This window comes from Pseudopipra pipra, chromosome 3 (assembly GCF_036250125.1).
Source record: "Pseudopipra pipra isolate bDixPip1 chromosome 3, bDixPip1.hap1, whole genome shotgun sequence".
In the NCBI taxonomy this organism is placed as follows: domain Eukaryota; kingdom Metazoa; phylum Chordata; class Aves; order Passeriformes; family Pipridae; genus Pseudopipra; species Pseudopipra pipra.
Genome location: NC_087551.1, coordinates 14,854,688 through 14,998,866, shown reverse-complemented (window position 1 = coordinate 14,998,866; position 144,179 = coordinate 14,854,688). Strand labels below are relative to the sequence as shown.

Below are 144,179 nucleotides of genomic sequence, written 5' to 3'. Positions count from 1 at the left end.
AGATGTTGCCCAAAACAATCTCCAGTGAGTGCTGAACTATCTGAAAAACAGGCAATCACACAGCCAGCAGTGTGTGATCCCCAAGAAGGATATCACTATAGACCCATCCTTTTTAGGAAAAAAATCAGGCACCAGCAGTAACGTGGTGAGCAGGCTGTGACAAAAACCCTTCCTCTGACCACTGGTGCCTGCTGGCAGGTCTGCTTTGGCTGGACACTGCCTGCTGCAGCCTCCACATGCCCCCTCCAGTCTTTATGGTTGGTGCTGAGAAACAGAGACAAAAGCAACTTGTGACACCCCCAGTTGGCTAATTGGGAGTCTTCTTCTGCTCAGTCAGTGCATGTCTTCCTTTCAAGGGATGGGACCATGGGTCCAGGAGCCATCCAATTTCTCCCACACCTGCCCAGGCTGCATTTTGAGGTTCCTCCCCCAGCAGGGAGGTTTTCTTTCCTGGCTTCTGGCTGTGCAGAGCTGCGGACATCCTCACATGGGTTTGGTAACTGTGTTACCAAATTGTTAACATGTTACTGTGCTACCAAATATTTTTACTATCTGCTATGTAGAAGACGTAGAAATTTGACTTCATTGCAAAGGGAATTATTATTTTTTTCCTAATGATTTGCTGTAATCAGTGGATTCTGGTAAAATATTTAGTCTACAGACTAAAACTGATTTTCTTCCAGAAGTAAGGCAAACACTGGGTACTCAAAATGAGCTTATACGCACTGCAGTGTTAATCTGATTTTAGAACTAGCAGTCATCATTTTCTTTATGCTGAGAATGATGGACAGGTAACAAAATAGCTTGACTGTAGCTCTCTATTCCAGCTGGCAGAAAGAATTCACTTACCTTCTACAGGAATTTCCAATAAATCTATATTTAGTATCGTTCATAGTTTATCACTTGATGAAATTACTTTCCTTCGTGAATGTGCAATAAAGTCTGACAGTGAAATATGTAAGAACATTAAATTCTCAATGGCCATGTTATGAGCAAAGGTGATCTAACAAAAAATAATATTCTTTAAGGAGCAGACAGCAGGGCCCTGTCTCTGATCTCATTGACAAGGCTTAACAGGGGTAGACCTCTCTTTACATTAGTAAAATCGTTCATTTATATGGACGCATGGGAGAGAAGCTCTTTCTTCCACAGATCTGTTTCTCCTCTCCCACACAACAGTTCAAATGGGTGATTTTACTAATATAAAGTGTACTACTTTTTTTTAGGTTACCTTTGTTCATGAGGTCTGGTTCAGTGTAAAGTCAAAGACAGAAATTCATTAATGAAAAAAGAGAACCAATTAATTGTGTGACAAAGCCTGAAAAAAACCTATAACTATCCCACCCAGAAAAAATATTCCCCTCAGCAGACTATGATTTCCCTTATGCCATTTCCCATTTAAGCTTGGAAAGCTAAAATTGTGCTGTTTCTCATACAGAGGAGAATCTCAACATTGGTAGTCACATTTCTTTGGGTTCCTGGCACTTATTATCTACTCCTCTGATAGGGTTAAAGATCTGGTTTTATTTTTAGAAATAAGAAAAAGACTAGCATTTGCTTGAGGATTATGGTTTAAAGTGAGTGATGTGCTCATAAATGTTTTCTTATAACTGGGTACTTTGCATATTCTCTTATTATCTCCATTTTACCTGAGAAAACTGACTGTCCTTGCACAGCCCGTTGCTTTTCTCTCTCTCTTTTAATTGTGTGTGTTTATTGGATTTAATTTCTGGAAAAGTTTTTCGTAACCTAGTTAAAAGGTGCTGCCCTTTTATCAGTCAAATAAGGCTGAAATCCAGTTTGAGCCCTCCTGTGTGGTGCCCTTATTTATGGTATCATTACAGTTTGTTTCAGAAGAGCAAACACTCTGCAAAACTTTGAGGATACTTATCTAGTGAACACCGTCACTTAGCTATGGCTGGACTCCAATCTGATGCCTTAAATTCCAGCCTCACATAAAGATAATGCTTTTAATCAGAAAAGTGAGACAGGTTGTAAGGGCTTGTTCACAGTATCTGTCAGTAGGGAGCTGGAGTGAAATCAGGACAAAGCCTAAGCCTTTGTTTCCAAAGATGTTTGTTGCTTGAGCTCTGAAGGCTTGCTAGCAGCAGGACCAGATAAGTGCAAGGAGAGGAAGGGCAAGCCTACACTGCTCAGGCTTGTACCTGGTAACTGCCACAACTGTGCTGCCACCCTATAGAAAATGTAAGGTTGGGTGTCCTCAGTTATAGAGAGACAAGAGGCAAAAGCATGGACGGGGTAAATACTGATGTGGTACAGATCTGCTCTCTAGCAGTGCTTGGACATCTGCGTTGCAGGTTTGCTGTGGACGAGGTGGAAGCTGATGGGCCAAGAAAGCTACTACAAAGTGTTTGAGGTTCATCAGCTGTTGTGGGAATTATCAGCCTAATTGGTTTTCCTGTGCTTGGAGGCCACCACTAAATTTTTGCAGAAAAGGTGTCACTTGAGGGAATTTGGAAACAGTTGATTAACCTGGCCTGCTGATTGCATCTGACATTTATAATGTGATATTGCAGGTTCCGTTTCAACATTTCCTCTTCTATAAGAGATCAGATAAGAACAGAAAGAATTACTCACTGCATTAGTGCAGGAGCTGATTAACATATATGAGTGTAAATTCCTAACTGGGACAGATCAGCTACTTTTGCATTGTGGCAAATTTCTGCAAACTCAGAGTTTTATACTGGTGATGTATGAAAAAAAAAATTCTTAAAAATAAACAGCCCAATACTCAACCAAAATTTCTGAAGTAAACATAAAAGCATAGTAACTTTAATAAGTGCAGTGAAATTCTACTGGATTTAAATATTTCCTTACCATCTCTCTATAAATAAAAATATAAGAAAGCACCATCTTTACAGTTTAAAAGAAACAACTTTCTGGGATGAGATAAGGATAATTTTACAAGTTATAGTTTTAAATATAAAGAATTCATTTATCTTAAAGCCTAGTTTTAACTCTCCATAAAAAATATAAATATGTATTGGTTTTGGATAAAAGACCTCTCCTTGGGAGTTTCCACAAGGCTGAGCCTGCAAAGCAGTTACATGGCTCTAGGTCCACATCTTCTTGAGAGGTAGAAATTGAACTGGAGGTGTGAAGACATGGGAAAATTCATAGCATGCCTGGATGCTCTCACTCAGGAGTTTTAAGTGGCTGTAGATCTCTGTAGTTTATGCCTTGGAGAATTAAATTATAGTGAATTAAAGACTCTGCTGCACAAACTCCAGTGATTCATGGTGGGAAGATTTAACCGATTAACAGTCTATTCCCTCCTCTCGCTGGAGACTTCTTCTAGCGGGGTCATAACTTGGCCTGCCTTCAACCTCTCTGCAGTGAGTGCTGCAGTTATCACTCTGTCTTATTAATTGCTCACACAATCAATTGCAGTTTGGATTAACTCTCGAGGCAATGAACTGTGGCGCCAGGAATTAGAACTTCTCCTTTGCCTATGCTCTTGCTTTGGTGATAGAAATAAGTGGAGAGGACAGGCAGGTGGAAAACACAGTGTCCTCTGTCATGCCAGCTAAATCTTGCAGATCCTATATGTTCGGACCCTGAAGCCACCTTAGCAGCTTCCTGAAGACTGAATGTGCTTTGAATTATGCGCCTCGGCTCCTGCCTGCTGTAGGTTTGCTTTGACCTTCCTGAGCATGGATGTATAAACAGGATCCTAAAAAGGGGGGAGTTCTGCCCTACCCAGGCATACAGGAGAGGGAGAATGTGTAAGTGTCCTTGCCAGCTAGAGTCACCCCAGGAATAGTCATATAGGAATTAAAGGGCACATTTGGTGTTTGCCTCTTGGTGTTGTCTGGTTTTCTTACTGAAGCCATAAGCCTGAGTGTCTTGCTATAGGCAGGGATGCTGAGTGACAAAAGGTCTGTATTACCCACTTCAAGAAAAAATATGCCAGCGTGCAGTAGGTATAGAACCCCATAGAGATGTAAATTCAGAAGTGTCTGAGCACAGTGTATTGAAGGCAATGAAATAAAAGGGAATCAGGGCACGGATAGACTTGTACATGATCTGGAGTGGCCCCCCTGCCTGCAGTGGCAGGAGAAGGGGATGCTGTGGCTGTGGTCCCTTTCTGTGCCTGCTGTGATTTCCTATGGAGGGATCTATGCTGGCTGTGGCAGGGGGGCTGAGTGCCAGGGAGCAGGACAGCTCTCTGCCTCTTCTGCATGTCAGGAACAGAAACCGACATACTGGAAAGCCCAAAACAACCATCAAGGCCACAGGAATGCCCTGAGTTAATTCTCATTTGAATAATTAGTGAAACCAAACCAACTCTTCCCCTTTTAATGCAACATTTTTCTGTGATGGAGAATCCAATTTACTCTTGGGAAATTGATCCAGTGATTAAATACAAACACTGTTCAAAAACTGCACTAGGTTTTGAGCCTCATTTTTTCTAGTTTCAGATTCTGGCCATTTGATATTTGATATATTTGTCTGGGAGGTAACAAATTGAGATCTGCTCAAATTCTTTTTCCCTAGGTAGGAATTTTTAGGACCTACTGAAATAACCCCTTAGACATGATGGGATAAACAGCTTGAACCCTTAGAGTTGGTTGTTCATAAATGTGCTTTCAAATTCCTCAGTCATTCTCAGGAAATTTCTTGGAATCTTTTCTAAGTTTTCAGAGTTTTTTGAGTGACAGATGCAGCATTGCCATCACAGATGGGTAAATCTCATATGCAGAAAAAATCTAAGTTCCCTGCTTCTATCAATACTCTTTAATTAGGTACCTAATGACTGCATTTGTCCAGGGCCACAGTGCTGTGCTAAGAACTCACGCTGAACTGTTTATCTGCAGATCTGTACTGCTGAAGATAATGTTTGTTTACGGTAGAGAGCCAGGGGAAGATTTATCCTGCTGCTGCTTTAAAGTGCAAATACTTTTTCTAGGTGGCTTTGCTAAAGTGTGCAAGATGCCTCAGACATTGAGCCAGGCTCTCTAGCCCAGCTAATATTCTGCAGTGACTTGCTCATGTTTTACTATGTGAAGACAGGAGGCTGGTTTTTGCAACAATGCTCTGTCCCACTCTTGGTCCATGGACACAAGAAAGAATTTAAATAGACTCATAAGCACCAAGGGAACAGAGGGAGACACAACACAGCAACTGGCACCACTCTCACTTGATTTCCCATAATGGCTTTGTTATCGGGACTAGATGCACTTGTCAAATTTCCTCTCCCTTGCAGAAAAAAAAAAGAGAAAAGGTGACAACAATACATCCCTGAGGGCTGCACACCCGGAGCTAATCTCTGCAGCTCATCCCAAGGCTGTGAAGTACTGCCTGAGGAACACCAGTCTGTGAAAGCAAAATAGCCAGCATGCAGTTTATTTATAACAGCAGCAAGACCCGGAGGAACAGTGCTTGGGGGAGGCTAGAGCTCTCTATATTGGTTTGTATAATAAAGACCGAATATTTAGTCTTTCAGGCCTCTATTGATGCTGCACATTTGCATTGTGATAAGGTGGCTTGCCCATAACCTGCAGATATCAGAGGAGCAGCAGGTCATATCCTGGTGGCCATAATGTCTAACATCCTAGGGAAATGATGTGATTAATGGGGCTGAAGACACTTCCTATGTGCTACAGCAGTGAACTGCACAAACAGTAGTCAGCAAAACCAGCACAGTTAATAATTTCAGTGTAATAGGTATCTGCCACCATGCTATAGGGGCACCCAGAAAAGCTTTCTGCAGCGAGTGTACTCAGGAGGAGGAGGGGACCTCTGGGCTTAAGCAGCACAGAATGTAGATTGGAGACATGAAGATACAGGAGGAAGTACATTTGAGAAGGGGTTTGGGTATGATTCTCTACACCATTACTTTTAACTGCCTTTTAAGTGAGAAAGGGAGACATTTATACCTGTGTGTGTTGGCACTGCAGAGCTGCAAGTGACAGCCCACTGGAGGGGTGACAGGGGAGTGCTGCAGGAGAGGGCTGGAGGATGTGTGAGTTGCCTTGGGTCTAAGACAGCTGCCCATCTTCTGGGGAGTTGCCTGACCAAAGTGACCCAGAAGATTTTAAGCAGCATACGAATGAGAGTGAATTAAGAGACACACTGCACATTTGCTCTAGTCATATTATTTAAACTCAAGGTTACAGCAATGTAAAAGCACTGAGGCATTTAAAGAAAAGCAGTTTTGTAACAGCCTTTCTACCAACATGAGAAGCTTGGGGAATAAATAAGAGGAATTACACATCGCCATTTGTGAAAAGAAATTAGATACTATTAGGAGTAGTGAGAAGTTGGTTGGAAGACCAAGATAGCTGGAGTGCCCAAATACTGGCCATAACCTCTGTAGAAACATTAAATTGGGCAGCAGAGGTGTGTGTATTTTGGGTGCTGAGAGGAGCTCTCTGTATTAAAGATGCCATTTGAACCACAGAGCACTCTACTTCTAAAAGACTAAGAGTTCTTACATGCTGAAGGTCACAGGGTTAGATAAAGGAGGGCTGGGAGGCAGTGGTTGAATGGTGGAGAAAGAGTGAAGGTCAAAGACCTTTGTAGGTCACCACAAGTAGGATGTAGGTAGCATCCCCTAATAGTCTAAGTGACTTAAGCAGGGGGAATAAGCAGAGGAGGTCAAATTTTGGAGCACATATACATTCTTCAATTCACACCAGAATCTTAGAGTTTCTAAACACGGTAGGCAAGGACAGAAGGACAAAAACCCCCAATGTGTTTGACATATCTTTAAGAAAACCCCGTATTAGATATTATTCTGTTGAATAAGGCAGCTTGATTACTTCAGAAGAAAGTGAAAAGCATTGTTGAAATGCAAGTGATCAAACTAAATTGCATTTGCTGATCCTAACTGGAAGACAGGTATATCTAGCAACCTCTCTACCTTGGTTCCTTTCTGCTCTACAAAGGGATAGTTCTCAAAAGATGAAATCATAATGAGAAAAATTGAAACACCAGCATACAAACAATAATACATAGATAATTCTTCAGGAAAGTTTTATTAAATTTCAAGCCCTTGCAATTCAGCAGTGGGGGAAAAATAGGCCACAGTCTCCTGCTGATTAGAAGCAGGAGCAGTGATTGTATGTGAAACCAAATATCTGTATACACATTCACACACATTCCCAGATAGGAAATTGGAATGTGAGGCTCTTTCATTTAATAGAAAATTCTGAAAGTTGATAAAAGAGGCTAAAACCTGTGCTGAACAGCCTAGGCCTCTTTGTTTTAAAGGGATTCCTTAAATGTATGAGGAACAGATGAAACCTTAGTATTGGTACATGGAGAGTCATAGAGGAGGATAAAATTATCCTGATACTAATAAACTGGAATGTTTGTCATAATGATGTTGTTGGAACCATGATTAAAGATAAAGCATATTTTGCAGGAAGTGATAAAATCTTTTATTAGACCTCCTATATCAGTATGATCAAAACCATTTGTTAGTCTAACAAAGATATTACCTCTCCCTGAAAGCTTTGCCTCAGGACTGTTCAATAATTGTTTGTTCTGTGCTCAGAAAGAAGGAGAATGATGGTTTCACATCTCAGTGTGGTAACACTTTCTCTTCTGTTCTTAATCAGGGAGGATGTTAAACAGCAGCTATTGAAGTTAAACATTTTAAAATCTCAAGACTACAGTGCTTGTGTCCAGAAGCATTGAAACATTTGCCTGAGGAGATTTATGAACTGCTTGTACTCATTTCTAGCAAGTCTTGGAGCATGAGGGCTGAGGGATGCCAGAGAGAATATTATGTCACAATTTAAAAGGGTGAATTGAATGACCCAGCAAATTATAGACCAATTAATCTAGTGACTCTCTGAAGGAGACATCATGTAAAATAGAAGACGATCCATAATTAACAAATTAAAAATAATGGAAGAAGTATTGTTTTAGGCTTATGAAACATCAGTTTGCTCAGCTTAATGATGTCAACACAATATGTTTTGATTTCTGAAAAACAATTGACACTTCCCATCTTGATGAAAATATTAGTGGTCTGGGGATACCATGGTGGGGCCTCCACAAGAATTCGTTCCAGTACTTGACACTTGAACAACTATTATTTAGCAACTTTATGATTGATTTGGAGTAATGATCACCTGTAGAGCTTGCAGTAGTGGTGAAACTGGTGGAGTGATCAAGAATGCTGGAGGGAATACCAGCAGGCATGCAAGGTAACGTGTTTAGGGAGGAAGCATGACGGGCACCTCGTTAACAGCATTAGATCTTCCAATGCAATAATGCTGAGACCTGCTCAGGGCTGGCAGTGGACACCCTGTTGGACATATGTGCCAGCTGGGCTGTGGAGGCTGAGCAGGTGGATGCATTGCTTGAGTGTACAGGGGAGAGGCTGGCAAGAGTGGGTGGGGTTGTGGCAGTAGCTCTCTGTGAGGCAGCAGTGATGTGGTTAATGTTGCACTGCACGCTGTCCTGACATCCTGACTGTGAAGCACCAAAGCACTGAGAAATTGGAGAGGGTTCAGAAAAGAGCGCCTAGATTATGTGCAAGTCTGAAAACATGCCCTGAAGACAGTAAACCTGCAGTGCAAGTGAGTTTCTAATCAGAAAGGCTCGATCACTCGCTGTGCAGACAGCTTTAACAGCCATTAAACTTCTTTTAAAAAGAGAGGTTAAAGTTGTTTTTATTGCTAGGGTGTGTCTAGTTTATCCAAGGCAAAGAGGCAAGCTGTTCATTGTATATGTCTACCTAAAGGAGAAAGTGCTGGTAAAAGCCAGCTCTGTAATGCAGCAGGAAAAAAGAGTAAGAATAGATACGAGAGAGATATGATTCAGGATGGACATAAATATATAAAGGCATGCTTTTCTTTCTTTTCTCTTTAAACAGTGATAGAATCACTCATGTAAGCATTTTACGTTGGGGTCGCTACCCTACTTAGACTTCTAACCTTGGTTAGTTTACCTTTCTAGGGGACTGGCACAAGTGCAACAAAGCTGTAAGTTTGATGCAGATGATGCTGGGTGAGGTTGTCTGTGCCATGCAGATACCTCTGTCAGTATTGCCTTTCTGGCCTTAAAATCCTAGAAATGAGGAATGTCTCACTGGTTTATATGAGCAGGGACATCAGTGTGAAGAGGTGAGTAAGCTCAGTTGACAAAGTAGTGGGAATCTGCTGTCAGGCTTGGGTTTAAGGGCAGTTAAATACAGTGAAGGGTTGGGGTCTTCTGACAGTGGTACTGCTCTTTACAGTGACAAAATCACATTGTTGTTTTTCTCCTCCAGAATTTTAATGATCCTGTACAGATATAACTTTGTCATTATGGGAGAATGGTTCTTTCTTATGAACACAAATGCTCAACTTGGAGATCTCAAACCACCTTTACAACCTTCATCTCTTCAGTAAAAGTCTCTGGATGGTAAAAACTGCAGAATACCCATCTAGCTCTTATGAAATCAAACCCTTAGGTAAAACTCATAAAAAAAAAAACAGTTGGAAAAGAATGATTTTATTTTGAAGAACTTTGCATTTTGCTATATATTAAAATATATTTTGCTCTAATCTATTCCTATATTTGCAAGCAGAATCTAAAAAGAGATAATACCATGCAAAGAGCGCAGTGACCCGACACATTTACCATTACGATATACTTGTAGAAGCCAAATGAAACAAGAGTGTTTTCAATTCTATGTAAATAAATATGTATTTTAATAACGGTTAATGTCAGTTCATAAAGAGAAGCACACTAGGAGAGTTCTTTAAGAGAAGATTACACTCTCGATGCAAAATCCTTTCCTAGAAAGTGATTGAAAAGAAATATGAACTTACAAAATATCATCTCCAACACAGGAAAGTCTCAGCTCCATTTTGTTCTGTCTCCCTTAGGAAAGTGGAAGGCATTATTAAGGCATATCAATCAATTTTGGTAGCACCTTTATTGCCTAATGTTATCATTTTGTACATACTGATAATTTCTCCATGTATTGTTTACATAGTACATCTTACCCATCCCTGCTTCCCCCTCATAAAAGTTATTACAAAAAAGTGCATGTGTTGAATAATACATGTGCACAAACCTCTCAGTGGTACTTTGACATTATCCACCACTGGCAAAATCCACAAGAAATGTAAAGAAGAGGTGGTTCCTTTTGCTTTAGTAGCATAATCCCACAACATCAGCCATAGTCTGTACTCTTCACTGGCTTCACCTTCAAATTGTACAAGTATCTTTCAGGGAAATGTGTCACAGAGTGGTGCACAAAGAATAAACTATAGATGTAACTAGAAATTAAAAAACCTGCACTGTACCACAAATCTGCTGTCAGACTCTGGTTTTGGGTAGAGTTCAATACTATTTGAATTTTGGGTTTCATCTCCAGTCACTGCAGACATAGAGTCAAGGTTGAAACTATAGTAGTTTTCCCAGCATCTCCTTTGGTTCTTACATTTATTTATTGCTTACTTAGCCTGAAACAGCACACAGTGAGTCAATGATGCCATACAGGAAAGTGGGACTGCAAGAAAAGAGCTGTCTTACCTACCAGGCCCTCCCCATCAAAGGCAACATGTTTTAAGCATTATATTACAAGGAACCACTGAACACCCCTTGCACATACCCTTCTTCTCCTCGCCAGCTACAAAATAAACTGAAGAAATGTGGTAAAATACCAAAACCACCAAATACAGTGTGAGGTTTTAGCTGGAGAAAACTCCCAGTCTGCCATGAAGAAGGCCATACCAAGCGACAGAAAAAGGGGAAAGATAAGAAACTAAAAGCAGTCAGCAGGGAAAAAAATGATTGTTGCAAACTGATCTGGATAAAAACAGGCTTGAGTCCAAACCAGATGATTAATTTAACCCTGAACAAATGAGGGAAACATGCCAGATGGGCACCTGGAGGAGTTTAATATCACTGAGCACACAGTGTACTGTCTCCTTTGGACAAGTTCTTGTGCTTCAGAAGAAGGTGAGAAAAGACCAGCCCTTCACAATCCAGGTTATGTGTGCATAATGAGGAAGAAAAAAAGCAAAAGAAAATCCCATGTCCCCTGTCCTAGTACTCTCAGAGATTTGAGGCACACATAACTGCAAATTAAATAAAATGTGAACAAGTACTATTAACAAGTGAGCTCTGATCAACTCTCTGCTCTGAAGATACTGAGAATTTGGGATTTTGGGGATTGATACAGCAACCCTATGTTTTAATCCTTTCTTTATGCAATCCTGTAAGTATATAATCCTAATTTTAAAACAGTGGGAGGTCTAAGCTCTCACTGCCTTCTATGTAGACTGATTCACAGGTTCATTTTTCTGGTTAATCAGACTGCGTTTTCCATTTCCCAGTCTGAATTTGTTCTTGACTATCTCATATCTATTTGATTTTGTATCAGTGTTATTTTTAAACAATTTTTATTTCCTTGGTATGTGCTTTATAATCCATTCATACATAGTTATGATAATGGTGATGTCACCAAGAAAACTGTATGTTTGAAAAATGGAACTGAGACAGCCCACATCTTCTGGCAAGGAGCAGTAACTGTTGACTGCCTGTGACTGCAACTACTTCTGGAACTTACATTTTTGGCTAGTACTGCTGAAACACTCAAACCATTTCACAATAGACCTCTTGCAAGTTAGAAGTGAGAAAATGCTATGAGTCCATAATTAGCATTTCAGAGACCCGGGCTCTCTTAGTACATGCAATGCAGTATCTGCATTAGCATCTTCAGGCAGAAACAGAGTGGGTTTTGAAAGCAGCTTCCTGACTTTGGTTCCCACTATGGGGTAGTCTTGGACCACATGGCCTTTTCAGAGCAAACTAGAGACGCACCTAATGCACTCTGCCTGTCAGTGGGTTTAGCTTTATGGGCCCTGAATAGAAATAAATACGTAGCAAGGATTGCTCCATGTGGGTGCTGTGAACTGAACACAGGTATCATGGAAGACTTTGAATATTTCTCTTTACAGCTCCACTCTTCTTGAGCTGTGCTACTTGATCAATTTTAGATATTCTGCATGACCACAACAAGTGATTTCAGGATCTGTGGCCCATGCTTACCAACTGTAAGACAAGAGTAGTAATTTTACTTGAGATCATTAGAATTATTTGTGACTTGTGCTGTGTGCTTACAGCAGTGATCACAGCAATTTTTATAACCTCTTCCTCTTTGTGACACCAGAAATTTGACATTGCTGTTAATTAGTAACCAACTGAGAAAAGGAAGAAAAAAAATATAGCTGAAAATTAATTTACTGAAAGAACCACATGGTTTTGAAGAATTGATTTTAATTTATTATTTACTTTTTAAATGAAAAGTTTTGTTTCAATGTTTTACACCACTTTTCAAAATTTCCACAAAACATGTTATTTTTCATTTAAACTTTATATAAATTTTGTTTTAAAATATAAGATCTGACTACATAACAGAAAACTATATTCAGAGCATTTGATTTTTAAGACAAATATGGCATTTTTTTACCTCATCCAGAATATATATTTTTTTAGAGTTTTCCTCTGTGATTTTTCAGGTAAAAGTGTAAATAATCAGGTATGATATGAAACAAATTTCTTATAATTTTTCAGATCAATCACGAAATTTAGAAAAAAAATTTCGTTATTTCTTAGGCTATGCAACAAAACACTGAAACCAAGAAAAATAAACTGAGAGTGAGATTACTGCTGAAAGAAGAATCCCTGCGTAACCTCAATACTCAGCACAAGCCTCCTGTGGTTACACTACATCACTGGAGTGCAGCTTTGAATCCTAGAACAACAGTCTTTGGTGCACTAATACATCATTAATGTGTCTGCATTTGCCTCTGAGCTGGCAGAGCATCTCTGCAGAACATCTCTGCTTGAGACAAGGAAATGTGCACCCTCTGGGAAGAGGGGTTTGCGGCTTCATGCAGCGCTAACTCCAGAGGGTATCTGTCCTCAGGGGGCAGCCACCACAAACAACTGGGTCTCATATGCAGTTGTGCTGAATATATTCACACATTTAAAGCATTCCTCTTTACACTGACTTAGACTCTACTAACAACATTAACAAACCCCTTTAGCACAGTTTGACAATAGTTTCAAATTAAGCAGTTTTCTTCCTTTTTTTCTTCACTTTTTTCTTCACTTTTTTTCTTTCTCCCTGTGTTGTGAAGCAGACAAATATATCTGATTTTTTTCCTTTTATGAATGCAGCCTGAAATAATTAAATTCAGTAACTCACTTCTACCCAGCAGTGAGAAAGATTTTCCATCATACCCAAAGTCATGTGATACTCAACTGGTTTCTGGTTCTAGCTCCAGCAGGATTTTCTTTCAAATCTATTGGAGACTGCAAAACTTCAGCAGAAATTGCAAACGGAATAATTTAGCTGCCTCCAGAGCAGCACAATTTTCTTGTGTCAGAATCTCCATTGATTTGTTTCATGATCGTTAATAAAATCCACATGGCAAGTATTCTGGGCCTTCTGAGCTCACTCACAGGAGTTGATAGAATAGTCTCAATGTCAATCCCTGTTAGATATTTGTTATGTTCCATGTTTTTTATTTCCTTGTGTTTTTCATACCCCCAAGTGAGCCAAATGTGGAAGGCTGCCCAGGTCTGTAAACCACAATTCCCCAGCCTGCCTATAGAAATGGACACACTGATTAATTAGAAGGAGACAATTAATTAATACAAGATTCGATGCCATAGAGCATCTGTTCCAATAAAGACAGGCCAGTCACTTCAGATTCTAGAACAAAAACAATAATGTAATGTGTAGCAATATTTTAAAAAATGCCTGATTTTGCCCATGACCCTCCAGTCAAGCAGATGCTAAAGAAGAAGGAGTTTTTTTTGAAATCAGTCAGGCTTGGTTTAGCCAGTGCTGGGTGGATCTGGAGGGCTTTCACTGTGTCTGCATTAGTTATTTTTGTTATTTTTGTCCTCATCCTTGAGGCAGCAAAACGGCCGAGGAGCCTTGAGCTAGCCCTGAGAAGAATATAGTCTTCTAGCAATCTGAAAAGCACCATGTACATACCTAATGGAGAACTGGGTTGTTCAGCCCAGACTTACACCATGACTTAGGCAATGAGTTACCTAGATTTGTCCCTTCATGGGTTTAAGATTAACCCTGCACTCTGATTGTGTTGTTTGTGTGTATGTTCATATGGTAAATCATATATATCATGCAAGATTCAGTGATGGAGGATGTGAGGTAGGAAGGAAATATTAAAGAATAAAACCAAATATGTTAAGAGCATACGAGCAAAGCAAACTTTATGTTGCAGATATTCCTTTACTTATTATTTAATGAAGTTCAGGCACTCCCGTTGGAATGGGTCTGCAGGAATTCTATTTCATGTCCTGATTTTCCTGTTACGCCAAACCATAAGTTCATTCCTCAGTGGACATGTATGTTCAATAACATTGCTTCTAAAAGGAAATAAATATTCCCAGGGCAGTGTCTCTGCCTACAGTCCTGGAGATGATAGCTACAGCTCTGATGGGAGCAACCTTCCTGTGAAGAGACCCTTCTTCCTCAGGTCATGTTTTGTTGTTGTTGGCAACCTGGCTGTATGTTTTTCTTGGAGCCTTGCAGTTCATTGTTGTGGATCTGGTGCGTTTGGTGGAAAAACAACATTCCCTTGGCACCTTTCCTTCTGGGTGTCAAAATGCACTGAAGGGTTGCATAATTTGCTTTGCAGTGTTTCTCCCTTTTGAAACATATTATTACATTTAATCTATCAGTGTTGTGGGTGTTTGGGGTTCATGCTGAGCAGAATGCTTGCATACATTCCCTCCTCGGGATTTCACACAAATATGACAACCTCTCCAAGAATAGCTCCAGGAACACAGTCGGCAATGTTTAAAGTTTCATTTTGTGGGGGTTTTGCTGCTGCTGTTTTAATTTTCAGACTTTTCTTAAATTTTTCATAGAAAGTATCTCTTCTATCATAATTCACATGCAAACTGTGAACATGCTAGGCCAATAAATAACACTTAAATTCTTGGTATTTTACTAGATTATTGTAGTACAGCTAACAATTCAGAAAAATAAAAATAAGTTTTCTTATTAAAGAAGATTTAATACCGGTTTCTCAGTATAATCTCCAAATAGTATCTGATATCATTAAAAGGATTAAGGGTAAATCTGCAGTGAGCACTACCACTACAGCCCATTTAAACTGCCTGTATTCAAAATTTGTAACCTGGGCATCAACTTTAGTCCAAGGGCATATGGGAAACACTTATTTTCATGGTCTTCTCAAGGGAATTCTGAGGATCTTCATCCTACTGAGCATGTGGAACATTTTGCAGGAATTACTGGGGACCTCAGAGAGACGGTCCCTCTACAGGAATTGTAACCTCACTATAGCAGATCTAACTCCCAGAACACATTGTCTTTTTATAGATATATAATCAGCCTTCTGTCCCATAAATGGAAAGACCTGGAAATGCATTAACAAAACCCTTGAAAGCATAATGTCAGTCTTTACCAGTGTGGAGAAAGAAATCCTGAAGTGAATGTGCATCTCTTACAAGGCTGGAAATAAACTAATCCATTTTTCTGAATTTTGTTCTAGGTGCAGTGCTTATTTGAGGAGGAGATGGAGCAACAAAATGACATATTTGCAGCAGTATGTGACAAAAGATATATCAAGATGAATGCCTGCCCTTTTGCTGTGAGTGAATCTCTTTTGTCAGACTCCTATAGGGGTTCACTCACCTGTGCAGCACTGTCTCCAGCTTCTCACCTGGTATCAAATGCATCCTAACTCCTGTCAGCTTCAACAGCATGGGCAGCAGAATTGAAATTTGGGGATTTTCTACACAGCACAGGAGAAACTACAACCCTAGCCACAGTCAATTATCTGACTCAGCCCTGTTATAGCTCTTTTCCTGGGCACATTTCAGATGCTGTTGACATGCAGAAGTCAGCAAAGTGCTGAGCATTTGCAGAGTGGTTGTAGACGGGATAAATTCTTATCACCTGGCTATGCTTAGGTCCCTCTGGAAATGGGTTAACAGGGCTGGCTATGGGTCAGGGCCAAAAATATGAGCCTCTCCTGAAGTCCCTTCTCATCCTTCCATGTCAAACTTGAGTGTGCACTGCAGTGACAGTTCTTTTCTCTCCTCACCCCCCCCAGGAGATTCTGGGCACCTTGCTGCTTTTATAAAGGTGGGACTACACAACTTCTCTTGCACACCCCATCCTATCTTCAAACAGTTATCTCCCACAGGTGGGAAGCAGAGGAACAACACAGGCAAGGTCACAAGCATCAGGGTGGAAGGAGTTGGCCTCTCCCTTCCCTAGCTGCCAGCACCCTTTCATTTTAATCATGCTTTTTGAGATAAACTTTCTGCTGTTGTCCTTAAGGAAGGAGTGTTTCTCAGTATAGGCATGATGTAATGCTCCTTTTTCACTTCAGAAAGAAAACAGGCGTTACAGTCTGTGCCTCAATAATATCTGTGCTGTTAAATAACTCACTCTGCAGCTGTGTGTGGGAGCACACTGCAATGTCATCTCAGAGTAACTCATTTTCCAGGCACAGCAGTGCTGAGAAGGAAACTCTCTGGCACAGAGCTGACATTGGCTGGGGGGCAGCAGCCAGGAGACAGTGCCATGCTGGAGGCTGCTTTGCCTGCTGTTTGCCATCTGGGGAGTGATGGTGGATCCAGGCATAACCTCCCCCCAAGGCATACTGTGAATGAGGCAGAGCTGAGCACCGTGGAATTGGCTCTCTGTGGTGGACCTGTCTCACACAGCTTATTCCTCTCACCTCTGGTTTCATGGCTTTCTCCTGAGCCAGAAGATCAGCAGGAGGGAGCTGCTGTACCCAGCAGTTTGTTCTGTCTGTGGTATATTTCAGACATTTCCCAGGAATGAAGGGGGACCCTTCCCATCACCTTGCAAGCCTGAGGTGCATGAGGCACGCACTGAAAATATCAGTGTCTCTTTGGGCAATGGGAGAAATTTCCCTTGATGTTCAGCAGCTTGATACACTCTCATTGGTATCAGTGGCACATTTTCCACAGACCAGGGCATGGGTGAGATGTTGAAGCACCCTGATGATCCTGAGGAGGTTGGACATGCCCTTCAGGGTCTTGCTCACTCACCTCTTTGGGACTGTGAGCCTCTGCCTCTTATGCAGAGATTGCCCCAAGAACCTGAGGTTGCCACGGGGCATGCCCATCACTTGTATGCCAGCTTTCCTGGCCGCAAGCTCTGCTGTATCCCCATAGGCAAAACATCTGATCCTGAGGCTGTTCAGAAGTTTTCAGTTGCTCAGAAACTTCTGTCAGCTCCTGCTGCTCAGCCTTGGTTTTCATGTCCTTCTCTGAGCCTGAGCCTTCAACATAAAAGCCTATTGTGTAGCCACAAAGCAAGACTAGAATTTATTAGTATTTTCACTACTTTGCTAGCACAAAGTGACTGCTGTGAAAGTCCATCACAATAAATTCCTGTGGGATATGGTGGCCTGAACCTGATCAAAGGTGTTAAGGAAGCAGAGTGGTGAGTGAGTGTTTCCAACTGCTGCACGTGTGCCAGGAATGCCAGCACTCCTGAGAACTGATGCAAAAGAGAGTAAGGGGTGCCCAGCAGTGTCCTCATGACAATCAGGACTTGGACAGTACTATGAAAAAGGGATTGTGGTTTGTTTTTCTAAACACCTCACCTAAAAGCTTGCAAGGTTGGGAGTTATGTGGCAAATTCAATACATTTTCCTGAGGTGTGGAAGCATGGGATTTGCTAAAACACAGTATTTTTACTAATCAAACTGGTTAGTAAAAAAAAAAACCTCCCTGCAAGTCTATGGAATCTTACTTTCCAAGAAGGAAAAATAAATCATAGGTCAAAATGGATCTCTGGTCTGACCAACTGTACAAGCCACTACATTTTACTTCTCAACAATCTCTAATGTGTCAGGACCTTAAGCCTCTGCAGAAAAATTTATACCATTTGTCCAAAATGGCTCAGAGGTCAATATAATCTTGCGTTGCAATGTGAAGACTATTGCTCTCTTAACTGAAAGCTATAAGTCAGTCCTGGTTTTATTTTTAGTACCATACACACATTTTCATTAAGCTACACTAAAATGTCACATCCTTCTTCTAGATAAACCAGAAAAAGCTACAAGAGGAATAATTTTGGTCTAGGAGAAGAAGATTAGAGAAAAAGGGTAACAGCTTCTTCTCCCTCAGTCATGGCAAACGAAAGGGTTAAACGAGCTGTCCAGAAAAACTTGATGAGGCTGCAGGCGTGAGAAAGGAGGAAGCAGTACTCACTTCTCCTAGAAGAAAACCTGATGTCCACTCCTGGCATATGTGTGGGTCAAGTTTAGAAAGCAGAGCAATCAGGTGTTGAATAATGTGGAAGGATTTGACAGAAACAGGTATTGAGCAGCAGCGTAGCTAATGCCAGCCCATTCATATGCTGAACACTGGATACTGTAGAAATCTGGGACAGCTGCTTTCTACTTGAAGAGGAAAGGGAAGATTCTGAATTATTAATATGGATGGGTTGAGACTGGATATTCTATGCAACTGTGAGTTAATCCCATTAAAGGAAATGTCTAGGAAACCATGATGAAACATCACAAGTACAAAAATAGCAGGCAGTCACAAACCCCTGGTGCTGGGAGAGCTCGGGTGCACTGCACAAGCTTACCCTGTCCTCTGACCCCGCCAAAACCAGCTGGTGGAGACAGCTCATCCTCAGGTCCCCATCTGCAGAGGCCATGCCCTTTCCTTCTGCCTGCAGGGCTTACCAAGCAGAAGGAAAATGTACTAAGAGCTAGGAATTTGAAGAGGGGAAAAAAGCGTGTTCAAAGCAATTGCTCAGCAACTGGCATTTCTGCTTTCTCCAGTGGCTTCTCAATCCTAGGAGCTTGGCTGGGCCATCTGTGGAGTGTGGGGTGCACATATCCAGTTCAGCTTTATTTTGTGGCCAGAGGCTGCTTAGCAGTGCTTTTTTTTTATCTGGCAGGGCTTTTAAAGCACAGAGCTTTCTTTACTGTGCTATTGCTCTAATTATCTAGAAAATACCATCCAATCTCCTGTAAATAATGTGACAACCAGTTTTCATAATTGCTAGCATCTCTACCTCTCCATCAAAATGTATCTAAACCTAGCCCTTCTGAAGGGTTCAGTCTTTGGTCTCAAATGTCTGTTCCAAACCAAGACAAATCCTTTGGGCTAGGCCAGGGCTTATCCTTCTACTACTTCTGAATCTCTCTCAAAAAATAGTCCCACCCATCAGCCTCTTGACCAAGATCAGGCTTCCTGCCTTGAGCCCCTCAAATCTCCTCCCTAACCTGTTCGTGTGCTTGAAGAGTGCAGAATGTTCCCATCAGAAGTGAAATATCTGGGTTGGTTCAAAGAAACATAACAGAGGGGGAAAGGGCAGAAACAAGAAAGCACTTGAGCAAAAAGAGAGAGAAAAGCAACACGAGTGCCTTTCCAGGTGGTGGAGGAAAACACAGAAGTGAAATGTAGTGTGACTTGGTGACTAATGAAGGACAAGGAGGAGCTGTAAATATAGCAGAGCTGTAGGCACTGTAAGTGCTGCCTGGTCCTCATAACCAGACCAACTACTTGCTCTCTCCTCTCTGAACAAGTGGATGCCTTAGTTTTTAAAATGTTACATGTAGAGAATATGTAGACTTGGAGAACAGACTCCCCCACCACCCAAAAAGTCAGGGCCCCTGAGTAGCTGTTCAACTTGACTTGGTCTCAGGAAGCCTGAACATCGTGCCATTGAGTAGTTAATGGTGTTCAAGCATCACCTTATTTTTTATGTCCTGGCTCTTAGCAAGGAGCAAGAACAGTGCACTAGCAAAATACAACATGATCATTTCCCCAGCTCCATTCTTGCTCCCCATACACATTGCATAAAAAAAATTTTGCATTTGAAAAAGGACCTGTGTGAAACGGAGGGGAGGGCAGGGACACCCCAGCCCACTGTCTGCTCTCTCCACGCAGCTCCCCACTATCTGTTTTGCTTTAGTGCCCACACAGTAGGTGGGTTAATATATGCTCGATTATTTCACATGCTGTTCTCTGTAAGTTACCCTGATGCAGCACATGACCAAAAGCAATTCTGCAAAAGCATTGAGGTCTTGCTCTTGTTTTGCAGCACCCAACTTGCAGTCTGGGGAGAGCACACCTTGCATACAGATTTGTAAGTTTGTCAGGCCATGCAGCTCAGATGACCTCCAAGGTGTGAAGAAGAGGCTAAAGTCAGTCTGCAGATGCTGCTGTGATTGTTGATTTTCGGCATTATTGCCCTGGAAGCAACGAAGGATGGGGTCCTGGCATACCTGTCACTGAGCAGACACACATGGGGAGAGTTTACTCTGCCACTAGCGGAGATATCAGTATCCTGAGCAGGCAGGGGAGGACAGCAAGAGTGGCTCGTCGCAGACAGGCTTTCCAGTGGTAGGAAGAACTTGGTTAGAAAAAGATTTTTTTCATGAAAGCTGTAACAAAAGATGGAGATAAAGTCTGGAGGTGATGAGACAGTGAGAGAGTTGCATTTGGTAATGATAAAAATGGTGCTTGGTGACGAAATGCATTTTTTTTTGTGTATGTGTGTAAATTTGGCTGTAATTCAACAGAGGAGTTCATTTGGTTTTGTTTCTAGGTAAGAAGACATATGAATCCCTGTCAGCAGCAATGATGAGCCCAGTTGCTCGGCAGTTGAGAAGACAGAATATTTTGTGGCCTCTACCCTGCCCTCTTGTCACCCTCCAGCCCTTCCACCACCCTCTTGCAGAGAGGAGGGTGTTTGCTTGGAGAGGCTGAGAGCCTGAGACACCCAAATTCAGTGCACCTTCTCTTTGACTAGGCTTTCTTCCCTCTGTGTTTTTTTTTTTTTCCCATACAGCTAGAACAGACAGGAGCTCATGTGTTTCTGTAGCCTGTTTGTCTGTTTTCTGTGATTTTCAGCTCGAAAAGCACTGTCTCAATCCCAGGTAATAAGCAGGAGTTGCCTATCTTTTGGGGAAGAATTTTACCACACATTTTATTTTAAAATAGCATGTTGCTCTGGTGCTACTGTGTGATGTAGAGCCTCAGAGCCAAAAGTGCACATAAACAAATGTATGTAAGGAGTGGCTGCGGGTGACACGGCAGGAATGGGCAATTTTTCATAGGCAAAAGACAGGCATTCCCTCCTCAACATGCAATTTGCTGCAGCGCAGAGGGCCAGCACAAAACTTACATATCATGTCAGCCCCACTTTAAAGGTCATTTATTGTAGAAAATGTCCTTGTACTAGTTCTCTGAACAGGGATGAATATTAGTCTCTGTGCAGAGCATTGCTCACTCTAGGAGGCCCAGCTTAGAAAAATTAAACATTGGGTTTTTTTATGAGCCACCTCAGTGCAAATCTTTTCACTCCCTTCATAAAAATTATTTGTATAGTTTTATTTTAAGTAAGAGAAATTTCACTCTGTTGTTCTCCTACCTTGTACCCCAGCACTTTTTCCTTAGAGTTTGCCAACATTAAAAAAAAGTATAAAGCCTTTGAAAGCATCACCAGGACTTTCTCCTCAGACAGCCATCTTCTCTTTAATGGCTGAAGAGCACAGGACATAGAAGATTTTGCTCCAATATAATCTGGTTTCTGATTGCAGCCTTAAGAAAATTGTTCTACTTCTGAAATATGGCAAAAACTCCTGCTAAGTGCATCTTGTTTTTGTGGACACTATTTATCCATCCATCGATCCATCCACGCATGCATCCATGCATCCATCCCTCCCTCCATCTCCCTCCCACCATTAGCAAATTTGCAGATGATACCAAGTTGAGGGGGAGTATTGATCTGCTGGAAGGCAGGAGGGCTCTGCAGAGGGACCTGGACAGGCTGGGAGTTGGGCTGATTCCAACAGGATGAGGTTCAACAAGGCCAAGTGCCGGGTCCTGCACTTTTGTCACAACAACCCTGCAGCGCTACAGGCTGGGCACAGAGTGGCTGGAGAGCAGCCAGGCAGAAATGGAGCAGGGAGTCTGGATTGACAGGAAGCTGAACATGAGCCAGCAGTGTGCCCAGGGGACCAAGAAGGCCAATGGCATCCTGGCCTGTATCAGGAACAGTGTGGCCAGCAGGACTAGCAAGTGATTCTTCCCCTGAACTCAGCACTGGTGATGCCGCACTTGGAGCACTGTGTCCAGTTCTGGGCCCCTCAGTTCAGGAAGGACATTGAGATGCTGGAGCAGGTCCAGAGAAGAGCAACAAGGCTGTTGAAGGGACTTGAACACAAGTCCTATGAGGAGAGGCTGAGGAAGCTAGGGTTGTTCAGCCTGGAGAAGAGGAGGCTCAGGGGAGACCTCATCACTCTCTACAACTCCCTGAAAGGAGGTTGTACCCAGGTGGAGGTTGGTCTCTTCTCCCAGGCAACCAGCAGTAGGACAAGAGGGCATAGTTTTAAGATGTGCCAGGGGAGGTTTAGGTTGAATATTAGGAAAACATTTTTTACAAAGAGAGTAATCAGACATTGGAATGGGCTGTCCAGGGAAGCAGTGGATTCACCGTCCCTGGAGGTTTTTAAGATGAGACTGGATGCGGCACTTAGTGCCATGGTCTAGTAACCATGGCAGTGTTGGATCAAGGGTTGGTTGATGATCTCGGAGGTTTTTTCCGACCTGGTCGATTCTGTGATCTCCCTCCCTCCCTCCCTCCTTCCCTCAACTGTAATTCTCCTCACTCTGCTAGCAGTGAGTGCTTCTTCAGGCTTACCCTTCAGAAGCCTTTTTAGTTTTTTGGGAGGGGGAGAAAACCATGAGGGTAAGAAGAGCACTGCTGGGGACCAGCCTTTGTGTCAGCAAGTATTAATTAAAATAGGGTAGATGATCATCTTGTCTCATGCAAAACCAAAACCTCTTCCCTCAGTTCCCTTTAGTTTTCCAAGACTAAAGGGATGCTAAAACATCAAACCTTCAAAGGAGTTCTCCCCATGAATGTCCATGAATCCTGGACACCTAATTCCTAACACCTATAATTCTCTGCTTGCATTGTTCACTCTTGTCTACATGCAGCTGTTAACCTGAGCTTTGCAGGAGTGGGGAAAGCATGGAGATTGCATTATGCAAACAGCCTCAGCTCGCTCGCAGCCTCAGGCATCACCATCTGTGTCTGATAGGCAAGAGGACACCAGACACCACTGGAGCTGTTTCTCACCTTTTGAGAAAAGGGACACAGGGTCTTTAATTAGGAAAAAAAGTAACCAGAAGCCACTTGGGCTACAACTCACATGGGACCTTTGCAGAAAGAAAACAAATGTATTTGCTGATGAATTATTCTGAGAGAGGAAACAAACAAAAGGATTCCTGGATAGTTATTTTCCAGAAATTAGGTCAGACCTAATTAGTTGCATAATTAATCACCTGATTACCCAGCTAGTTAACTCTTAGTGATCTTTTTTGGCTCATGAATCAAATGCATGCATGCATTGTTTACAGGAGAGGTGCCACGGTGCTTTACAAACTGCAACTCCAACGTCCTGAGTTCTGGGGCAGCTTAGCCCTGGTGTTGCTGCCCCCTAATGCCGTGTGATACATGCAGATTTACCTACAGCAACAAGGAGAGATGCCAAATTGCAATTACATATGTTGTGATTTGGCTGACCTTCAACTGCTCTTTGAGGTCTTTGGGTGATGACAAGGCTGTTGTGAATGCAGGTCACCTGTTTCCTCCCTGATTTCTTATGACTTCACAGGTGGCCCTCCTCACGGAGGAAAGCAGATCCCTTAAAACAGGACTAGCACCTATAGTCAGGGCAGTCAAACTGGGAGGTCTCTTTTGAGGGACTGAGAATGATGGCACTTGTCTACACAGGTGCACAAGGGACATTGGAACCGAGACCAAAGGCACCATCAAGCCTGTGCCTCCGTTAATGGTGTATTGTAGGACAGACGCTGAAGCTGAGAAATAGTAAGGATGGTGTTAAATGTGTGGAAAAATATTCTGAGTGTTTTTATGAGGTAAACAACACCTCCAAGTGAAAAAATAGAATACTGATGCCTTGAAAGCTTTTTCAGTGACTAATGAGTGCTTCAGTTGTGACTTCGGTGTAAAAAGATGCCACCATCCATGAAAGGAAGGGAAACTGATACTAAAAGTGGTGATTGTGGACGGCAATGGCTGTTGAAGGAAGGAAGGAAGAACAAATAGTCTAGGAGAAAGGTAATGATGGGTAGCAGGAGAAACTGAAGTTGCTTGAAACCCCCCCCAAATCTTAGTTAATTTAACATGGTTGAAAACACTCTGCTGTGCCTATGCCTCTCCTAGAAAAAAAGGCTAATTCAACTCAATTTTTCGCCTAGTCCAGGCAACTTGGCTCTGCTGAGAAACAGTATTTCAGCACAGGTACAGCATTGAGGAAAACCTCTGTTTCTGGTGCCCTTGTTAAACTTGGTATTTGCGCAGCCTACTGCCACATAGACTTATGCAGAGACCCCAAGGCAGAGTGAATCCTGTATTAGTGCAGACTGTAGTGCAGAAATGAAAAAAAAGAGAATGGCTTTGGGCTTTTCCTCGACATGGTTCTGACAGTCCTTGGAGCATGTTGGGATCCTTTAAAAACTGCTCTAATCTGGCTGTGCTTTTCTAGCTTTTTATGGGCCCACTTTATTGAGACTGATTCTTCCCTCCTCCTTCTCTAGTTTCTCCTGCTGTACTTTGGGATGCCTTATGCCACCATGACAAGGCTAAAATGGAGATGACAATGTGGGAAAGGAAAACTGTATATATGCTATGTAAAAATAAGATTCCCCCACTCCCCCCAACAAAATCCAGGGAATGTGTAGAGTCAGGGAGAGGGATCTATTTTCATCATCCTGATTTATGGAAGTCAGCTGGCTCAAACAGTGACTATTTCAAAGCAGAATGTCTTAAGCTTGGGAAAGGGCCAGTTATCCTCGCCACAGTCACTCAAACAAATAACCAAAAATGGGAGAGGGAAACCGGAAGGCAGCATAAGAATACATGTGCACGCTGGTACAGAGAGCTATGAGCAGGCTTCTGACCTTCCAACTGCTGATTTCTGAAGAAATATTTCTAAGGGGTGTGGATTCTGTTCCTACATGATTGCAGGTAAAACAGAACACACTTCTAAGCACAGACAGCATAAACCATCATTTTGAAAAGGACCAAGATGGGGTGAAGTTGAGGCAACGAGGAGTGAAGAGTACAGATGTTCAAGAGATACATGTCTATCTTTTCTATCAAGAAAAGAAGAAACTGGGATTATCTAAAGCTAATCAGGCATTTGTAGCTCGCAAGCAATACAAATAATTGCAATGCAAAGGTGACTGGTGATGGTCCAGTGTGGTGCCTGGATGGTCCCTAAAGGAGCTGTTATCCTTTTTTTCAGAGACAGTGTATACATGCTGTTTTTTATAATCTTTTGCTTTTTTCCTAGCACAATTCTTCAACAATGAAATAAAATATCCTGACTTGAACTTCCTTTAAAGTTTATCTCTCCATCGGATTTTCCCATGCAAATTTCTATTAGTTCCTGGGAACAATACTGCAGCCAAAATATCCCCTTTAATGCAAAATTTTAGCACTGGATATTTAGATAACTCAACAGAAATGTCCATATTACTAAATCTTGCCCTGCAATCTTCAACCTACTCATAAATACAGTGTGTCCCCATCTGTGCTCTGCTCTCATTGTGAAATTTGCTAATTTTCCCTGTTCTTTTATTGATGGGGATACAACTTGATACAAATGTCCAGACTGGGATAACAAAGACCCAGGTAACACATGGCGAAGTCTATATAAGACAGAAAAAAGAAAATACAATATTTTAGTTACAACAAGGTTAAGTGAAGCATACATCTGATGAGTTGGGCCTGGAAACATATTTTTGTCTCACACAGCATCATTTCTCTTGGAAAACCAGAGCTTTATGAAAGATTTTCAATGGACTTGGGAAAGTGGGGGGCAAAGGGCTCCTCTGCAGCTTCTTAATGCTTGAAATCCATTCCTGAGTACTTTCATCCCTAATTAAAGGTCACCCACTGGTTCGAGAACAACTGTTAATGAAGAGTTTAATTATCCAGATGACAGCTATAAAATCCTACTCCTGTGCTTGAATATTTTAAAGCAACAAGGCCCACATTTTCAAATATGTGCTTGTAACCAAGTACTTAGACAAAAACTCTCACTGAAGAAGAGTGTGTATGAGCCATTCACATTTGCATACACAATGGGAGATTGCATATGCCCACATTAAAGATGCAAATCTGTGAGGAGGTTTGTATGTGCTTACTTGACCGTTTGAACCAGACCCACCTTTCTTTTCTGTTCTTTCATTCAGGGAGGGGGAGGAATGTTTAAATTATTCCTTGAGGATAAATCATTTCACATTATTAACTCTTCTTAACAACAAAGCTGCATAAATTAAATGTAAGATTATCTGCTGTGTTCTCGGTGGAATGATTAGGAGGGAATCTACAGGAAAGAAATGTGGTCAAATGATTTGAAGACTTGCTAAATGGGATGCAAATCTCATCTTGCATTCTTAACAAGCTCAAATGTAGACCTGCCTTCTAATGAGCAAACTCTGCTTGGCATATCTGTGCAACCCCCAGAGCAAAGTTATAAAGAAAATGGATCATGGTTCATTTTCTCTACTGAGTCAGGTTTTTGCTTTTATTGACGCCTTTGACCAGCTGCTTCTATTACCTTTACCCATGGTGACAATTTCTGTGATGCTGCCCTTAGTCTGCCAAGCTGAAATGGTTCCATTTCTCATTTCCCATCACAAGATGAGTGTTTCTCAGGGAGGTCAGGTTTGGGTTCCCCACAAGGTACATGCCTGAAAGAATGATGCTTCTATCAAACAGATGAAGAAGTTGCTTATCATGTTCTCACTGCCAGCACAGTCTCTTTTATCACTGGTGGTGGCACCATAAGGGCAAAGAGAGTCATAATTCTTTAACTGGGCATTTTTGGGGTCTTGGTGAAGTCTAAAATGCAATGGATGGCCACATAAGGGCAGTGAAGAAAACCAGAAGGTATTACAATATTGTCTACTGCCAAGTGGTCTTTGGAGCAAGCTAGCAATGGGCTCCAAAACAAAACAATTCCAAGGTTTTTTCTGTGAGTTGGAGTTAGGCTTTGACTCAGTTTTCTTGTTACCTGTGGCCTCTCTCTCCTACATGTGTGCACACACAGACACATCCTTATTTGTTGGAGCAGAATACTCCACAAAATAGAGTTTCAAGCCCTGGGTGTAAAAAGGAGGGGAAAAAAATTAGAATGTATCACATAACAAGAACCATCTATATATATTGAAAAGGAGGAAAATACCTTTCTGAGCTCTATCAATGGATAATATCTTATTTCATAAGAAATATGAATTAATAGAAGAGATTTGTTAAAAAAAACCAAAACAGGTCAGTCTTAGTATGTTATTTGTTGAAGAGGTTTCAAACATACCTTTCTGTGCTTTGTTAACTCTCCAGGACTCTACAGGAGGATTTTCTGTGCAGAGTCTCTCACCAGTTGAGCTTCATCTGTAGGTCACAGTGACCTGATTGTGGAGGCTGTGCCGCAAAAATGGAGCTCTCCAGATAAGCAGTAACATTTATTGCATACTTTGTCAGCGTATCTCTGACCATACACTTGTTCTCAAGGCACTTTGTTGTGATATCGGTTTTATTAAAATGGATTTCAAAAAGGGAAATGTAAAAGTTTAAAGATTACAACATAAACATGTTGTTCAGTGCTGAGAAAATCCACACCAGACACCAGCAGGCTTTTTGTACATTACAAATGTATCTTGCATTTTTTTTCTTATACTACTTTCTTCAAACAAAAAACACCGTTTAAAAAATTGCTCGAAGCAGACCAATGTCCCATACAGGGACATTGACACAGGTCACACAATGTGTCTCAAAATCTGGAAAATTAAGAATATTAAAATCCAAAGAAAAGTTAAAGCCAAGGGGTTCGAAGGACTAGAAGAAGGAGGTTTTTGTCTTGGCAACTGCACGGTTAATCTCCCAGCTTTGGAGGTGCTGCCACAGCCTGAGTTGCCACCAGAGCTCCTGAGCAGTGTGGGCATGATGACATGTCCTCTTGCCTGGGACAAGGCAAGGTGTTCAATTATGCAGGTTCTACTTGCTCTTCAAGTATCAAATCTAGCTTCCTCTGGAGGAAGAGCTATGGGCTAAGCTGGCTTCATCGCTTTGGTGCTGATCTGACTCTGTACACAAGATACAATCCTGCAAGGTCTCTTTTTAGGGATGCTAATTTGTAAAGCATATTTAACTGCATCCTAATTCTGCAAATGTCTGGGCAATGGGTTTGGATGAAGTAGATCAGATGTATCAAGCCCATGTGCCTGACAAGACTGCTTACAAAACTGGCTTCTAGACTATGATACCTGTGCTTTCCTGAACTGCCAGGTCTCATCCTTGGCAAATGGACAGCGCCCAGGCAAAAAAGCGTGACGTGATGCACTACAAGAATTTTCCCTATTTATCAACAAAAATGGGGTAGTATTTGTCAAATAACACCCCTCATTTTTGGCCCAAGAATAGAATCAGGAGCCTTTTTTTAATGTAGCTAGAGTATCTGTCATTTTGGAACATCATCATTCAGTCATTTGCATCAGGATGGGTTTTAATGGCTGCACACCATTACACTATATATGATATAAAGTATTTGTGAAAAAAATCATTCCTTTGAATAATCAGAAGATCTTCCCAGAGATGAACTGTCTTTCCTGCTCTTCTCTTTTGTTCTTCCTTCCCCTGGATCTTGGATGGAGTGTTACTTGTGTAACCCCAAAACAACCCCCAAAACACACTCTATTTGATCTCCCCTGTTTTATGCACTAGGGAGCTGATAGTTCCTTCCCCGGCTAGGACTGAATGAATAATCGCCTCCTGTAGTTATTCACATCAGGTTCAGATGCTGAAATGTGAAGCTGATGATGGGAGATTATGGATAGAAGCATCGAGATTTGCTACCAAAATTTTATGAGTTGTAGGTAGGAAATATTTAAAGCACATCACATTTAACCATGAAGACTCCAAAGATTTATAACCTCATGGGGCAGAACTGTGAACTGTTTGTGAGGGGGAAATGAAGCCCAGAATCCTCTCTTGGTGTTTAACTTATGCCCACATATCCACACAATCAGCTTAAGTAGGCCTTCTGTCTCCTGCAAGCCCAGGAAGTACAATTAATGAAAAAAACCTAATTATTTGTCATTGTTATAACACACTTCACATGAAAAGAAATCATTTCTACATATTTTTTTCTTTCAATTGTATATAAACACTACTTAATTCTCAATAAGCAGCTAACATCTTCCTAGAATGAAGGGAATCTCTGTCTACATGGTGGGAGATACTGGTTTATGATGTAATTTCTTTCTTAAGGTAATTCTATGAGAAGACTTTGGCATTTTGGTCTTCAAGAGCTGATAAAGATGATGTGCCATCTCTGATGGTTGTTCATTGAACAAAAATAGCAAAGTGGAATTAATTTTTTCTTTCCTCATAAAACATAAATTTACATGCTATGCTGAAGTCACTATTCAAATGCACTGTTGGAAGTGATTATCACGCTGCCTCAGACACAAATCCATGCAAGGGATTCAGTTCAAGTGATTCAGAGGAACCAATGAATAAATGGGGCCATCACTGTTTTTTGACGCAGCAGGGCAATGACCATTTCTTGTGTGGAAATTAGGAGCAGATGAGGAGGTCTCTGTTCTGTAAATCTGGGCTTGCATTTCACAGCAACCAAACTTGCTCAACAGAATGAAGAAATCCCTGCGGAAAGTCTTGGTGAAAATGGCGTAGAGGAAAGGGTTAGCACAGGAGTTGATGGGGTAAAACAAAACCAGAAGGATCTTGGATTTGGACACTGTGATGAGAGGAACCTTGAGTGAGGCTGATATTGCAAAAAAGGATATGGGTGCCATGCAGAGGAAGTCTGTGAAGATGAGTATGGCCATGCGCTTGGCAATCTTGGTGTCACTGTTGGAAGAGATCACATTGGGGTTCCTCACAGTGGAGTAGATGCAGATGTAGCACACACATATAATCACAAATGCGAGCACATTCAACACTAAAAGACATACAACATAAGCCTGAGAAAATGGTGTTTCTATATCCATGGGCAAACAGATACTGACCTTCATGTAGCTGCTGACTCCAAATATGGGAAGAAGTGCTACTGTGAAAGCAAACAGCCAGCCAAAAACCATTATAATCACAGCGTGACGCAATCGAACCTTGCGGTGCAGCTGCATGGCATAGGTGATGGTGTGCCACCTCTCCAGGGTAATCACAGTCAGTGTGTAGACTGAGAGTTCACTCGCAAACACAGTGAAAAATCCTGCAGTATTGCATCCTGCCCCAGTTTGCCAGTCTATGGCATAGTTGTAATACTGGCTTTTGGTCTGGATATCCACAGATGCAATAAACAACAGATAGATGCCTATGCACAGGTCTGCAAATGCAAGATTGCACATCAGGAAGCGAGGTACAGTGAGCTTGTATTGGCTGCTTATTAAAATAATGAGAACAACAATGTTCCCAGTGATAGCTAAAATGCTGATAAACCATATCAGGACTCTTAGAATGTTATATCCCATGATATCTTCACATGGATTGAAAGCATCAGGTTTTGGTGAGCAAGCTACGTTAACTACTTCATTGCATAAACCGTAGTCAAAGTCATGCTCTGCTGGATCAAATCCTATGCCGTAGCTTGAAATATAATCTTCAGCTGCGGATTGTATCTGTAGCTTTTCACCAGGCTGCTCCATAAGGTCTTTCTTGGCCTGAGACATGATACATATCGGATGTAATTCGGTGCTGAAATTGTAAAAAGAGTGGAGTTGGAAGCTTAGAGACACAGTGTGAGGCATACAACACAAAATCATCCAGTTTCTATTAACAGCTCAGTTTTTCTGTTTAGCTGATTATATAGATTACCTGGAGCTTGAAATTAATAGTCTGGCTGGTCCTTATTTATAAAATATTACAAGAACAGGTAAGTGATTTGGAAACATCATAAAATGTAAGGGAAACAAAAGCCTAATGTTTGCCTAACACCCATGATAGAGTTATCCACCTGGATAACAGCCTCTCTAAGAAGCCTCCCTTATTTGAACTGAATTTCTCACATAGCCTGTCATTGATAAGCTGATTTGTGCGTGGGGGAAATACATGATGATGAATAGCAATGTAAGACTGAGCTTTGAAGAATTAGTCAATTCATCTGTGTTCATAAGGACTCTGTTGAACCACAATAATGCTATGATCCCTTAATATTATTCTCAAATTCCCTTTTTCCTAGAGGTTTTGACCATCACTGTGACATAGTTCTGTAACTCCATCAGGGCACAGAACACCTCCAGTTTGTGCTGTTTATTTCTAAGTATCTCATAACATTACTGGCCAGCAACATAAATAAATAACACAAATAAGCTCATGTAGGCTTACAGATAATACCTAGAAGCCAGATGCCAACATGAACACAAGATATGGTAGACCATTTTGTTAAAAACTGTTCTTCAAAGAAAATGGATTAGAAAGCAAGTGAAGCAAACCCAAGCCAAGCCACGCCAAACCAAACCAAATCAAACCAACATTTTAATGGAAGAAGTAGTTGCTTTTGTTTCTGCCAGAAAGTATTTTTTAAACACTCCAAGAATTTTTAGCAGCACAAGTAAATAAAGGAAAAGAGTTTCAAGGAAAAAAAAAAGCCTTTGAAGGTTAAACTAGTATTTTTGATAGTTTTGTGTTTGGTTTTATTTCATAGAGTATTAGCTCTATGCCCTTCTCCATCCCTAGACAAACAAAAGAAAAAATATTTTGGCTGAGATGATAGAAAGATGACTAGGTCCATCAAGTTAAGAAATATCAAGATATATTCCTGTATAGGCATGAAATGAAGGGTCAGACTTTACAACAGCTTTTCCTAGGCTTTGAAGTTTGCTGTCCCATAAACTTGCATTTTATAACTATGGATTTTATAATCCATAGTTTTGGATGCAGACCTAATCTGAGTTAGGAAATAAAGCAGGGGAAAATGTGTTGCAAAACCAACACAGTTCAGCTCTGCCTACATTCAGCTACAACCCAGACTGCAATTTAGGTGTAAAATTTCTAGGACAGGACCCCAGCTTATCTTCCACCCTGACTTTCAGTACAGTCAAGACAAGAACTTTCTAGACAAGTTAGGTTGAAAATTTTGAACAACTGGTAGTGGCTTAAAAGGGAGAATTCTTCTTTGTAACCTAATTTTACCCTTTGACTTTGTGCACTCACTATATCTTCCAAAAATTGAGTTTAAAAGGTCTGCAAGAAAGGAAAACTAATGAAGGCCCAGCACCAGAAGGTGACAGACATTTCCTATGAGGTTCTGAACATCCTCTACCATTATCAATATTTTTTATCTTGCCTGTCAACTGAGGCAGAAAACTGATTTTCCGTGAGGTCAAATATGCACTATGAAGGTCACAATAGCAATAACAAGGCATTACATTTTGCTCCCCTGTGTTCTACTCGCATAAGGATGAGTGAGGGGTCCACTGTATTGATCAATATATCAACAGTTCTCTAGCTGAAAGGGAATATAGGCTTCCAAGGAGCAGTAATGGGACAGAAAGTCCCTCATTTTTAGTGCAACAGTCACCCAGGGGTACTGCAGTTGGTGGTTCTTCGTAAATGAACTGAATGAAATGTTTGTATCCAATCATTTCTCAGCATTAGTTAAAAGTAAACCTTTTCCCAAATTATGGAGGCACTGCCTGGACCTAAGTCTATTCCCTGGCAAGACTGCTATGTAAGGCCAGTTAAATATTTCTGATTATTACAATTTATTAATTCTTGAATTATTTTACAGCCAGTGGTCCCACGTAGAACCAGGGTCCCGTGGAGTTAGCTGCTGTGTTGGCTCCAAGGAGGGTGATGAGGCTGGTTACCTGTACTGTGAGCAGGTAAGAGGGGCAGCTGCGAAATCCCATGGGAAGGAAGAGGCATCCTCCGATACTGACCCTTACCATATCTTTGCCCTGTGATGTTTACTCCTTGGGCTGTGCAGTGCATTCAGAACAACAAGTTAAAACCTTGTTTGCCAAGGGATGGGTGGGTCCTTGCCTCCTTTTGAGGCTGTGGGTATTGTAATACACTCCACTTATTCACTCTGTAAAATTCTGTTACTGTTTAGCATTATTTTGCTCAAGTAAACTAGAAAAATAAACTAGAGAAAGGACAACTTAGAGAATAAAATTGAAATTGACAGAGTGCTCTGACAAAAATAAACAAAAATTACTACCTTTGTACAAGTTGTTATTTTATGTGCTTTGTCTGGAACTGGTGACAGCAGGATTTTGTGTGCTGAGAAACATGCTCAGCAGAACAAATAGTCTTAACCTAGGTTCTGCATTAAGCCCTATCTCAAACCAATCATTCTCACCAAAAGGTGACATCAGGTGAGTTGTGAGCAACTGATAGTATGTTCTCATGGGACAAGGCCCAAACATGACTCCTGATTCTGCCACATTTTTTGAAAAAGTAGGATTTCAAGTGACAGGTCCTCTGAAGAATAATGATCAAGTGTAAGGACAGAGTCATATCAATGTCATTCTTTTTGGTAGAAGGCGATCTTTATGTCAAAGAAAGCCAAAAGCTTACTGAAGTTCATAATGGTATATGTCAAGTTGAGAGTTTTAACATCCAACCTCTGCCCTATCCACACTTCAAGGATATTATTTTCCAGTCACAGAAAAATGTGAGGGAGTTCAACACACTGTACCAGACTTAAGAATGCAGCTTACCTTCTGTTGGGCCAGCATCACAATATTCAAGCTTGATCAATTCACAGATCAATATTTAGCATATAGTCCTTACGAGAATGGGAAAAACATCAAAATTATCTTAAAATTTGTGTCTCAGACTGGCAGAGCTTGATTTGACCTTCTCCAAAATTTGGAAAGCACCGTCGCTGTAACAGGTTTAAGCTTCCCATTATCACGACAGCACCTGTTCTCTGGCACAGACAGATTTGGGAGAGGTGACCAACCAGGATTTGCTATGGCAATTTATTTTTTCTAAGAGTTTGAGTGCTGCAAAAGTGTCAAAGAGGGAAAATCTAACGTAAACTGGCAGCCAGAAAGGGGCCACACATCCCTGTTTTAATTCCTTCCCAGAGTTCCCATGTGAACAGCAGCTACTGCTGTGATCCTTAGAAATGCACTTCTGGGGGTGATAAGGCATACTTTTTATACTCCCTGGACTACCTGGAAGTATTCTGAGAGCCAGATAGTCACAGAATAATGATTGTCTCCTGTGAAGGTGCATGACAAGTCAGGACACATCATGGTTCCCACCACCACAAGTGATGTGCAGCACTGAACCAGGTCCAGCTCTTGCAAAAAATATTACATGTTGTGTGATCAAGCACTATACAAACTATTAATAACTTTTAAACAGCCTGAGCAGCCTTCAGTGCACTCACAACTTGTGCCAGCTGTCATGAAAATTGCTTTGAAATGAAAGCTGGTGTAGCTACTCTATGTGTGACTCATCTCTTTTGAAGTGTATTGTAATATCTTCAGTATTCAAACTGAACACATGTATCCATTTTCTCTCTTTAAGGTGGAGAAAGGATGTTAGTTTCCCACCAATTTCAGTACAAGACACATGACTGTATGAAAGAAATTACCATTTTTAATTATGTTAAAAAGCAGCTAACAGAAAAATTCTAGTAAATTTCTATTTATACTTAATATTTAGTAAAAAATACATCTGGTAACTATTAAAGACATATATAAATACATTCAATTTTGTTCTGTTGACCAGGGTTGTACAGTTCAAGGCCACATTCATTCAAGTAGTCCTATATCATGTGTCATAAACAAGAGCATCTCCAACTTACATATTATTTCTCCCCATTGCATCACACCTGATATTATAGGAGACTGAAGTTGTGACCAAACTTCTCCAGAAGCAGCCCCACCACTGCGTGGTACTCCAGCCCAGCTTGTTGGCCATCCTTACCTGGATTGTGTGAGCTCTGCACAGGTTTGTTGGCATTTCTTTGCAAAATTACGCTTACCCGAGCTGTGAAAAGCGCGATGTTTTATGTTCTCCTTGGCTTCTTGCCTGCCAGGGCAAAGGCCTCCAAAAGAGGGGCTATACAGGGGAAAAAGTGAGTGTTGTGGTCTTCAACTCCCTGGGATGAGTGTGTGACAAGGAAGTTATTTTAAAGCCCAAGTGAGGGGACTAGATACTGGCAGCTTACCACATGATCAGGGCTGTTTCCTCCTGTAGCCTTCCTTCAATAGCAACTCTTACTCTGTTTTTGAAAAGTCCAGTTGCCTAATTTAAGGAGTGGATTCTGTGATTTGGGTCCTGTTTAGGCCCAAGCAGCCCAGAAGCCAAGTACCTTCAAAAATATGAATCGTAGTGACATCAACGTTCCTTTGCAGATTCAGGATTAAACATGCTTTCATTGGACTCATTGGAATACACCACTTTGTCATCAGGGCTGGAAGGACTGGACCCATTCCTATATATAAGTTACCGAGCACTGTGTCTGCATAAGACTGCACAAGTGTGTGAAAACATCTCCTGCTGATAAATTGTTCTAGTGAACAGTTTAGCATTTTGGAACAAAAATGGACAATGGGAGATGGATTCTGTCAGATACTTCCCTTATCCCTGCAGTCTCCGGCATCGCACTTGCATTCTTTACGCAGACAGTTTTGCAAACACATGTAGGTGATATTTATTAGCTATCAGCACAAACAAACTCAGTTATCTTCCATTGTTTGGTGACAATACAATGCTAAAAGTAAAATAAATGGCTATTTTAAGTGTTAAAATAGAAGCTACTAACAGTTTATGCTTTTTCTGCATGGTTTTACTGTTCTTTGAAGTTTTATGCAACTTCTGAAGATGATGTCTTGATTTACAACAATGGTTCATGACTTTTTTTTTTCTGCCATGGCAAAGTTCAAGTCTTTCAGGACATCCAGTAAAGGAAGAACTTCAAACAATAACAGGGGTTTCCATAGGTATCAGCTCCTCATGTTTTCCAGTGGCACAAATTCAGGAGGCTCATTAACTACTTGAAGTGTACGTTTCAAGACTGCCTGAGCAGGTGAAAATACTCAAAAAGAGTCATTGATACCTGCAGTCTCACTGCAACTCACTAATGGAAAATTAAGATAAGCATGGAGAATTACAACTGGAGTCTAAGAAGACACCATACCCTCCCACAGTCCCTCTGTTGATTTGGGTAAAATGGATCTACTCTAGGTTAACCATTTCAGAAGTCATGTCCAAAAACATTGTCGATGTCAACTCAACAGATAAGGTATCTCTGATGCTTGGCTTGACAGTGTTCCAATATCAGTGAGGCTTTCTGAGAGAACAGTATTTTGCATCACTCAGTGGTCCTGTTACCCTCCTGAATCGATGGACAAGTATTGACCAGCTTCTCTGCAAACACGGCTCTCTCTCCAGCTACCTCCTGAAAAGTTATCAAACTTTTTCTGTTTAATGTTTTCAGCGTGGCTCCAGGCTGATCCAGGACAGCAGATCCAGTGAAACATGGACCTACAATAGGTGGGGACAGAGCTGCAGCTGGGGAAAATACTGATGGTAAGCTAACACAGCTATTAGAATTTAACAATTCCCTGTAGTGTGGAGGCAGTACACTGTGTAGCATGCAAAAACCTGTATGTATTGTGTATTTACTTATTTCTATCCATTTACTTACCTGCTCTAAAGAGACCTTTTCTATCCAGACTTTGAAGAATTTTATTTAATTTACTATCAAATGCTGAAAAGCGCCAAGAAGAAAAACAAATTAAATCACTTACTTTTGTCTTTTCCAGTTTGTAAATGCACAGCAATGGCTAGGATACGTGAAATTTGCTTCAATTAAAGATCTAAATTTGCTTAGATCAGGAAGCTTTTTTAAATTGTGTGTAGATCTTGCTCTTAGCTTCTTAATGAGTTCTAATCCATGACTTGGCAGGAAACTGATTTTCGTGCTTGAAATATCCCTTTAAGAAAACAGATTAAAATCTTGGTAAAAAGCAAATTTACTTCTGCTCAACAACAGATATGTGTTTTAGACTGTCCTACTCATTCTCAGAGTAGTGGTTGGAAACAGATCACCTGGAAATCTACACTAAAAAGAGGATCCGGCGAAAAATTAGGTGTTCCTCCAGCAAACTGAACTAATATGCATTGCAAACAACAATCAAACGATGTTAGACTGTGAGAAATAAAGAAAAAAGTCCCATAATGTTCTGGGTAAGAATTAACAGGGACATAAACCCTTAGCGCCATATGATACTGGGTTTAGTAAATACCCAGTAAATGCAACAATCATCCCAAAATACTCTTACAGGATAAAAAAGGCTGATGAAATCGCAGTAGAAGTTTGCTGTATGATCATCACATCATGGGAAGGCTGTTGCGGAAAAAGCAATAAACACAAAGAAAGAAGCTCACATGGGGGTACAGATGTGAGGACAGGTTGGGTATATCAGGTTTTGTGCTCATTAGAAAGAAAAGGAGATTAAAGACAGACAGGGGTGACATTGTTCAGACTGTTAGGAACAAAAAAAACAAACCAACAAAACATTCCCAGAGGTTTAAAAAACAAATACAGCACAGACTGAAGCAAAGAATGCGACGAGATTACAGGAGGTTAGGAGAGGTGTATTTATGTGGAAGGCAATTACTGTGTTGGACAGGCTATCAGAGGCAGCGATGAAACCAGCACCCATGAATGTATTAAAGAGACCATTAGAGGGACTTTTAAAAGGAAACACATTCTGCAAACACTAAATCTTGACTTGCGCCATGCAGGGAAGAAGGACCAAGTTTGCTCCATCTCCAGGCTGAGATATTTGGGAATCCTTCCCCATAGCTTCAGAGTATAACAGCTGGGGCAAAACGTCTCCAGCTTTCCCTCACTGGGGCACAAACTGTGTCCCTTGGATCATGACAGCATGAGAACACACTTCTTTCTCTTAAAAGGTAAAAATGAACTGCACAAAATCACCCTGTCCTCCTCCCTTAGTCCTTTGTGCTCTTATGGGCTGAGACTGATCCAGGCTACAGTGTTTGCTGAGGCTGCTCTGCTCTTAATTCTCCAAGAAAAGACAGAATTTTTCCTTAATCGGGGAATTAAACTGACAATATTTGTAGTTTTCTCCGTGTCCCCTTGAAGATATGGTTTTCAATTCATCTGTAACAGTATGATGTCAGGACAATATGTTATTTGATCTCTATTACCCAACAGCACAAATTGTTTTTATTATCATTTTAATACAGTAGAGTGGTGTCTTGTGAGGGGGAGACCAGGTTTTAGCAGCATGTAACAAAGTTTAGACAGTTGCTATGTACCATACACACATTTGCATCTCTGTTCTCTGGTTTAAGAAACAAAATTAATGCCAGGGAAGGGCTCTGTTTGAACTCCAGCCAAACCTAACAAATTCAGAGGCAGCTGATAAAGTGGTTTGTAAAATTGGTGTTGGGTAAAGATGATGTGTTCATGCTGTGCCTACATCCAGGCTCTAAAGGAATGTACCACCTTCAACAACTGGACCATGAACTGTGATAGCAGAGGAGCAAATACAGACTCCCCTTCACTGCCTTAACCTAGGGCCATAATTTCTACTGGAAAGGAAAATAGACCAGTGTATTCAAAAATACTATGAACTTCTGCAGGGCAGAATGAGAGAAGCCACACTTCTCACAGAGAGGGTTCTGAGGTCCTGGGTCTGTTTCTTACAGGAGCTGAAAACAGCAACCAATGAGAAACTTTAGGCTATCCATTTCTGACTTGGACACTTGAAGAGGTAATTAGGTTGCAATGAGCAGTCTCGATTTTCACATGGGCTGACTATTGCCCTTAATGCACTGCCTAATGAAAACTGTCACCCAGAGTATATGCTCAAAAGCCAACAACAAAACAGCAGTTTTCTGCCTAAATCCACAGACAGCATCACTCATGGCATCATTAAGAGCATGTGAAACTTCATAATTCTGAAAAAGAACATGGAAAATGTTTTCTTTGGCTTGTTAGCTAAAAATCATTACCAAATCCAAAGTGTTATTACAATGAGTGGAAATAATGAGCAAATATGAATAGGAATACCACTTGGACTTAAAAATAGCAAAAAGGTTACTGTGTCTCTCATAATCTTTAAATAATTTCATAAATATTAGATTTTTTTCCCACAAAAATATTTAATTCTTATTTTAAAAATTTTTCTTTTTATGTTAATTATTGCACATAAACAGAATTGAGTTAGGGAATTTGATTTGAAAACTCCTGCAGGGGTTTTTTGGTATGTCTGTGAGGGACAGTTATCAATAGATCACTGGCATGCCCCCAAACAGCAAACATAGACATTGTGAGGGTGGTTTAGTAACTTACTCCACTGAGTTACCACACACAGACCTCAGTGTAGAAGTTCTTTGGGATGTTGCTCTCTAGTTAGAGGCTTGATAAGTTAAATAATCATGATGAACAAGATCATAAAGTGGCAATAGGAAATCAAACCACAAGGCATCACCAATTGGAATATGTGTTCCTGTATTATTTCTGCTTGGCTGTTAGTCATCAGCCTTGACAGCAGCTGGTGTAGGAACAGGAAAATGAATCTGACTTCTCTTCCAATCACTTCCCTTTCCCACTGGGAGTCTTTGTTGGATTAGCAAAAATGCTGACCAGCTGATGAGGTTTGAAAGGCACATACAGAAATGTTGGGAAATAGCTGCTGGAACAGAAAGCAGAGGGCGGTAAAGTGGTTGGTGAGAATTTTCTCTGTGTATCTAAACTGATCTCTGGCTGAGCTTCAGGGACTCAGCTGTTGAGCTGGGGATCTACTGGAACTCTCCAGTAGCCCCCATAGGTGGGTTTCCATAGGACATAGTCAGAGAACTAAGGACACCAGCAAAAGCTGGTGTAAGCCACTACAGCTCTGAGAGCAGCAGAAAACAATTAAATGAAACAATATGGCTGAAAACTGAAGTTATGAAACTCCAGGCTGGAAATACAGTGTATTTCTGTATAAAAGCAATATGTATAGGTGTGGGATTTATTAGCTGCTGGATTTACTTGCCTACTATCAGCACCGAAATCTTTTAATTCAAAACTTGATGTCTATCCAAAAGAGATATTCTAATTCAGCTAAGAGCAGTCAGTCTGGGAGAGGAATTGATTTGTGAAACTCTGTAGTCTGTACAAGGGCTAAGATTGGTGCTTTCTGATTATTTGTGTTCCTTTCACATTATTTTAATACGCTGAATTATAAAATAGAAGTTGAAACTAATTGACTGTAGAACACTGATTTAAGAAGGTCAAGAGTTAAACCTCCCGATGTTCATTCTAATAAAACATTGCAGTCTGCAACATGGATTTGATTGCAGCAAAACTATTTCTCCCAGCAAAGATATGATTATGGGTCAATCATTCCACAAGTGAAAGTGCATCCCTGGTGTACACTACGCTGATGGATGAGCAAGAAGGCTCTTCTTTCATGATCTCATCCAGGATAAAAAGGTAATTTCCCATCCATGGAATAGTGGATGTATTGGTAATGGAACAGAAAACTTTTTACGCATATAACTCAGTGTTAGAAATTGAACTATCAAATGAATCTCAACCACAGGCAAATCAATTTGATAAACATCCAGAATATGACTGTATCAGTTATAGCTTGCAAAGAAAATGCAGTTACTTTTTGCTACAGGAAACAATGATTTTCCTAAGAAACATCTCTGACATTACTGATGAAAAGATGCTCCACTGGCAGTCTTTTCCAAGGAATGAAGACGCTTTTAGGAAGTGAGGGAAGTGAAACAGAATGCAGTAACCCATACCATAGTTCTTTATATCATAGGTGCACTGGCCATCACAATGTGGAAACAAAATGCCTTCAGAAGAGCTCTGGACTGAACTCAGGGTTAATCGGACATTTTTCTCCTTCCATTTTAGATTTTTAACCACTCTAACATCTGTGTAAAATCTTGCAAGAGCTCCAATGACCCCTTTCACTCTTTCTAGGTGACTTTTAGTCCTCTCTGGATAAGCGGGATAGATGGGAAGAAAGAAATGTTCTGACAAATGGGTGAGACAAAAAAAGGCTCCTACATCTCTGTTGCAGCTCTTACATGTTGTGGCTTGAGCTCAGGAAAACAAGCAGTTCTGCACAGTCACAGGCATTTTCAGACCCCAATGGCAAACCATGGTTTGAAATAATGGTTACTGAGATTCCTGAGCATCCTTCTGTTGAATTCTCTACTGCTGAGATCTCAATTTCCATTTCATCACCCACCAAAGATATCCTGTTGTAACTGTGTGGGATGTGTCTCATACCTATCTCTACAGGAGATGGGACATCCCAGTCCCTAACACTGTAGGATAGGAATTTTTCTTTAGAATTAAGCTTCACAGATATAGGGGTAGATCTTCAGTGGCAAGTAACCCAGATTTAAACGCTGAGAATCACTCAACTATTCTTCATTTTGCTCAAACAAAAAACCAAAAGCATTTTCCTCTGGAAAAATAACCAAAAGCAAAAGTACTACTCTCTTACACAGTTTAATCAACCATGGAGAGGAATCTTAATCTAAATCTCTCACTTGAAATACTTCAAAAACTTGAGGGCAAAGTGAAAATAAGGATCTAGACTGATTTTTTTTTTTTTTTTTTTTTTTTTTTTTTAGTATATTCAGAACTACATGTCTGGTTTTGAAGCTCAAGGTTTGTGAGAGGTTGAAATCCATACTGGCATTCGTATGTTCTTCTCTGATCTTTTCTAGGTAGTCAGTAATGAGAAAAGTATCGTCCAAATATTACTTACAAAACAACAGGTCCATTGGCTCCCTGGAAGACCTCATTTGGCAATTTTTCTAGGTTGTGATTATCACTTAGATTTCTGAAAAACACAGTATTTATTCTGAAACAATCTGAAATAAAAAAAATAAATCTTGCAGCAGTTAGTATCTTCTAATTATCACTTTTCAGAATAGTAAACAACAGAAATAGTTACAGCTCATCCAGATATGTTCCGTTAAATGCATGATTCTCAATTTCCCGAATTCCATTTTTATTTAGCCATCTGCAATAGAGAAAAGAAAGAGGGCTGTGTTCTTATTCATGCTTCATGACTAAAATGTATGTAATTCAAAGCAGTGAAAGGAATCTCAAGCAAATAAAATTGTTAAATGGATATTAAAATGATGAAATGTCTATGAATACTAGCTGGTAAGATCCCAATATTTGGACAAAGACTTAGGGGAGCACAGACACAAATAGGGCAGATGAGTGCTACCATCAGAGATGACAGCTAAAGTAAGTTTCTGAAGTAAGGACAGAGCTGGTGAAGATGCTGGCACTGCTCATGGCTCCACTGGGAAGGCTGCAGAGGAGCTGGTGTGGCTGTTCCAGGTTAATCCCAAGAGGGGTGAGACCAGGATCTTTCCTGTTGGTGCTGTCAGTGCCGCTTAGTTTTACTGTTTAGCAAGACACTTTTGAAACTCTGAGCCATGGCTTAATCTTTGCCAGCTATCAGAGAAAAAAGACTGCTGTTTGGCATGGTCTCACATGCTCAGCCAGGCAGATGGAGGAGGGAGACTGACTGTACTGAGCCAGGCAGGAGGGCAGAAGAGGGGTGGCAGTGGTGCCAAACTGCTGTGGAAAGTGGGTGATTCCTGATGCGTCTGCTTCCTTGACAAATTACACTCCCTGCCTGCTCTGTTGCCCCAGTCCCACCTCCCCAGGCTTCTTCCCCCAAAAGGAGACACAGGTAATGAAATTGGGAATTGATGCTCCTGGGGCTTTCTGCCAGGTTTTTACTCCAGTGCATTACCTAATTAACGTTTAATGTCCTTCCCTCTGTCCCTTCACGGTCCTAAAAATTTACATTTGGGTCAGTTATATTTATCATCTTTATGGTGCAATCTTTCATCTCACTTTAAACGTCACTTTGCAGCTCACGCCCTCTCCAACAGGCAATGACAGGTCTGATAGATGGCAGAAATGGCCTGATTTAATTAAACTGTCAGCAAACTTGGACATTTTTTTCCTAACTCACTTTGAAAGCTGAGCATGCAAGTGACCCACTTATCTAAGGTCTGAGGTGGTGAACTAAGGTCAGCATGAAAATCGGTTAAGAGTCTGGCCGAAAGGATTACTCTTTTGACCATGACAGGCAGATGAACACAGCTCTGTGTCTATAATGTCTGTCAGGTCAGATCAGGAGAACTGTCACCGTCCCCTTCACTTGCAAGCACTATTAGACATGAGTGAGCAGGCACAGAGGAGAGACATGTCCCTGCTTACAGCATTTAAACATTTATTATATTAAATTGATCCTATCCATTTGTAGCTGCCAGGCTGATATATATGTTTTTAATCACAGTATTAGCACTTAGCTGCATTCTCTTACTGAACATGATGCTGATGCAATGAGATACTAAGGTTGTAAAAAAGAGTCACTGTTGCCATACAGGGTGGACTATACACTCCTGTCACCTGTCTAATAGCACTGGAATAGTAAAAAGGGCAAAACAAAATTTACCTAAATCCCAAGACCTCATTACAGTACTTATAGACAAGTTTTTCTTGAGACAAATTCTCTCCTCACTTCAACCAGCATTCTTAGTGACTCCACTAAATCTTATATTAGCAACAGGTGACAACGGAGGAAAAGATCCAGAGCTTGGACATAGGGGCCTTTACTTACCATTTCATGGCTATAGTAGGCTTTTAAAACATGCTTTAAAATTCTCCCAGTTCAGGAGGTCACGGCCCCTGAGGTACCATTTACACACTATTTCAGGGCAGGAAAGACCTATCTTAGAGCCTATGCAGACCTGGCAACAAGGTGAATTTCTTCCATAAATTTCTAGCACTTTATTATCATATGTATCCTCAGTTCCCATCTGTGCTGATCCCATGCATAGCATAAGTTCAGATGCAATCCGAATTACTGGCTTAAATAAGTTCAGAGCCCGCCACAGCTAAACCTATTAAAATTGTTTCTCTGTAGAATCTGGGGGTTCAATGGATTCTGGGTAATTTTAATCACCTTGACATGTCAGGTTTCACTAAATGATGTTTAACCAAAAGTTCCGGTTGCGTTGCTGTGACTTCAGTTTTGAATAGAAAATCAGCAAATATGGGTCTAAAATGAGCTAAGTTCACCACAGCACAAGGAAAACCTAATCAGGGACTCTCAAAGGGCACATGCAGGGCCTCTGTCCCAGAGCAGAACCACAGCAAAGTCAGGACATCACCTGACCAGGGTGGTAGTGGCCAGGTCTGCTTGCACAGCTCTTGCTGCTCTTGCACACACTGGTGGGTGCTGGGAGCCCATGGCAATGGGGCTGTTGAGGAGGCAGGGCAAAGCAGCTGGAAGTGGACATGATACATCACCAGGCCAATTTTGCTAACAAACCAGCCTTAAGTCCTCAGAAAGGACTATCCTTCAATACCCAGTCAGTAATTCTATCATAGTATCATAGAATGGTTTGGATCGGAAGGGACCTTAAAGACTACCTAGTTCCGAACTCCCTACTGTGGACAGGGACACCTTCCACTAGACCAGGTTGCTCAAAGTCCCATCCAACCAGGCCTTGAACACTTCCAGAGATGGGGCACACACAACTTTTTTGGGCAACCTGTTCCAGTGCCTCACCACCCTCACAGTAAAGAATTTCTTCCTGATATAGGCAATGAGACATTCTGGGGAGAAAAGAGAAGTCAATCCCATCTGCTCAAGTGGCAAAGAGAGGTCAAAGCACAGCAAAAATCTGGGATATGTATCTCATCCCTTAGTGGTATTATGGAAATACACAGTACTTGTTGGGGAGTGCTCTGAAAATACAAAGTCCCACCTGAGCAGCTAATATTATCATTACAGGAGAGAAGATGAACCAGTGTACTTGCAATGTCATTATTTGAATATATATTTGGGAAACCTTTGTCTGTATAGGTCTGTGTGTCTGTATTTAAAACTTCAGAACTTGAAGCAGACAGAGGTTGTGCATAACTGATGGGGGAAAAGGAGAGATAAAGCTAAGTGACCTGCTACTGGCCTTTCTTCAATTATTGATGGTCTGACCTTGCTCCCACCAAAATCAACGTGAACCCAATCAGTCAATTCAAATCTTGTTTGTCTGCTTCAGTATGTGAGGTAAACCACACACACAGAGGGGGAAATTTTTCCAGTCTGGCCACTGCATAGGTGAAATGAAGGCAGCTTGTTAGCAAGGAAACAGTATGTTTTGATATACAGACAGAAAGGATCAAAGAAGCCAGCTAGTTCATTAAAATACATGACTGTTCAAGTCAAATGTAGAATCATCTAACCATGCAGCTTGAAACTGCATTATGAACCAGCCTGTATCAATGCATTAACATTGCATACAAATATACCATATTTTCACAACATCTACATATGTTTTGTCCAAGTAATAAATGTCTTTGAATGGTATATCTGACTGTAAATATTTATGAGTCATGCCATCCTTTTGAACACAATTTGTATCACATGGACTGTTGCTGTAGGTGTTTAACCTTGGCATCAGTAATTACTAAATTTGCTCTCTGCTGTGCTTTTAAAATAAAGAGTAGGACTAGAACACAACAAAAAAACCCCAAAACATTAATTTTTTCATGTCAGGAAAACAGAATACAGAGATCTCAGGGGCAGGGGAGAAATCTAAAACATCAAATTGAATTTGGAAGTGTATGAAATAGTGCTCAACTCCTGGTTTTGCTGACCCTGCTCTGGAAAAGAAATGAGGTAACAAGGAGAATAATGAATTTTCTATGTCTACTCACAGAATCACGCTTTCAGAACTCAGGCCCATGAATGAGTTTCTTTCAATTACTCGTATATTGATATTGTCTTGAATATCTCTGAAAAATAAAATACATTAGAAACTACACCTTTTTGTACTTCTGTGAGCCTTTCAATATAATATGTTTTCAAACACAGTATTTTCCCTTATATTCAATCTGAGGAAGTACTATAGGCTGAGGGTAATGATGTAAGTTTTCAAGACTTTTTTTTTGCAGAGCACAAATCTTCCTGATAAAAAAGGATGGAACAAAACCTTTCCAACACCCCCATACTTTCCTCCCAAATAGACTGAAGTCATTAGAATGCATAAAAGTGCAGGTCTATAACCCTGAGGTGGAGGAAATAGTTCCTCCAGCAAACATACTACCCAGAAAACGCAATCTAAGGGGCTGTGAGGCCACCCCTTCTCACAGCCTCCCAGCCAGAAGAAGGAAAACCATTAGCCTTTTTGGCCTGATTCAGCAGGGTACCTACCAGCCCATGAATCATTCCCCTGCTGATGTCAACAGGGTTGCTTATAAGCTTTGTATATGCTTAAGAACTTAAGACACAGAGCCCTGCCAATGCAGTTGGTTGAACTGACAAGTAGGAATTTCCGTCTTTCGTCAGTTGTGGCTGATACGAAAAAAGTAACGTTCTGTTGCTGGCTCAAAATAGGCCTCAAAGAAGTTAAATAGTATTACTCATAATTTAGACTGGGGATATGGCTGTTTCCATGCTGTTTCTGTTGGAAAGCACAGAATGAAATTAATTGTCCGCAAAGCTTGAAATTAAGCGTGGTTCCAAAATTATCTCATGCAGCCACAACTCTTTATTAAGTGACACTTACAGAGAGGTTTCATTCTGCAAACTGAGGTCAGCAGAGGCAGGAATAGGGAGGGAGCAGGGTACCCATACAAGAAAACTGTATCCCTCTGCTAAGGATCTGCACGAGCCCTTTATAAATATCAATGCCCTATCCAAACCTATTGTTGGGACTTAAATATTGGCACAACTGAAGCCAATGGTAATTTTCTTATTGACTCCAATGGGACCAGGATTTGAACCAAGGCCTAGTTTGGGACTCAAATGGTATCAAGGTCTTCTTATTCTTACAAGAAGGTGAGGAGTTTCACCTGAAAAAACCCACCAAATAACTCCTGCTCTGCAGGACACAGTAATTCCACTCTAGTTAAGACGAGGGATACCAAGGGATACAGGTGGAAGGCTCTGATGCATTTGCTTGATGGTTTTGAGGAGCGAAGTTCTCAGAATTATCTATGTCAAGTGTATTACAGAAATAGATTTCTTGTCTTATATGTATGTATACTATATTCAGACATCTCTCTCTATGTTTTATATGCATTTTTATTTATATTAATGGCTACAACTAAGACAATTGCAGGATTAATGTTTCTGCAGCTAGAAATCTTCCAATCGAATATCTGAAGATGCAGAACTTTGCATGTGAATTAACAATAAATCTTGTCCAAAAGAATGTTTTGAATTATACTAAGAACTGATCGAAAAATGTATGTCAAAATTTTTTTTGGTGAAAAAAAAAATCAGTCTTTTTCTGATACACATTTTTTTAACAGAATAAAAGGTGCTTTAACAGAAAAATAGCTTGTTTTCACACAGAATTTTACACAAATATTTTTGTGCCCTGTTGGCACTTGAATTTTCTATAGAAAAAAATTTTCATTCTCTGGACGGTTTTACTGCAAGGGGAGAAAAAGGCATGGTAAAGATAATTCCCTGAGTTTAGAGGTTTTTTTTGTTGTTTGTTTTTTGTTTTTTTTTCTTTCTTCTGTGATGTGGCCACCTTTCATGGAACATGGCTCTGAGATCAGTGACTGCTGGCCAGAAAACTGTCACCAGGTGACAATAAATTTCCACTGCCACCATCCTGATTTGGTTTACAACTTGTGAAAGAGTAGTAAAAGGCTGTTACTGTCCCCTGGGCCATCCAGACACATGCTCATAGTGTAGTTTAAGGAAGAGTGATCTGTAAAGTGCAAGTTACAAGGCTTTGTAGAAGGGAGACCTAGAGAGAACTGAAACCCTTGGAGCCACATTATCATCAATGCCTGCAAAATTACAGCCCAAAACGATACCGTGAAGCCAATAAATGAATGCAAGGGGAATTATGTCTTGAAAGGCTTTGTTGGAGCAGAAGAACTTTCAAAGGGAGCTTTTGAAAACTAAAAAGCAAACGTTCAAACTTACAGCAAAACTTTCTGTAAAGACTGAACCTTATGGACAGCAGGTAAAAACCGAAGGCCAGTATTTGATATTAACCTAAGGGGGAGAGAACAGACGAAGATTATTTGCTCTGCCACAGGAAAAAACTGATAACTTAAAAAGACGAAAGAACACTCAACTTTTAAAATGGCAGCCACAAAAGACAGAGGTTAGCCAAAAAGCTGGGTTTGCCAATAGGAAACTTCACACTGTAATTTAAAAAGGTTTTTCTCCAAACTGCAAGCTGAATTCTGCCCCACTGAAGTAAAAAGAGAAACCCTACCTTGGATAATTACACAGTCCCTTCTGATGATCTCAGGAAACTTTCCATATTAATTTCCCAACTGTATTCTAAGAAATCAACTGCACTGACACAGGATAATTATTTTCATAGTAACTGTTTTAAGACAAAAGTATCAACTCAATTACCACAATTTTAACCTTCTACTCTAATAGAGGATACATTAATTCCATTGGAAATACCATTAATTCATGAAATCAGGAAAGAATTATGTCACTTTATTCTCCAGCTCCTCTGATAGTGAGGAACCAAACACATGGCAACATTTCAGCAGTTTGTGCAAGTGGAAATGGACCTGAGACTCTATTCTTGACTACCTCCACCCTCCCACTGCACTGAGCATCACGACCTCTGCATTGCAGTTCCTGTCCGTGAAACACCATCCCAGAAATGCTGACTTTGAAGGATAACCCTCTGCCCACAGCCAGTGAGGACACATGGTCACAGGTATTCACAGAGCTGTACCATGTCTAATTTAAGCAAATTTTGTTATCCAGAGCAGTAACAAGGGCAGGATCAACATGATATTGCCATGCAGCAGGAGATGACTGGTGACTGCTGATGGCTGGGAGGAAGGCTGAGTTCAGGAGGGAGGAGCTGGACCAGGCTGGACTCTGACCATCTGGGAGTTTTTCACAGACACCAAACAGTCTCATGTTTACTCCACCAAACAAAGAAAAAATTTGGATTCTTGAAAGTTTAATTATATCTTTGTGGTTTTAATATATGAGATGGTAGAGAAGGTGACCTTCCACTGAGAATATTGGTTCTTTAAGGAATATATTGATAGTATATAGAAGATATTTTTTATCCTGGCACTTAAAAAAAATATTTTTTCATTAATAGATGTGACTTCTGTGGTTTTTTTTTTTTTTTTTTTTTTTTTTTTTCAGAATCATTCCTGAAATAGTTGAATTGTAACAGAAAGGACTGGCTGAGACTGGAAAAATGTAACATCATTCATCTGATGGTTTTTATGAACCTAGATTATTTCAGGAGAGTTGCAGTCTTTCAGGTTTCATAATCTGAACTGAAACTGAACGCCTGCATGTGACAACCAAATCCTACATTTGGGAACTCAGGATGACACATAGGTCCATAAAATAGTCATTCACTGGCATAAGTACTGCTCTGAGCTCCCTGAGATGGTATCTGGGTATCTTCAGATGCTGAAAAGCCAACTTTGATCTGTCTCGTCTTATAACAGAAAGCAATACTTTACATGCAGGGAAAAATTAAAGTAGTATAGTGAATATTCAAGAAGCCAATTTGGGAAAGTTGCTGAAATGTCATGACTATTTCGTCTCAGGAGTCAGGATGGTCTGACATTGCATTAGCTTAAAAATAACAGCTGTCATATGTGACCAAGAAAGCTCTACAAAAATGCCTTTGAAAAGCTATTACATACAGTTAAATAGAAAGCATGATTAATGAAGCAGGCGCATTACACAAGGCCCTTATTACTTAAAGCACTTCTGCACTTACACTTTATAAAAAGACTTCACAAAAAAAAAAAAAAAATAGAAGCAATAGAAGAAGAATCTCTAACTCCTCCTTACAGTACTTTAAAATATATTCTTTAAATTACTGGAGATATACAAGATTTTAGTTGAAGGTTGCCTTTAATTTTAAATGAGTCATACATTAAAAATTGATGCAATTCTTTTAAAAGGCCCTTTTAAATACAAATCACGGTATGCATTTCCTTTAGTAGGTAAATGAAGAAGGAAACTGCCGTCAAGTAGTGTGTGGCTATTGCAGGACAGAGGAAAAGACATCAGAAGCTTTCCCAAGAAAATGTCAGTCCTCATGGTGCAGCAATGAAAGGTGACAGTATTCTAACATATGCTATTCAAACACTGCTCCCAATGGCATCTTCCTCCCAGCATCTCAAAATTCTAAATTGGTTAGCAGGGCTTTCACCATACGTGTGTGAAAAAAATATCCTCAATGCCTTGGGTTAGCTCTGATCTTTCCAGTATTTCCAAAGTGTTCAGGGCTCAATTTTCACTGGTGTCAACTGAGCAGCATGAGATGAAGAAGAAAGCATCTTTGTCAAATCATTACATATTGAAGTAAATCTACAGGTGGCACAAGGCACTTGATTACACAGAAGTGCGGAATGGTGATTAGGAGCAGGAGAGGATGTTCTTTTAATTAAATGCAGTACAAGAACTAAAAAAATATTTAGCTAGACTGCAGCCTAGATCTTCCCTGTCTTTTTATTCAACCAGCAAATCTCCAGAGGCCTTTAAGTGGATAATCTTTTTAGAATGCAGATAATACAATTTACTGAATATCTTTCCTGCAGGACAGCTTTATCAATATATTTACCGTATAATGTATACCTCCTTAGTAGCCTCACTTTAAACAAGTGTCCTCTTTAATCTGTGTTACAACTGAGTCCCCCCTTGCCATGCATAAACAGCTTTGTAAGAACCTATTTTTTTTTCAGGCAGCTGATGGCTGCTTTCCAAAGCATTAATTGTCTTTCTGAAAAGGCTTACCGGAGTCAGCACTTAAGAAAACACAGCACCACGATCAGCAGAGGAAAAAAACTTTCTGAAACTAATTCCTGGAAGATTCTGGCCGCTTATCTCCAGATATAGCAACACGTCTGCTCTTTTTTATGCCAAATTGTAGGAGCTGTTCTGACAAATCTGGGAACACAGTTTACCTCATCAATTTACTGTGGGTATTTGCTAAATTGCAAACTCAAGGTAGGCAGAGATAAATACAACATAACTCAGGAAGCATTATTTTTGTGTCTCTTAATCACAGTGGTTACTTCATGCTGCATATGAGCCTGATTCCAGCAAGACATTCCTCTGACTCTCTTACCCCAGGCTTCTGAAATCTACAATATCCACTTCTGGTGGAAGGTCTTTAACCATGAAGCTGCCATGCAAAAGGGAGGAATGGAGCTTCACTTCTCTTTATTGAAGAGTCAGCTCCACACAAACGATCAGTAATTATGTGGACTTTGCTGCATCTGCAGCTAGCACAGGTTTGGGTTTAGGAAGCACGTCAGATACGCATGTGTCAGATCCTCCATGAAATAAGACCAGGCAGGTACAAGCAGCTGCAAGACTTTGGAGGGTTCTGCAAAAGGACTCTGCTCCTTTTGCAGACAAAACACATGCCTTGGCGACCTACATTTCCTCTCCACCCCAACAACTCAGCTGAATGGTCTCAAAATTCACCTGAAAGGAGTGTTGCATTTAAGTCTTTCTATTGTAAACTGAGATTGCTTAATACAGAACGTCAACGTCTCTCTAAAAAAGTACCAAAGGACACAGATTACATATGAGAACTAATTTTGGAAAGAAAATGGGTTTGAAAAGCCATCACTACATTATTAAACAGACAATGCTACAGGTCTCCTTAATGAGAGCCAGATAAATAATCTTGTACCAATGAAAAGGTCAGTAAGTTACCATTTTGAAGCAGTCTGTCCCTCTGGCATATACCCTAGAAGACCAATTAGCAATTCTCTTCACTCCTTCTAAAAGACTGGTGAGAAAGTTAAAGTTGTGTGTTTCTAAAAGGTTTAGGCTATTCAGCATGGCATTTTTTCAGTATTTTTCTCTCCTTAGTGTTTTTGTCATACTAGTAATGATGAGGTGCAGGAGACAAAGGGAGTGGGGTGAGCAGGAAATGTATTTGTACCCAAGGTGACAGAGATAAAAGCATATTAATGTTCAACAGCTGGTGGCTGTAACAAGCCCATGAAGCTGATGAGAAGATGACAATGCTATCCTGAGCTTCTTGCCTCTCCATAAATAAGGCCTAGTGGCTATACAATTATTTTTGAAGAAGCACAGAGAAAGCCTTGCAAGCAACGCAAGGAACTGATGGGCTGTGGTACTTGGGCTCAGTCTTGGCACTAAGACTGATTAGTTTTAGTCTCTGTGTTTTTATATGAAAACTGTCAGTAAATATATACTTTTCTGGAAGATTTTTCCCAGTTGTGTTTTGACAGTTCTCTCACAGTCCCAGCACTGTGTAAGGAATCAGACCATGTGTCTTGTACCCTGCCAGACTGCCATCATAGCTGGACACTTCAGAAGAATCACAATGATCCAACAATGGGCAGGTACCCAAGTCTCCGTGCTTTGTCATGCTGGTTGCAACTGGGTCTGACTATACCTCCTTACATGGTCAGACAGAATCTCCTAATCTGTTTTGTGACAAGATATTGATGAAACCATGTCCTACTCCTAACTTCCAGCAATTAATGTGAAAATTAGGCTGTAACATACAAGGGTTTACAAGTTTTCTTTCATGGCCTTAAAATTTTTATCATTTCTGCAATAGCTGTTGATGGCTTTTCTATCCACATAGATGCTTAACTCGTTTCTGAATTATTTTAAATTATAGTCCCACACGTTTACAATCTTTTACTTCTCTATTGTACAAAAAACCCCAGCCAACCACCACAAAAAAACCCAACTCAAACCAAAACAGAAACTAACTGAACTGAAAAATCATCAATCCATTTACTCCCTCAGCATCTTGCCTTATATTTTCACTAACTGACCCTTCCTTGCATGTCATAGGAAGGTGACTACAAGGACTGAGTTACCTTTACCAGATGCTGTTTTATAGCCTTCCATCAAGGTTTCTGCTTTCTCATTAAATTAACTATCCTATTCTTTCAAACAGTAAAGCTTTCTGCCTTTTCAGTTTCTAAAAGGGCAAGCACTAGTGAGTGAAACCAGGGGATGGAGAAAATGGCAGACTTTCCTACAGAAATGTGCCAAGAGAGAACATGAAGGTGTGGCTGTAGAAAGAGAGAGTGATCTGAGCATGATGTAACTCAGCATCACACCTGGGCCCACTGCTACCTAGAAGGCTCCAAAAGGGACTTTGTGTCCTGCTCCTGGTCCCTGTGGCGAGAAATGATGTAGCTCCACCGAAGCCAGCAGTGTTGTACTGATTTGTATGCCCAGAACAGCTTCCACAAATTAGCACAACACCTACATTCATCTGCTCAGAAGCTCTGGGCCATGAAGCCTGCACCTTTTGTACTGTTTATAGTCATACAAGACTGGGGGGGTTTTGCCTCCTAAAAGGTAGGCACAGCAGGAATGCAGCATAAATACATTAGTGGAGTAAACACCAAAGATGAATTTTCTGAGCATAAATTAGAGAAAAGCTTTGGCATGAGAATGAATGTGAATTAAGTGGTCATGTATAAAATTAAAGGAAATGTTTAAGTCACCAAATCATTGAGTTTCTGGAAAAGCCTCTTCCAGAAAAAAGAAGAAAGCAGGGAACAGTGAAGAGCATCAAGAATGTCAATAAATAGCACTTAATTACTGGGATATATGAAGTGGATCCAGGACAAAATAGAATACAGTAGTGTGGAGAGTCTCTTCCAGCCCTGTATGCCCACAAGAGAAAAAAGCTTAAAACCTACTCAAAATACATTTCCCTCTGATAAAAGCTAGCAAGTAAAGCTAGATAAAGAGGAGAGGGGAATGGTCAGGTGGATAAGCAATCTTCTGTATTTTTAATCTGTTGCTTCTGCAGGCCATAGTATTGCTGCTGCAGCTGAATTTTTATACAGGTAGAATCTCTGAATATTTGAGTCAACATGTATGGGAGTGTGGAATAACAAATGTTCAAAAGAGGCAACATCCACTAAAGTCAACAGAAAAACTTTCACTACTTCAGGTATTTAAAGAGGGAATTTACCTTCTCCTCACAAGCTATGATTCCTGTGTCCCACTTTTAAACAACCACTGAAATTAGTGTGTTCATTAGTGCGTTCACATTTTTTCTTCTTCAATTTTGTATGAGAGAAATGTATTCTCATTCTTTCTACTTATCTGTACATCCAACAACTGTACTACCCATAGCAGCTTGCTCTGGGCATTTTACACAGGATAAACAAATGCTGTGGTTTCGTTCACAGGGAGGCAGAGCTACTCAAAAACAGTGGTCAGTGCTAAATGACTCAGGCTTGAAATGAGATGAAATAGGCATATGATTTCTCCTCATGAAAATGCAAACTTAAAGCTTTATTTCCCTACTGTCAAGAGAAAAATCTGTGTTTCAGTTATGCACACAGAAAAGTTAATCAAGGTGCCTGATGAATTTGGTAAAACAGAAATCAGTCAAAATTCTGGGGAGAGCAACAATCCTACTACAACTCTAATCACATATTCTGGTTCAATGAGGGTTTAAACTATAATGGTTCGTGTAGTGCTAAATACACCTTATCTCCCAAAGTCCAAATCTTAAATCTCAAATCTTATAGTACAAATTCAAAGCAATGCCTCTTGGCATTTTTGAGCCCAGAACCAGTCAGATACTAGTGATTTTCAAAGACTTTATATACTCATTGACTTACTGGGAGCTATGCTTATTAGACCACTGACCTGATTTCATACTTCTAAGCAGACAATTAAACACTTATTTTTATGTACTGAAATGTAGAAGTCATGACCAGGCTTCTTAGATGAGTAAGGAAAATAAAGCTTCTTGTATGAGTAAAGTTTCTTGTGTGAGTCAGGAAAATATGAAGGGGTGTATGTGGTCAGGTGGACAGCCATACAAAAGTTAAGTTGATATCCTGCTGGGTGCATATGCCTTTGGTCACCAAACAGCACCACTTCAGCTGTTTAAGCTATGACCATTAAAAACCATGACTATTAAATGGAGTTCATTGGACTTCACTGGGGTTTCAATGCAGAGGAGAGATTATTAGTCATGTTAAAAACATGCACCAAAGGCTGTGAAAATATATTTGAGTAACAGTTTATTTTAAGGATGCATTCAATTAGCACTGAATTTCGATGGCAACCCCATGGAAGCAGATGTGGCAATCACAGTTGTGCAAATGACTCAGTGAGGCTGGTTGATGGAATAAAGCTATACCATACATCAATATGTTTGTATTTTAGGGATTTAATCATCTCACATCAAGCATTAATGAAAACTGCTGCTACAGTACTGCCTTTGTTAAAGAAATAGGAATTTGAATGCTTAAGACCATGTGTATGACACATAACAGAAGGCAGTAACATGGCAAAGACAGATGAGAGATATTTTTTGTCTCAAAGCTCTCGGGAGGAATTTCAACTTTAATCTGTTTCTATAGACATAAAATGGTCCAGCTCCTCTTCTCATCACTCAGTTCCAACCTGTTGCTTAGAAAGGCTCGAGGAATTCGTGTGTGGGACTACTCCTTGGAACCTATTTGGCTTTTCTGAGGACTGCAGACATGAAAATGTGGGTTGACAATATGCAGCTAGTAGCAAGGAAAGGGCATTATCCTGACTTATCACCGAAAGTGCTCAGCACAGAAACACATGTGTCATTCAAAGTGACCATAGTACTTGCAAGGAGCAAAAGATCTTACAAATATCTGAGGCTTGGAAGGTGTTGGAAGGCATCTGCATCAATGTACACAAGGTTGTTGGCTTTCTCAATTCTTCTGCAAAGAGGAAATGAAACATCAGAGAAAATATATCAATATGTTGTTGTTAAAATTGTGTTTGTCCTGTGATGTAGTGGAATTATGTGCCGAGATTTTCTTTTTGACAGCAGAAGATCTGCATGATTTCAAAGAGCAGCCTACCACAGACTGGCAGACCCCACCATCTTTTGATACTGGCAGTGATCTGAAGATAAAAAAAAAGGACAGTTCAATAAGAAGATAGAAAAGACAAAGGCGGATTTCAAATGCTTCTATATCGCTATGAATTCTTCTGTGCTTACCTGAACCAAACTGCAAAACCTTTGATATGCCTATAATGAATCTTTATAATTGTCTCCTGTGCATTTAGATTGCTCATTACTTACATTTCATGTAGTTTGGGAAGGTTGGAAAACGCATTTGCTTCTATGACCTCCAAGGCATCATTCTGTGAGATCTCTCTGAAAAATAATTTAGAAGTCAAGATATTTCAAGCCATGGTGAAGCAGAGAATGGACAAGTGAAAAATTCAATAGGAATTTATTTTTTAAACCCAAGCTAGATATCAGATAACAAAACAGACCCCAGAAACACTGCTGAGTACTGCCATGTCAAAAAACAATATTCAGGAATGGACATCGTCTGATACTGAAGTTTGTATCTGTAGTGGCAGCCCTGCACCTCCTGCTGCCACCATTCCCTGTGCATTAGAAATCAGGCTCCATCCACCATGGGCCTCTGGATCTCTGAAATTACAAAATACTAATAGAAATTTAAGGAAACCTTTCAACTCAGTGAAGAAAATAGAGGATGAAGGTGACTGAAATAAAGACAGCTAAAAAGTTCCCAAGAAATATGACACAACTTCAGGAATAGGACACTGCTGTCTAGACCCAATATGAAGTACAGAGATTAAACCTAAGTCACCAGCAGATGTGCCCTTATTAACAGGAGCTGGAGAGCACAGACATGAAAAATTCTTTCACACCTTGGAGAAAAAACTATTTGATCTCATCTGTACAGAGTTAATGCCCACTTACAGTCGCAGAACTGCAGAATATAAATGGCCAGTTTACTGTTATCAACGCACTAGAAAGCATCTCCTGCTAGCCCAGAGTACACATTTCTTTACTTCCTTAATCTGCGGGATGGCAAAGAGGGGTCTCAGGCTCTCATGTAATTTAGAGCTCAGGATCTCCCCTGGTGAACCAAGTGAGTATTACTGCAGTGCAACCTGTCCCAGTTACATCCCTTATACTGGCACTGACCAGGAAGGTCAAGGTAAAGACAGCTATGCCAGAAGATTCCACACTGCTGTTTTTTTGGAAATGGTGCAAAAATGCTATTTTCCCAGGCTGAGGTCAGCTGCAGGAAGTAAAATTTGTAATACACATGTAATTTAGTGGTGGCGTGATGGCCTCCTGAATTTTAATGGCAAGGTAACTGTGCACATCTTTGGAATGAAACCTTGGATAAATAGTACGATTGCAAACTGGACGACACTTGTTCCTGGATATCTTGTTCTTTTGAAATGATAATGGTTGCAAATAGATTCAAATAGGCCTGAGGTAAAACAATAGATTGTAATGTCAAGTACACGGTCAAAAAATAATCACAAAAATTATTATGAGGATATAAAAAGTATTCTACTCCCTTCTAAGTAACAACTGAACCATACCTGACAAATTACTGGCCCATTTAAGACAAACAAAAACCTTATAAAACAAGATAAGCTTTTCATCTGACCTGTTCCATCTTAAAACATCTCAGTGGTTTAATATTTTAGTTTAATAATATTTTTTAGTTTAATAAGAAATTTTCCCTCCTATTTCCTCAAGGATTTTTAAGGAAGAAATCTATCTCTCTTCTGCTCCAGGAACTCTAAACTGACTGGAGAATAAAATAATAAAAGTACATGAGGACTGATAATGGGTGCTTGGTAGGGTGCAGTGAGACCTGAATTTGTTTAGCAGTGCTGAACCACCCGCTCACATGTGCATATAGTCCTCTTTATTATTTAATTTTCAGCAGCAACATAATGCTTCAACTGAGACAGGGATTCCTTCACACCACGTGAGGTACACAGCCATTGCAAGGGATATCTCAAAGACTTTTTATTATCTTCCCGTTTTCTTTAAAAATAATGCATTATAAAATATTTGTAGAAATATTTAGAAGAATAGAATAGAGGCATTCATCCCCTACAATGTATTGATATGACAGTACACAATTCACTTGCCTAACTACAGTCTAGAAGATGTAACAACATGGCAGGTGTCTCACACTTCTAAGAATTGGTTTGGTTTTGTTTGTGCTCTTTTTGGGTGGTCAGCAGTATGTTTGCCATTCCCCACAATCCAAAAAATCAGTTGTCTTGAAGAAAAAGAAAACCAACAGAGAAAGTAGAACATTTAATGCTAACAGATTCATTTAGCCAGAAGAGATTTCACGCCACTAAGCAGTTCAGGGAAAAATGTTGCAGATTTGTTGGCCTTATACAGGGAAAAAAAGGTTATTAAGAAACCATAATACAGCAGTGACCTCACCCAGGAGATAGTGCTGTTGAGGGTAATAATTTTTTATGATCCAATCTGCTATCTAACTTTGGAACAACTTGGATGACATATCTCTTTTAATGGACTGCTTAAAAATGAATGTTTCTGCATCAGGAGAGTGTGTCGGCTTCCTAAGAGTTGGACAGGTTATTGGCTTTGTTTCTGTTCAAGAAATGGAAGATACAGATCTGATTAAGTTAGGGCACAAGCAGGCCATGACACTTTGGAAGGCTTGGAGAATGCATGGTTAAGGAAAAGAATGAAAAGAGTTAGGAAGATAGGAACCTCTAAACTGTTTTTGAAGGATAAGGTTTTTTAAATATTAAGTTTTTTAAAGATTAGATTTAAACAGAATTAAATAGCACTCCCATGTGGGGGCTGTTTCAGAGATTTGGTAAATGACTTGGCTTTCATTCATTCACAGTTGCAAAGGTGAGAGTTTGGGGTTTTTTTTTAACAGGTAATGAAAATACATCCATTTACAATGACTTTTTTTGTCTTCCACCTCAAGCAAATCACTGCTGCAGCTGCTGAGGTTATGAGGATCTCAAGATCAGTAAAAGGAACAAAAAGGAAACTTGTCAATGGCAGAAGGCAGTGACTCTTCTGGTGTTGGCCTTCATTCTTTGTGTTCAGGGAATTGCAGGGATGAAGGAAAAGGACAAGACTCTCTGACCCCTGCAATGAACTGTGCACCCTCTTCTACACTCTTCCTAGGAAATCCTGTTGGTGATGACCTTACTCATCATCTTTCTTTGCAGATGAATCCCAGTTTACAGCAGTAAAGTGCTGTTTTCTGACAGAAGGCCGTTGCTATTCCTGTCCTTTTGGCTGCACATATATCTGCCAAGGCTGTCATTCAGGTGAGAAGGATAAATAAAATAAAACCATTCTGTTTAGGAGATCAGTCACACGCTGTGGACAATAGGTAACACTAATCTGGGTTTTGGTTGCACAATTTGCATGAACAATTTATTCATACCTGGCAAAAAATGCCCATCTGCTCATGGAAAACCCAAAGAACACCATCTTGGAAACAGGTATCAATGGGACTAAGAGTACAAACCACTGCTGCTCACATCAAACAGCCAACTCAGCAGACTCAGATCCTCTGCAGAGGAGAGCAAATAATACCTGTGGCAGCAGCTACAAAGAGAAAAAAAGGGATTGCTGTCTAGTGTTTGAGCAAGTGATTTGTCTTACAGTATAAATACACACAAACAGATGATTGCTCATAATGTATGTCTTATTATATGCCATCAAGAGAGAAGATAGGACTGTTATTATGTTGTTTGTTTGTAATGAATGATACTATTAGCTCTACTGCTAGCTATCGCAGGAAATCCAGCTGGCAATTTGAGCATCATTTCTGATACAGGCAAGCTTTTGAATGGATGGTATGCAAAACAATCAGGGGCAATTTCTCAAAAAAACCCAAATCTCCAAACCACCCAGTGGTTGCAAAGTGCTTAGGCGTCTGCCTGAGCTTATTTTTCACTGCATCCACAGTCATATTGATATCAACAGTGATCCTTGAAAGCATAAATTGTTTACTCGAACACAGCCTAAAAGAGAAAAAAGTATTCAGTAAAAACATTTTACAAAGGCACAAAGGACAATTGTTTTTATTTTTCTGCAAAGAGGATGTAGGGCTAAGATGTGATATCACACAGACTAAGGGATCTCCCCTAGCTCACCACTAAAGTAGCAAACTGGAATCATTGTTACCTATTCACCAGCAACTGACTGCAGTGTAGCATTTCCGTGTGACAACCAGAGCCTCTGACAGCAGGGAGAGAGATGGAAAATTGTTTAACCTGCCTGCAAATCTGCCATAAGGCTGGGCTGGGCATGCATTTTCATGACATCTCTGACAGAGTCCTGTGTGACACATAGGAAGTACTCTTCTTCAAACCAGCTGCACTCAGAGCATGACCCATAAAAATCGAGTTACATTGAAATGGCCTTTTAAACAATCCTGTTAGTGAGGAACTTAGAGTTCCTGGCAGTTTCTTTGTAGTCCACTTAAGACAAAGTCTCTTAGACTAATCAAAGTCTTACAGCAAAAGCAAGACTGTATTAAACTCACAAACTAATGATCTTGGAGCCAGGTGTTCTTATATTTCAAAGTAAGGAAAGAATAAAAGACAGGAAATTTATGTCTTTTATGATAAGAATTCATTTCAGGATCAGAGCAGACCATACAGACAAAGTAATTTTTTTCCCTTCTAGGAAACATGTCTATTTCAAAAAATGTGTGTATCTATGTGTGTGTATGTACACATATAGAAGGTTAACATAGATGAGTAAGTGGTAACTTGTGTCAAAAGTGACATGGCACACGATGTGAAGGAGGGATATCCTCTCTCCAGCCACAAGGCCCTACTCTGTAGTGCTGGAAGTGACCCACTCTCTATAAACTTCTGTAGTCTTCCTCACACTCCCTTCCAGAGCAGGTACATACATGGGCTAAATAGCTGACCCGTTCACCTTATATTTCCTGTGATACATTATAATTGTGTCTTTTGGCCTTTTCACCTCACCCTTTGAGGCAGTTTCTTGTGACATAACTATCCTGTGGATTCCTGTGAACACTTTTTTTCACTCTGTAGGTACCTGCAATCAGCAGTGATACTGGAGGTATCAGATACTGACTCCTAGAGCAGGCAGCCTCCCTGCTCTCTGCACTTTTACAAATCAACAGCATTGTGTTCATTTAAGGGAAAAAGGAAGAAAAAAAAAAAGCCAACAATGCTTATTTTTCCCCCCCTTTCCATAAATATAAATACTCTTTAGAGCTATTTACCAGGTCAGTTTTACTCAGTGGTTTGACTGATGCCACAATTTATGTCAAGTTTAAGAAGTAAATAGCAGTAGTGTGGTGTCGCCCAGGCAATCCTGCCCAGCATTCACTGAGTGAGCCCCCATGGGACCAGCCTGCAATGTGTCTGAACTGCAGAATTAAACACCTGGCTACCTTTGTCTCCATGTCATGGATAGAGTAGCTCGTATTTCTTTCAGTCTGATCAGAACCAAGCTGGTCTGAAATCTCCTTTCGAAAACTTCCCTCTAAAGTGACAGCAAAATGCTACTGCATTGATTTAAAAAGGTTATGAAAGAAAAGCTATTTTTCTTAAAAGTATTAGAGACTTTTGACCTTTCAAAAATAGATGGTTGACACTCTCTCCTGTCACCTTCCTTGTGAACATGAAAAACTTGTCTCCCTACCATGATTTATTGAACAGCAGGGAGTTGCCGGGTAATATCTCTTAGCAGATATTGATGCTTCAAAAATGAATTCAAGCATTGACTCTTCTCATGATCTCTTTACTTCGCTGAAGGTACACACACGCCTCATTAAATAAGTGGGATACCTATTTAACCAACTAAGCTTTTCTAGCAACTTCCAATTCGACCAAAAGAGTGTATACATCGGTCTTTGAAGGAGATTATCAGGAGGTGCCAATGCTGTGCCTTCCTGTCTTCTCCAAAGGGCATGAAACCATATTCTCCAGTAAATCAGTGCAGGCATGGGAGAAAATAAAATGCAAATTTCCGCACAGCAGACTGAAGCAAAAAGGATTTTATTTCTATCGGTGTTTTAGCACCATGCCAGCAATCCAGATGAAAGTCTGTTGAGAGTTTGGTTGCATCAAATTAATTGTCCATGTAACAGTTTTAAATTGGTCTCTCTAATCTGAAAAAGCACATGATTAGTCTGCAGAATTGGAACTGATAACGACCGGATCCAACAGAAGAAGCCACATCGTTGCAGGAATTGATTTTATAATCAGTACAGTTTGGGGAGATAGATATCTCCTCATACTCCAATATTCCAGCACTATGGGGGTGTATTATACTAGTTTTAGTTTATTGCCAGCAAGGCTGAAAATGCATGAAGCTTTGCAGGGTCAAATGAGCAAGGGTCTTTGGAGGAAACATTAACTTTCCACAGAAAAGCTGGCAGCCCAGAGGGATGGGGCTTAGAACTACGTGCTCTCCAGCCACTAGGACAGACATATCTGCTGCACCCTGCTTCTGGTATCACTAAATTTTATCTTTGACTATGAAAGCTTGTTGGGAAGACAGAAAAATGTCTCCAAAATAAAAACACCCACTCTGGCAATGACACTTTTTTTCTCAGACATGATGGGCTTGAGACCACTCTGGTAGACAAGGATGGCTGTCCAGCTGAGGAAGGAACATCCTTGTTCAGAGATGCTGACACAAGCTTCATACCCAAATCGTAACTCCTTCTATGGAAATGGGCTAGCAGCATTTATTGCCACTTATCTTTTATTACTTCTCTGTTGGCTTTGATAGCCAGCTAGTGATGAATAGTTCATTAAGATGACCTGGGCAGATGAGGAGACTACATTTAAGATAATCATTCATGAGAACAGCTGAACAAGGAAGTGGGGAAAATAATTTCTGGGGAAAATCAATAGGCAGACTGTCTTGGACTGGGAGAACCTGTGGCTTCCAGGACCCAAAGTCTAGTGACAGCCTTTCCAAACAGATCATCTTGAAGATGTTTTCAGATACTTCAACAGTTTTGAAATGCTTTAAGAAAACACACATTCACAAGAAGCCTCTGGAGGACAGTTCATTACTAAATCCAATGTATTACAGAAACAGAAAGATACAGAATAGCAAGTACCTCAGATACGCACAATTAAACATTTTAGCTAAAAGGGACAATTCTAAAAAATCCCTCTTGCTCCTCAATTCTGGCATTAAAAATCCTCCCAGGCCTATGAGAGAACACTGAGTATTATTCACCAGAGCAAATAAAGTAGTATATACACCCACTGTATATAAATAAAGTGAAAATTTTTCAGTGAAAATAAATCTCCATGACTTGACCCATCATGAGAAAAATATTAGCCTTGCCTAATGTTAAACCCAATTATGAATATAGACATCATCCTAAGCTGCTAACACCATGCACTACATCTTTCAAATGTCCTCCTGAAAGGATTTAGGTTTCTCTTATTCAGTGTTACAGTCTCCCCATGAAATACATTTTTCCAGAACAGATATTTCCTTCTCTCCTCTTTTCTATTTGCATTTGTGCTTCTCTTCCATAAAAACTACTTGCTGTATTTGTGGTTTGTGTCTAACTGAGGCTTGGACCCTACAAACTCTATTTCTTGAGCTTTGGCACCAGGCTCAGCCAAGATGCTACTGCATAAATATCTGCATGATTGTGACCCTCAGACATAACCTACCCAGGAAAAGGATATTCTTTAACTCTTCAAAAGGTAAATCCAAACCTCTGCCTTCTAACAGATTGCCGGAGAAAACACCATCAAATCTGCTAAGTCAAAAGATTTACAAAACAAGTGCATTGTGAGGGTTATTCATCTGATTATGATACTATCATGAGCAGCAAAAATTAGCATTAACCCCAAATCTTCACGTTCTATATTAGAGGAGGCAGAGTTGATATATTATACAAACACGGGAATTACATACAATCCCTAACTCTTTTGTCAAGTGGCTGATGGCAGCCAAGAGGAGCCTGATTCAATACATTTAGAGTCTTATTTTACAAATAACTGAACAGCTGTCCACTATGAAACCTTGGAAAATCATATGCTTCCACCTGAGTTTCTCTGGCAGAAATAATCCGCCTTCATCAGCAAACACTGCAAGACTGTACACAATAAGACTGTACAAGATAAGAAAGTCTTAAGAGGGGGAACATGTCATAAAACTTGGGCCAAAATTCAATATAATATCATATTTCTATGCTTGTGTGTGTGTACGCACAGTATTCCAATAAAAGCAATAAAAATAATAAAACACATGGCCCCATGATGGTGCTTACTCACTAAAATAAGCCAAGAGCAGCCTTTCTGCACATCTAACCTCATTTACGAAGAGGTTGCTCATGTGTGTCACGAAGAGTTGCTGCCAAATCTGTGCTGTGTAACCCAAGCTAATAGAAGTGCCAGACAAGGAAAGGCTTTCTGTTATCATCTGCTGTGGGGCTTTAACAAAAAAGTCCTCAGACTGGACTCAGCCCTTTGATGGGGAGCTCTAAGTACTGACTCCTCCTGAGAAGTCTCCGTAGGAATGAGGCAAAACCCTTGAGAACCCAAAGGCAATTCTTGACCATTTGGGAACAATTTCTTTCTCCTGTGTATGAGTACTTTTATCTACCTGGGAGCCCTTTTCCTCCACCCTGTCCTGGGTCATATCTAAGTGGGGGCACAGAAAGAAGATTGAGCTAGAGATGATGCAAAAAACCTTGTGGAATTAGGTCTCTCTTCTTCATCAAGGGAAAAGTAAGAGGAATCTTCTTCCTTAGCCATAGCACTAAAAAAGGAGGCTGAACAAGAAACGTGGTTTGAATAAAAAGTTATGTTTCCCTTAAAAGTCACTGTGTCTATTCCTTTGCTGAAATGTATTGCATATACTTATGATATTTTTTCTGTCTGATTTCCTGTATTGATGTAAACAAAATGGAACTTACAGTGTTTCCATAGCACGCAAGCCTGGCAAAAGCTTTTTGTGTTTACAGTAAAACCCTCTGAGGAAATACTACTCATGAGGGGAAAAAACTCCTGCAGAGATCCCAAACCACAAAAATTACCATTTGGAAAATTCATGTTGATGAAATATGCTTAAAAAATAAATAAAGAGAATTAAAGCCATCATTTCTGATAACTATCATTGTTTTAGTTGAGACTGAAGGAGATTTCAGACTCTGCAGCAGAAGGAATGGATCCATTGGTTTTAACAGAGTGGATCTGTATTTGCATTGACATTCTACATTTTAGAGGAGTGCATATTTTCCCGTAATTTTCAATAAGTGTTGTCTCCAGAAAACACACAGCTCATTACACAAAAGGACACAGAAGCACACAAACTCAAAGGCAATCCTGTGGGAGCAAATTAGCTCTCAGATTTAAAGGATTTTTTTGCATGTTAAATACTGAATTAAAACCAAAAGGCAAATGCAATATTGTTTTTCCATCAGACTGAAAACAAAACACGTATTTTTGAATTATTTTAACAGGAAAATGAAGAAACAAATATATCATGGAACAGGATTAGATTTCCCTCTGAAAGATGTTCTGTCTTGAAGTTACCCAAATTTGGACCAGATCCCTGGGCAGGAGTGCATTTTTCTTGCATGCAGAAGGGTACAGCAACCAGCAGTACCAGCACGCATCACATTCTTCTACACAAAGGTAACAGGGTTTCTTTATATTCTTTCAGTTCCTAGATGGCTTTGTAGTATGGCTCTGGTTAAGAGATTCCCCACCTGAATCCCTTGTGCCCCATGCCCATGCCTTTGGTGAGGACAGATTATTTAGCAGGTAAGTACAAGGGCTTTTAATTTTTATCTTTTCCCTAAATTACTAAATTAGGGGCTAAATTACTGGAATCATGTAGTGGGTACTTCAAAACGGCAGGACTTGTTTCTATAGTTGCACCTATTTAACTTCAGAACTACAGAAAGCCTCAAATCAGATGCTTTGTCGGATTTAGTTGATCCTAATGAGTTCAAACATACTTTATCTTTTGGTTGATTTTTGTGTGTTTTTGTTGTTGTTGTTGTTGGTTTGTTTTGGTTTTGTTTTGATTTTGTCTTTGCTGTTGTTGTTTTGTTTCTTTTTCTTTTAAGTTGTACACACTTCTAATCAATTTTATAACTTATTTTCAGTTAAATGAATTAATCTCTGTAAGCATACAGGTCCCAAGAAGCCAGACAGAGAATATTTATTTATAAGACCTGTTAAAAGAGATTAGTGCTACACAGTGACTCCATTTCTGCTCGCTTTTTTCTCTATGTGCTGCAAAAGTCAATTTAAGGACATTCATCCACTGAAGACTGAGAGGGGGAGAGAAACTTCCCTGGAGTTCAGGATATGACCTGAACTCAGTACACTCCTACCTCCTATCTAGACCTGTGACTCTCCTAGATACATTTTCCCTCATCAGTCAAACTGTCCAGAAGGGTAGCAACAGGACGCATGCTCTCATGTCCTTCTCCTCCTTAAAGACGTGCAGATGGAGATCTGTTAGGAGAGCTCAGATTTGTCTGTGACATGACTAGTTAGTAAGGAGGAGGAGGAGGAAGAAGACCCTCATTAAACAAGGAATAATGCACTTGATTTAAAAATAAGGTAAAAAGACTATCAGATGTGACTGGCAAAATCTTCCATTTATCCACAGACAAAGCACAGCACAGCCAAAGCAATCAAACCTTCCCCCAGTGCCCCACAAAGGGCCATGGACACCCACTGGGACCCCAGCTCTGCTGCAGAGCCATTTCAAAGTCTGGCCAAAAGAGGCTGGTGCTGCTGAAAACCAGCTGCAGCAGCCCTAGCTTGCAATGAATCACCATCTCCTGAGGACATAGGCTGAGATCACCCTCTCATGGTATGCAAGCCATCAGCCTACCCATGTGAAAATAAAGCGTTCATCACACACATGCGGACTGGATATGAACAAATGACCCAGAAATCTGGGGGGTTCCAAGTCCTATTACCCTCTGCTTGAGTCATTCGCCTGTCGCACAAAACTTGTTGTGACATATTTTGCGTGGGCTGTGGGGTGGGAGGTTGAGAACAACCCAAAGCCTACTTTGTCATTTAGTCCTAAAATTATACATAACTCCTTCAACGGACAAATAAAAGAACAAAATGACTACGAAAGAGGAAAATGTGATAGCAAGGGAAAATCTTCCTTGCTGCATATTGTATCTTCATTTGAATTCCAGCATAGATCTGAATGAATTATATTTTTTAATTTGTTTAACTATGCTAATAGTCACCATGCACTAGTGGTTTTAGCAGTATTTTCTCTTTATTTGTGTGACTCAAGAATTACCATAGCAACTTGCTTCCCAATTAGCCTTCAGTTACTAACAATCAATATGATTAGACAAGGTCAGCACTGGAGTGAGCTGTATAGACTTTTAAAAAGGCTACTGAGGGTGAGTAAGGGCAGGTAGAGGAGGAGCAGGCTCCTGGATGATCTTCCCCAAAGAATGGTGATCTTCCCTGAAGAATGGTCATTTTTCTGCTATTACTCACTCTCCTATGAACGAAAGGAGTCATGGCAAACCAGAGTTTTGCCAGTTACTTGACTGTAGAAAGCTTTTAGCCTGCCAACAGATTCACAAAATATGGAGAACAGAAACATCCTTAGAACTGCAGATAAAAAGATACCTTACAGTCACATTGCTGGGACTGATGTTGACTGCACACCATCAAAATCAAGAACAAATATGTCATAGATTTTTATCAACATAGCTACATCTGAAAGCAATCCTCCTGTATGGCAAAGATCGCTGAAGCCTGGAGTAAGTTGACACTGTCCAGTTCACATGAATATGCTCCCTGGGAGCTAAGCCTATGCAGTGCTTGGCTGAGATCCTATTAGGAAGCCCTCCCTCTAGAGACCTGAGTGATTTCCCATTGCTGACACAATTCCCCCTTCATTTTTACAGCCTATTTCAGTCGTTAACATGTTATCTGTTACCCTGAAAGCACAGTGCCTGGCAGCACAGTAGGATGAAAACATAATGTGCTATTCAGAGGTACTCTGGGTCCTGGGAATACAAAACAGGATCCTTGATACTGACAGATGAAGGTTCATGAAAAGCCACTTTACTTGTTAGTGTGTTTAAGTCTGCTACCAAGAAACACAGGCAAAACCATGCTGATTTTTAAATAAACAGTGCGTGTTGTCAATTATGCCCAGGCACACGGCTGTCGCAGATGAACTGTGATCCATTTGCTGTCCTCTCTAGAAATTCATTGCCACTTGTCTCTCTGCTCTGTTCCTCTCTGGAGGTTACTCCTCTGCTGTAAATGTGCCTTCAGCCTCAGCTCATGCCAGCTCATAGCACTGGGTCCCCGAGCAGAGGGTTGAGCTCAGGGAACGGAGGAGCCAAGACATGGCACACAGTGAAAATGTAGTGACAAGACGGTCTGGGTAGTACAATGTATGCAGTACAATGGCACTTCAAGCCATGAGTTTTGAGGCAATATGTCTTGACCTTCCTCTGCATAGAATGTCCAAAAGAAAAATGAAAGTGTTTTAAGGTCAAAAAAGGCAGCTTTTATTAGAATATCAACTAGGATAATTAACTTTAAAGAAGAAAAACCTTATAGGATATTGGAAGAGAGCTGAGAAGAATTTATATCCTCCTCTAACATTACATCCAGTGCCTTTGGAGGTTTGGAGTTCATAGAATCACAGATTAATTTGGGTTGTAAGGAACCTTTAAAGGTCATCTAGTCCAGCTTCCCTGAGGGACACCTTCAACTAGACCAGGTTACTCAGAGCCCCATCCAACCTGACTTTGAATGTTCCCAGGAGTGGGGCATCCACCAGTTGTCTGGGCAACATGTTCCAGTGGTTCAGCACCCTAATAGCAAAAAGCTTCTTCCTGATATGTAATCTCAATCAACTCTCTTTTAGTTTAAAACCATTACCCCTTGTTCTATTGTGACAGACCCTGCTAAAACATTTTCCCCCATCTTTTTTATAGTCTCCCTTTAAGTACTGAATGGCCAAGTTCCTCAATGGCTCATTTCTAGTGGCATTAAGCTCTGCCATCTTTCAAACCCTGTTCATTACTCCTAGGGCTGCTCCCTGCTCTCCAGTGCAGTCCTTGGGTGGCACATGCCCATCTCTGGCCTGTATACCTCCTGCCACTTGCAGGACCTCAAAGCTGTTCCCCTCCAAACATGCTCATTAGCCCACAAAGGAAATACCCATCATCCCTTCCTCCTGCCAGCTGTCCTAAAGAGCCTTATCTAGTTGGAAACAGAAGTAATAAATAAGCACGCCCTTTTCACTGTGTTGTGATCAGCCTTTCTCACAGCACAGATGGGAAAAGCTAAAATCTTAAAAATCCAGCACAAGAAGACTTAAAAATTTGGAAAATAAAGATGAAAGACATATCAACATAAAATCTCATTCAAAATAAAAGACAAGTTTGACAAAAGGATTGGACGGGTCTAATGACCAACTTCATAATTACAGATAAAGATGCAAATCCTTGTGTTCTTGGCCAGACAAGCAAGACAGAAGTAAACACTCCTTCCAAGTATAAAAAACTAGTTTAATTCTATTCTCATGTGAAATTCCTCATTACTCCTTTCAGCGAAGAAACTTCACAGCACAAGATAGCATAGAGAAACCACTCCTGGAGTTTGTGCGCTTCTTCTCCTCAGAGGAGAAAGCATCCTATGAGGTGGACAAAACATATGTGGATGAACTGTTCCATAATTGTTCCAGAAATGTTCTCTTGAATGTCCTCCTTCAATAAGTGGCATCAGCAGCTCTCAAAGATGAGGTTCTGACCTGGAAAGTCAAAAGCCTGCCCCTGTCCCCAAATCCTAGTTTTCCGATAACTACACTGGAAAATGCACAGACATCAATAGTTTTTCAGCTTTCTCCATTTCTCTCACAATCATTTGTTATTTCCATCTGTGATGTTGGCTCCCCAGGCATTCAAAATATTTTCTGGCTTAGTATCTGTCTACCATCCTAAATCCTAGCAAATTAAATCTTTTCCAGACTGCTTTATGTGTATATATATATATATATATACACATATGCATGTATTCAAGTATATAAGTATATATATTCTACCATATGGGAAGTAGTTTAGTCACAAAAGATACACTACTCTTACTTATTTTTAAACACATATATGGAAGCCTTCATTAAAACCAGGTTCCTGCTCTAGAAATCAAAACAAATATCCACAGTGTTCTGAGAGCAAATTGTTCTTGGCTCGGTCGCAAAACAAACAATGGGCACAATGAATCTCTGGTTTTACACCTGGGATGAATTAGGGCCAGCAGTGCCTTTGACAGAAAAATCAAAATGCAGCACACTAATAACGATAAAATGCTCAGTTGCCTCTCCACTTAGCAAAGCAGCCATCAAACTAATGATTAAATCCACATCAATCATTTGGCATAATAGAAATAAAGGCCATGCAATATAATGTTGTCAGAAAATCAACATCACCTGCTTGGAAAATAAATGTCTTGACTTCATCTCAACATTTTTTTTCCATAAATGCTGAGGGTTATATCAGCATTTGTATAACAGGAAACCCTCCTTCATTGCAAGATGCCAATTCCACTAACATTATTTCTAAAATAAACAGAAAAGCTGGATAAAATTAATATGTGAAGGTGTTTCTGAAATCCTCCTGAAACTGAATTACCATTTCCTATCTGGTGCTGGACTTCTTTCTAACAAACAACATTAGTACTGGCAACAATAAACATTGAAGAAAATCCCATTTAGAGAAAATTGGGCACAATTTCAAGGAAGTCATACCTTTTGCACTCACTCACTGATACAGTTACAATACACTCAATAAGATTAATAGAAAAAAATCCTTTAAAAGCCTTTTTTCTCATGAAAAAAACCTTTTTTTTCTAATTCATACTTTTTTTTTTTTAAGAGCCACATTTTTAAAGGAAACCTAGAAGCTGGATATACCTGGAAGGAGATGGCATTACAACGTCTCCTGGGGTATGCTGTCACCTGAATTCCCACAGACTCCTACCAGCACAGCACCATGGTGCATCAGGAGCCATGGACCCTCATCAGCCTGTCTGTCAGGTGAAGATGAAGGTGCCATAACAACCAGGTGAGGTGCAACCTCTTTTAAATTAATGTGTTTTCTCTCAGAATTGTTTTTTTGTTTGATTTGGCACAAGAATGTAGGTTTGGTTGGGGTTTGTTTGTTTTGTTAGTTGGTTTTTTTTTTTAATAGAAAGAAACCTTTATACAATTATCCTTTTACAACTCTTTAAAAAGTGTTTGTCGACTTTAACGCTGCTTACTTTAATTTTGTTTTAAGCTTAATTTTGTATTTAGACTTGTCTCAAGTCAGTACATTTTAATTCTGAATTCTATCCAGAAACTGGCGTATTAATATGTAACTAACACACAAAATTGACTCTTGTTTTTAAAAAACAAATTATTTAGGGATATTAGAATGAATATACTGATTTTATAAAGAAAAATATAATTATTTAAATCAGGAACAAATTCTGACACATTGTATGAGAGGACCCATCTTTTGTCATGTATGATCAATGAATTATATCTAGCAAATATGTATTTTTAAATTTACAAAGTCACTTAGATGGTAATTTATTCTACCTTGAAAGTACAAGAATCTCTTAAGAAAATACAACTTGAAACTTCCTTTACTTCAAAATAGAGTGAAGCTCCTGGAAGGAAGAGATGGAAACTGAATACATTTTGGAGGAAAATTTTTGACTCTACCATCATCCATCTTTCCCTCTTGAAACAAAAAAACCACTCAAAAGCACCTGAGATGAATCTCAAAAAGCTGGCCAGTGAGCAGACATACCAGCCTCGTCAGTATGCATCAAGCATTTCCATGGGAGAAAAGAAGAAAGATTATAGTATTAATTCTGCACCACGGGATGACCATCAATTCTGAGGCTCCTTGGTAGGTTTGCCAGTCGCAGTAATCAGCTTCATGCCTCTAATGCAAGGACCTAGACTGAGGCTGCCTTGCAAAAGTTAGTGATTCAGAGGAAGCAAATTTCTCCCTGTGATGCCAAACCTGCAGCCCATCTGGCCCAGCATCTTGCTCTAGAAGCAGCAAAGGACGCTCAGAACACAGTGTAAATGCAGGGCAAGCCTACTGAGAAATAATCTTACTAACTGAGGGAAAAATCTTAATAATTCACAGCATTTTCATTTGCAGAGTTTTTTTTTTGTTTTTTTTTTTTTTTTTTTCTTTGACACTGGACTGAGACTTTTTCTTAAGAACTGTGCATTTCACCCTCAAATCTCATTTTGAACAAATGTGTCTACTGCAGAGCCTACATTTAGATATGCAAATCTTAATTTAGCATGCACTTAGTTTTATCTGTTTTGTTTGCATGGAGGAAGGCGGAAGAACATCGGATCAAAGTTTCTCCCTAAACAAGAGTGGGAACTCACACAAGCATTTGCCCATATTTCATCTTTTATGAATTCAGGTAATCTGAACAGTGTGTTGCTGGGGAGAGGCATTAAAGCATTTAGTATACATTCAGACAAGTGGATTCCTCTTTTTTCTCTCTCTCTCTGTCTAGACATCTGTAAAACAGGGACTAGAAATGAGGTGCAAGATGATTCTCCCATTAAATACTTCAGTCTTTAACACCGGCTTCACATCAATGCAGTTTACAAATAAAGATTCTGCTAACTGCTCATTACCACAGAGTTCATTCTTGTTCAAAAAAAGGAAGTAATAACAAAATGTATTTATTTTTTTTCTGTTCTAAATTTATTATATCAAAGACAGCAAGCGTCAAGATACTAAACCACACAGAAAGAATTATGGAATACTTCCTTTCTTGTACTCTAATGTGTTTCAATTAAAATATGCAAATATTAGCATGATTTTCTGGGACTTTTTGAATAGAAAATTTAGAAAATGTTGATATGGACACTATTAATTGATTTTACATTCCCTATCTTCTTCTTCTAAGGGTTTTTACTTTATTTGTAATTTTGTTCCACCAAGTATTAGCAAAAGATTGAGATTAGATCATGCTTTCCCCGAAATATAGCAAAGCTCTTTGACATCAGCAGTGAGCTGCTGACATGGATAATAAATTCCTACTTCACTTTTTTGTAATTGTGCAAGGGATGACAACAATAACTGCAAGTGCAAGGCCTCTTCCACAGATAAGCTTTGACAGGGAAAAGTGGAATGCCAGGTGATGATGCAGCAAAATGTTTATAGATTATAATAAAAACACCTGGTCTTCATTAATTGTTTATTATGTTTAGAACCCAAGGCATAGCTTCTACTTCCATGAAATAATTTGAATTGAGAGCACCAGGCTTCCTATGTGTTCATACCAAACACAAAAATTTGCTATCCATGGGATGATATTTGCAAAGGCTGCAGGAGGGTCATCTGAAGCAATGGCACTCCCTGGAGAAGAAAAGGTACTGCAGCCACTCACAGCCACACAGACAGACAGTGGCACAAGGCACAGCTCTGCCCAGCTCTTCCATCAATGGTGTGTTACAGGACCCTTGGAAGAAGCTTGCACAGCTGTTCACCTTTCAAATCCCATTTGAGGGAACCCGTTTCAAAGGGCAGAGCGTTGCGATGGGCAAATGAAGATTGACACCCTGGATGCTGCTGGGCTATGAAACGTGTATGGCACATCCAGCAGAGGATAAGCTTTCTTACACTTCGCTGCTGAATCAGAGGCCTGAAGCGCAAGTAGTCCCTCCACTATAGAAAAGCCCTGCTTCAAAACCACTGATCACCATTAAGCAGCTGGGATGGGGGCACCTGGGACTTGCAAGTCCACCTGCAGGAGTCAGGAAGCCTTCTGTGATTGCTCCCTGCCTCACCAGCAGCCTGCCTGCTGACTTGTACAGGACTAGACTAGGCATACAGCTGGGAAAGCCCCACATATAACAGTGGCCCCATTAAAACATTTATTCTTTGGGATGACAGTCTGAATTTTGAATTTCTTTGCCTATGTTGGTTACTCATCTTAACATTTTTGAACAGTAGTCCTCTGTTCCCTGAGAGAAAATGCATATTTAGACTAATTTAAATGCATTAACTGGCATACTCATTTTCATGACCTGTCCTTAAGGTGCAGAATGTTTCACATAACTTCCTCAAATGTAAATTGGAATTTAATATCCATAGGGTTGCACCTTGGGAATATACCCTGCACTATTTATTACTGAAGTATGATTGTTACTTTATTCAGTATGTACTCTGGTACACAGAATGCACTGTGTCCCCCTTTCACCTTAGGGATGTAAATAAATATTTTTGTAAGTATGCACTACTTAACTTCTGTATCACAGCAGATCCTGAAAATCCATATATTGCTGCTTGTAAAATAATAAATAGCAGATTTATCCAAATGATACAACAAAAGATAGAAAGAAACTCCTGCCTAGAACCAATTTCCAAATGTCTTGGTTACGCTGAATCCTCACAATTTTCTCAAAATAGCTTTAATGATCTTATTTAAACACAGCCTTTGCATACCAAATGAGGCAGCACACAATATACTGTGCAAGAAAAACTGGAGAAGCTGCAAAATGCTGAACAGCTTTCTTGGGAGCAGAAGACACAGACTGCTCGTCCTTAGGTGATCATGTGATTCCTGCCTCCCCCCCTTCCCTCCCCTCACTTGGGCTGACAAGTGTTACAGAATCACATGCTGGAGCTTATTGAAGCTCTTTTCAGGAGCACGTGGGATGGGTTAGCCATTTGCTGGCCCAGGAAGCTTTAGTGGCTACCGCTGAAGTAGGTCTGGATAGTGAATCCATCAATCCACCAGGTTTTTAAAACTTGCTAAATAAGGTGAAGACTTCCAGTATGGCAAATTCTCCAGATGAGACTTTCATAGTCAAGCCAAGAACTCTGCTCCTTCATCAGTTGCAGGAAAAGAGATACCCCTTGATTCAAAATACTCTCTTCTGTTCTCTGCTGTCCTCAAGTACCTCACCTGAGTTTGGCTGAAACATAAAAGATAACACAGTATGATCTAATTAAGTCAAAGGAAAGTGTGACTTGCCTTTTTTCCTATGGGGTAAACAGGAGAGATTTTAGCATCATACATTGTGTTGGTTGTTGTAGATGAAATAAGCTGGTGCTTATGTATCTAGGTCACAGACCAGCAGCATTTGTTCTTATGAACGATCACTGGATCAACAGTCTCAGCAGAAAAACAAAACAAAACAAAATAAAACAGAAAAGCCTGAATGCACTAAGTGATGAAGTAAATACATGATTAAGAGCTGCTTTTTTCTACAAATTCATAGGGAAGCAGAAGATAGCTGGTGTATATATTCTTGCTGTCTTCCACAGACAGAAAAGTTCAGGTTCCAGGACTATCAACTTTTGTAGATTCCCTCAACCCTGAAAATTTTAGCTTTTAGGATTTCCAGAGCTCATTAAGGATTTAGCTCATCAAGCTCTGTTATCCATAGCACGGTTTGTGTTCTTAAACTGTGCCTTTGCCAAAATCCGTTAAAGAAATGTCCTTCTCAGGGCCAACGATGGTGTTTTTTTCTCTGTGATATTTTCTAGTTCAAGAAGGATTTCATCCTCATAGCTGAATTTCCTTAGGCTGCACACTGGTTGGATTTGAAAGCAAATGATGAACCAAAGCATTATGTTTTATCTAAAACCCTTCAAAAAGAACAAATAACTGATGATGAATTTTCAAGTGGATTGTGCCTCAGGGTGCAGACATGAGGCCTCTTTGGCTTGCACAGGGTAATGCAATCAGACCAAATTTCCTATAAATATGATGCCCGAATCAGGCCTTGTTAGATCAACATTCACAAGTCAACTTTGCTACCTTGTAGCAACAGGAGGAAACAGCACAAGAAAAAGTGAGACTTAGTATTGCTTCAGACAGTCTCCAAATTAAGCACTTTCAGTGCAGGTTGAAGATGACATAGCTGCTGCAGAGCATGTCAGATTGATTTTGCCAGGTATGTGCCTGCATGGCACTGCTTTTTAATTTAGTAACTGGAATGTTAATTAGTTCTGGGAGTGTAAACAGGTTGGTTAAGCAGGAGTCCAGACAAACTGCCACACGCCAGTTGTCTAAGACTTAGGAGTAGACTAAACATGTACCAAGAATAACTAATCTGCTTTCCTGAACACCTATTTGCTAAATTAACATGAAGCCAGTGTTGTGCTGAAGTCAGAGAGCTGCTAGCAACAAGATGGCAACACTGCTCCACAGACTTGTGCGTCCCTGAAATAGTTTTCTATATGAAAATTCAAGTTGCATGTTTAGTAAGAGAAATCTCTGATAATTAGAGCCTGACAGTTTATTTCATAAATTTAAACATTTTACCTAAGAAGACAAAAAGATCTTTCTCCTAGAACATACCTGGGGAAAGTTGTTGCACCATATGACAGTCTACAGAATGGACATTTCCTGTTTTTTTCAGTAACTGAAGTAATTTAGATGGGTGAGGAGATAATGGCAAGCCAGAGGGAGTTCAAAAGGACTCTCATTTTTTAAAAAAATTAAAAAATGACAAAAGTATTCCAATGACAATATTGCCAAAATAAAAAAAAAAATAATTAAAAATCAGATGAAACACAAAAGATTTTGTCTTGGTAACTAAAATTAGAGCTGCACAAGGGAGAGCAGATCAAGTGCTCCATGCCATCATTTCCCAGTCACACTATTTTTTCCGTGATGAGTCATACTCCCTAGTGTCCATTCTGGAAAGTCCTTGGAGAGTCCAAATGGTAAACAAGGGAGATCTTGCCTGAGTACTCTGACTGAAGCCTAACTGAAAGTATTTGATATTTTCTGGCAAAATACATCTATTCAAAGCTCTCAGCAGTTTGGGTGTTTGAGAAGATACTAAAATGCATAGAGAAAGCAGGAAAATATTATTGAATTATTTTTAATTGAAAACCAGAAATTTTTGGTGCATGTGTTCAAAAGCCTTCATTCACTTTGAAGGTAAATACAACAGAGTTAGGATTCCTATGAAGAACTCATCTCTAATTTAACTTGGAATCATAGAATAGAATCATGGAATCATTTAGGTTGGAGAAGACAGATATTTCACAGATGTTTCACAGAGTATTCTGAGTTGGAAGGGACCCTCCAAGACTATCGAGTCCAACCTTTGACCAAACACCATAGTGTCAACTAAACCAAAGCACTAAAAGCCATGCCCAAAGCACTAAGTGCCACCTCTCTGGGCAGTCCATTCCAATGTTTAATCATCCTTTCTGTGAAGAAATTCCTCATGATGTCCAACCTGAACCTCCACTCATGCAGCTTGAAGCCATTTTCTCTCATCCTGTCACCAGTTGCCTGGGAGAAGAGATTGAACCCCACCTTACTAGGGCCTTCTTTCAGGAAGTTACAGAGAATGATAAGGTTTCCCTTGAGCCTCCTCTTCTCCAGGCTAAACAACCCTGACTCCCTCAGTCCCTCCTCATAAGACCTACTCTCTAGACCCTCACCCAGCTCTGTTGGCCATCTCTGGACTCGCTCCAGCACCTCAATATCTTTCCTGTAGTGAGGGGCCCAGAACTGGACACAGCACTGGAGGTGTGGCCTCACCAGTGCTGAGTACAAGGGGACAATCACTTCCCTAGTCCTGCTGGCCACACTATTGCTTATACAAGCCAGGATGAGATTGGCCTTCTGGACCACACTGCTGGCTCACGTTCAGCCAGCTATAAACCAGCACCCCCAGGTCCTTTTTCTGTCGGGCAGCTTTCCAGCCACTCTGTCCCCCAGCCTATCACATTCCATGGGGTTGTTGTGACCCAAGTGCAGGACTTGGCACTTCACCAAGTATGGAATCTCATACTGCTGGTCTCGGCCCATCTATCCAGCCTGCCCAGATCCTTCTGCAGAGCCTTTCTACCCTCCAGCAGATCAACACACCCACCCAAGTTGGTTCTGTCCGCAAATTTAATGAGGGTACACTCGATCCCTTCATCAATAAAGATGTTGAACAGGACTGACCCCAGTGCTGATCCCTGGGGGACACCCCTAGTGACCAGCCACCCTCTGGTACCATTCACCTCTACTCTCTGGGCCCAGTCATCAGCCAGTCCTTAACCCAGCAGAGTGCAGCTCTCCAAGCCATGGGATGCCAGTTTTCCAGGAGAATGCTGTGGGAGACAGTATTAAAGATTTTGCTGAAGTCTAGGAAAACTATATCCACAGCCTTTCCTACTAGGCTGGTCACTTGGTCATAAAAAAAAGATTAGGTTGGTCAAGTAGTACCTGCCTTTCCTAAACCCATCCTGAGTGGGTCTGATGCTCTGGTTGTCCTGTATGTGCTGTGTGATTGCACTTAAGATAATCTGTTCCATAACCTTCCTGGGCTCCAAGGTCAGACTGACAGGTCTGTAGTTCCTTGGATCCTCCTTCTGACTCTTCTTGTTTATGGGTCTCGCACTGGTCAACTTTCAGTCACCTGGGACTTCCCTGGTTAACCAGGGCTGATGATAAATGATGGAGAATGGCTTTTCACGCTCTTCCACCAGCTCCCTCAGCACCCTCAGGTGAATACCATCTGTCCCCATTGACTTGTGAGTGGCTCAGCAGGTCACTAATGACTCCTTCCTGGATTTCAGGGAGTTTATTCTGCTCCCCATCCCTTTCTACCACCTCAGGGCTGGTTACCCTGAGCATAATCTGTCTTTCAGTTAAAGACTGAGGCAAAGAAGGCATTAAGTATGTCAGTGTTTTCCTCATCCTTGGTGACAATGTTCCCATCCTGCATCCAATAAAGGATGGAGATTTTCTTTGGCCCTACTTTTGTTGTTAATGTATTTATAAAAATACTTTTTATTGTCTTTCACAGCAGTAGCCAGATTGAGTTCTACCTGAGCTTTCACCTTTCTAATTTTCTTTCTACATGCCCTAACAACATCTTTGTATTCTTCCTGAGTTGCCTGCCCCTTCTTTCAGAGGTCACAAACTCTGTTTTTTCCCTGGGTTCCTGTGAAAGCTCCCTATTTAGCCAGGCAGGTCTTCTTCCCTGACAGCTTGTCTTTTGGCCCACAGGGGTGGTCTGCTCCTGTGCCTTTAAGATTTCCTTCTTAAAGTATGTCCAGCCTTCCAGGACCCCTTTGCTATTAAGGACTGCTTCCTGAGGGACTTTCTGAACCAGTGTCCTAAACAGGTCAAATTCTGCCCTCCCAAAGTCCAAGGCAGTGGCTTTGTTCACCTCCTTCCATGCTTCACCGAAAATTGAAAACTCTATAATTTCATGGTCACTATGCCCAGGACAGCCTCTGACTACCACGTCCTAACTTGTAATCAACCAGCTCATCCCCAAAAAATGATTTCAAAGACCACCATTTCCCTCCAAATTCTGGGCTTTAAAACCTACCCTGTTCTCAGAAACACACTTAGGAATGATTTATTAGCAAAAAAAATTGTGTGTAGAGATATGTTGGACTGCACAAGATACTGGTTTTTCTTCATTAATGTTTCTTCAGTAGTGCATTCATGAAATATTATCACTTCATTTTTATTCTATTTAGTTCTAGGTGAGCACATACATATACTATGTTGAAGTATCTAATTTGTGTACATCAGGCTATCTACATTTTACCATATGGAGGTACCACAATATTAATATCTGTTTTCCTTAAATAGGCTACAGTTTGCTTAATCTTTCTTTCTGTGCATGATCTTGCAAGAGTAAAAAGGCTTTCATACAAAGGCTGCGTTTTTATATGCAAATCTATTATTTGATTACCCACTTTTTTGTCCCTACATTATCATGAATATTTCTGATGAATGTTTTATGGGTTAGGTTTAGGATTTGCGAGCTATTTCAAATTTATCTGTTTGCCATATCGTCTGCAAATACTGTATCTTTGTTGATGTTGATTGGTCTCATTTACATATTTATCACAATTTTATTTTCAAGGATGTTTTGCTATAAACTGTCTGTCCCCATTTCTCCTCCATGTACTACTAGTAGGTGGATGTATTTTCAAATTGAGCCCATTACCATATATAATTTTTTTGGTTAACAATAAATCACCACTTAGAGACAATCTATTCAATGCTTTCATACCTATCTGACATATGGTTTCTGAGTAATTAAAGATAACAGAAGCAGCTCACAATGCACTTTGCTACTCAATTCATACACCAGAGAGCTCAATGATTTTCCATAAGGACTAGGCTAAAAGGAACTCCACAGGACTGGGGAGAAACAAGTGCCAACAAAACTAGCAACACAGAGGTGATCTTAGCCCTAACTAGGACTTTACTTTTATCAAGAAAAATTACCTTTTACAGTGGTGCTTGCTGGGTTTATGAGAGGCCGGATCCATAAGTGGGAAGATTTTTAGTTTGTACATGCTGAGAGAAGACTCCTGAACCTACAGTGATACTCTGAAATGGATCTCCTATTTCAGAAAAGGACAGATGGCATCTGAGCTTTACCACTTGCTACTACCACATGCAGCTCTTCAATCCTTGCATGTTCACTGTTTGTTCATCCTCCATCCATTCATCCATCCATCCATCCTTCTCCAAGTTCAAAATCCTTTCACTTTCTTGACCATACCTTCTGGTGTGTTCACTTTCTTGGTAAACTCCTTACTTATACAAGAGTACGAGGGAAAAGGGTAGAAAAGGTGCAGAGAACTGTCCTTTTGACCTTTGCCATTATACAAACAGCACTGAAAAGGACACTGAATTTTATGTGCCCCACTCCCACCCAGACTCCTCTTAGGTGAACAGCCTGTTTGTGATCGTCTCCTCTCACAGTGCAAGTACTGGCTCTGTTTCTAAGCAAAATGTTATTTGCCCATATATGAAATAATTCGGAAAAATCATATATGCCCAAGAATAGTTCAGGTTGGACAGTGATGGTTATAATTTCTGGTGCTAGCACTACATAACACATAGATTTTCTGTTGTTAAAGAACAGCTGGAAAAACATATTAATAAGGGTAAAAATAATAAAAAATAAGGTAATAATCCTTCTAGTGGTAGAGCTGCAACACATCCACAGTAGCGTACTAATGAATGTACGATACATCTGGCTCATCAGAGGTGCTCATAATTGTATCTCCAAGATTATCACTAAAATTCACAGAAATTAGGTGCTTACACCCTTTGTGTGCTAAAATTTTTGGATCTATCACCCATAAGAAATTTCTCTCACACATCTTGCCAGCTGACTCTGAACATGCACAAAACAATCTTATTTATTCATTAGTGAAAAAGGAATTGGCTGACCTGTTCTTAACAGGAGTGCTTTCCTCCCTAATCTTTCCACTATTTCATTCCAAAACTCTCAAAATAATCAGTTTCCTGTGAACTTCTGTTATGGCACTGTATTTATTAACTGCAATGATACTCCGTGTTCAGCCAGTCCTTTGACTGAAGACTGCCCATTTGCTGATATGAAAATGTATTTATGACAACATTGTTCTGAAACATGTGGTGTTAATAGAAAAAGTTTCTTTTTTTTTTTTAAACCCAAAGATGAAATATATGAAGCTCAGAGGTAGGGAGCTGCAACCAGAAACTGCTGCTTGGAGTAAAATAGTTGTTGACATAATACGTACATTTTCTCTAGGTCAAGAAGTCCTGCAAAAGCTCCTTTTGGAATGACTCTCATCTTGGTGAGGACAAATCTCCTGAAAATAGAGAAAATGGGGTGATTATTCTCTATTCACAGCACAGGACTGCACAGTAGCCTTGGTAGCACAGGAGAGGCCTTTATCACTGGTACAAGGATAGTCTCTGGGCTGAAAGCTTTGGCATCTAAATACAGCTGTAACATTCAAAGCATTTGTGGGACTCCAGCTGCCCTGACCAAAATTACAGCATTGCATTGGATGACCACTGGGGCTCCTCAGGGGAAAAAGCATCCATCAGTAGTTGTCACTTCCCTGTTTGTTTCAGTGAGAAATCCAGACCTGCAGCTCCTCTGTGTGCTGGGAGTGAACAGTGCCTTTCTCATCTCAAGTGCTCTTTTGAGTGATGCTCAAGCATAGGATGAAGGCTCCCTGTGGACCCAGATGGAGGTGAGTTGCCTACAAGACTATAAGGTGGTACATCCACGCTCATGCAGGATGAACCTTAACCTGCTGCACAGATAATTTAAGAAGTCAGCTACTATCTCCCATCAGTGCAACTTTATTAACTTTATTGCTTCTCACAGTCTCTCTTCTAATTAGTTGATAATGTGCACCAAAATTGGGACTTTGGAGTACACAACTCGATCATAAATGCTCCAGGACTACATTTTTATCATTTTTAAAGGTCACATAACATGCTTGATGAAGAAAAATCATTTAAAATATCATATAAACCTTTTTGTTAAATTGGAGTTATCTCCTTTAATGACAGTAAACAAAGAGGACTAGAAAACTTCTGATGGCACTTAACAAATGAAAGGTAGGGTTTCTACTACTCTACGAAGAAATAAGGTGTTATGTGGGTAATTGTCTTCTTTCACACATTTAATCATTCATAGGTAGTGAGAACAAACAATTGTATATATTAACATGACCTGCTCATTGCAAGACATCATATAACACTGGTTGCATTGACTGACAGTTGTTAAAAAATGTTTTTTTCTTAAAAAAACCCAACGAACCCACCTTTGTTACATACATGAACACGTTACATACATACATACATACATACACACATTGCACTCTGTGATTCACCTTCTTAGTCTATTTTCCCACAGAAATGGAAATTATTTTTTTCTGAATTACTACGGAAGTCTTTTTTTCAGTGAGCATATCTTCCAGATCACTCCAAATTGTTAATGTCTCAGAACTGTTTTTGCATGGCTGTTTGAGATTGCCTGTCATCTCCTGTCTGTGCTGCCTCATTGTAAGGTCTGCAGGAGGACAGAAAGGGGAACTCAGCCTGGTACAGCCTGCTGTGCAGTCCTGCAAATTTTAACACAATGCTCAAAACAAGAGACTTTCTTACTGTTCACATAAAGTATTCATGCAGTCCTCATCTATGTTTTATTTCAAATGATTAGCTTAGAATTTTCATGGGAGATTATCAAGTTTTAATCAAAGTTCTAGGGGAAAAAGTATTACTCTGACAGAGTACCAATGTGAAAGGTTCCCATTTTTTAATTGTAGGTCTTTAGTAGAATCTACCCCCTCATGAGTTAGCATTTACTTAAGCAGGACAAAGTCAATGCACAGCTCACCTAGCTCTAGAGATGTCACTGTGATTATACCAGGAGTGAACTTGGCCCCACACTTTTTTTAAACATTGAAATTTATGGTATTCTCAGTCCTGAAAGACGATGAAGTCAATTTGGTATTTCATTATTCTTGTACTATCATTAATGTAAATCAGAAAGAGCTTCAACATACTGTCACACAAGAATTACAGTATTGAGATCATTATGCAAATGTTAGAAGGATAAAAGAGCTTCCCAGAAAAGGCCTATCCTGGATTAGGCAATTTGTAAAACCCTACAGAAAACAGGGCTGGTGTAATGCATGCAAAGCTACGGCTGTGCTTTCGGAGCAGTTAGACACAATGGATCCTTGCAGAACACCCAGCAGGCTTAGTGCTACAAAGCTGAACCATCAGGAAGCTCTTTAACTTTGATCTGCTTTGAAATCTTTCTCAAACTCTGCTTTGTAGAAATGCACGCCTAATTTCTGAGCCCTAGAAAGCAGGCTTTGTCTGAAAAGCCACCTATCATTTTTTTATGGCACTGTGCTAAAATGAATCCTCTCTCTGCATGCTTAGGTCATCAGAACATTTGCAATTTTTTAATTAAATACTGGCCTATGCCATCCTTCACCACAACAAGAAATTACATTCTGATACAGAAACTAATGGAAGGAAGGGAACCTCATTCATAGATGGGGTTACTTATATGAGAAAAGCCACATCTGCATAGAATTAAAAATCAGACCTTGAGTTTCTTTGTTGAAGACCCTGATATCCTGCATTAATAAGGCACCAGAATTCAGGAGCCACGTGTCTAATGCCTTGAGGCAGTTAAAGTAGAATTGAAATTTAATAGCTGAAATCTCACATTTCACTTAAAAAATTAAGGTTAATTGTTTTTAAACATCTCTGAGTAGGCTAATAAAGTCAGCATTATTGTTATAACGAACATTGTAAATTAGAAGCAGCTACCTGTTGAATTATCAACTATATAATGAATAGGAGTCTATTATAACTAGCCAAATGCTGTATTGTCAATAAATCTCACCAATTAGTCTCCAAGAATCAATCTGTACTTAACTTGAGATACTGACTGTTCAGTAGCAATTCTTTCTGGAGTACATGGAGAAAATAATTGAAAAGCCTTTCCTTGGTTTTGTTGCTGGCACTATTTTAGGGTTAAAGAAATAAATACAGCCCACCTTTTTCAAGCATGTTTCATGTCACAACAGTTAAAAAAAGTTTCCTTTAAAAAACATACATGTAAGAGAGATAAGCAGTATTTGGTCCTAAAAATTTATGTTAGCACTTAGACACCAGTAAGGAGAGCACTGAAAAGCTCTCAGTGAAAAGCTCTCTTCAGTGAACGGCGTGGAATTAAAAACCCAGAGCCAGGTGCCCAACATAAGGCATTAGAAAGGTTAGACTGAAGGTTGGGTGACCCAAAAATCCATATGCAAAGTTAGCTTTCAGGAAACATCAAATCTCATCTCCCAGGGCTTTCAGCACCAGCCTCATCACACACAAGGACACCCACTCGCATCAGGCTTTGCCATGAGGGAAGCGTTGCTGTCCCTCAACGCAGCCCTGGCAGCCAAAGCAGAGACATGGAATGGGAGTCCTCTCTTCAAGTCTTCCCTTACACTGAGTGCTACAGCCCTCTGAATTTCATGCCTCAGGAGGATGCTCAGTGGCCAAGGGACCTCTCCTCTCCCTGTCCAGACTCAAGCATCATGCAGCCAGGGCTAGACTTCTTCTGCCACTAAAGAAGACAAGGGGGAACTTACCACCCTCTCTAGAGGCCTTACAATTAGAGCTGGTTTCCCTCAGACAAATTATAAAATTGATAATTACACTTTTTAAGTCCAGAGTTTAGTGATGCTAATCTTATTTGGGCTACAGTAGGTCCCAGAAGTCCTAGAAAGGACTCCAGTGTAGGAGCCACCAAAAACTTAACAAACGCGAGAGCAGAAATCAGAGGAAAGGAAACAAGCCCCAGTTGGTCACAGATCAGATGGTTATCCTACATTGTGTGAAGGCAATATACATAGCTGGAAATAGAAGAATGACAATATTAACTAATGTTATTCGCTATGTACAGAATTATAATATAGATGTAAATGTGGCCCCTTGCTCCTATACATGCCCTGATATCCAGGAGAGGTCTCTAAATCCTGACTTAAATATATCTGTTGAAAGTGATTCTTAGACAGTTTGTTGATAGATACTGTCTGCTCTAGTTGTACAATCACACTTATACTTTATATATTCCTCTGGATTGAACATGCAAATTTCCCACAGCTTTTTCTACTTTTAATTTTTAAGTGGTTTTTATGCCTGTTTATTATATAATTTTTATTTGTCTCATGAATGCATGTGAGTAAATTCTTCTATTATGAAGCTACTAAAAAAATGTTGCTACTTAAAGCTAGACCTGCCAGGACTAGGGCAGAACTATCTCCTACTGATTTGTTTATTTATACAGAGACACATAAACCTGGTTACTTAGAGCAGTGGGGTCTCAGTTAATATGAAGCCAGTAACACAGATAACGTACACTTTATATCACTATGAAGAACAAACAACACAAATAATCTTGTTTCTGTATGGTTATGTCTAGTATAAGAGAAATATCATAGTGCCAGTTAATCTCAAAGCCTATAGGGGACAGGATGCAAAGAACAGAAATTAGCAGGTACTGCTAAAATGTTCCTGAATAACCCTCTAACATTTCCAGTTATGAAAAGATTTATTGATCTTTTCCTAAAATAGTCTTCTTCAGCTGAAGTAGTTGAGACAGGCAGAATATAAGACATGAAGGAAAAAAAAACCCTCCAGAAAAATTAATGTTCTCCTCTCCAGCCCCACATGAATCCAGTGACAGAAAAGAGATTGACCTCATCATAAAAGGATGGAGGACTGGATGTCGTTATTCAAGTATCTGGTGCCCAAGGTATGGGTGATGAAAAAGATTTGGTAAATTAGAAGTTAAAAAAGTGGGCCCATATAGGTTTCTGCTAAATGTCTCTGAAAAAAAGTGCATAGGAAACCTGTGAAGTGTGCACATTAAGCAAATCAATGTAAAGGCACATTTGTGAGGTTAGCTATTTACGTGAAAAATTATGTATTTTACATATTCAGCAAATGAATTTTCAGACCCTGGTTCCACAAGTTTTTCTTGAACAATTATTAAGATGCTTTTTGGTAGAAATTTTCCATCAGAGCTTTCTCCTGCTCTGCTTTAGTGTTGCCTCCTCCCAGCCCCCTTCCTTGCCAGATGCCTCCCCACCACCACCGGCAATAATCTGGCACAACAAAGGAATGCACTGATTATCAGAAATTAGGCTGCTTAAAAAAAATAAAATAATTTCTGCTTCATAAAGCCTGGCTGAATTTAGGTCTTTCAAAACACTCTTTAAAACTCATTTCTCAGATCTACTTAAGTCACACACAGTTAATCAGAAAAGTGTGTGCATTGTAGAATTATCTTCCCTGGCTCATGTAAATTACAAATTCATGATGTTAAAATGAACTATATCAAGCAGATACTATAAACTTTATAACTTAAGGACCAAAGGAAAATAAAATAAAAAGATTCAGTGGCCATAATACTAAATCACCAAATTTGGTTCCAAAGAAATAAATGTGATAGGATTTTGAAGAACATTTTACTTTAATCTCTGAGCTAATACACTGATGCTATCACCTTCTAATCCTCTGCAGCAATGTGCATTTTGTCACAAAAAGATTAACAATTACATTTATCTTACTATCTGTAATTCTTTTTGGTTGTTTCTTTGTTTTTGCTTCTTGCTTTGGAAATGGGCTGGAGGTTATAGCACAAGCAACAGATGAGTCTTTGCTTTACATCAGAAAAAGACAAAATGATGCTATGACCTATTTAATGTGCTCTTGATTAAATGCACAAATCAACACAAACCTGCACCCTGGGGTTTTTTTTTCAGTTTTTGTTTGATTAGTTAATGCAACAGTGAAGGACTGTTTTGCTTTTCATGCCGTAATAGGAGACAAATAGATACTGCAGACCACATCCTAGATGGCATAAATCAATTGAGCTGTGTCACCTTGGCCCTAAACTTTTGTCCTAATTCTCATTGGAATGAATCATGAGATTCCTTTGAGCTAAATACGATTTAATTTAAATTTATGAAGAACATTTGTAAGCCTGCAGCTGACTGGAATGGGTTCACATTGCCATATGACTTCACTATGACTAGGGTCTGGTTCTAGCAAACCAGAAGGGAAGGGGCATATGTAGATATACACAAACATGAAAGTATTTTTCCTAATCAGTTGCCTAGGTGGAAAATCTCTGTAATCTATTAAGTAGCTTGTAGTTACTTTCAATCATAGCTATGTTTTCCCTTTCCTAACAGCAGGAAGAGAGGAGTACAAAAGTTGTAAATTGGATACTAAAACATAAGGCTTCAAAAACCATCGAGCTAAATTCGAAAAGCTTGGTTTAATTTGCTTTTTGGCTTTAAAGTCTTTAGAGTGCATTCATATCACGCTGCAAAGCTATTTCCAACACTCACGAGGCTTTAATTTAAGAACAGAGAAAGATTTATATTAGTCACCTCAATTCCATGAGATGCCAAAGTAGGGACTTTGTAAGGCTGACGGGATCATGAGGACTGGCACCGGCAGTGACAAAAATGTCTCCCACCATCCTGCTGGCTTGTCTTTCCAGAGAGCAATGGCATTATCTTAAGATAAAACCAAAACCAAGCAGAATATTTTTTTAATAATGACTATCCATGTAAGTATAGATTCATTTCAAAAATTGTACTCTGATAGCAGAGGCACACTTCAATAATGGAGGAAGAGCTTTGCAATTCATTTGTTCAACTGAGATACGATCCAGTCTTAGAGGCCTTACGTCACACAGATGTAAATGGATTTATGAGAGAAAGACCATAATCCCGTGCTAACATGCACAATCTGGATTGAAGCATATGATCACTGCAGCCACCTAATGTGCTTAAGTCAGCTGCTCATCTCTTTCAAGTGCTTGCAAAAGGACAAGTTATCTTGACTGTGCAGCTGGTTTCTCCCTTTCGTGGGATGATAAAAGCTGGTAAAGGTGAGTATTCCAAGGAAAATATAGACAATATACATTTTATGGAGAAGACAGAAATGCCCTTCTGTCTTTCAGGTTGTGCTGGGAGTGACTAGGAAAGAGTGAATTTCCTTCACAGCAGCTTACAGAGTGCTGTGGTTTAGACCTTTAACCAAAACTGTACTGATAGCACACTAATCTTCCAGCTTTTGCTGAACTGTGCACAGCACTGAGTCTGCCTTTGTTTCCCACTTTGCCCCTGCAATGAAGACTTTGGGGAGTAGGCTAAAGGCTGGGGGACACATCTGGCATGTGACCCAAACTAAGCAGGGAGATATTCCATACCATATAACATCATGCCACACCATATACCATCATGCTCAGCAACACAAGGGGAAACCATTCTTCTATATGGCTGAAAAATGTAGGATTAATCTGGGAGGGCACATGTCCTCCTTTCAGGTATGCTACCTGGGAATCCCTTCAGGTCTGGGAGTGATTTAAAGAGCATCTATGAGAAAGAAAATATTTTGGTTTCTGAGCTATTAAACAAAGTAATGTACAGACAAAGTAAATACAATTAGAAACGTGTTTATAAAGATGCTCATCTGCTTTACAGGTTTGAATCTAAAAGGCAATATGTGCAGCAGCTCATGAAGGGTCGCCCCTTAATCTTTACCAGTGGTTTCCCTTAGAAATCAATTTCCTTTTCTTTTTGAATTAGATCAAAAGGATAATGAATACTACTGATGGCATTTGTATTCTAAATTTAGCGAACACTTGCCCAGCGTAATTATACCTCCCAGCCACAAAAAGCTGAAGGGAAGCATTTCAACACCACCCAATGTCCTGTTGGCATTTCACTTGCAGAGTTCCCACAATATCATAATATGGATAACAAAATTCCCGTTTCCCAGTCAGAGCTGTGATGGTGCTCACATAGGCACACAGCAAATTAGCTGTGGGATTTGTTTTTCTCAGAGGACCTTGCTTAGGTCAGCTAATAAGTTGCACACAGTGCCCCTCAGCAGCTAACAGCTGATAAGGAGAGATAAGGAAGGACAGAAAATTGTTGTGAGGAAAAAAAAAAGCAAGCATCTGAAAGACTGTAAAATAGGTCAAGCAATGTGCTTGTAAAGCTTACTCTCCCTCCTCCCTTCCTTAGTTTTCCAAAACCATGGCATGTTTAGTCTCAGCACTGATACCCTTCTCATTTCTGGACAAAGCATGGGCTGTCCTCAGTAACACTGCTATATCCCCCCGCGATGCTGCAGATAGTTTCTTTCTGAGGTCACACGTGCAGGCAGTTAAAAATAAATCTCCAAGATGCTTTTAAATAGCTCTGCTTGGATAAGGTGGGATGAATCTAGAGATGGGGCATCAAAAAAAAAAAAAAAGAACAAAACAAGATGGAGGACAAGGGAAAAAGAGAAGACGGCAAAATTCCCAGTCAGAGAAAGAAATGCAACACTAGGACTTTTAGTCATTCTGAGATATTTAATGCTCTACACTTAGTGTAGTCATTTCAGTGAATTTAGGTTGGGTTGCTTTACATTAAGGTGAAGCTGGAGAGGAACAGAGTTGTGATTATTCAGATGAGCTGTCTGTGTATGTTAACTCAGAAAGTCTCTGAGAAACAATTTTGTTGAAGATTTAGGTGCAAGTAGCAGCCACGCACAAGATATGCCACAAACACAAATGACACCTGCCCTGGGCAGAGCACCCTCTCATACAAGAACCTTGGTCACTTCAGTAGATCCAGGTGGCTGCAAGTCAAAGGTCAAAATGTGCATCCTGCACTCTTGCAGCAGGTAAAGCAATGCTGTCTTGGCAGGAGGCATCATCCCCCTTTAAGCTTACCCAGAGCTGGAGCAAAGCTTGAGCTCTGGATTCCTCTATATTAAGTACACATGGAGAAAAAGGGTTTGCTGCCGAGCACAAATTGCAACAAACAAGTCTTCTTTAGGCCTATGAGCAGAATCACAGTTATCATGTTCTCATTCGGTAAGAGTTTAACTGCTTGGAATGAGTTACCCACAAAAAAGGCCAGCAGTAAGCTTGAAAGCACAGTTAAAATTGCTTCTATTAATGTCAAAGGCATGCTGTGAAAAGTGTTCTGTGTAAGATAAATAACACAAGTGAATGAAGTTATCCCATCTTGGTTACAGAGAGCCAGGAAATAGTGATTACTTTATTTTTACAAATAGCTATACTTTTATTAGTATTGATTATCTTGTAAGACACTACACTACTTTTCGAAGAGCACATCCTTGTTCCTCACAGCTTACTCAGGCGGGCCTTTGAGAAATGTATGTACACCATGCGATAAACGTGCAACTTCCTTAAAATCTGACCTTGACATATGCAACCATCTTTATGGTAAGGAGACATTAAAGTTTCATTCACTCCGAGCACAATCATGGTCTTGCATCTATTTATATTAATATCTCTGCATATTTTCCTAACAAAAGGAGCATTGTACAAGTACTGGGTATTTCCTTCTTGCAAAGAGTTTTACTTTGTGTTCTTTCCCATGAGCAACTTGTCAAGGCAAACAAGGTTCTAGAAAATGTCCACAGTCCAACCACATGGGAGGCTTTTTAGATATTGTCTTCAGAACTTTCTTCCTCTCTTTTGATTCAGTGCAAGAATAGCCATCCTGCTCACACACAGCCAGTCATTTAGACTCTTTTCCTGTCTCAAGAATGTGTCAAAAAAGAGCTTATTTCACAGCAGGGAAAGAACAGTTCATTGTCTGAGGTCGTAGCAGAAAGGGGACAAGTGTTCTTTGTATGATTCTACCTCTAAGACCTGGGGACTTTCTATGTTGGCAGGCCCACCATACATGATGCTATTTTTATTGAGTGAGACAAATTCTCCAGGGACAAAATCTGTTAAGTTCTGGGTTGGACACCTTAGTAAAGGTAAAAGAGAAAAAGAAAGCTTTTCTGCAAAACTTTTTGCTGAACCATTGCTGTACAGCAAAACACCAAATTACTTCTCTCACTTTATCTTGCTTGGTAAATTCACTAGAAACAGCTAGTGTTCTTTTTATCTTCTTTCTCATCCATGTCTTCACAGGCACTATACCTATGCTGCTTAACAGGAAACAGCTGAAATATATCAGAATATTAATAAAATGAAAAGAAAGACACTCACTGTTACATTCCCTAATTAGCACACGCAGCCTAATAAGTAACAGGTCCCCACCAAATATTTGGATTAATTTGGATACATCCAAAGGCTTGTTTGAAGTTGTAATGAGATATCAGATACTCCTGATCCCAGAGCAGTCAGAAACTGCTTAAGAAACAGCACTTGGAGATTTGATTGCACTCTTTTTTCCTCTGTATCTGAATATGAGCTTTGTAAAAGTAAATATTCTCTCTGCTATCTAATACGTGCTGTATTTTCCAAAAGCAGTGTGAGTGCCAAACACAGCTAACTCAGCTGGCAGACTCGGGAAAACAGCATCTCCCGAAGGAGGGGTCCCAGATGCAATCAGCATGTACTCTGCTGTGCTCAGGGCACCAGCTAGACTTGTGCTAACATAACTAACCCGAAATACAGAAATGAGCTGGGCCTATGCCATACATTCCCACTTCTCCCCAACAGTGGTGAGTGGAGCGTTTACTTCTTTTTACGTACTGAAGCCCACATTTAAATTTTAAATACTTAGGTTTTGAAACAACACTAAAAGTGACAAAAGTTAAAACCCCACAACTTTAGTTTTCACCATGTGAAAAAGGGAACTCCCTCTGGTCACGTCTTCCTCTAATATGAATGTTTCTTCTGACTCTTTCAGGCGGATGGAAGCTGGCTTCTGGAACTGCTGCTGGCTGTGCAAGAGGATGAACCACAAAGCACATTGAGAATGAAAGTACCCATGAGATTATTGTGAGAAACAGGTACCTGTAAAAGAGCTTATATGCATATATGTAAAAGAGATTATAGTCCTTGCACTGTAGTGCACTTCACATGTTTTATTCAAGTCCTGTAAATGTTTCTGCTTATTGCCACTGCTCACCACACATTCCTACATCACTGGTCCTCTTCCTAGTCAGAGTTTCCATACCAAGAGCTTTTCTCAGCTCATCTATTAGAGATTGCTGAGGGAAACAATCACAGGGATATCAATTGCAGGTGCCTGGACTCTTTCAATTTCATCCTGCTCTCTCCTGAGAGCATCTCTTCTCTCTCGCAGTTTTTCTCTATTATTGAGATCTCTCCCCCACAGATATCACCAATTTGATAGGGAATGAAAAAGCAAGGAATTCTCATTACTTCTCCTTGTGCAAAAATAAATAAATAATTATGTTTTCCTTTTATTTCAGCAAGAATTCCTTTGCCACTGCAACTACTGAATTTATCCATCTACCTTCCACTAGCCATGAATTTATTTTCACATAATAAAATGATGTTCCTGACTAAATATAACATGGTAGTGAGTGTACCAGTATCCTTAAAAATACTAACTGTACTTTATGTCTTTTAAGACTAATGGGTCTCTTCTCAGTAACACACAGGGCAAAGCTTGCAATGGTGTCAAGCATGGATCTTTACTGCATTTGAAAGTGAGTATTATTGTTTCGGAAAGAGGCCAGCTTGACCCATTGGCAACTGAAATACTACCTTATGTTCAGAATAAAGATGTGCTTCGTGCTTCCACCTTCACAGTGCTTCTCAAACATGAACCCTCTATGTAGCACTTAATAAACATACACAGTCCTCTTAAAAAGGGCGACAGAAGAGTGAAATAGAAATGGGAGAAAATTGACCTGACCATGGCACAGCTGCAGATTATGGAAGAATTCTAAGAAAAAGTTTAGCAGTTATGCCTGTGAAAATATATTCTCTGCAACACCTAACCACAGTGAATAAAACCTAGGCTTCTGCTACCTTCCTACACACACTTCCACCATCTTCCTTGAATGATGACTATGTCATCAGCTCTAAATGACTGTGATAGGCATCTCCTTGCATTAAATTGGATAAAAAAAAGGCATGTGGATGTGGCACTTGGAGATATGATTTAGTGGTGAACACAGTGGTACTAGATTAATGTTTGAACTCAGTGATCTTGGAAGTCTTTTCCAACTTTAATGATTCTATAATTCCATGAAAACCTCACTGGAAGAATTAGATGTTAACAGCCATCTCATTGAAGGAAGGTCATAAATGGCATCCCACAGAGACCAGCATGGGGCCTGGATACAATAGTTATAGGTGATCTGGAAGGGGGGTGAGGAGCAAGGTGACAAATATGTGTGATAACCAGGGTAGTAAGACAAGATCTGGGTGAGAAGATTTGCAAAGAAGGAGGAGTCCAGTCTTCACACAGCACGTAGTTCAACACTGTAACCTCCTTGCTACAGGACATTGTGGATGGCAGACATTCAAGAGAAATGGATAAATACATGAAAGCAAAAGACGTGAAGAGGGTTGACTACCAAGATATCCCTTTACTCAAGATATACCTGAACCAGGCAGAGCTGGAGAGATACACATCTCTCTGCTGAGATACACATCAGAGAGGCAAAGAACCTGCACTGCAGCCAGCCTGAGACAGTTCAGCCAAAATGGGGGGACATACCTAGATCAGCATGACCAAACACCACCTATTCTGGCACTCTTTGAAACAGGTGGTATCTGGATTGAAGTGTTGAAGTGTTCTTCAATATTTAGAGCTACTGCAAGTTTTCTTATGCTGCAAAAGAAGGGATTGCTCCTTAGGCAGAAGATTAAAGAGTACAACTCAATCAGGGGTAATATTTTCAGCACCTTGTTCAGACTCCTATTTCATTACACAGAATTGGCTTTACAAGAATAAATGTGACAAGAACACTTCAGCATTCTTTAATAATAAAAATATTAAAAGAATGTCTCGGTTCGCTACGAATTCTTTTGCTACGTCATTTTGATAATCTTTGTAAAATCAGGCAAATTGCACTCCCACTGCAAGTCTTGAGTTGTCCCTTACTCTTTACCCAGCTCTCTCTTTGGGAGGTGGACTATAGGGCAGACTGAGGCTCGTAATACACCAGCCTGGTCACCTCACAAATGGGGACAGAGACAAGACAGAGGTGTTTGACACTTTCTTTGCCTCTGTCTTCCACATGGATGACAGACTAAGGGGGCCTCAGTGCCCTGAGCTGCATGACCATGACTGTGAGAATGATCAACTTCCAGTTAATCCTGAAATTGTGAGGTATCTGCTGCTCCAGCTGGATCCTTATAAAAATCTATGGGGCCTGATGAGATTCATCCCAGAATCCTCAAAGATCTAGCTGATATCATCACAAATCTCAATGATTTTTGAGTGGTCTTGGGAATCCAAAGAGGTCCCAGCTGACTGGAAGCTGGTGAACATTGTCTCGATTTTCAAGAAGGGCAAGAAGGAGCATCCTGTCAACTACAGGCCTGTCAGTCTCCCTTCAGTGCCTGATAAGGTTATGGACAAGATTATTCTGGAAGTATTGCGAAACATAGTGAAAAGACAATGCAGTCACTGGTCAAGCCAGCACAGTTTTGTGAGAGGAAAGTCTTGCTTATCAAACCTGATTTCCTTTTATGACAAGATAAGCCAACTAGGTGGTCAAGAGAAGCCAACTGATCTAAGCTTTTTGGATTTCAGTAAAGCTTTCAATACTGTCTCTCCCAGCACCCTTCTGGACAAAATGTCCAGCACACAGCTGGATAAACACATCACATGGTGGGTGAGCAATTGGCTCATGGGTCGAGTACAGAGGGTAATAGTGAATGGGGACATCAGACTGGTGACCTGTCACTAGTGGGGTTCCTCAGGGCTCCGTCTTGGGCCCAGTGCTCTTCAACATCTTCTTAAATGACTTGGATGCAGTTTAACAAGGGAAAGTCCTGGATTGTGCACATGGGATGGGGAAGTCCTGGGTGTATGTACAGACTGGGGAGTGAGGTGCTGGAAAGCAGTGCCATGAAAAGGGACCTGTGGATCCTGGTCGATGGCAAGTTGAATATGAGTCAGTGCCCTGGCAGCCAGGAGGGCCAACTGTGTCCTGGGGCGTCAGGCAAAGCATCGCCAGCCAGTCGAGGGAGGGGATTGTCCCGCTCTGCTCTGCACTGGGGCGGCCTCACCTTGAATATTCTGTGCAGTTTTGGGTACCACAATATAGGAAAGATATTAAGCTATTAGAGAGTGTCCAAAGGAGGGCAATGAAGATGGTGAAGGGCCTTGAGGGGAAGCTGTATGAGGAGCATCTGAGGTCACTTGGTCTGCTCAGCCTGGAGAAGAGGAGACTGAGGGGAGACCTCATTGCAGTTACAACCTCCTTGTGAGGGGAAAAGGGGCAGGCACTGATCTTTTCTCTGTGGTGACCACTGACAGGACCTGAGGGAATGGCTAGAAGTCAGAGGAGGTTTAGATATTAGAAAGAGGTACTTCACCCAGAAGGTGGATAGGTGCTAGAGCAGGCTTCCCAGGGAAGTGGTCACAGCACCAAGCCTGACAGAGTTTAAGAGGTGTTTGGATGATACCCTCAGGCACATGATGTGACTTTTGGGGATGGTCCTGTGCAGGGCTAAGGTGATGTGGACTGATATAAAATGTACAAGTAATTTGAGGACAGATAAATTAGGATTACTAAACAAACAACAAGAATTTCAGGCAACCTCTGGACAGGAATTATTTGGAGGTTGAAGAAGTATTGTGTTGCACTATTCTTAAGCTACCCTTTGCAGCTCCCAAGAATCCCTGTTGTACATAGGATTCTTGATTCAGCTTACCATAGCCATAGCTTATATTGCAGAGAGAGAGTAGACAGAGGACAGGGTCCCTGAAGAAAAACTTATCATAATTACCTTTGCTGGGCTATAACCCTGACTGGACACCTGGGGGCAAGGAAACAGATCGTTGAAACTGGATCTAGCATGCCCTTAGTTGGTTCTGATGGGTCAAATTTGAGCTGCTGACCACTCACAGCAGATCATTTCTGGGATATACAACATCTCTGTGAAGGTTTGGGGCAAGATCACATCGTAAACAAGCTGCATGGATTTGCTTTCTTACTGTACCTGGACAGCTGTAGTTTTGCTTACATGTTGCTTGTAGCAAGTATCCTATCAATATTCTACCTGTGACTCTCAAGTCAAAACAAAGATATCTTCCTAATGCACCACATAAAGCATTTCTAACCTACAAAGAAATATTCAGTAACACCAACTCCATCTTTCTGTGCCCATATTGTTTTTGAAGTAAAGCACAATGTTTTTAAAAACAGACCAAGGCACTGGAGGATATTACTTTGTACTACCCTATGCCTGTTTCCTTCATGACAATATCAAAGCTTATATTTTGCCTGATTGAATTCAGCAGATAGTTCTGAAATATTGCAGAGGAAATCACAAGCTGTGAGGATGACCAAGCAGACCTCACGATAAATTAGGAAGAGACTACGAGTTTTTTTATTGTGGAAAGAACACATTACAGCCACAAACATTGAAAGATGCAGTAGCCATGATACACAGTCCCTGCACAAGCAGGACACAGAGAGCTTTTAACCAGCTGAAGAATTTTGAGGTTGAAGATTTCAATAATTTTGTTAAACTGAGGGAAAGAAGGCTACAGTAGCATCACTGGCAACATGCATTGACAGTAAATAAATACCATTAAGTCAATAAATGCTGATCCTTGCCCAGAAACTCAAATTCAGCTTGGTGCTAAAAGGTGTCTACTTCCTTAAGGCTCTATTTTTAATCCATTTTTAGTATAAAGACTTCATTTGATTTATCTAAGTCTGAATAAAAGTATTTATTTTCAGAGAACAATCAACCAGCTCCTAGACAAACCTGTGCTTGCCAGGAAGTAGTAGAGAAAGGACTTCCTCTGCTGGTCCTTAATTCAGGAACACAGCAAGTCCCATTAACTCCAGGATGGCAAGATGAGCACATGTAAGCAAATACTTTCTTTTGTAGCATAAAGGCAGTGCTTTGATTTAAGACAACAGAGAACAATACACTGTAGGCCACCATCTGAACAAACCCTGCATGAAAACGAGTCAGGTAAACTTTCCTGAGTTCACTTCATATATCAGAAAAAGGAATCTAAACCCCCCTGCTTGCACTGGAGGTGTGAAATAAAATGCCTTTTTTTCCCAGAGAGAAACAGGGAACAAAAAAAATGAAACACAGAACAGAACTCTGCTTGAAAACAGAGTGAAAATAAATCAGCAATGAATGGATTAGCTTCAGATCAGACTGCCCGGAGCAGCCTGATCTGGAACAGCAGAGCACTCAGGGCTTGTGTTTTTTAAATTAGTTTTAATAAATAGAATCAATAGCTCAAATTATGAAAAAGAACAAAAGCACAGATCAAATCGATCAAGGCTGTAGCTTATCGTTATAAGCCAAAGGGTGTCTTCTCTTGTATGAATGTGATAAGGTGACACAAGAATCCACTTGCAGCTTTTCAGTATCTCTCCCAGAACAGCTGTACACAGAGTTGGACAGAGAGCCTGAAAATACTCCTGGTTATCCGAACACAAACACAGGCTTCCTCTCCTTTTCCATTCTCCAGAAGGAAAAAAAATCCTAAAAGTATAATAAATAAATCAGAAAACTAATCCTTTGTCCTGAAGATAAATGCAGGAATTTACAGAGAGGACAGAACTAAATAGACAAAGAAACACAAATTATTCTGCATTATATATAGGATTTAATGCTCAGGTGAAGAGATTCTTGGTCAAATCACTGGAAAAGTGTCTTTCCACATATTAGGTTAGGCAAGGGTGTTGGAGATCATTCGGAATTTCTCTCTACCCCAAATAGTCAGTCAAGGATTATCCACTGGAGGGGAGCAAGGGGATGTCATTAACTTCAATCAGGCTTTTGGCAATGGGAGGGGGTAGTTGCATACAGGCACCTTATTTACCTCTTTATGCTTTGTGTTGTTGGGTTCTTCATCCCCAAAGGGATTTGCTCTGCGAAAGCTGCAGTGTCTTACTAGCAGGGGGCCTGGTCACTAAGGAGCAGAGCAGGACTGTGCCAGCAGTTGAGTCCCCACTCTGCACAGGACACCTTTGCCAGGGCACACAGCTGGACAGGTGTTACGACCAGAGCCGGGCTCTAGGTCAGTCACAGCAATGTAAGGGAACTGCACAGAAACTGTCTGCAACACCACATACCACCTGCAGGGGTAGGATAAAGTATAAGATCCTACATGGCTCCTTACTCAGGGTAATATGGGGATGACTCTGCTTCAGACAAGCTCATTTTGATTAATAGTGGACTTCTCCCCCAGTAATGAAACCAAGGAAAAGCATATTGAAGCTCCAAACAGCTTTTCAAGTCTTGGTTGAACTCCAGGTCACCAGCCCTGGTTCTGCATGTTTTGTTCATCACCAGGATGCCACCATGAGCTCCCCTTTCATCTCTGGGGTTTTATCCTACATGCCCCGACCACTAGCTCTGAAGAACCAACCCTATGCAGGAAACTAAAGCACTTAAACCCCTCCCTCCCCTTTTTTCTACCCCTCCAATAGAGCCTTTTGTTGAATGTAAACCAAGTACAAACTACCAGTCCTGAATTTATATATTCAAATACAGCAAAACCGAAGAGGCTTTTGGCATACCATGTGACACTCTAGAGGTGTGAGAACAATGCCTGGTGCTGATAACCTCTGCTAACTCCCATTCATCCTCAGGCTGAAAAGCTGGCATCACTTACATGGGCTTTGTGCTCACATATAGCACAGAAGAGTCCTTTTCATTGCTGTGGTTGAATTATAGATAAACAGCAGAAGACAAATAGTAATCTTGTAATAATAGAATATATGACAGATGTACTACTGAAAGTCATTCACATGCTCCAGTGATGAGCATGGTTCAAAGCCTATCTGGAATAGACTTCCATCTTGCTAATAAATATTCAGAGACTTTATAGTCTTCAAGGACGTAATATTGAACATCTGACAGAAAATTCAGTGTAGATCCATAAGCATTTTTTATTACATTTTGATCAAAAGTAGATTTCTTAATGTTTTATAGCAAGCAGTGCCTTTGCCAGAAGACACAGAACTTTCTTGGGCAAAGTACTCAGTGGTTAACTTCAAGTCCAACAAAATAAAGAAAATACCAATTATGATTCAAGTGTAGTGCAATTTATTTTCTATTCAGTGAGGAAGAATTGATTTTCCCAGCAGTGTCGCTTACACTGTAATGATTATTGCACATAAGACAACTTAAGAAAATGATGGAAAAACAAATTAGATGGGCTGCAGATCATTGGCTTATCTTGACTGCTCACCTTGAAGAGAGAGTTAGGGAAACATAAGATGTAGTACTGGATATCTGGGTACTTGAAACCTCTGTTCTCCTTCCACCTCCTTGATATTCCATATTAAAATTTCGAAACAGAAATAAACATTTCCAGCAAGGATGAAACAGCACATCTTGCCAGTCTGAGGATGTCTGCTTAATTAAAAACAATGATAACTTGCTGTGACAGAAGATAATTAAAGGGGTATAAATTGTACAAGAACTTGGCTTTGCCTAATGCTCTCATTTTATATAAACACCTATTCATGAGTCATATGAGAAAAAAAGTTGCCATGACTCCTTGGTTTCTGCTAGCTGACACTTAGTACTGATGACCAAGTGCTAAAGCAATGGAATAAAAGACGGCCAATATTATGGCACAGTCTAATGGAAATCAATAGGAATTCTTCCCCTGATTTTTCAATATGTATTGGATAGACCTTTTATTGCATGCAAAAGCCTGAATAACGGGAACAGAGGTTAGCCAATCAGCGCCACAGTGATAATCTCTACATGCTGAGATGGAATTGTCCTGATCAGAGCTTGTAACAAAAAAATGAGTTGGCCTCATGTTCTTCCCTGGCGACATCCACAATCAGCCAATGTACCGTACATTAAGTGCTGCACATCTTATCTAGCTGATAGAATTTGCTGCAAGAGGCTTGGTTAACCATGTTTGGTTTAGCTTAAGGGCAAGCAAAAATGACAGTCAGAATCAACCACCAAACCTGAAATGTCATTGTGAAGTTTCACATATAGCCTTCCAGAATCATTACGTTTTTCCCATCAGAGTTATTTCAAAGATCTGCATCGTTACTTTATTCTAATTGCAGCTTTCTTGCAGGATCTCCTATCTTTTTGCTCTGTTTTACATGGTAAAAAGTCTTTCAGGTTTTAAAGGTGAGATGGCTTTGCAAAAAAAATGAGAGAACGAATGAATTTTGCAGCTGATTACTTTGTTAAGAAAATGTGCCACTAATTTATACCCTTTGAGCTGTTGGGTTAGATGCAGTGCTTGATATGTCAGCCTTTTTGATTATTTCATCACGTTAGCCAACCACTTTTTTTTTAAAAAAAATGTAATGTCCATATCTATTCTTGCAAATAGATTGTTCAAAGAGGAGGTATGATAGCAGTCATTCTCTCTCACTTTCTCATATTAAGGAATTCTTTTGACAATGAGAAAATGAACATTTGTTCTGAGCTGACAGTTGTAAAGGATGTTTTTTTTTCCCAGGGCTTTGTTTGTAAGACTGTAGTGTTGCTTTTGGGAAAGGTTGCAGTTTGTGTAAGTGCTACTGTTATTACTGTTACTGAACACAGTACCAAGGGATCACATACTGAGTTACTGAAGAGCAGATCACAGACTCACAGAACTGATTAGGTTGGAAAAGATCTCTGAGATCTTGGAAGGGACCCTCCAAGATTATCGAGTCCAACCTTTGACAGAACCACCATGTCAACTACACTGTGGTACTAAGTGCCATGTCCAGTCTTTTCTTAAACATCTCCAGGGACAGTGAATCCACCACCTCCCTGGGCAGTCCATTCCAGTGTCTAATCACCCTTTCTGTGATGATGTCCAACCTGAACCTCTTCTGGCACAGCTTGAGGCTATGTCCTCTCGTCCTGTCACTGATTGCCTGAGAGAAGAGGTCAAACCACACCTGGCTACAGCCTCCTTTCAGGTAGCTGTAGAGAGTGATAAGGTCTCCTCTGAGCCTCCTCTTCTCCAGGCTAAACAACCCTGACTCCCTCAGCCCCTCATCATAAGACCTACTCTCTAGACCCTCACCCAGCTCTGTTGGCCATCTCTGGACTCGCTCCAGCACCTCAATATCTTTCCTGTAGTGAGGGGCCCAGAACTGGACACAGCACTGGAGGTGTGGCCTCACCAGTGCTGAGTACAAGGGGACAATCACTTCCCTAGTCCTGCTGGCCACACAATTGCTGACAGTGTGTCACCTGGACACACTGCTGGCTCATATTCAGCCAGCTGTAAAACAGCACCCCCAGGTCCTTTCCCACTGGGGCTTTCCAGCCACTCTTCCCCCCAGCCTATATCACTGCCTGGGGTTGTTGTGGTCAAAGTGTAGGACCTGGAATTTGGTCTTGTTGAACCTTATAGCACTGGCCTCAGTCCATTGATCCAGCCTGCCCACATCCCTATGCAGAGCCTTCCTACTCTCCAGCAGATCAACAGTCCCACCCAACTTGGTTCTGTCCGCAAATTTAGTGGGGGTACACTTGATCCCCTCATCTAGATCATCAATAAAGATATTGAACAGGACTGGCCCCAGTGCTGATTCCTGGGGGACACCCCTAGTGACCAGCCACCCACTGGTACCATTCACCTCCACTCTCTGGGCCCAGTCATCCAGTCAGTTCTTAACCCAGCAAAGAGTGCAGCTCTCCAAGCCGTGGGCTGCCAGCTTTTCCAGGAGAATGCTGTCAGAGATGGAGTCAAAGGCTTTACTGAAGTCCAGGTAGACTGCATCCACAGCCTTTCCCCCTTTCCCTCATCCACTAGGTGGGTTACCTGGTCATAAAAGGAGATCAGGTTAATGAGATGGGACATGTCATTCCTAAATCCATCCTGGCAAGGCCTGATTCCTTGGTTGTCCTGGATGTGCTCACACTGTAATCACTAGTGATTGCACTCAAGATGATCGATTCCATAACCTTCCTGGACACTGAGGTTAGGCTGACAGGCCTAGTTGTTCCCCAGATACTTCTTCCAGCTCTTCTTGTGGATGGATGTCCCATTAGCCAACCTCCACTCATCTGGGACCTCCCTGGTTAAGCAGAACTGACAATAAATGACACAGAGCAGCTTAGCAAGCTCTTCTGTCATCTCCCTCAGCACCCCAGGATGGATCCAATCTGGTGCCATGGACTTGTGAACCTCTAAGTGGCACAGTAGGTCACTACCTACCCCCTCCTGGACTATAGGAGGTCTATTCTGCTCTCCATCCCTGTCTACCAGCTCAGGGGCTGGTTGCCCTGAGGGTAACTGGTCTTACTATTGAAGACTGAGCCAAAGAAGGCAGTAAGCACCTCAGCCTTTTCCTCATTCTATATAACATGCAATGAAAGTATGGAAAGTCACAACTAACATACTTTCTGCCTCTGTGTATGCTTTTTGATTTTCCTGCTTCCTTCATTCAAGCGTAATCTTTCAAAACACACAGATGTTTTAGCTGATTATTGTTTATCTGGCAGAAGTAGCCTCTGATTTAGTGAGTATTGCTATTTCAGCATTGAGATAGCAGGTAATGATTAGTGATTGGTTTGACACTGTTTTTTTTCTGGAAAGTATTTTCCATCATCGCTTCTTCAATAAGATCAACAGGAGGGAACAACATTCAGATGACCATGCAAGCCAAGAATAGCTTGGAAGCATGCTCTTAGGCAGGCTAGCAGAGGAAGCATGGGCATTAGCTTCTATTACAGCAGCTGCTGAAATACAGACACTGAGGTTGAAAAGACTTTCCAGTAGGGGGAACTCAAAGCCACGGAAACTCCTACACTGACGGTGTACTTGGTGATGAAGGTGAAATTTAGACCTCCATATAATTCTGGGTTTTTCCTTCTTTGGACCATTTTAAGAAAAGCAATTGACATCATACTGAAGCTTAAGGCTTCTGGGACTCGTGGGCTTGTAAGATTGAGAACAAACCTGAATTACTTGAGTTCAGACTAACAAAGCCCTGAGCACTGCTACACAACACAGGTTGAAGCCCAAAGCTGTTGTTCATAAAAGCAGGATACCAGGATGTGGTGCTTCACAGAAATGTATAAACTCCTTTATACAATGAACATTGTAGAGGTATATTCTAGCTGGCAAGTCAGACACTGCTAATAAAAATAGCAGTCTGCCATCCAACCAACTCAGACGTTAACAAGCTTTCTGTGGAATGCAGAAAATCTTCAAGGAGACGCAAGCAGGAACTTCTGAAGCACCCCCTGCCTCATTCCCTACTTTAGCTGATAACCACTACTACGTGCATTCAGCTTGGAGGGCACTAAATAGATTAATCTATACCTAGAACCAAGGCTGCCCCTTGGCAGCCTGACACAGAGGGGGAAATAAAAATAAAGTCTTTGAAAGCCTTGAACAGAGACAGTCTCCCTGCTTCCGGTGCCACTGGAGCGTCTCTTCCAGACAGTGTTCATGCTTCTGACAGACAAACAAAACAGCAAAGCCTTTGCTGTCCCCACCAGATCAGGGCATCAGTACCTTCAAGGGCAAGCACTCTTCAATGGGAACTTTGTGGAGACTCGTGACTCCACATCCAGCCCATACAGTGCTCCTAAAAGCCCAGGATGGACGTGCTCCAACTTCTGGGGTAAAGTGTTCAAAAACCAACCTGATTTCTGGGTTGTGGGCCCATGCAGTGCCCTCAGCCACACTGATATAACACAACAATAACATAGAGAAATGAAGGAATTGAAAGTAATATGGTTTTCTATATGAATATTGCATATATATAAAAAATTCCTGTAGGTGCAACATTCATGTATTTGCAAAAGGCTTTAGCTAAGGAGAAATATACAGATAATTAAACTCATAAAGGGTGAAAACCTCCCAATTAGTGCTCCATAAGCAGCCCTACTGACCATAACTGAGCCAACAGTTAGCCATAATTGAAATGCCCACAAAAATCTCCACCTCAGCTATCTTTAAATTACTGACTGTAACACAACTGTGAAATGCTACTCTTCTAATACAGTGACAGAGACTGAAACAAAAAAAGTACAGAAATGGAGAAAGTGGAAAAGGTGATGACGCAGAGGAACCAGGTCAACAAAAACGCATTTGAGAGAAAAAACCCTGAAACTATATGCATCACTTGAACATTAAAAAATAGTAGAGTTATGACTTTATCTGCTGAGAAACAGCTATTAGACAGAAATATGAATGTGCAAGAGGTAATTTTTTTAAATTTGTTATTTGGAAAAAAGAAACACACTGCCATAGGAGTACAGTCTGGTGATGAAAAATGTCCTGAAGGGGCTAAGCCACTGATTTGTTACCTCGTACTCTTGGGAAATTGCTTGTCTCTTCCAACCCATAGCTTTGCTGTTTCTGTAATGGATAAAATTATGTTTATATACTTAACAGGAATGTTGTGAAGTCTGTTAGTATTTATAGGAAACTTCATGAGCCCTAAGAAAGTCTTATCATTTCCACGTGGTCTGTTAAAACAGTTAAAGTCTTCCCTAATAATTTTAAATAAATTTAAGCAGTTGTTTACCTATTTCATTTGTGCTTTCAACATCCACTTTATTTTTCCCCACAGTGGTTTTCTGTCTACCACGATAGCACAAAGTCCTGAATCTGCAAGTACGTGCAGATGGGCAGTTTCACACCTGCGATTTGTCCCATTGGGAGGCAGTGGAGCTGTGTGGGTAAGCAATTAGGATGTGTACAGATGCCAGAGGAATCAAACCCTGGATTTTCTTGCAGGGTATTCCCTCACAGGGGCTACTAATGCTGATTTCAAAGGACTGAAGAATGAGGTCTGGGCTTCATCTACCATGGCAACAATATACTGCAGATAGGAAATTACAGCTCATGGGATTCGGATACAGTGAGTATTTCCCCCAACCAGTAATTCCACCTAGAGAGAGTTGTTCTGCCAGGGCATTTCTGGGTTTGCTGTCATTTTCTGACACAGTTTGTACTTCTTTTATGACTCTCCGCTTGCCAAAACAAGAAAAGCAAAAAATTTCCACATAAACCAAGGGAAACCTTGGGGACAAGACAAGATTTTTAGCATCAACACGCTGTCTTTCCAGAGCATGTGGGGTTTATAGCCTCTCTTCTTATACCTTGCTTGTTTAGAAATTTATGTGTGTGTATAAATATTCTTACTGGGAGACTGGACTCCAAGGAAAGACTCTTCAGAATTGATTGCTTCCCAGAAGTTATCAAGAAGGAAAAAATGGACTTGGTTGATGTGTGCTCCTTTTTTTAAAACCTATGGAGAGACTGGATCTGCCAGAGCAAGCAGCACAGGTGGTGCTTCCACTGCTGGAGACAGATGTGCTTTCCTACCTTGGTGAGTGTCTGTGGCTCTCACAGGCATGAGTGCTTCTCATTGCTCACTTACAAAGGGTCTGTCCTCAAAAATGCCTGTTGGGCTACTAAAGGCAATAGACTAATATATTTATATCATGTGATGGTACAAGAGAAGAAAGACATTCTGAAGGTAAGCACTGAATTCCAAACCTCTCAAAGCCAAGGGTAGGCAGTGGTGTTACACCAGGGGTCATTTCTAAGCACAAGGTGTTGAAGAGAATGTAAACCATTGAAAGGCTTTCAGAAGGTGTGTAAAGAATACCATTATAATTCTTAGTCTGCCTGTGTGACAATCCTTTTCAGTGAAGAAAACCAACCTCAAATAACTATATATCACTGCTTTCCATCCCATGCCCCTGGTTTTAGTAAAAAAAAGCACAGGCAGACAGTCCTTCCTTCCATTGTTACTCTCTTCCACCTAAGCCTGGGCCACCTTAACAGTTGCAGCTATATATATGTGCTACTGTTTTCCAATGTCATATTCTTTGCCTGGAGCCAGACTCACGGAGGAAGAAGTTAAACACAGACACCCTGTGCACGTTCACAGGTGTGTGCACACATGCTGTTCTCTTCACTTCTTGGGCTAGGATCTTGTTTTGGGGTAAGGATGAGGGAAGATAGCTTTGTGAATATCCCACTGCATCCTAAAATTTTATGATTAGAACATAAATACAGTACCAGAAACTCTCCTGAGAAAACAAGCGCCACTTTCTTTTCCAGTCTTCACACCGTCAATCCAGTTCTTCATTGCATGCTACTATTTCAAATTAAAATTATCTGCTGACCTTCATTTGAATGTATATTCCCTCTTTGCTCTGCTCTCAAACAAAAGATGAATCAAACATTGAAAACTTGGAAGTTTTCCCCACTGTATGCTTATGCACATAGTGTTTTTAGAAAACCACAGAAGATTCACAGATTTCTGACAAACAAATATTTACTAATTCCAATTAACTGACTGTATTTTGACAAGGATTCATATCAGAAAGTACATCCTCATGTATGTAGATATGGGGAAACTTTATGTCAATAGGACCTTTACTGGAATAATGCTACATGGAAGTTCACAAAACAGGATTTCCAGGCAAATATGATAAAATGCTGACTAGTAAACTCATTCTTGAGTAGATAAGAGAGTAGACAGAGGTGAAAGCTTCATCCTGCAGCTCACCTAGCAGGTATATATTTAAAATTGAGGCTGTCCTGTCCATACCACACTCTAAATACGTTACATTTAAGGATACAGCATTATTCAGCTAGTCCAGGCAAAGACAGAGGCTCAGCAAGCTCAATATACTTATGAAAAACAAGGAGTCATTCAGCTGAGTTGGGTTAGAGGCTGTTTTCATTCCACTCAGACATGTATTTCTCTCTGCATATAATAACAGTCTGTAAATCCTCCTCTAGCTAACAAGGAGCAAATGCATCTGAGTGGCTTGATAAGGTAGTGGGAGATAAGAACCATCCGTACCTTCCAGGCTGAGCTGAAACACCTAAGGATAGTTGGAGGAAAACACTGAGCAAAAGTAAACAAATCACAAGATTTCCTGACTCTAGACCCTCAAAAGCTAAGAAACTGCATCTAAGAAAAAGGCAGAAATGTGGCTCCGTATTACAGTGTGTGGAAGAAGACAATTAGAAGAAATAATTTTCTGTGCTCTTATGTGAAATTCAGGCTTGACTCTGACCTATAATTTGAAATAAGCTTCATTTTAATGACTTAAATTTCACTGCTAATAAGAGCAGTCCAATCAAACTACAGGCAAAGTGTGTGAAATAATTTACAGGTTTTGTCTGAAAAGGTCAAGGTCTTAAACAAAGAAAAGTGACTTTTCCTACCAAAGTGCTTGCCCCTCACTGTGTAAAACTAATAGACTGCTATGAAAAATAATGCCTGTCTTTTGTGCCCAAAGTATCTTGTTTACCAAACACCCCCCCCCCCCCCCCCCCACACACACAGTGGTTACCAATCAGCTGCTGCCAAGATGAACAACACGTGGCTGACAGAGGTCCCCATTGCCAGACAGTGAAAATGAACCAAGTTCTTTCCACTGAAGTTAATGAAGCTATGACAATTTAAATTAACTGTGAACCTACCCCAATTATCTTTTAACTTGCCTGCACAAGAACTTGGGAAAGTTAAGCAGAACTAACTAAAATGCCATCAAGACAGAAGAGAGTGAGGCATGAACACTGCATGGATTTCTTTCACTCCTCAGTTGGATATCTAACAGGTTTGTTTATTTTTTCTTTGGCAAATAATTCTGTTTGGCTTTGCAGGACCCCCTTCTGCATACAAACTGCTGTCCCCTTCAGGATGTATATTCACTTAGCATCTCTGCTCTGTGTAACTCTTTTCCCGGTTTTTGTGGTATTTCTCATCCACTCTCTTCTTTCACTCTTGTTAAACTTTCACATAAGCAGTATTTTCAATGACATGTCAGCCCAATGAGACCACTTTGGCATCTGCAAAGGAAACCCTGGAGCTGCACAGCAGACTTTCTCCTGCTGGCTTATCAGGTTTAACATTTTGTGGTTGATACTCTTCCAGAGGAATGCGATTTGGAGCTTTTCAAGATACCTCCCACTGGAGATCTCCAGAAATCACCTCAGAAATGTTTCTGGGATTATCAAGTATTTGAGAAGCTTTTTAAAAATTTTATTTTTTTTAAAGCGGCATGGCCTGGAATATTGAAGGAGATAATAAGCTTTATTCTTCAGGACTGCAATTCTGATATGAATCCATTAAGGGCCTGATCCAGAAACTGATTAATTCAAATTTCCAAGCTGCCATTTATAAACCTGAGTGAGAAGCTGAAAGCGTATTGCATGGACAAATGCAGATACAGGGATAACAGATGAGCTGTCCTGGCTTGATGGCTCTTACACTACAGGAGCTTGTACCCTGCTGGGCCAGAGCATGAGGAATACACACACACATCCCCCTTTCTGCATCCCTCTCTGCACGAATACCCTGAGCTCCCTATTTAAGAGATGGGAAGGAAACTCAGTGAAGCTGAGGCAGACACACATAAGCACTTTAGTGTCATTCAAACTCATAAAAGCACCCTTCTAAACTTTTCCCTAGAGCTCTGTCTATGCTCTGCTCTCCCAGCTAGCCATAATCATCTTAGAGTATCAATAGGATTTCCTGTACCAGTGTCCCTACATGAAATGACAGATGAATTTAATACATTTTAATACTAGACAAGAAAAGGCAACAAAGTCTGAAATACAGCGTTTGAGTTCTGTGGAGTGAAAACTGATGAGTTGTGAGAAACTGTTGTAAGGGGAGTAAATAAAGATAGGAAATCAACCATAGTGTTGAAGTGTTTAGCCTGACTTACCATTCAGAGCAAAGGAAATTAACTGCTGCATGACACCAGTGAATTCATGAGTCCTCAAATCTGCTTTGTGATGCATGTTGTTGTCGGAAAAGTAAAAGATAGACCTCCATCCTACTTCGTAATGTGCTCTAGGCTTACTAACTTCCCAATTTGGACCACATTTTCATTTAAAACTACTTATTTCAGATCTTACTGGGGCTTTTCTTTCCTGCTGTGCCTCTACACTAAACCTTCGTATTAACAAGCTCGCATCTCATGAATAACATTACTGTCAAGCTCTCCTAGGTTTTAGCTATATCCATGACTTGAATGGGGAGACATCCAAATGAAGACACCATATTTGAGACAAGAAAATGTAACAGCTACAAATGATCAGTTTAATCTTCCAAACACTTTAGAAAAATATTGATTATTATCTCATTCAACAATCATGTTTTGATTCTTTGTAGGAAACAAAACAGATCAAAGCTAAAATATCTAACAGAGAGTCTTTGTTTCAGGACATGGAGATGACCAGTCCAGGAACCCATTCTGCCTGGTATCAGATGTGTGAGGATGTGTTACAGGCTGGTTTGCATGTGTGTGTGTATGTGTTTGTGAGAGACAGAAAGAGCTGGAAAAGCCAGGGATTATACACTGGGAGAATCTGTCTGCAGCTGGACCCAGTGAAGGGCATCAACTTGGTACTCTCCCAATGCAGCATAAAACCAAGATCAAGTCTTGGCTTTCACTGTTTCCCTGCAAAGAGCTCAGTGATTTAACAAGTATGTCTTGCCATTAAATTTTAAGTGAATGCGTTTTCATTTCAAAGATACATTATATGTATATGCAGACATCTATACATCTTCAGACTTGAACATACATGCATCAAGCTGCAGACCATACTAGTAAGGTGACAGTCATGTGTATGTATTTATTTATAGCACCATGAGTAAGCCAGCAGAGTACTGCACTGCAAAGCAGCTCCTATTGTGTGCAGCATACCTCCTCATGTTCAAAAGCTCCTGAAGCTTTAGGAACTGAATGTTTCTATAAAGATATATATTTCGTCATTTATACTAGGTGAGGATCTGTCCTGCAGAGTTTATTATCCTTTTGTGTAATTTTCTTCCTTTTCTTCTTTTTCTCTTTTATGATCTGCTTATTTCTTTTTATCCTCCCAATTAAAATGTCAGTCCAGAGTAAGTGTTGGATCACTCCACCGATATACAGACAGCAATTGTACAGCACCTCTATAGCTTTCTGCTTCAAAGTATGAATTGATCATAAATTCAGGGTGAGAAGAATGTAACCATAAGAGATGCAAAATTGGTTTGAATTAAAAACGAATAAAATTAAAAAAGGCTTTAGCTAGCATGTAGTATGTTCTCCATATGCTCTACTGTGAAAATATTCTCATCCCATTCTGAAAATATGTGGATTTATTGATGAACTCTATGATTAACCTCCATAACACAGGGAATTCAAAGTTTCATGGGTCTTCATTTCCTTAGCTTACTTTATCCTCTCTGCACCCTGTCTTTCTTAGGTTAAGTTCAGTCTGCCCATATAAACACCTGAGCAAAAGCGTAGTTGTTCGCAGGTTTCAGTGTAATTTCAACTTTAACTGTGAAAGAATAAAAAATTTCCTAATTGCGGCTGTCAATGACAGTGCTACATAATTTGCAGCTTCTGTCGCTGGGAGGCACATCTGACTCACCCCGTACATAACACAGAACTTGCTATTTCAAGGCAGCCAATGTTTTAGTGCTCAGACATCTACTCAGCCTTGACTTGATAATCTAAAATAAATATCCTTGAGCAATTGTACAAAAACACCTATGCAGCAAGCAAGTAAAACCCCCGCTGTTTATAGTTTGCAGATGCTTGGGAGCAAACACTCTATATAATATACTTCTAAACTGCTCTGACAATGGCTAAACTGCCTCACAGAACCATAGAATCATGGAATCATTAAGGTTGGAAAAGAACTCTGAGATCCCTGAGTCCAAAGATTAATCCAGCACCATCATGTTCACCACTAAATTATGTCCCCAAGTGCCACATCCACGTGTCTTTTGAACACTTATAGGGATGGTGATTCCATCACTTCCCTGGGCAGCGTATTCCAGTGCTTGACCACCCTTTCAGTTAAGATATTTTTCCTAATATTCAGTCCAAAATGCCCCTGGCACAACTTGAGGTCATTTCCTCTTATCCTGTTATTTGATGATACTCAAATATTTCTGCTGAAAGTAGTTTGTTAAATCTTAAGAAGGATCCCTTCTGAGAATAAGTTTTTTGTTTGCACTACAATCTCAAAGCAAAACCTCTAATAACTAAAATGAAATCTTAGTGAATAGTGATGACGGATTACAAAGCTTGACATTACATTTTAAAACTGGTATAAATCTTAAAGGAGCAAACTGCCTTCGGTTACTACTGAATCATCCCTCCCCTCTTCCCCAGAGGCAATTAACAGTTAGTACTTTGACACAGAGGAACATACATTTCTCACCTGAACTTTTGGCCTCTGGTTTCTAATGGATTGACTCCAATTCTCTCAGGTATTTTGGTATCTATAAGAAACCCCCCAAAAATTCTTCTATCCAGCCAAAGATAGAACAAAAGCAAAACAGCTAATAACCACAGACTCCTCTGCAAACATTCAGAGCACACCAGCTGCAGAGTGCTTGCAAGTCTGCAAAAAGCAATGTACAAACCAAGCTGTAACTATCCCCTCATGAGATTTTGGCCTGTAAGTGAAAAAGTAGATGCAGCAGCAAGAAGAGTAATGAAATGGATGGATTCTGATTCCCGCTCTGTTTCCACATGGTAAGTACAAAACGAAATCACTCACTGTAAGAGGCTACCAGCTTTCCCCTTTGCAATAACTTTGCTAAGGGAGATGCTAATCCAACCAGGAGGAAAACCCTGTCTCATGTACCACACTGCAGAGCTCATGTTCACTGTTGTGAACTATAACTGTGGAGTGTAGAGCTCTCACTGATGGGAGAAAGAAACCCATCACAGCAGCACATGACAGTGACCAACCCTCAAACACTAAAAGATAATAATAACAATTAAAAAATCAGCAATGGCAAAGAGATAATGGTTAGTAAGGGCCATATTTTTATCTTTATCCTGAGATTTCCTAGCAAGTGACAGAGCTGGCTGCCACATGCTAGTGTCCCTACTTCAGAATCAGCTGCAGTGAAATAGAAACACAGAGCAACAAGTGAGGCTTATCAGGCTCCTGTTCTCAGTCCAAAGTATTCACCAGCATGTTATTCAACATTTTAAAGGCACTAGGGAAGGACTCTAGCATAACTTAGGAAAGCTATCAAGGCCACGTAAGGGAAGGTGAGGAGCTTTTAGTGTACTGAAGAAACCCCTCTCCTTTACATCAAACAAAACCAGACTGCATTCAGCACTTCCACAATGATCTCTTAAGTGAAAAAAGTACCTTGCAGGAGATCTATGTACCAAGAAATCACTGCTTGTGCCCTGTACAGGGTTCTTAGACACTGTGGCCTTCTGTGCTCAATTTGCTACACTGATTTTAAAACCCTTTTCAGTCACTGAGACTTTTTGAAGAAACATAAAGCAAGCTTTTTCTGTTACCAAGAGTGAACCTTCACCATCATCTGAAGCAGTAAAACCTATTTTAGTCACCTGAATCACCCCACTGGGCACTCAACAGAGAGATGCAGAGGAAAATGCTTTTCTAGAGTTCCACTTCGATCCTGAAGGAAAAATCTAACGTTTATCTGTCACTTAGCTGTTCAGGTAACATATCTGAACGTATTACTAATTCTAAGGTTTGGTATATTCAAAGCAACTCTAGGCAGTTTTCAGATTTTTAAGCCATGCTGAAATCAGTCCTAGGGCTATACTGATTGAATGGGATCAGAATTGCTTCCTGAGGAACCAAAAGCTGGTTTATTTTGTGAGAGAGAAAGTGAGAAGAGAGCCAAGTTGAGAGATTCTAACTCCAATATTTGCACAGCACTGCCAGAAGAAAGCATTTGTTTCCTGTTTTCAGTCACAGTAATGTCTGCCTGTTTCAGAGAATACATACTTATGCTGAAGAACCCACAAATTAGCATCCTCAACAAACCCTTGAGAAGTTAACAAGGAGAGAACAAACCCCATTTTGCTAACAGGTGCTTTTCAGTGATACTCTACTTCTTCGCAGAAATAATTAAAAAAATGCTTTTGCTTAATCCCTAGAAGGCAGACCCTAACTGCGTAATCTGAAGAAACAATCAAAGCAAAATTAAACAAAATTAGCAGTATATGCCTGGAGCACAGTTCACTCAGGATTTAGATGACCTGCATCACAGATGGATTATTTTTCCCTCTAGTTGTGAGAATGATTTAAACTTTTACTGACCTTTTGTGGTTAACTCAGACATTTCTCTCAAGTTTTCACCGCAGTCTGCTTACTCAATGAGCATAATGACTCCTCCTTCTGTACAAAACCAAACTTCTGCCCTAGGAAAACTGTGGCATAGTAACTATGTGTAAAATTGGGACAGGGGTATATTTTTCCAACTAGTGACATATCATTCTTCATTGTATCCTCCCTCCAAACTTGCTACTTGACATTAATCAAAGGCTTTATCCAGGACTATCCTTTTGTTTTTGCTTTAGGTCGTAACGATGTAAGACAGCTGTGGGTGTAGGCAAGGGGTGATATAATTTGTTTAAAAAAAATTAAAATGAAAACAGTCGCTTGCACTGTTACATATTTTCCTTTCTGTAAATGCGTTTGCTCGCCTGTGCTACTTACACAGAAAACAGCTGCCATACACTATTGCTCACACTACTTTATGGAAAACAAAGAGCAACTTTAAGATAGATAAAACCCATTCTCGAGTAACTCAGTATAGTATCTCCACACTGTTCACTCCCTCCAACTGCAGTCGTGCTGCTCCTCATGGAGGAGGATTGCTCTCTGTTCATCAGAATCCTTTCTGCAATGCCTTCGTGATTTCAAAAAGAAAACATTAAGTTTCTTCTTGGTAAATGAGCACAAACCTTCAGAAACCTCCTGCAGTACAAACACAAGCGCTCATCATCAAGTTGTTTAGGGCAGACAAGTTGCACTACACATTCCGACAACACTGAAGCAAGCTGTAAAGAAAGCTTAGACTTTATGCTTCAAATTAGTGTCACAGCACCAAGGAAGCTTGTTCAAAATTTGGTCTGCACTTCGCATTATAACATGCTATATTGTCTCTTAACAGAGTTCTTAAAATGGGCACGATCAGAGAAATGGAGAGGAGCTTCAAGATGTAATTAACTGAGCATTGAAGGAAGGGCTTTGCTTTGCAAACATCCAGCATTAAGTCTTCCAAGATACTCCCTATAAACCTGACCTTTGGCTTCCTAAGCAGCAGTTTGTTTTGTGAGCCAGCAACAAGGCTGCTGCTGAGAACCATCCCTTTTCCCTACTTACAGTTCGGTGATGTTGGCAGGGATGTCCCGGGGAACATGGACCACCTTGCTTTCCTCACAGATGAAGACCCTTCCCATGCAGTGACAGGCGTGGTGCTGGCATCCCAAGCAGCCCGCCAGGAAAAACAGCAAACAGGCAAGGACTGAAGACATCTCTGCCTTCACATCTGTGCCCGTCTCCTTCATATCAAAGGGAGGAACGCAGAGACCTCCCAGACCAACTCCCTGGATAGAAGATCCGCCTCAAAAGCTGGGACAAACCATGTGGCTCCTGGGGGATGAATCCTCAGCAAGTTTCACTTCATGGCCCCAGATTCTTTGTGCCCTTAGAGTAGGAATAGAGATGAGCAATGCTGATTTTCCATGACACAAGTATTTTATATTTAAAGTAGTGTTGAAATCATGGGGTCCAGCTGTATCAACCAGGGCTCTTTCAATGCAGTGGATATCTGCCCTGGGAAAAGGTCCTTCCTCCTCGGCCACATGTATTTTTTGGTAAGGACAAAAGGGACAACAAAGCATTTTTACTTTATACAGCCCAGACCCTTTTGTCCCTGAAGGAGAAACACTATTTATTGCAGTATTTATGCTCCCCTTCATGGATCCAAGAGCCCCTGTTTTTGTATTCCTCCTAGGCAAAAGATGTATGTTATTTTTTACATGGCATATAATCTATTTCATAGATTAAAAGCTCTACAATCCTCAAACCAGAGCTAAATAGCATGCCTTTTTTTCAGCTGTGATTATTCTTTATGCACTTGCTGATTCATCTCCTTTTTTCTTTGGTACCTTTATAGGAACCCAAGCAGAAGAAGATGTCACAATCCCAATAATCTCTGTGGACTGGCAAACTAATTTCATCATCTGGAAAAGAAATCCCAGAAATATGCCAAAAGACTATTTGTAACACAACAGGAGCAAAACAGCTTCAAGAATATCATCAGAAGGCCTGCATGTTGAATTCTAAGGACTCTTTGAGTCCTTATTTGTTATGTTTACTATTTGACTGAGCTAAAATATCTTGTTACAAATATTAATCCTTGAGAAAGGGACCTTGTGAACTCTTTGCTGTCGCTGAGTCATGCTGCACCAGGCTATTGTCTGGAACCAGGGTTACTCTACAAGATGCCTGAAGAGAGCATTTTGACAGAAAAGTGGGGGTTTGTTTGTTTGCTTTCATGGTTTGGTTTGTTTGTTTTTCTTTTAAACTGTAAATAGATGTTTCAGATACACAGCTCTTATAAATCGTATGCATTTTAAATAAGTGAGGGAGCCACAGGTGATTCTCCTGAGCTTGACTCACATTTCTTAATCTTGTTAAAATCTGCTGTTAACTTGTTTTTCTTTTTCTTTTTTTTTTTTTCTTTTAATGGCTGGTTTTGTTTTCTTCTTCCATAATCAAAAAGCATAAACACATGTAATGAGACAGAAGACATCACCTTTTCTCTGAAGCGTGCTGACCAAAAGATTCCATCCTTCTCACCTTTAAAATAAGCCTCATAATGTAGATGTTTCTGAAGGGAGCTAATTAAGATTTTAAAAGGAATTAAAGTAATTCTTCAAGTTATCTTAAAAGCTATCCCAATTTTACCAAACATCACTAAATATTTGTTATTTTTCCCCCAGCCATTTAAAGTTACTCAAGATGAGAAGAGCAATATTCAAAAAAAAAAAGGTAAGAAAAAATCATGACAATCTTTTTCTAACAATGGTAAGCTTATAATGAACTGTAATAGTATTCCTTTAATTGTCTGTGTAAAACACAGTCCATTTTGCTAATGACAGTGACTGCCAAAAAAAAAGAATTTCTAAAACATTAGTGACTTTTTTTTCTCACATCTCTCTATGCTCTTTCCTTTGAAAGATTTTAAACCTACAAGATCTTCTGAAATAAGTAAGTTCTTGGTTGCCTTCATACTCAAAATGATATAAAATGCAGAGTTGTACCCTATGATCAAACAAATTCCCATTTAGTAAAATTTTGCTGTAGCCCATAGCAAGTTGGAACACTTCAGGATTTAAACAAATGCCAGGAAGACAATTCATTTGAGGCTTTTGGGGTTTTGTCTTTTCAACAGAAGTCTCTAGCTTCTACAGTTGTAGTCTAAAAGCAGACTGGAATTCCCCCCGCCACCCCCCAAAATACAAAAGGTGAAGCTTGAGAAACGTGCAAGAATATTTAATTACAGAGGAATTTAAGCCATATCTCTTCATCCTGAAATACATCCATATAAATGGTCATGTTATACTGATGAAATGGATAGTAATATTTATGACATAGTTTAAAAAGTGGTAACATTCTCTGAATGTCAAAATAGTTTTCACTGATATGAAGACATTGCAATTTGATTAACTCTGGGTTTTATATATCAAACCACAAAATTTGTTTCAGATGATAGTAATAATTCTTCCATATGCAAAAGTAAGGAGATCAAAAAATACTGGGGCTACAAGATGTCTTTGCAATTATTAGTGACTTCCAAAACTATAACGAGTATACTTTAATTTAATAAAACTAGTAAAACATAGATGTTCTAAAACATCAGGTCAGGTTCAGTAGCAAATCGCGAGTTTAATGAAAAAAATTCAATCCTTCCCATTTTTGATTGGGGAGGCCTTTTTATCAGTACAGTACATATTGCTTCATTTTCATTTACAACAGTTAAGAATGAGATGACAATTATTAAGTCATAAAAAACTCCCTCTCAGACCAGAAGTTTGTCTTTTAATACTGTGGAGATAAGACTTTGAAGGAAATATGTAGTTATCATTACATTCAATAAAACCAGACTAGTATGCTAAACAGAACTGACATTTCATTCATACTAGAGCAAGCGCTAATTCAACACCACACTAAAACTATCTGAGAATAAATGAAGATTCAGAAGGTTGTCTGAGTTGTCTTATACATATGATCTAAGGTCTTAAAGAACAGTCTCTGATGTCTATTAATGTTTTGACCTGTGAATCTCTCTCCTAATTTCTTTACACTACTATCAAATGGCACACAGTTACATCATTACAGTCCCCTGGATGGATTAATCAGATTCTCTCACTACCAGTTCAGGAGCACAGTTGTGTCCTCTCAGGAAGAACATCCATGTAAAAGAGGGGGAAAAAACCACTTCCTGGTCTCTTTCTGGGGAGGTTGCACTCACAAGTCCTTCTTGAGTGCCATGATTGCAGCTACAACCATGCCTGAAAACCCAAAGGACCTGTTGCAGATGATCCATGACAGTCAGTTAAAGCTAGTCCTAAATATGCCCCACATCTTTGTGCCATCACCGGGTTTCATACTTCCTCATTAGCTTCTTGAAAGCAATGCAGGTGGCAGACTCATACCTGCCCCAGCTACATGCGCTGACACCTTCAGAGCATCATGTGCTGGGAGCAAGGACCTATCTCATGGAGATGGCTGGGATGCACCGTCTTTGAGATTCTTACTGTTGAATGTGTAAATGCAGAGATGATGGTGCTTTCAGATATTTACAAGAGCCTTATCTTTGCATCCATTTGCAGAAGAACTGCGCTCCAGCTGGCAAATTGGTCTTGAGAGTGTAAACTGTTTTCCTGAGTAAGAAAACAGAAATTTGCCCAAATTGAAGTACTGTAGCAACAGACATGCAATTAAGTGAATTATGACAGATATTCAATGATGACATTACAGATTATGAAATTAGATGACATCTGGGACAGACGGTTAATTCAAGGTTATATAGTCACCAAGGAATCTTTTTTTAAGACAGTGGTAATAGAGTCTGGTTGATAGGACTGGCCTCTAACATCAACATTGGACTCTAAAATTAGCTTTGGTCTAATTCTGTGAGCATTAAGCCAGAGGAATAAAAGGGTTCTACAAACCCCATGCTCTGCCCAAGCAGCAGTGCCTGTCCCAGGCCACTCTGTCACCCAGGTTAGTGAGGTTACAGTGGAAATTAAAATGACCCATCCCTGCTCTCTCTCTCTCTTGCCCTCAGTAAACCTGCTCCAAATACAACTCTAAGTCCTTCCACTACAGTGCAGACGTGGTCAGCTCAGCATCTAAATCCAGCCATTGGAGGTGTTCGAACAGCTCTTCTTCTTAAGGCAGGAAGCTCACCAGGTGCTGGAGTGCATCAACCCACAGGCAAGCAAGTTCACAGCAGTGTCTGCTTTTGTTTCTGTCTTTCGAAACACAACATGACAGCTAATTAAGTAAATACTGTTTCCACTGATGTTTCCCAGTCTTAGAATAGTGTTTAATTACTGAATACCACTTTAACACTGGCTTTGCTTAACAATAAGCATTCTCTAAAAATGTGTAGGCAAATAAATCACTTGTATGAACAAATGACATAAAAACCACATCCAAAAAAAGTTCATCTGTCAGAGTGGAGATTTCTTGCTCTTTTGATGATTTCCATCACATAGTTTCTCTCTATACTTTACAGGCAGTAGTAGCACCTATTATCCTGACTACCATGCAATGAGCAGAAAAAGATGTTTTTTATTTAGGAAAGCTTGCAGTGTGAGATGGAACAGATAGACACCTAAGAAGAAACTAGAGGAAATTACTAAAAGGGACTTCAACACATCATTGATTTACCTTTTATGAATGACCGACATGGGTTTTAAAACAGCAGATCGCTGAGGCCAACAGACCGTTGACCTGATAAAAATACAATGTTTTAGGCTCTTTCCAGAATTAGCCTTTCTGAACAGAATATTTTTAGCTTCCTCTTTTTCCACGTATGAAGATTATTTTTAAATACGTTTGAATGGACAGACTTTATCTGTGCCCTCAGTGTCGAGAATATAAAATGATAAAGTAGCCTAATAAAAGCAGTAGCTTCTTGCTCTCTCGTTTTTTTTAGCCATCTGCTCATATGCAACCTTAACTGCAAAAAAGAGTGAAACTGAGACAGTAAATTTGCCACCAGAGGGAGTGCATTGACTCGGGAAGACAACACACACTAGTGTAAGGAGAGGATTAGAAGTTTTGTGGAATTATGCTCACACAGATTTCCTGTGACTGCCTGACTCTTGACTTCAAAACTTGGCTGTGATTAGTTGTCCCCTTATTAAATTGCACCTCTGCAGACTGCGGAGCAGCAATAATCGACTACACTGTGTCTCTTGCTTCGCTCCTCTTAGCCACCTCCCCCTCCTTAAAAGAGAGTTAGAAACTGCTGTAAATGGTCCTGCCTGTCTATTTAGCACAGGAAGGACACTGCCCAGCAGAGAAGGGTCTTGGACACTTCTAATGCTTCTGCTGACATTTCTCAGCAATGAGCATGTGCTCGTGCAGGGGAATTTTGACTTTATTTCACTCTGCCCCAATACTTCCATGGCTTTGACGGCTGACAGACTCCCACTCAGCCCTTTATCTATATGATTTTTCTGAGGCAATCTGAGGATATATCACCTCATGTATTTTCAGACCACAGGAGATATATGCAAGAGACAACAGTGAAATCAGAGAATAATCTTTGCCACTCCATCTAGTGCTGCTCCTCGGGTTCAGGTCTGTTCATCCCCAGTTGATAATAAAAGACGCAGCCCATCTGCTAGGTTTCTATCACATGTCTGTAGAAGCACAGTTATAGAAGTACTTTTTCTTTCCACTGTCCATGAGTGGGTTTGACTAGACCAAAATAATGCACAAGAGACACCAAAGCCTGCCTAGAATCGCACTTTGCATCATATATTCTTCCCTGCCACCTTTCCCAGCCAGAAAAGGGTATCTGAAGGTCAGAGATGTGAGGCAGGAGAAACCTTGCCTAACTGTAATGTCAAGGAGACCTGCCTACAGACATCAATAACCATACACTGTTCACATTGGCAGCAGTAGAACCTCATGAAATCCAACAGGGACAAATGCAAAGACCCAAACCTGTGGAGGACAAACTCCTTGCAGCGAGGCAGAGTGGGCTTTGCCTGTTCAGGGAGCAGATCTGCCAGTAAATTGAGAGAAGTGATTATTCCCCATTATGCAGGGCTTGTTAGACCACATTGGTAGCACTGCGTCCATTCTGTGATGCCCAGTAGAAGAAAGACATCACTTAATGGAGGGAGTTCAGGGTAGGCCACCAAGATGGTCAGGGCAGGAGCACTTTGTGAGCTGAAGCTGAAAGACCAGGGTTTGTTCAGCCCAGGGAAGGGATGGCCAGGGGCTAACAGTAGCCCCTGGTACCTATGAAGTGATGGCCTGTGGACTCAGAAAAGCAGTCCCCAGCACCAGTGGGATGGTGATTAAGAAGTGGACCAGGCTTATTTCAAAGTGTAGGGTGGGAGAAGAAAAAGTAACAGACACAAGTTGAAACAAGTGACATTCAGGCTGGTTACAAGGAGATAATTTTTCACCTTAAGGACAGTCAAGCAGTGGCACAGACTTCTAGACAGGTCATGGAGGTTTATGGGACCAATGTGAGGTCAAACTGGATTTACTTGGTCTTATTGCTTTTGAGCATGGTTAAAATATACTACTCAGCTATTAGTCTTTAATCCATAAATAAAGGAAAAATGTTCATCAGCATGAAAAAAATAGGCTAGCAATGCCTCCTGTCCACCATTTCAAAGTTCGTGAGCCTGCCATTCAGGAAGCTATGCAGTTTAGCAACAAACCTGAACTTCTTACTCATTGACATTCAAGAGGCTATTAATTCGTTCAAGTACAATTTATTATGACATAAAATGAATTAAAGAAACTTTAATGATGCCTCCACAACATGCCATAATTATCATCTCATATTAAAGAAAGAGAGCTGCCTGGCAGAGCATACGTGAGGAATTTCAAAGGATGAAATACTGAGATTTCTGTAAAGAGAAAACTTGCTTAATTCTTCTAGTACTTACAATCAGCCCATAGACAGTGCTAACCTGTTGTTTGGCCAGAGCAATTAAGTTTGCTGAAATTCACTCAGGTTGGATGAGAATTTCCAGCACTGAAATACATTAAAGAGGTCTGAAATGGAAATACCTTTACAGCATACCATGGGTCCCTAAACACTATCAAGATACTCTGCAATGTGTAAAACTGTATCTTTTCTTGGCCTCATACAGCTTAGGAGAAACCATCTCTGCATGAGAAAAGGAAGAACTCAGCCGTGATTGATACATGAAAGACACTAAATATCCTTCCGGGAAATTAATTTCATTCTGACACTTAAAAAAAAGTAAAGGTAAGAATGACAAATTAACATTTGTTAAGATCTCTAAAGAAGATGCAAGTAACTAACTAATCCCTGTAGCAGATAGAAGAAAAAAAGGAGAAAAGAAAAAAAGAAGCATTGTGCAATTAGTGTGGGTTATTGATATTGACAGAGGAAGGCTAAAAAAAGTGGCTCATTTACTTTGCAAGAGTTACAGTGTGTTGTATATTTCTTACCTTCATGACAGGTAGGCTAAATAAGCTGCCTGAGGTGACAATTAGGAGCCCAAGAGTCACCGAGTCTTTTTTTAGCACTATACAGTGAGAATGAATATTGCACATTCATTTTAAAGCGTCCCTGAAAGGGCATTTGAGGTTTTGCCTACTTTTGCTGAAGCTTTTACAGCAAAGTAAAAAAATTATTTTATTTCATTCAGTGACTGATATGGAGCTACATTAAAACATAAATACTGTTCCGATCTCCAGCAGTCATTTTCCTCTTCCACTCTTCCCTGCTCTTCCTGCTGGGACTCCTCAACTGCTGCTGAACAGCACTGTTTTCCACAAACAGATCCACTGCAGTTAATAGGATTATTTATGGAACAAGGTTCTGCCAAACATGACTAAAAAATTCAGGATCTGTCCCTTAGCATATAAAATAATGAAAAATGACACATGCACTTAGAAGTAAGCAAATGAGCACTGAAAGGAAAGCTGGGCATGTCTAAGTCTTTATGCAGCTGGAGCCCTGGAAAAATGAAAAAGAGCAGCTCCAACTTGCTTCAGCAAGCTCAAATTAGTGCTATAAGACTGTCCAGTGATATATTCCTCCTTGGAATAGTTTTCCTTTGACACGTTTTCTGCCAGGAAGCAGGTTATTGCATGGAAGGCGACAAAGAGGAGCCTCCAATGCTTGATCTGCCTGCCAGTGCTCTCAGCACAGAGGGAGCAGGTCAGTCACAGTTCTCTGCAAAAGGAGGAGAAGAATAAGATCCTGACATTGCTCTTAAGGCAAAGAAAGGAATGGCAGGTAGACTAATGAGATTCTGCAGATGATGAAAAAGAAGCTTGTCCATCTCTCTCAGGTGCTTTATAGTCCTCATTACCATGTTCTCAAAGTGCCTTGTGGTTCTAATGCTCATTTTTATCCCCACTTCTATAGCACAGAAAGACCTCTAACATCATTTTACAGATGATGTCAGGGAAACTAATGGCATGTCTGCAGCCTGGTGGTGGGTAGATTCACGGAGGTGCAGAGCAGAAGCCCCAGGGAGATGCAGGTTTGTGCACAAGTATATCCCCATAGTGATGTGCCCAAGACAGGAAGCTGTGCTTATGGGCCCTACACTCAAACACACACATAGGACTTCTGACCTTCCCCTGGCTCAGCTGCAGCCACTTTTGGCATCTGCACTGTGCTTCTCTACACATCCAGCTGTGACCTGGCAACGGAGAAGCATCACTGCTGCCTGCAGTCCAGGAAACTCACTGGCATCCATAAGAACGAGCATGGGGAAGGACAGAGATGCACTGTGGTTCTCCCTCACATCCCAGTCAAGACCTCAAATTCCTCCGTCACACCTGACATTTACATAGGACTTACTTGCTATTCAAAGGATTCAAACAAACTTTACAAGCCACAGTTGAAGTCCCAACAGATGTACAGCTACCCAAATTGAAATCCGGCCAGTGTACCAGAAGACTGACCTGCGTAGGAAAAGAAAGTGCTAACAGATTTGTGTTAGCCTGCCCACCCTGACAGATTGCATGTCTTTCACTCAGAAAGGCTCTTCTGGCTGCTGCCACCCTTGTGACGATGCTGGGATATGGTTCACTGATGGGTTAGAGAAGAAAAATTTTAGATATTGAAAAAAGATTTAAATCTATTGAATACTGTAAACTCAAAGCAGAAAGAAAAGTCATGCTCCACCAACATATTTCACTTTCCCTACCTCTACTACAATTTTCCTTACCCTTTTGACTCACATGACATGGTTTAGTATGATATAATTTATCAAGAAATGACATATCCTGTTGTGTTACAACCTCAAATATCTTTTGGGCTAAGCTGACCACAATTTGGGCATAACAACCCAAACAAAACTGTCTGTGGAAGGGTGCATTTTACCTTTCATGGTCACCTTTCTTTGCTGTTTTTAAGGTGGAGCACAAAGGCGAAGCACAGTTTGTTAAATGGTGCCAAACAAAGTAATGAAGACCACATCTTGGCTAATTTTTGCTTGTCCAGGTGAAGTTCAAAATGCCTGGAAATCGAAGAGCTCTCAAGGGAGGTTTTTTTACTGTCTCTTGAAAAGTATCTCTGTGATATTTTGCAAGTGTGTTTTGCGTGTGCTCCAAGCTGAGCAGAAATCTCATTAGGGCTCATTAGTTCACGCTCAGTGCTAACCAATCTTACACATTCTAACTCCTGATTGGCCTGGCATGTGGGTAAAGTGACTTTGCCTCTGCTTGCAAAGTAGTGTGTGGTGTACCCTTGGAGAAAGAGCGCCACATAGCCAGGCTCAGGAGATCACTCTTGCTTGTCTAGATACAAAGCTAGAGAATAGTGCTTTACACCCTCCCAAACCACAGCAGCTCTGGGAAGTGAAAAGAAGGCTCCTTGACCACATATGGATGCCCTCTTCAGAATGCAGGAAGGCTGAAAATTTCCTTATAGATTCTGGATCGCAGAATAATCTCTTAAATCAGTGCTTGCAGTGCTGTCCTCATGAGCCAGCTGTGCTTGTTTGCTGCTCTGCACAAGCAAAGCAGTTTGTATCTACTCAGGATATTGTGCTACTCTTGGGACCATTTTAATCTGTCCAACCCTTCCGTGCGTGGCAGTGTAACCATAAGGGTCAGTGAAGATTTATTCACAAACTGTGTTGACATTCACCAAACTTTCAAGGATTTCTGTGTTTGTGCTCCCGCAGTCCTCATAAACATTTCAACATCTATGCAAAAACCATGAAGCAAGCCTGATTCCAACAATGGATCCATTCAGTAAATGTCAACATGCTATTTATACCAGCTGAAAATGAGTGTGACAATAAAAGAAGCAGAAAAGTACCAACTTTTCAGGATACAGCTAACATTATGGAATATGAAGGGATATAAGAGAGAAGCACATAGTCCATATTGTCCTTGGCTTCAGTGCAGCAGTGCCAGAGCACCACTGCTGAAGATTTGGACTGCAGCAGTCTGGATAAACAGCTTGTCTCTGGATCTGAGCAGCAACAGCGAGACATCAAAAAGGCAATAAATCTCAGAGAATGGTGGTAGGGATGTGCTGCTGGGCTCCCATGTAATCAGCTTTTATGGAGAGCTTTCCATCGCTTGCTCTTAAGGCCTAATTGCAAGACATTATCTGGCCAAACAGTGTATGAAGTAGCAGGTAATAATGATTGCCTGCAGGAACCTCAGGTAGTGCAGCACACAAGATGAGGAGCTATTCTTGCCTCGCTTATTACCCAGGAGCTGATTCAAGGAGTAGTTACAGTTGAGCCATTAAGCCACTGGTCACCCTAATAGATCTCAATTCAAATTCATTATAGGAGTGATTTTACCAAATGCTAGCAGTGACACTGAACTGTGGGAAAAGGATTGAATTTTGAATGAGGAATAAAATGACCTAAAAAGACTCTCTTAGGAAAAAAATTAAGAAATTAACAACTTTAGTCTCTGCATGTTGTTATGCAACCTTACTGTACTGGCATAATCCTATGGCTAAAGAAAAAAAAGGATGAGTAATAGTCAAGGTACATGATCCACTGTAAAGGTCTATAAAGTTTTGGGGGAAACAGAAACCCAGATCAAATATACCCTTCAGATAGACTATTCGGCCAAATCTAAAGCTAGTGTCAGCTGACAGAGCAGCAGAAAGTCATCCAGCTTCTGGGCAGAAAGCACGCCTGCTGCATCAGGAAAACATTCCCAAGGCTGATCATGGGCAATATTCACACTTTCACATCCTACCACAAACTCTGGCTTGCATCACTGACAGACCACAGCTGTTGTAGGGAGCATTCTACAAAGTGTGTAGGAGAAGGTGACATTTCTGCCATGTATGAAGGTGACAGCACCAAAGTTAAGCATCTGTAAACAGCTTCTGTTTCATACCTTTTCTTCTTTGTCTTCAACTGATCTGTCAGAGCGTAATGTAGCACATTTCTGACAGCAGGCCAAGGCAGAGAAGTAAATACTATTTGATCCTGCTTAGTCTTCAGATCCCATGGTGAGATTAGAGTTCCAGATTCATTAAAGAAAAATCAAGCATTTCCCAGATGCAAAACTCTGAATTCACCCCATTCTGCAAAAAGGTTGAAACAATAGATCCCACAGTCCCAGCTGTACTTCTCAGCTCAACCTAATTCAGAAACCAGATGCCACCTTCAAATGGAACTGACTATGGCACAGCACAGCGCAGAAGCAGGCTGGATGCAGAGAAAGGTCCAGCATTCAACTTTTCTTCCATCTGTTTTTCAGTGCATCCCACCAGGAAGAAGGTGGGGAAGCTTGTAGAGGATGATTAACTCCAGAAACATCATTAGAACAGGAAGAGGGGCACATGATCACACAGAGATACATCCATCGAGTGGTAAGGATATCCCTTAGGAAGCTGGTGACAGGGACTGCTCTGTGCTGAGAGGAATCAGAGAGCCAGTGAGGGCAGATAATACAATTACACTGTTCAACTTCAGCTCCAGATGAGCAGTAACCTATTGCAAAAACCAGTCACCCAGGAGGTCTAACACACCTCAAATCAGGTAGTTGAGTTACTAATGGTGATATGTAAGCATATTAACTACTTAAAATGTCCTCTAATCTAAAGAATGGGTGTAATATCAATCCTTAAAAAAAGGTTCCAGGGAGATCTGGGGAATCACAAGTCCGTAATCATGACAACACTGGGCAAATTAGCAGAAATTGTAACAAAGAATGTAGCTACAGAGCATGAAAAAATGCCAGATTTGTGAGAAACTGCTGAGGGAAATCCTGCCTTACAGATCCTTGCAGAAAAAGGGGATCTAATTGATACAGCCTGTTTGTATCTCCAAAAGGTTTTTGACAAAATTCTTCATCAAAGTTTAATAGGTCAGGGGGAAAAGGGACAGTTCTGACTTGGGGAAAACAAAAAATAGATAGGACACAGGGGTCACAGTGAAGATGCTGAAAAAAATAGCTGATTTAGAAGAATTTGGTACAAGTCTACAAAATAAGGAATGGCATTGAAGTGATGGTTTGGAATCAACTTTTTCAATATCTCTTTCATTCCAAGAACTGTGGGTCATCAAATGAAGTCAGGAGAGCTGTTTAACACAACAGATAGCAGATCTGTGTAATTCCTTTTTAAGGTATATTATGGCTGCAAGAGTGGACACTGATTCAAGGAAAAATTCTATGATTAACTCAAAGAGAGATGATTTTGGGTTGCTAAATGAACAAGACACAAGAGACTTAGGAAATCCCCAGATATGTATGAAGCTGGAGGCTGACAGAATACTAGGGGAAGGTATTACCTGTCTGACTGCTTTAGGTATCCATTCACGACCACTTCTGGAGACAGAATAGCAAAACCTTGGTGTGAACATCGTCACCAGCTTTAGGCATTTGAGACCCTACAATGGCTAATCCTGACTTTAAGAGAATTAGCTTTCTACAGTAGCTGAAGATCTTCTACTATGTTAATTGAAATACTTTATTTATTTTAATCTGTGACGTTTTATCTTCAACATACTCACTGTCTTGTACAGAAGTATAGCACTGAAATATACTGGTATTGATAATTCTGGAAATGGGAGACACTTGCTAGCAGTGAGCTCTTGAGTCATATATCCTTACTGCCTCCAGATTCATGTAAGGACAGTGGCTCATTACAGAGAGTTGAAATCATTTCTTGCCAAGTACATGTCTAATTTTATGAATTTGAATTGTTTCATGCATACCAAAATCACAACTCATGCTTAAACTTGGATACTAGCTTGAAAATATTCCTTGGTTAGGGAATTCCACTGCCAAAGGACAGCTTGCCCTGTTCTGAAGAAATGCATCAAAGTAAATTATTTTTGCTTCTCCCTTATTAGGCTAATCACTTCTGAGCACCAAGAAACATCTGATCTCTTGGTGCAAGGAGTAAACAAGGGGAAAAAAAATGTTTCTCTTATCATTTCTACAAGTCTGCTTGCAAAAGGAAGCAAGACCATCTGAACTAAGATGTAGAACAACTACAGCTCTGCCTTAAGTGGTATTACTAGCAAATTATCACAAGTACGGAAATCATCAGAGTAAAATTCAGCTCTGAAACACATAATTCTATGTGTTCCCTCCCCTAGGCCTTCTCACAGAAACCCAGTACCATAGGACATGGCATGGTCCTTTGGTGGTTTCTTTTTTTCAGAGTGGTAGAGAAATTAATTTTCAAATTGTCTTTGCTTTGGAGGCTTTAACAAAATTTCAATGTTCAGTGAAATAGTGAGATAAAATGCAAAAAAAAAGACGTCCCTTTTTTTTTTTTTTTCCCTAAGAGCTGTATGTAGTCATGAAAAGGAGAGAGATGTTTTTAGGAATTACAGAGTTCCCTGACAGAAAAGAACTTAGCAAGTAAAATGTTCAGAGCCAAATGCCTTGATTTGGTACTTCTGCTGTATTTTAACGTTATGTATTTATCCTTCATTAACGATTGACCGAATTTTAGTGGCTTCTCAAAATAATGCACTGACAGCAGTCTGTATTGAAAGAGCTCTGCAATTGCCTGTGAGTCCTGCTATGTACCCAGTGATCGTGTCTTTTGTTGAACTTAAATAGGGACCAAGTATCATGCTAGACTATGAACTTTCTGTTCATTAATATTTATCTTGGTTTTTTTTTGTTTTGTTTTAGCCTAATTTTTAATTCCCTTTCCAAGGATGCTTCAGCTTTTAGAAGACTCCCTTGACTTGGATACATCAAGCTCTTACTAACGAGGTGGTTTTGTTCCCTGAAACCAAGGTGCTCAATATTTTCTGTCTATCCTATTAATGCTGATGTTTCTCTATTTAAAAGAAATAATAAAAAAAATTTCATAGTTCAATTTTTAATAAAATCTGCCTTTTACACCTTCAATTTTTTTTTTGTTTCCGTTTCCTTTGAGACCTTCTCACTACCATGGATGCTTAAAGCCCTGGCCAGCTGTGGTTTCAATCTCCCAGAGGCTGCAGGACCTGTCTCAGGAGGTACCACACTGATGCATGCACAACCTTTGGATTTGTCACATCTCCATCATCTGCTTATGGAAAGTGTTGAGCTCAGTAGCACACAAAGGATCAGAGCTCTGTGTCGCCAGCTCCATTTTCAGGCACTTTACTCCCTAGCTTTTCATACTCAATATTTTATTCCTATGTGGTGCCCCTCCAGCGCTGAACTTATGCAGTTGCTCTGAACATGAATTGAAACACAGTGTCTGCATACTGGAGGCAGGGCTGATGGAGTATCACATAATAAAGGAACGTGATAAAAAAAGACTGCATTTGATAGAGAGGCAGAAAGAAAAGGAAGGTGACAAAGAGTTAACATTCAGACTCCTCAAAAAATTACATCATCGGGTTGGCAGTTTCTAATGAATTCAGTGATTCTATTTAGCAGTGAAAATGCTGTTTGCTGCTTGGCATTTCAGTGCTTACATAATTTATAGTCTATTATTTGATAATGTATTGAAGCAGGTTGTTGTCTTTGGCACCATCAAAGGTGTCTGCTAATTCACTGCTTGACCTTCTCTGCATGCATGTAAAATGGAAAAGAAGTGGTACAGGATACCCTGCGACAGTTCCGAAAATGACTCATTGTTCAGTTTGATTTGGAGGAACCTTACCACCAAACTATAGTTCTATTTATCTATGTCTGGAAAAAGCAGCAAAGAGGTGGTAAACCAATATTTTAAAAGACTGGCACATTTCTGTTCTGTTTGGTTTCTCCAGATAAGTATCATTTTGTAATCTAGGTAGTGAAAATGTACTGGCTTTAGGACTGGACACACTATGCTTCTACCTAACCCATGTCTATGTAGCCAAAATTGTCCTGTCCTGAGTGTTCAAAGGTGTTCATCACTGAAAACAAGAGGAGATATGCTAACAGCCAGCACACATGTGGTAAGAAGGACTCTGCCTGTATATAGGAACATTTTCAGAAGTATTTCAGCTTTTGAATGCTGAACACAAACAGTTTGCATTCAGTTTTCCAAGAAGTTTAAAATGTTAGACAAAATAGATCTACAGATCATCCAGAAGGCACCAAAGTACTGAGAAAAACAAACAGAAATATCAATCCCGGAGAATGCTTTGCTTCATGCATCCCCTGCAATGGGAAGGACAGAATGTGTTGCTGGAATGTGATGAATTGAAGAAGGCTCAAAGGCTGTCCACTGACAGGGGCTCCCCAGTAGTGACTCAGCTGCTCAGGATACCCTGCAGGGAGCATGTGGCAGACAATTTGCACATGACACAAAGTCGAAGTTTTCTTCAAACAAGAAGCAACGATTTTTAAGCACCAGCAGATTCCCATTACTTTACTTTGGACTGCAAAACTAGGGATTCTACATGCAGACACAGAAAAAAAGATTAGTTAATACCTATATTACTGTGCTGGTGCAGGCTCACAGAAGGGAACACACAAAAGTTTACATGAGGTGACAGAGCTGTCACCTCTCCCTCACAGGCTTCATCCTACAGCCCACACTGTTCAACTGCCCCAAATTGAAAGCACATTCCAATATTTCTTTTCCTTTTTAATTTCAATTTTGTGTCTAACCTTGTAGAAAAATAAGTAGAACAATGTACTGGAAGAGGCAAGAAAAATTTAAATAACTTGTTAGTGCCAAAGTCATTGAAAGGGTTATTTAATCAGAGATGCCTGGTAGGGGCATAAGATGGAGAAGGCTACATTGTGGCACGGTTTCCTTGATGCTCTTTTCCCCAAGCATGACTTTTTTTCCCCCTGTGAGTCACTTTTATGTTTTAGAGAAAAGAGTTGTGAGCCACAAATACATGTTAACTGGAATTGATCAAGGACAAAATGAATAATTTACTTTCTGAAGAAGAGATCATCTATATCGCTGCAGACTTTTTAGCAAAGAATTTTTTTCCATTATGTTACAGCCATCCTGTTTCAGTTGTATTTACATGTGGCAAGACTGCTGCTTTGTTTCTAAACTGACACATCGCAGCAGAAGTGCCCACCTTTTTTTTGTTTCAGCGTTTCTGATCTTAAAGAGCATGAATTATTCACAAAGAATTCCATACATCTTCAAAACATTTCTGTTAAATAAAACTGCATATTTAATCCCCCCCCCCCTTGATTATCCACAATGAGGAATAATGATTTGGATTGCTGAAGATGATGAATTTTGAGCAGCTCTCTACATATGGCTACACCCACTCCCCCTCTTTTTTGTCAGACCTATTCCCAGCCTGACATTTTGTGCTACTTTGGTACAATTTGTAATTTTATATATTGTTATATTACATCTATTTCTGTGATAGCAGTATCAAAAGTTTTTTTAATAGTCAAAACAAAAAAGAAAAACAACCCAGAGTAAAAGGTTGAATAAGATATGAGAATTCTCCAGGCAATCAAATAAAAGATGCAAATAACTAAACACAGACAACCTAACTGAATACAAAATACATATAGTCAAAAAGTCAATAACTCTGCCATTTTGGTCCATCCTCTTTTAAATTTCTCACTTTAAAGTATACATAAACTCTACAACTACCATTAAAAAATGTTCAGGCAATGTAACTAAATTCCCCATTTAGACTAAAAAAAAAAGAAATTTTTAAGTATTTGGTTTCTATTAACAGTTCTCAAGCCATCATATTGTGTTTTTGTTTCTCCGTTTCCTTCCTTTTGGCTTAGATTTCTGAGTCAGGTGCAGAATAATAAGTCTGTCACAGACTTTCTGCATAACCTCCACATGCACGTGTACTTTAACTTCCTTAAGTGCCTTAAAATGGTGAGAAAAGTACTGCTAATTCACAGGATTACCACAAAATAGATTTTTTGATTGTGTGACACTCGTTTATTGAAGCCCTGAGATCAGTGAATATTACAGCTCATACATAAAGTAAATATCAAAATTGTGTCTTAACTGCACTCTTGAAACTTGTGGCTTAGAAGTTCAATACATTAAATTATTCAAACATTTTTGGCCTTGCGGATCTCTCAAGCTTTGCTATATTCTCTGGTATTAAAAGTGCATTTTAAAAATACAATTCTATACTTTCTGCATTCACCTTCAAAGCTGAGGACAGCTGTACTGATGCGTAAAAGTAAACAAGTCAAATGAGCAGTCATCATTTTTTCACAACCCGTGGCTACAGAAAATTTCTCTGTGGGGCAAGCTCAGTCCCTTGAGTTCTATTAAACTCCAACTCCACCTGAAAAACCTGTTCCCTCCTCAGTCTGGGTTGACTTTTTATCGATATGGGCATTTTTTACACAAAGCTGGAAGGATCAGTATTGAGACTTTGCTACTCTAGTACCCAAAGAATACTAACATCTAATCCAAACTACTTACAATAGGTGATGGATAATGAGGTGTAGAAATCACCTTACACTGGTAAGTGGTGATTATACATGTCTTGGACTAGGTCACTGAAGTTCTGCAGCAGCTCTGGGGACTAAACCCAGGCATTCTACATCTCAGACCAGCATCCCGACTTCCTCTTACCAAACAGACTTTAAAATCCCATTCCTGTCAAAAAGATGGAGTTTTTTTCAGTAGGTGAAAAAAAGAGAATTTTTTTCCCAGAACAGAGAAATGATACAAAGACAACTCTAGAAGACAGCCTGTCTGGCATAGCTTCAGACTGTCTGGGTGCATAGCAAACTGCCTTTCCTAGAAAGAGGAAGAATGCTGTTTGAAAAAGTACTAAACATTCATGGAAAACAGAGCTTAAACTACTGTCTCTGTCCTAGACATATCCTCCCTGTTCAGACCAGAAGTGCATAAAATGCAAAAGGAGGAAGGATCTGCGGGAAGAACCATGACATCCACCTATATATTGTAGGAGGAGTTTATGCTACATTTGCAGCACCTCTGAAGTAAGCTGCTAAATACAGAGCAACTTAGATTTACCAGCATGAAACCCTCCAGTTTTATGAGCCAACGTGTGGTATGTGAAGTGTGGTGAAGGCAGTCTAGTGAGATACACAGTAAGGCAGAGAAGGTGATTAGCATAGAGTGACTCAGATCATTGGCCATGCTGAATTTCTGACAAAGAATCTGGCACAAGCATAAATTCGAGGAAAACAAGGTCTGTACACCCAACTAGTGACAGCTGCTAAATATGAAGAACTGGAAGGAGGGGGGTATTATCCATCACACTGGGAAAAAAAAAAAAAGGAAAAGTAGAATTATACCATTGCCAAGAACAATAACTGAAACACCAGAGGTCCAATAGAAATGTTGCATAAGCACTGTGATCCCAAACAAATTTAGCCAAAAGAGACCTACAATGTACTTTCACAAAAACAAGTAGCAAGAATTTTAAATTTAGAAGTGAAAACTTTCTCATTTACTTGTAGTTTTGGAGATGACTCACTTCTAGCCTAGGATCCCAGCGACAGGAGATTTTGCTGAGAGAGCATTGCTTTCTCTCCAGAGAGGCACCTCCGAATATGACCAAACCACTTGGGCCACTCAAGTGAATTGAAAAAAACAGCAAAATCACATTTGGGGAACAAAAAACCTCCAAAAAACCCAAGCCCAAACCAAACCAACCAACCAACCAACCAACAAAAAAAATAAATCCCAAACTTAAAAAGAAAAACAACCAAATCCCCAAAAAACCCCAACAAGACAACCCCCCCAACCCAAAAACAACAACAAAAACCCACCCACCCACCCAACCAAATAGAATCAAACCCACAACCTCCACACACACACACACAAAGAAATAGGTTTAAACTAAAGACAGCCATGAAGAGCGAGAAAGGAAGAGGTGCAAGGAGAATATGAAATAGAGCCATCTGTAATCCCCAGTGCTGCAGTTATTTCGGGAAGAAAGGAGTGAGCAGTGCGTACAAAGTTAAAGGATGCAGAGGGCTGTCGTTCAGAGGCTGATGTCTGTAGTGCAATTCCAGTAAAAGCAAGGACTCTTAAAGTTTATGCACAACCAAAGCCAGTCACCTGTCACTCAGCTGCCATATTTGCAGCTGTACTATTGAATGAATGTTATAATTCCAGCTGGGTTGTGGTGCCAGATGCAATATCGTTAAAACAACAATGATAAGCAGCAATCTTAGACTGGGCAAGTGTGACCAACTGCAGGTGATCGAAAATAAGTCTTCCGCGGCCAGCTGGCAGCAGCAGGATGGGGCTAAAAGCTGCACAAAACGAAATCTGATCACGTTTAGAGTTTACACTAGTTTACAGGAGTATGGTATAAAGCAAGCAGCTTGCTATAGAGGTGTCGATGACTGGGGACACCGCAAAGAGCTCAGGTCTGATCCAAATAGCTGCTAGAAACAAAGGCAAAAGGTAAACTACCATGGGACTGGTCTGTATAAGGCAAGTATGGACTTCGAGCAGAGTGGAGGCTTTAGAACTGCAGTCTCCCTAAATATTTAAACAAATGTCACCAGTGGCAAGAAAACATGGAAAAGCTTAAACTTGGATATAGGAATTACTACAAAAGGATGTGAACAATCCAGAGGACCAAAAAGACACTGCCAAAGGACAAGGCAGTGTTCCTACTCGCTTGCTGTGCAGAAGTACCTGCTGCCATCACAGGACTAAGAGATACTGGCACATGAAGGTGTGCCAAAAAGGCTGTGTCCATAGCACAGCCTAGGAACTAGTAATGCTCACATCAGCAATTAGGAAAAGGCAGGGAAAAGCTGACCCCAAATTTACAAAGATTCCTATGGGGAAAAAGAAAAGATGTAGCAGAGTAAGGAGCGTGTTGCAACAGTTTGCTGCAGGGGTTTCCTGGAGGAACCAGAAGAGGCAACAGAGCCACCCGTAGGCTGACTTACTACAGTTGTGGCACCTTTACAAACAGATTTCTTCACAAACAAGTCGTTTAGTTTTACAAGCCTACAAACCATGTGACTCCTAAATAGTGTGGGAGTGCTCACTGCTGATACTGCACATCCATCTTGCATGAAGGCAGCATCATTTTGCAGTGTATACAGGATATACACTGATAATAAATCCCTTTTATTATGGAAGAGGATGTAATCTTAGTCGGATTCCAGAGATTTAAAAGTTTTATTGTTATATTTATTGACAATACATAATAAAGTTTCTTCTAGTATTCATTGTCTTTTTGACTACCTCACTTACAAATTATAATTGGGGAAAATTTTTTCCTCTTTTTCATTTTATTTATTTATTTATTTTCAGATTTATCTCTTAGTTGATTGAGAACCACAGGAACTGCATGCATAAGAAACAACTAAGCTACAGGCCTTTCACAGAATGATTAATTAAGAGGACCATTCATTAGATTTCAAATGCAAATGGGACCTAGTGTGGAGGCATAGAAGGAGCATGGTGAAAGTACTTCACTGATTTACTTAGATTAAAGGGACTACAAAACTTAAAAGTAATGATAAAGATGGTATGTGTAACCACAATCTAGTATGTACAAGCATAAATAATGCTACCAGTTTACTCCAGCACTTTTGCAATTTCTGAAGTAGGATTCAGCCCATTCTAGTGTCACTATTGTGATAGTTCATAAACTCTCAGGTGTCTTTCAAGATAGCAAGATAAGCACCTTCAATCACAATATTCATGACTTTGCTTTGAGGGTATGTGTTTGAATTAAAATCCATTTTACTTTGGCTTTACATCACATTTTATGTTTGCACACTACAGATTGGTTTAAACTAGTTTACCAGATCACAGACTCCTGTTTTAAATCATTACATCAACACAATGAAGCAGTGCTGCCTGGGTATCACACCATCTCTTTTGTGTGGCAGGAGAGATTTCAGAGAACAACATGAAGCCGAGAGTCTTTCAGGAATCTGCTTTGCTCCTCACTGACTTTGAACTCCTCCTCGTGGTGTAACCTGCCATTCTCATTACCATGCAGTAACTTGTTCCTAGCAGTTGCAACAGAAACATCTTTAAAATTCAGTTCCCAAGAGCACTCCTTCCTAGCTGAACACAATAATCGAGCATTAGCACAATGCGGAATTCAAATGTATATGACACAACAATATGAAACAAATATATATGAAGAAAAATGAAATTCTATTGCCTGGGGAGGTGTTCTGCATGGAGACCTAAGGACTACTCCTGGCTCATGAGAACTAAGGATGCCATTGACAAATCAGTTTACTCCCATGATGTTCCTTGGAGCTCAGTATGTCTCATTAACCACCAGAGCAAAGCACATAACGAATAATCCATGCTATCCATAAAAACAAAACAAAACAAAACAATCAAACTCTTTGACTCTCCTCGACCACTATGCTTCTTTTCTGCCATGAATGCATTTAAATACTTATCTGAAAAATTCTCTTATTGCAGAAACAGATCAGATGAAGTGAAGGGATTGCAATCAACTTCTGTTTGTGCTAATGCAGTTCATAATCATTAAACAAAAAAAAAAAAGAAGTAAAAGATAGAGATTTTGGTCATCAAACACACCTGCTGGATATCTAGCCACATCTGTATTGCATTTGCCAGCCCTCAAACACAGCACATCAGAGTCTGGACACCACTAGTTTTCCTAATCAAGCCTGACTGTCCTTGAGTGTGTTTGCAAATATCTGTCAGGTACCTTGGAAAAAAATACATTAGAAGAGGACCTGTTCTTGATCTGTGAGCCATTTGCTTTGACTGCTACTTCCTGTTGTTGGAGTGGTATGACAGAATGGCCACCAGGAAAAAGAAAACATAACCTGTGCCAATTTAGACAGATAATGTGGCTCCCTGTAAAAATAAACCTTTGCCTTGAGAGCCCCTGTGTTTGATAACATTTGCAAATCTTTCAACTGGACAAGGCCATGCAAGGAATGACGTAATAACACAAATACTGTAACTCATGCTGATTATTTAGGCAAAAACTACTGGAAAATCAGTTGTCAGGAAAAAAACTCAATAAACCAAACAATATTTTTGTTTTCTGGTTAACATAAAAATAAAGAAATTACTGATGCACTTCTTTATATTGACAGAATCTTCTACTGATCACAGTCTTTTTCAGACAAGGGAAACCAGATTCCTTCCTCAGACAACAAAATAGTTGTCAGTCTTTTTCTTTCGTCAATTTGTTTAAAGTCAGCAAAATGTTTTCTGTAACCACAGGTTGTAAGCAGAGCCTTGTGGTGCAACCACACTGGTAACAGCTGTTCATTATGCTCTGCCACAGAAATCATATTCCTGAGGACTGAGCCAGAGCTATGACAGGCTCCAGGCTCTGCTAAATGAACCTGACTGGCTGAAGATTCCACACAATGTCTCTCCTACCAAAACGAATAACCAGAAACAAGGTGGCTCAATGGGACATGTGTCTGTGCCACAGCAGCGCTGGTTTATTAACTTACTGATGAGTTTAAATTCACAACAACAAAGGTCAAGAGATGCATGAAATGCAAGTTTGAGATGTCTAAGTCACATTGGCCAAGCACACAGTTACTCAGGATCAGGCGATGCCAGGAGCATCTTACATTTATATACATTATCTACATTACATACAGTTGGATTTGCTGGAGGATGTTTTTCAGAGAGCTCACTCCTTTTCCCCTCTTCTGCCTTCAAAGTAAGTGGTGTCTTGCTGCCAGAACTAATAATGAGAATAATGCAAATAATGAGAATGTAATTTACTTCACAGAGACTACTGGCTACAGCTGTGAGAAAGGTAAATGTGCTCTTAAGCTCCCTTAATAGAGATATTCCAATAGAGATCTAATCTAAAAGCTATTCTGGAGGACATTCTGCAAGACGGGATGTACATATACACGTATTTGCTTAACCCAGTATTTTCACTTTGTCATTGATTTGCTCTGAATCTTGACAATATTTTGGTAAATTTTTTGTAATTTTCCTATTCAAAATTCAAATACAACTATAGTCTCATTATATATCGAATTCCAAGTCCTAAATACATTCTTCTTAGGGAGAAATGAAGGCATAAATTGAGATTATTGGCAATTGGGGGAGTAATAAAGTGAACAACTTTTACATTTTAATCGAAACAGTAAAGCTAATGATGAAATATAAGTTTTACTTCTTTTTCCCAGCAAGTCATGGGAAGCCTGCTTTTAATAGCTGTTTACATCCTGCTATCACAGCCCCTACCAAAATAAGCAAACAAATCAGGTTTTGAACATCTTATGCTGGGCTGACAAAGTGGAAAAGAGAGAGGTGGGGGCTTTTTTATTGCTATGTTTAGGGCTTTTTAGTTGTTTTGCTTTTTGGGTTGTTTTTTTGGTTTGTTTTTTTTTATTATATGACTATAGTATGGCACTCTGGTGGTTTCAGTGGCAAGGTATTAAAAAAAATGGACAATTTAAAAAACCTCTCTTTCTCTTCCCAGAAGATCATATTAGCCATGTGGTTTCTTACTGTAATTTACTAGTGTGAAATAAAATTGCCTTATTAACTTCGTCATAGTGTAATCATGGCTTTGGTCCTTGTGACAAGGTGTTATTTAGCAGTGTGCTTCATGCACTCCAGGGCAAGTGAAAAAGACAAAGGGGAAGCACTGTGAGAGTTATAAAAATTGGATATGCTTGTACTCCTCCTCTCCCACCTTTCTCTCTCCTCTCTGCCCTTATACTGATCTTTATCCTGGGCCATGGAGATGCACGTTCTCTGAGGAGCAGAGGATGCTTCAGTAGCCAATGTCCCTGCTGGCCTGAGCCCCGAGGCACTGCTGACTGCCAGCTGTGACACAAGTCACCCCACATGCTGCTGCTCTGATGGTGACAGTGGGCCATGGAGAGATAAAATGTGACCAAAAAGGTAATACTAGCTAAATTTCAGATGCTCTCCACTACCTTTTTTTTTTTTAATCATCTACCCACCTGCTCATGATGCTTGCATTATTTCCTTTTTCTCCCCCCATTTCAGAGCATTCCTTCAAATTGTACTTGCCATAATGAACTAAATCTGCCCAGTTTTCTCTGTGCCCCATGCAGCAATACTGAATGATGCATTGCAGGTGTCGCCAGGGTTTGTTATAGCTTTCAAGGATTTTGCAGGATCTGTGTGTTCTCAGTCTTTAATTTTTCATTTCCTGCCACCATAAGCAAGCACAGAAGGACTTTGAGAAAGAAACTTTAGGGTCAACTTCCAATATTTATGCTATTATCAAATTAGGACACCTTCAGAAATTTGACATCAGCTTTGAAAGGAAACAGACACAATTGTTAAGGTTGCTGTATAAATGTTTATAGAGATGGAAAAGATATGCTGCAGAGTCCGTTTTCTCCAAGAAATAAATATTGATTGGGTTGGAGCTTATGTGCTTAACTATTTCATTGCATAGATTTTATAGATGACATTTGAAAAAGGTTAATGCATTCATCTTATTCTGAGCCAAAGAGGACCACAGACTATCATGTAATAGGATCTCCTCATATATACTGAATAAAAGTAATTTTATAGAAAACTTTAAAACTATATAAAATGTTAATACCTAAGTAAAAATACACATTTTAAATCAATATTTTGTGTCATATTCCTGTTAATCTTGAGGCAATGATAACAGGAATATTGAAGTGTGTTCACTTGAAATTTTAAAATGAAAGTAGAAGAGCAAATTTCGTAACAACTTGTCTCTTTGTCTCATTCAAGCCATCGTTTCAGGAATATGTTCTCAGATGCTGCCAGTACCCAGTGTTGAATGCTTTCCAAAGGTACAGTAAGTATACTATAGTACAAGAATCTCATAATTTAGCTATTGAAAACAGGAAAAATAATTGCATCATTTAAAAAAAAAAGAATTACACAACCCCTCAGAGTCAGGGCCCTATAAAGAATTATGAGCTGAATGTTATTTTTAAGGTTCATCTACTGTGCATCACCCATTTTCTTATTGTCCTTTGTAGTTTTAGCAAAGTACGGAACAGTGTATCCTGAAAAATGCTTTATAGGTGCTCTCATTCTCCACAGGCAGACTGCCTAATAAATAGTCTGTGTCTCTACCAACCAAAATTCCACATAGCCTAATCAAACTTAGAGATGGCCAGACTGATTCAGATTTTAATGAAATTCCCTCTTTGCTCCAGAACTGAGGAAACTGGCACTGTCAGCCTCTGGTGAGGACTCTAAAGCTCGTCTCAACACTGGTAGAATCTTTTGATTGCATCCCTGACTTGAATAGGAACTACCTTGCCAGAGGCCACTGGCATTGTGTTTCAGGTAATGCTGGAATGAAGAACACCTGAGCCTCCTCTCACAGGGGATTTGGTCCAAACTTTAGTCAACAGAAGAAAGAGCTGGTGGAAAGCCTGTTCCCCTCCTTTCCTTTCAACAGCAGGAGTGACAGCATCACGTCGTGGAGAGGATGTGATCCAGTGCCAGCAGGGAAGGAAGCTCAGTCTCCAGGCCATGCTCCCAGCCCCATTCTGACCATTTTGAAGCTGACTCAATAAACTAAGATGAAGTATGAACCAGCTCAATAGGGTTGAAAGATAGAAATTTCTAGGTGAAATCACACCTGATGATTAAAGGCACAGGTTCTACTTTGCAAAGCAAGGACCAACGTGCCAAGAAGTTCCTGGAAAAGGCCATGAGGTTGAACACACAGAGTTTGGAGGGTGAGATATAATCAGCTAAATGAATCACTGCTACAAGAAAGAATCCAGTTCTCACTGATGATAACACAAATAATCCCTTGCATTTAATACAAACTGAAAATACTCAACTTTTTTCATAAAAGCTCTGTGCATTCCTCCTTTTACAAACTATAACTGCTTGCACAGATCTCACAGGCAGACGATTCGATACAGGACAGTAGTTTGCTTTACTGCCTGTCTTCTGAGCAATTGCTGAGGTTTTGCAGAATCAAATTGAAGATTTTTATCTCAAATGACCTCTTAATAACCCTTACACAGCAAATACCTAACAATGTTCTGAAAGTTGTCATTTCAGAAGTATTTGCTGCAGATATTACTTTTGGAATAAGGATCAACAACTTATGTCTCCTGCAAAGTCACTGTGAGTCTCCATCATAGTTTATTTTCATCAAAAATGGAGCATTTCTTGACACGTTCTGGTGTCTGCTACATAACTCATATTGACTACTTGCATTTTCTATATTGTAATCTAAATATGACATAAAAAATAATTTATAGTCAAACATTTCATTTTTACCATCCCTTAGTGACATTCAGCTTTCCTAGTTCTAACTGCCCATACGTCCAGTGAGACCCATCATTCTCTACTGACAGATCCATTTTTAGAAAGAAATGAGAAAATCTTTCATATGCCATGCAATGTAGCCACATGGAAAAAGTTTCATCTCAGTGACAGTCTTTCTGTCTCCAGCAGGCAAGTGCTCAAAGAAACGGATCCCAGGTAAAGTCACTACCAGGAGCAAACCAAAACTGAATATTATTTTCAGAGGAGGCTTGGTGGTGTCCTGCACAGGAGCTGGCACTGGGAACCCATCCAACCCCATGTGCCTGGCTGGTGACCTCTCAGGCTAGTGGTGCAGAAAAACACACTGGACGTGATTTTCAAACTTGGATCAGTAAAAAAAGATTAGCAATGTAACAGTTGATGCATATATTTAAAACTTCTTACTTTAGTTAACATAGCCATTAAAGGCAAGGCTCTATATGCTGAAGTCACTTATGGTGTAGCTGTCAGCTACATCTTCAGATGAAGTAAAAAAAAAAAAACACATAATAAAAATTCTGCCTTTATACCTGAGAATGAATCTGGTTCTGTAAGACAAGTCATGCATCACAACAGCAGATGCAGCAAAAAACAAAACTAAGGGTAAAATGTGATTGGACAAACAAGATCTCAACAACTGTATGTATTAGTTGCTGGTGGATGCTGAATCCTGCCATATCACTGAATGTTTAAGAATAAGTCTGTAAACACACTCTGTAATTGAATGTCAAGAAAAATGAAAATATATTGTTTTATTGCTACTGTTCATTGATTTATTGAAGTGATTTATTGTCATTGGACATGAGGACCAACAAATCATTTTGCTGACAGCATCAGCTGCCTTAACTAGGTTGTCAGTTCACGACATTAAAGGTAATGGATGGTGATTATTTTACTGTAATGGGTTTAATCAGTGCTTTGAATGACTTAGCAGTCATGTCATAGTATAGCCAACTCATCATTCATCAAGGCAGCATTTTGTTTACCAACATCATCTATAATTCATCTGATTGTTGACAATCATCAACAAATACCTCTCAGGCTAAGTTTTATCAGAAATGAAAATCTGCACAGTTGCAGCATACTAACTAACCCCACAGTTTACAATCAGAGGAGAAACATGGGAAGTTGCTTTCTCCTCTCTGAGAAGAGGAACTGTCAGCCTGAAGAGACACTGCCAAGGCCACATTCCCCTGGGATGCTTTTCAGTCCAGCACTAGGATTTACAGCTTTCTGAAATACACAATGCTTGTTCTGCTGTATGTGAATGCTCTCAGCAAACCTTGAATTCAGCATTACACAGAAATTTGGGCTTATTTTAGAAAAAAGAAGGGCAACCAACCCGCTCTGTATTCCCAATAGAGAAAAAAAAGCAAGCATAGCCTGTCTGCTTTTCTTTTCCTGAATGGGGTTGAATCATAATGCTTATTTGTATAGTGATTAAATTAATTGTGGAGAACTCCAGATTCAGAAAAGTTCCTGCTAACTTTGTGGAAAATGGTACAATACTAGAAACATTACCATCCTAAGATATGCCTTTAAATCATTGCTTGTATTATGTTTCTTATGGATAAGGGACAAGATGCAAATTGCTGAAGAATTTTTATATCAAAATGACAGGATAACAGCTTAATTACCCACAAAGGTAGATTATTAATATATATTACTGGAAAATTTCTAGAGCTCCTGTAGCTTTTTACTAGCTTTTAGTGCAAATTTTTCTCTGACATTTGCATCACAGATCTCAACATTTATATTCTTCTACTGATCTACTGGTGCATGGACAGAGAGCTACTTTAGATGTAGCAAAAGAAGAGTATCAAAGTTCTGCCTTTCAGATGTGAGAAAGACCCCGGCTGAGTAAAACACAAGTGATAGCTGTTCCACATACCTTAATGTAATAGGAAATAATTTCAAAGTTATGTGAAAGTATTTTACATTTCAAAAACATATTTGATTATTGTGTATAAATATGTAAGAGACCTGCAGAAATGAAGTTGAAAGAAAAGATATTTGAAAAGAATATTTAAAGTAAGAATAATCCCCTTTTTCTTACTCCATACTTAATGTTTGGCCTATAAATATTGAAACTATGAGAAATGAATACATTTTGAGAAGAGGTGGACCAACTTTTGAAGGTGCAAATAGGATTGGGAATAAAAGTTATCTTCAAGGCCAACAGTAAACACAAGCCAGTGTTCCAGTCCAAAGACTAGACTAGAACTGTCTGATGTGCCAAAAAAAAAAAAACCAAAAAGGTGCTTAAAACACTATGAAAAATATTAAATTCCAACCTGTTCGTTCAGGAGAAAGTATATGACCAGACGTATAAGCACCCATAGTCACCATGTTGTCAAAACTGTGAAGGGATACAGTGAAATAAGGACAGCAACACACAGCATTAGGAATAATGTATCATGCATATTAGTAATATCCTGGTAATATCCTAGACTGAGATATCCATGGATTAGAGATGGTCTACAGTAGGGAAATTACTTTTATTAGAGTTAAAAGGAGATTAAATAAGCTATTAGAGATTTCTTCCAACCCTAATAGTATTTCACATGTAAAAATGAAACTGAAGTGAATAGGAAGAACTGAGAAAGACTGATACATAGACTAACAAATGTCATTAGTGTAAAAAGGAAAGATATCAATGATGATGCAAAACCAAGACTACAGAACACATTAGTAAGGATTGTTTAACCATTTTAAAAACAACTGGCCTTAGTGTCAGACAGAAAGTACAGGACAAGTTCCTAAAAAGCTTTGGAAAACTCCAAATTCACAGTCATAAAATAAAGAGTATTTTCAGAGAACAAGATCTTGAAAACTGAAATACTGCTCTTACAAGCGTAGTGGCAGTAATGCACGATTGCACTAGCACAAAGTCTGAATTTAGTCAGACATCATATTTTTAAAAGTTTTACAATATTCTTGCCTAAATGCCTTGCTCAGCATTGCAAGATTCTTAAACTAGATGTCTTTACGGAAAGGCTTTTTTCACAAAGTTTAGTTTGCCTGAATAACATATATGTTTCTTCATGAACTTAGCAACTCCTGTGTTTTCTAAACCAGAGGCAAATTAAGCTATGTAGAGATAGTCTCTACTTAGGATATGAAACTGAATTTAAATCAGAAAGATGTTACAACATTCAGCAGAATAATCTATCTAAAAAGCACTTGCTAGGTCTTAGAGTAGATGAAGCAAACCTTAAATACATGCAGAGAGAGTACCCCAATCAGAGAAGCTCAATACTTTTTCTATCCTTAGATATCTTCTAGATGATGCCTGGTTTGGGGAGGAGTTTTTTTTAGGTTTTGGTGTTGGTTTTTTTTTCACAAACCAGCAGTAGGTGCAAACTCAAATCTGCTTCCCGCCAACAAAGCCTTCTGTTTTAGAAACATTCCCGCACTTCCCTTCCCCCACC

The 144,179-nt window shown here is 40.1% G+C and overlaps 1 protein-coding gene across 2 annotated transcripts; it reads right to left on the bottom strand.

Moving 5' to 3' along the window:
* Window positions 1-29,111: 29,111 nt before the first annotated feature.
* Window positions 29,112-114,466, bottom strand: FSHR (follicle stimulating hormone receptor). 2 transcript variants are annotated; one of them, XM_064647967.1, is made up of 12 exons: window positions 114,282-114,466; window positions 81,444-81,515; window positions 56,168-56,242; window positions 55,725-55,799; window positions 48,040-48,111; window positions 45,810-45,887; window positions 44,645-44,656; window positions 43,086-43,187; window positions 42,013-42,081; window positions 41,824-41,898; window positions 36,814-36,999; window positions 29,112-30,793 (listed from the first exon to the last, which is right to left on the bottom strand). In XM_064647967.1, exons 1-12 carry the CDS (start codon window positions 114,464-114,466, stop codon window positions 29,566-29,568), a joined length of 2,229 nt encoding a protein of 742 aa, XP_064504037.1. In that variant the 3' UTR covers window positions 29,112-29,565. The 2 variants fall into 2 exon arrangements, with proteins under 2 accessions (XP_064504037.1, XP_064504036.1); XM_064647966.1 differs by lacking the exons at window positions 43,086-43,187; window positions 44,645-44,656.
* Between the last annotated feature and the right edge of the window lie 29,713 nt (window positions 114,467-144,179).

Bases quoted from the DNA above. Each gene is read 5' to 3' on its own strand.
- FSHR (XM_064647967.1), bottom strand. From the start codon at position 114,466: ATGAAGGAGACGGGCACAGATGTGAAGGCAGAGATGTCTTCAGTCCTT. The intron at 56,243-81,443 runs GTACGTATTATG...ATTATTTTTCAG, and splicing joins CTTCTTGACCTAGAGAAAAT to AGAGATCTCACAGAATGATG. The intron at 55,800-56,167 runs GTAAGTAATGAG...TCCTCTTTGCAG, and splicing joins CTTCCCAAACTACATGAAAT to AAGAATTGAGAAAGCCAACA.